This window comes from Larimichthys crocea, chromosome III (genome assembly GCF_000972845.2).
Source record: "Larimichthys crocea isolate SSNF chromosome III, L_crocea_2.0, whole genome shotgun sequence".
Taxonomy (NCBI): domain Eukaryota; kingdom Metazoa; phylum Chordata; class Actinopteri; family Sciaenidae; genus Larimichthys; species Larimichthys crocea.
This window is the reverse complement of record NC_040013.1, coordinates 37,925,655-38,069,833: the sequence shown is the minus strand read 5'-3', so window position 1 is coordinate 38,069,833 and position 144,179 is coordinate 37,925,655. Positions and strand designations below refer to the sequence as shown.

The 144,179-nt window shown below is 41.0% G+C and overlaps 1 protein-coding gene across 2 annotated transcripts; it reads right to left on the bottom strand.

The window, feature by feature from the left end:
* Positions 1-31,521: 31,521 nt before the first annotated feature.
* On the bottom strand, positions 31,522-122,455 carry efna5b (ephrin-A5b). Of its 2 annotated transcripts, XM_010733528.3 has the most exons (5): positions 121,287-122,455; positions 50,285-50,577; positions 36,901-36,966; positions 36,435-36,515; positions 31,522-34,971 (listed from the first exon to the last, which is right to left on the bottom strand). In XM_010733528.3, exons 1-5 carry the CDS (start codon positions 121,409-121,411, stop codon positions 34,844-34,846), a joined length of 693 nt encoding a protein of 230 aa, XP_010731830.2. In that variant the 5' UTR covers positions 121,412-122,455; the 3' UTR covers positions 31,522-34,843. The 2 variants fall into 2 exon arrangements, with proteins under 2 accessions (XP_010731830.2, XP_019121558.1); XM_019266013.2 differs by lacking the exon at positions 36,435-36,515.
* Between the last annotated feature and the right edge of the window lie 21,724 nt (positions 122,456-144,179).

The following is a 144,179-nucleotide window of genomic DNA, read 5'->3' as shown; positions in this document are numbered from 1 at the left end:
GATGGTGGGTATATCACTTTTTGGTTGATGAAATTTTGATGGATTTGTGGTATTTTGCGCAGGGAAAGTGTTGATAAACAGTTTCACTTACAACTGCAATGAAATTATTGTAACAAATTAGAATCACCGTCTTCATATTGGAAGAAACCTCTTCTTTAAACTATTTGTTCATTTCTTGTGTTACTCATTACATTTCCCCCTCACTAAAACCTAATTAAAGCTCTAAGATTGGTGTAATGTTTTAAAATTTGGTCCAGCAATAATATTGTTATTATTTTTTTAACTGTGTGACTGTTATTTGAAGTAACTTTCATCATTTTAGAAATTACAGTAACATGATAAGTTTTCTCTGCCATCAGTTTTCAAGAGCATGTATATTAGATAAAATGAAATAAAGCTTCTTCTGTATGAATTCAAAACAGAGAAAGGAATACCTGATGATAATCCAAGATGTGTCTCCTATAATTACGTTTATACAGTACTAAATTGTTTTCCCAATTACATTGTGGTGACAAAAGTAATCGCTGCCTGGATTATATTCATAGCCGCACCAGGTTCACAGGGAGGTGGATGGTGGATGATGAGTATAAAAAGAACAGAACTTTGGCTCCAGAGATTGGGTTTGCAGCCTGATGACTCCCGTCTGTGGTTATGCTTAGGTAACAAAAGCACTTTGGTTAAGATTTGGGAAAGATTGTGGTCTGGGTTAAATATTACCAAACATCTTTTTCATTTATCTGTTTAGTATCTGCTTTTTTGCAACTTGCCGGATGTGTTAATTAACATCTCCTTATTGTGTTAATAGAACATAATTATATAGTATCATTTGAACATTTTCAATACTAGCTCAGACACAATACCTAATTTTTAGGATTAATACGTAAGTAATGTAGCAATGCCTTTGATTCCTTACTTTGAAGTTCATAAACATGCTAGATCGATAATTTGACTGTTTTGCTTCTCATCATGTGCACTTTAAGCTTAGTATTTGAGCAACGAAGCTTACAAAAAGATGAACATGTGTAACCACAATAGAGCTCTAAATATGTACCGTATATCCTTCCAGTTCCATGTGCTTTTTCATAAATGGTATTTGCACATTTCCATAATAATACACACTTTTCTGAGGGCAAAGGAGTTATATTAGGTGTCTGTATTATATTCCCAGCAAGACATTGTGGATAAAGTTTCCTTTCTTCTCTCTGCATGGTAAAAGTCACCTGTTGTTTGCAGCCTTAACCTGGAGCCACGAAATGAGCTCCAAAATTAGTACTATTGGCCATGGGTTGCTAGGTAACCAGTCATTGTGTTGAATATCTGACAATTCTGCTTGAAGACCAATCAGAGCTCTGGTTGGTTGCCTAAGAAGCACTTGTACTTGTACATAGAGGTAGAATGTTCTTGATATTTGTGTTTCCCAAAATAATTTTGTATGAAAAGAACCAGATAGGAAGAGAGAGAGAGTTAAAGCCAAATGAGTGACAGACCCAGAGAAGAAAGAAAGAAAAAAAGTAAGGGAAAAAACAAATAAAATAAAAAAAATCTGAATGCACATTCACATGCAGTACATGAATGACGCAATGTACTGTAATGAATATTTTGTTTAAAATTCTTACATATGCATTTTCCCTAGATGATCCTGATTAGATGGATGTGAGATTAATAACATAAAAAGACATAATTTGGAATGCATTGTGCGGTGTCTGGCTTGTGGTCAGGTTTATATGCCACGGGCGATCCTCATGAGCCGAGCCAGTTGTGAATAACTGTGTAACATCATGATTCTACACGTACTGTCAAATCATTTGCAGCTCCGTCCTTAACCCAAATACTGATATTAAATCAGTACACTACTCATGTGTTTGCTGTGATGGCAGTTTTTCAAGGTTTATGCAGAGGTGTTGGAAGCATGTTGACAACATATATATTTACAGTGTACAGACTCCTAACTAGAACTCAACACAAACTAAATGGCAGCATTTTTCTTATGTTCTTCAGACACAGTGCTTTGGCCTAGGATGTGCACATACAAATCAGTTGCAGAACCATCATGCTTTTGATGCTGATTAGCATGTAAATGCCCTCAAGTCGTACTAGGGTAGCTAAACACTCTGAAATCAAAACCTTGTGTTATGCTGCAAGGATTGAAGTCTTGTGTTTCAAACAATGCTGTAATTGCTAAAGTCTAACATACCTAAAGTCAAGCACTAAGCTGCACAAATTCTAAGCCCACACAGTAATCGCACATTAATGCAATTTAGGATGTGTAGCCTTCAGGGAGTAAAAATAAGGATCCTGTGATGGATTTGTAAACTAATCAGATTGAAACATTAGCAAAACTCAAGGGGACTCATTAAGGTGTTTCAGATATTCACGTCTCTCCGTAATATGCACATGGCAGGACTCTGGTTAGCTTTTACGGGCAAACGTGAAATTTAAAAACATGGGGAATATAAACGAGTTGAACAGGAAAATGGACGGGAAGGAGGGAGATGGTCAACACAGCACAGAGGGACGATGCAAGAGAAGGAAAGAGAAAGAGGCAGAGAATGAGAAAGCAATGACTGTGTAAATCTCTCTCTGAGCATGTAGTCTCCTCCATAATGGAAATGGGAAAATGCATTTTCATGATTCATGGTGGGCATTTCCACTTATGGTCTGCAAATCATTAGAGCACCAGACGTCATATTTCTGTGGCCTAAATGGCAGCTGAGATGCACAAATGCTGGAGAAGAAAAAAAGCACAGAAAGAGAGAAAAAGACAGATAAAGGGTGTAGGAGGAAATTGGCTGGGATGGATGGATGACGCAGGAGAGGACGAAAGCTCTGGATTTGCCCACTGGCTCCTGTCTGCTAACTAGTAAATACAGCATTTTACCACATAACCACTGGCAACCACACACTGTAATAGCTTCCAAAGACAGAGATAGGTGTATTTAAAGCAGAGGATGTGTTTTGGTTTGGTTTAGTGTATCAGAAACAGGGTTTACAACAAGAACCCTGGCGAGAGCATGGATTTACTGTAGTTGGAATAATATTCGACACCAACATAGTTTTTGAGCTTGGTTTTCTTTTAATGTCAAAGACTGAAACTCTGCTGTGGTTACCTCCTGTGAGCCCGTCTCTCCAAGCTGCCACATCAGCACAGTATTTTATTCAAATGCCTGGCAAAGTCTCAGTAACATTAGGAAACACACAAGTCATAACCACAAGCATATGGATGCACACAAAAACACATACAATCACATACTAACTTAATTCCAACAGATGGGCACATAGACAGAGAGGGAAGGAGGGAGGGAGAGAAGGAGGGAGGGAGAAAGATGAATAGAGACATAGACTAAAAAAAGAAAAAAAAGTAACATTACAGTGGGTAACATAAGGGATTCATGTGCACCAATTCCAAAATAATTAAATGTGTCCAAATTGCAGAATAGTTTTTTCAGCAAGATGAGATAGAAGAAAAAATATGTACAAGAAGAAAATGGGGGAATGGTCAAACATTTGTTGCCCTAACATTTTTAAAATCATATAATTAGAGCTAATGACAAAGAAGTTGTTCTCATACAGGATGCAAGACCCTATTTTATTTAAAAATATAAGCTATAACTTTTATACCTTGGCATGTATTGGCTTACATGAATGAAATGAACTCTCAATATATATATATTGAGAGTTCAGTCATGAAATGGATCATTTTTCTTATCCCAAGGTCCGACAGGTTAAAGTCAGGCCTGAGCAACTGTGAAATTGAAGTGATCAAAAACATGTCATTATAATGGACCATGAAAATTTAATATTTCCACAGGATTCACATATGCCAGCAGACTCCTGGTGCATGGAGGATAATGTTACAAATGTGCTTTGTTAGCCTCTAAACATTTTGAAATATTAAGGTTAATTATAGTGCACCATCATCAGGTTTATAATAGGAATTTGCATATTTCATTAAAGCCATTTGGTTGTATACTGCAATTTACATGACACCTTCAAAAACCTGCCTATTAAACTGACGAAGTCCATTGGTCGCCGGCTATTTGGGACAATTTGTATCTGCATGGCTGGGGTTTAATTGAGCTGCGATTGCTCCCACCGAGTACAGAGGGAGGCAAGGTCAGAATGCTAATATGCATACTCATTGTAGCATATAAAGGGGAACATAAATCATATTTTCAAAAAAAACAAAACAAAAAAAAAAACAGCCAGAGTACGATATCTCGCAATTAAGATTTGAATAAAGCAGTCACTTTGAGTTAACACATCTGGTTCTTTTTTATGAATCATCAGCCTGTCGCCACTCTTGTGTCTTCCCTCTTTGAACTCATCTATCTCTGGAATTGAATGAATGTCTTTCTCTCGCTTCTCTATTCACCTTCATTTTACTGTATTTCCCATCGAGCTTACCCTCTGTACTTACTGAGCTCTGATTGGTGGAGAGTTCTGCGCAGCCTGACATCACACCCTGCTTCTAGCAGAGGACTGTTTCCACTCTCTTGTCTTGTGGATGACAATTAATTGCCCTGACATCTCTCATGTGTAAAATCAAAGCTCAAGACAGCCACACTGAAGATAAAAGAAGCAAAGAATCATGTTGTCACATAATTGACAGAGACAGACAGACAGACAGACAGACAGAGACAGAGAGGGGGGGGATAAAGCACATTAATGTTCTGAAATGTTATCAAAGACAGAAAGAAGGACACGTTCTTGTGCAATCACATAATTTTTTCCATTAATGGACCAAAAGAGGAAAAGTCTAGACAAAAAATTTAAGAGGCCTTTTTTTATTTTTTTTATCTCATAGACTTTTTCTTGCTTGCCTTTGCTGAATGTGGACTTCTTGGGCCTGTGCTGTTAAGTGATGTTTAAAATCCCACTTGTGTGACTGCCTCATCTCTGCCTCATATCATATCCCCTCTCATCTCCCCGTCTAAACTGCTACGTTGCAGCAGAGTCATAACACCGGCTCTCCTCACTCACTGTTGAGGTCTGGCTCACAGTTTGCCTGACACCAGTCCTATATATAAAAACCCAGGTCTACTCCTCTCCGCCTCTTGTCTCAAGAGGCCCCTCTCTGTACGCCTCTTCTGCTTGTTCTCTGTGATTGCGATCGCCACGCCTTTGGTGGTGCCCTCCACATCCCATAACCCCCTCTGTTTCAGAGGAGTTTTATCACCCACCGCACACACCATATCCCCAGACGAATATTCAGGTGGCTGACTTGTTACTGTTTCCCCTCAGGGTGGTGTGTATCAGATGAAGATAGACACAGAGGCACATGCAGATGTGAATTTGTGTGTTCGCAGAATAAAGGCATTGTCGGTTGTTATCAGTCTGTCTCTGTCACATTGAAACTGGTTGAGATGCAGACAGCCAAATCTAAACAAGTCATTCATCATGAAATAACCACAGAGAGGAGCTTCTTTAATTCCCTCTTTAATATCTGTCTCAGTTTTCATGAGCACATCTCAAAAACATCCACGGAGACACAGCTCCACTGATAGCTGTTTGAGTAGGCAGAGAATAGAAGGAGCAGCATCCCAAAGCAGTATTATAAGAACGCTTCTGCTAGAGGCCTGCTCAGCATGGGATGACTACTGCAGAAACACAATCATACTTGGAAGAGAAATTCATTCAAAAATTAGAAAGTTAATTGCACAGAGAGAGAGAGAACAAGGTCTGCCAAAATTATAGACACTCTCTGAGAGGCAGATTCCAGTAGCAGGTTGTTTTTCGATGTGAGTTTGAGGTTTTTCTCATGATGGTGCTACTATATTGTTTTGTAGGCACTAAGGGTGTATTTGGTATCATGGTGGTATTTAAAAAAAAAAGGTTGGCAGTGATGGTCAGCATCCTGCTAGGAGAACAGACCAGTATCCCAAAGCCTGGGAAGCGCACACAAACACACACATAAACACAAACAGAACCAGGCAGCTGTACACTAACTAAGCTTCATGCCAGCTTGTTCTCCAGAGTCCAGCTAGAGATCGCTGTAATACAGCTAAATCTGCTCCTACATTATGGCTTTATTCGGTATGCACTGTTAGATCCATGGCTTTTAATCTTTTTTTGGAAGCAAACTCTGCAAATAAGTGGATAGCGTAGCCTAGTGGAAAACCATCAAAATGACCCATGGCCAGTGACAGGGATCATCCATCCAGACAGTGGTCGTCTGTTCCATTTGTTTTATTGCAGTACCTACAGTTAAATTCAAATATGTCCACTAATGCAGCTCTATAACTACCAATGGACCATTTCACTCATTTCACTCACTTGACTGCAGTGCGAGGGAGGGGATCAACAGTGACTCCCTTTAGCTTCTTCTGATAGCACACAGTCATCGGTTTTCATTACAGTAGATACAGTTGACATTGTAGAAGTTCGCCCACTAATAGATCGGTCCCAAAGTGTTACAGAATTCTCCAAAAATATCCTTCTGGGAGTTTAGCAATGAAGAGAGATGTATGAGGTGGTACTTGTGCAATAGTAATATGTCAGTGTTAACCCAGGAATTAACTACACTGCTGCTAAAGCAAGGTGTCTGAGCAGCCTGCAGTTGTCATGATATATCAACTGCCTGTTTCACAATCAGTAGTCAAAGCTGGTGTGGCAAATCACTCACTTAGGCTCATCAGAAAATCGTATCATCTCATTTGTTGTGGTTTTTAGCCCAAATTAGTTAAGGGATTCTGGGATTAGATGAGAATGGGGATTATATCAAGTACAACATGGGGATGCAGGGGGTGAGTGTGTGTTTATGTGTCTGTGCGTATACTGTGACTCAAAGAAAAAGAGTGTTTTTGTCTATTTGTAAGCCTGTGTGTCTGTGTGATACAGGGAAAAAAGGTGATGCATGTATTTGTGTGCTTGTGTGTCTATATATGTATGTGTGTGTGTGTGTAACATTTTACACGTAACATACATATCTATATATAGATATATATAATATATATATATATATATATATATTATATGTATATGTATGTGTATGTGTATGTATATGTATATGTATGTATATATATTTACATATACATATCTTCATGTGTGTGAATGATCTATAACCACACAGCTCTCCCGATCACAGATGGTGCAAATATGATTGCCAGCGTGATGATTCTTCCAACCCCAGTGGGGGCCAGAATGATTGTCTGAGATCTTGGAAGAGCTGGAAGACAGAATGAGGCACAAATTAGACTTGTTAACGAAGGACAATGAGTCTGACATGCAGCTGTCTAATCTCATATCTTTGAAGCATGCAGAGAACATTCAGAGGCCAAGAACATGTTCTGTCTGTAGCAAAAGGCACTTGCTGAGCCATATTCCTTCTGAAGATCTGGCATGACATGTCGGATATTACACAATGGGGAAAAAGCACTTTATTCATTCTCCACATTCAGACCATAAATCAGCCACTGTGTTACAGTATCCGGTCTCAAAGGTTTCACTTATTTGACTGTGGTAGGAAGCACATTCAGATCCCACAAAAGGAAATCAACATTGATCATTTGGAAATGTCATTGGATTAAGAGATACCATATTTATTGAAAATGTAAGGTTATAGTACTAAATCAGAGTGTCTGTGCTGGTGGAAAGCATCTAATAATAAAGTTTGTGTCTGTTTTATCTGGTCCATTGACACATTCACATGTACTTCTGCTGCTGAATTACTTGGCCAATCTGTGATAGCTGCCTGCCAAGAACTGGTCACTATCTTTTAGCATTTATGGCATGGGTATAAACTCTGATAGATACAACTATATCTCCTACCATATCAACAACAACAGCAGTCATTTTCTAAGTCTCTCTTTGGCTCTTTTTCTCTTCCTGTTGTGTTCTCACACTTTCTATCACCCAAATGTTTCAGAGTCTTGAAGGGTTAGTGAGTAATTATGGTGCAGCACTCATGCCATTAATGTAGAAATCATATATTGTATTCAGAGAAAAACCAAAATGATCACCGCTGATGTTACAGGATATTCTACACAGAACCTAGCATTTATCATATACATCATATTAAAGCGATCTCATAAAGGTAGCGAAGAGAGTGTGGGATTTGGATTTCACCGCATACTCGTTGGCCTGATGAATACTTTCTTTGGCACAACTGTGAGCTGAACCTTGAACCTGTAGTCTCAGGGGTTTTCAAGCGTCCATACACCAATCATAGGAGGCATAGATGTGAGATGTTAGAATTTCAGCACAGTGCATGTAGCCAAAAGCACTTAATGTTATTTCTTCCCTTCTGTCGAGGATTACAAGGAGACAAGTTTAAGAGTTATAATGTTCTCTTACATGACCTTACAAGACCAAGCGGAATGATTTTAATGTGACTGTTCATATGAGTTATATTATTCTTCTCCTCCCTCGTAGGGGGATTCATCCCCTCTACCACTTCATAGCTGGTGTGGTTGTGGCCAGCGGTTAGACAGGCCTTGTCAACAACACTGTAGGACCATGACTTTGATGTCTCCTCATCTGAAATAAAGTAAAAAATGCCATAAAATATAAATTATCTGAAGTATAATAATGAATGAGGGGCATAATGAGATGCAACAAATTGCCTTTCATTGTGTTCTCCCCTTTGGATCATTAGTCGCAGTCCCACATGACGCTGCAGATCAGGAAACTACATGTAACTGTTAGAATACCAGTCAAGCACATTTTAGGGCTCATTTGCACAGCATGTGAGGAATGTGGAGCTAAGAGCTCGCAAGTCTGGTGATTAACGCCTGGCTCCATTTTGTTCTTCATGAAAATGGATTACTTCAAAATAATTCCATTTATGGGATCATAAATATCTTGACTCTGAATTCATTGGCCTTCAGAGCCTTCACATGTTTGTGGCGGTCAAATGTAGTTATTTTACATCTGGAATTACTTTTTTCTGTCTTACTTTTTGGAAAGAGGTGCACATGCGCACATGCCTACATCATGTTGTTATTGCTCAGACAATAGCCATTGTTTTAGTATTCAAATAAGAAACTGAGACTAGAGTTGGGTCCAGTCTGTTGTATAAGCTTAAACCGGTCTGGTTTTGAGACTTACAAGACCAGACACAGCTCTCAGGGATGTCACCCCTTTAGTGGGTGGTCACTACAGTATTCAATACAATGTTTTGTCTGCAGCACATGTAGCATTAGGAGAGTACACATCATGGCTGAGCAGACAGTGGTGCGGAGTTAGAGTTTTCTTCACGGTAGGTTGCTAACTAGTGTTACTGGAAAGTTTGCTATGTTAGTAAAGTAGCTGGGCAGCTAGTATAGTCAGTAAAGTAGCAGAAGTATGAAGCCTCATTTTGTCACACTTGTTTGCCCTGTTAAAGTTGTTAGATAACATTGTTAATACAAACTCACCACTTCCTGTTCTGTTTGAACTTCTCTTTGAAAACCCTCTGGTGTTTCAGTGGATAGAAACCCTTACTTTAAGACTTTTGTGAAACATTTGCAGGAATGTGTTGTGGAGAACCTGCCACTCAGCTGTCATTCATGTCTCTTATAATGTTACACTCGAGAGTGGCTAAATTATGTACAACACCTAGTGGTAAAGTTTGGTATTATTGGTCTGGTTTATAGCCTATTCAAACCAGCTCAATTCAGATTTTACATCGGCCCAACCCTAACTGGGACAGTACTTCTCCTACAGTCCCCAGTCACATTTTAATTACTACTATGAGTCAGCGGGCTGGACAGCAAACCAGTCAGTTCGCCTGCCTGCCTGGTCCACCCTGGAGCCATAGCAGAACAAAACAGAGCAGGCTTAGAGACCAAATCTTTGACATTTTGAGAGATAGCAGCCGCACGGCAGTCTGGGGTTTGCACCAACTGTCTTTCTTGGCCCCGGATAGTGGGGCCTGTAATATTCAGCACATTTCCTACACGGCTAATATCTTCTGGACAGTGTCTGAGCCAGTAAAAATACACTCATTTCCAGGCCTTGAAGCTGGTTTGCATCCAGGTCTTCTTGACAATTTATGGAAAAATATGAGAGAAGGAAGGAGGGTAAAAGGGAAGTTTCATTTTCTTGAACAGGGTGATGTTATTTGACTGCCACAAAGAAAAACAGTAGCATACAGCATTGTGTGTAATAAATCATGAGATAGAAAATAAAGAATGGACTGCTTTTCACTGTGTTCTTATGCATTACTTCTATAAATCTCTGGAGTTCTAGTGGAGGAATGAACGCCATTCTTCCAAAAGATATTCCCTTATTTGGTGTTTTGATGATGGTGGTGAAGAGCAACATCTAACACACTGGTACAAGATTTCCCATAGGTGTTAAATGGGTTGAGATCTGGTGACTGGGAAGGGCACAGCATTTGCTTCACATCATTTTAATACTTGTTGAACCGTTCAGTAACCTGTCATGCCCTCTCAGTGAGGGCATTGTCATCCTAAAGGAGACCACTCGCATCAGGATAAATGTTTCATCGTAGGATAAAGGTGATGACTCTGAAGATCTTTATATTGATTTGCAGTGACGGTTTCCTTTTCAACCCCTTACTGTGGGGGTCAAGCATATGGTGATCTGAATATCAGGTTTTTCAACATCTTTCTTTCAGCTACATCTTGGTAGCCCAGTGACTACGTTTTTTGTACCACTGAACTCTCAAATGTGCATTCATTTCTGCAATCATACTATAATATCCTCTCTCGACAGACTGTTTTTGCTGACAGTCTGATCACGTCCTGCATTGACTTTCTCAATGACCTGAGGAAGAGTTGCTCTTTCGTTTTTCCTTACTTGCACTAATGCACGAGCATCACCTACTTACCGATAATGTCTGCCCCTAGATCTAAATGCAGATGTCACTCTTCCTATTGAAATACTAGCTGAGTTGCTCAGTTGAGCAGTCTTCGTGACTGAAGCTCCTCTATGCCCCAACAATGAAAGCTTTTTTCAAACTCACCTAGACCTTTTCCCCTTGTCATCTTGATACTGAATCTGAATCTGGGGATGCTCAGAATTTATACATGCCACTGAGCATGATTGGGTGGTAATTGCTTAATTGTACCATGCACCTGTGTTAGAAGCATCTGCATTCATTATGTTTCTCCACTAATTTATTCGGGTTTTTCCTTTTATTTGTCACCTGTCTTTATAACGTGCTCATACTGCATATACTCCACATTATCACCACATGCTATTGTCTGGCTGGCCTTGCCGAGTGCAATGGTGTGCAGATACACAGATATGCACAGGAACATTTATACACACACTCGACTACACACATAAAATGTGAACAATATGTTGGCAGTACAATTTCAATTTTTCTCATTGAAAGATGTTTGCTATTACTAATCTATGGGATTGAACCAATGTGAACTTGTCTTAGCCTGTTTCCCAGCTTGCAGCAAAACTTGGCTTCGGTTCAAACTGCTGAGGTTTGCATTCTTGTGGGAGATTTTGGCCATGATGGTGGACAGTTTGAGTTGCACCAACATTCTCTGTATATTTCTCCAAATCTATTGGTCATCAGAAAGCACTTAGGCTGAATCTGTTCAGTTGTTTTTGGACACACTTGAACACCCCACATGAAAAGCAAAAAAATTTGATGATCAATATCACTGCGTCTGCCTGTCAGCATGCAATAATCAATTATGTCCGCTGAAATATCAGTTTATGGATTCAAAGACATTCATTGGTGGGGTTCCTGTTACGCGCCTCATGATGTTTTGACATTAGAGTGCTGTTAAAGGAAACCAATCTCTTGCCTGCCTCAGGTCAAGATGGATGTGTTGAGAGCCACAGCCCAGACCAGATTCCCAACGGTCGTTGAGCAACTGGTCCATTCTGGGCTTCGCTCCCCTTTTCCTGCCTTTTCCCTTCCCCTCATGCATCCCCTCCGCTTCCCCTCCCAGGGACTATTCCACCTCGAACTGCTGGAAATCCCCATGTCTGTTGAAAGGCATCCTTCACTGGCACTCAGCAGCCATTTCAGACAGACATGTGATTCGGCCCAGAATGAATACAACAAGCATCTCAATCTTTCAGGCGCTGTGAAATGACTACTGACTGGTTCAGGGGAAGGAAATACTTTGACAGGAAAAATGTTTATGCCTTGACGACTCGAGACGTGTAAGCGTGGATTAGGGACAATATTTCAGGGGTTGAGCAGTCAAACTGAACAGGAGCATGTTTGCTTATCTTGACAAACTGGACAAGGGTTAAGCTGAATGTTTTCTGTCCAAATAACTGTCATGTTTAGACACTGAACAACTATATTGTTTTAGGGACAATGAACAATGTACTGTAATGCTGCGGCACAGTAAATGGTACAGCAGCCAATGACCAATTACACTCTGCCAAATGAGTGCCAGTGTGTATTTACTATATACTTATACTAACTATATAATAAACCAAGCTAATGGTGGTGCAAGTTCAAGTAATTAAGACAGATTTGCCTTGGATGTTGATTTTTTTTTTTTGCATATAATTCTTAAGTGGAATTGGCTTAAGGTCTAAAAAATATGACTAGATTATATAATGTTATCTAAAATCCAGCCTCATTCTATTTTATTAGGTTCAGTGTTATATGGCTCTTGATGCCTGTCTCTAGACTCAGGTTTATGATTCTACCTTTCATACCCCAGAGGTGTGTTTTGTCTCAGCATCTATCCCCATTTCACTTTTTAACACTCCTTGTCAGAAAGGGGATATGTCATTTCCCTCTGTAAATCTAAGTGGAACGTTAGCTTCCCCTGGAAACACATGTTTTACCTTTACAGACCCTGATGAAGGTTATAGCCTCTCAGTCATCCTGATATTGTATTCTGAGTGCACAAGAATGTAATTTCACATGCAAAGGCACTCGCACAAACGCACACACTTATACAATTCCACACAGACGCTTAAGGAACATAACAGTCTTATAACCGGCAAGAGTGATATCATGTAACAGTGCTACAGGCCTTAGATGGTGCCCCATAGTGAAACTGTGAAATGTTATTATTTAGCTCCTTGTCAGTGGTCTGTGACGCTATGAAGGACGGCAGGTCATACAGAGGAGGGGCCTTGGGTTAAACACATGGTGATAAACACTGACAAGCTGCAGCTATACACAGTCCAACTTGATTCCGCTAGTATTTCAACTGTGTTAAGTCGTAAACTTTGATCAATGAAGAGCAGGAAGAAATAAAAGTCTTACTTAAAATATTAAATTAAAAACATTTACTTAATGTCTTTATGAAAGTTAAGTTCAGTGGTAAGTACATTTTTAGCTGCAAAAGGATACAATTATTAATTAATCAAGATTTTGTTTTTTTCAACTTCCATTCCTATGATCATTTACCCAGTGACCTCCGCGGTAATTGCTTGAATAATTTCCCATTAGCCACAAGTGTTTGCTTGAATTCAATGGCCTTGACTAACTGTATCTCAAGGTGGAATTTCAGTTTCAGGACACACTTTGGATGGATAATGTCTGTGGGAGAGAACACTGACACAATTACTTTAACCATTAAGGTTGGTATAGGCTTACACTAGACCCATGATTAAATTAATGCTTAGAAGAGGCGGGGCGGATGGCCCCAACACTGCCAATTACACCAACCCTGAACCACTGGACCGCATTATCTAATGAGCACTTACTCACACATTACACAACAAAGGAGGAGGTGAGAGGGAGGCATGTGCTGTAAGAAACTTTAACCCCTCACTGCTACAATTTGTGTGAAAATATGAGATTTTCTACAACTTAGAATGGATTTCACATCCTGGCTACCACTCAAAAACATGATTGCTTCCTGTGGCGTATGAAGTAGCATTCCCCTACCTTTCTACTTCTCACACACGCACACACACATCACACAGGAGAATGTCTAATTGATAAAATATGGTATTCATTATACGTAATGGCCCCCTCTTTTCGACTGCACACATGATATGGAGAGGTAAAATGGCTTCACCTGTGCCCTGCACCCCACACAAGGTTCACCATAATGGAAGCAGGGCGCTAGTTACAGGAGACATTTTAAGTGTGTGATTTTAAACGTCTGTAACCAGATACAGTACAAGGAAATAGTCAGCGCTCTTCCAAAGAGCACAAGGAGGTGCAGTTTTAAAAGTTCCAACAACTTTTTTTTACATAAGCAAATCAACAATATACCTCCTGTTTTCTCTGTAAATCCATTTGGATAGATTTGTGTGAGAGAGATTAGATTGTCTACATGAGGGTCTTCACAAAATTCGATTCAAAAATTAGTAGCAGAAGCATTAAAGATTTTTTTATACTTTTATACTGGTCTTTTTTATCTATCAGGTTCTCTGTCTGTGTAGATATACGACACATTTAAATGCACATATTAATTAATAGATTATATCATTTCATTGGATTGAATATAAACCTCTTCAACTTTACTTCCCCTCTTCTGGATTGAAGAAGAACAGAGTTAGCAGACCATTGTTTATCTTGCTGTAGTTGGCAGGACAGACAATAAGTGATCATTCAGCTAATGATGTGCAAACCAGCTCTACTCCTTGTTAGTCTGGTAGCCTGACCTAGCTAAAGGGCACTGCAGCTGTGGAAATAAACTGTGCCACAACACCAGTGTAAGGGTTAGTGGATAGAGAGATAGAGGGTAGTGGGGATATGAAAATAATACCAAAGTAACACAGCATTTTGATATGTGTGTAGTCTTTTTTGTTTTTAGTCTTTTGTAATTAATAAGTAAGTTATCCCACACAGTGTGGTTATTTTAAAGACTGTGTCATTTCATATAATTGTTCCATTATATTTATCCATTCAGTAGAAGCAGTAAGAGGCCGCAAAACAGTGAGCAACAAGTATGTTTTTTGTATAGCTACTGGGTGTGTTAGTTAATGTTTACTAGGTATGTAACGATACACTTCACTCACGACTCGATTCGAGTCACGATTTTTTGTTCACGATATGATTTTTTCACGATTTTTAAGACAAATTATGACCAAATAAAATTAAACTCAGTTTGTGTTCTTATAAAAAAGTGCAACTTACATCTTAAACAACAAAATACATGACAAATATCTCCTTTCTTTAGAAACAATCTCACAGTAAACTGCTGTTAACTGGTGTGATGTGCAGTTTTCGCTCTACAAAGTGGCATAATGTTACTTTGCTTCTCACTGTGGTGGCGGCTGATATGCTGCTGCATGTTGCTCGTGTTGCCGCTATATGTTAGCAGTCTCTTGCAATATTTACATGCTGTTTTGGTTTTGTCAGTCCATATCTCACGTTTGTATTTGTGTATATACAGTAGGGAATCCAAAATGTCACCACACAGGTGATTTCAAACTGCTCGGTGCATCCTCTATTTTCAAAACTACTTTCTACCGTCGCCATGTCTTCCCTTGCTCTGTGCTCCGTACCTACGTAGTGACGGGAGTCACGTGACTTGACGCCTGACGTTGAACAAATGAATCACCAACCAGTGACTTTTTTTAAGATAACGTAACCTATTTCTAATAAAAAAAGATGAAAAAGAACATATCCTACTTCTCTCGCATTCGCCAAGAATCGCGATTAAGTTTCTCTGTCAACCGATGCGAGCTGTCATGCATTTGTACCGATTTTTATTCGTGTCACAATCCCTAATGTTTACGCAAGTCAAGTGAGAGAAGTGCAGTCGTACCACACCAATGCAAATCCACCACATACAGCGACTGTTTTATTTCACACAGCGCCGCCATAGATATTTGATGAATGGAGTTAATTTATTTTTAATCTGTTACAGATCTCGCTGGGGAAAATTAATAAAAAGTGATCATGCAAACTAGTCCAGTTGACCACATCAGTTATAACTGAGGTCGGCAGCCTTTGTACTGGTGACAAACATATCATGCATAATTCGGTTTGCAGTGTGGATTGTTACTGCGAATGGAGAAACGCATGATCGATTTTACGATTTGGGGAAAGATGGATAAGAAAAAAATTAGAAATCACTCGTGTGCAGCTTCAGTGAACTTTTATGTTTCATCTGATTAATTTGGATCACTAGAAATCAGGACGTGAAACATTAAATTTCTAATGACTGAAGTGTGTGAGGGCAATTGTGCTAGGGCTGTGTGTGTTATTTATTACCCTACAGCACAATTAATGAGTTTCCAACCACAAGCAAAGGATTATACATCAAAGAGCAGACAAACCACGGAAACCACCTTATCTCATAGAGACCATACAGTAAATATTGTCAATAATTTCTATTGGCATATTTTTATTGATCAGACGAAGACCTATCTCAATATTATAAATAAATATTGCAAAAAGTCTGCAGGGAAAAATCCATACATGGGCTACGCTGCTACACAGACTATATATTCAGGATGAGGAAAAACAAGAAGTTGCAACTCATAAATGAGGACATCTACAGTGAGAAAAAGAGGCAAAAAGAAACTCTTTTCCCCTGCTTGGTAGTGCTCTCATTCTGTGGTGATGTATTCAGCACAGTGATGTGATTGCAAAATCCCATCTCGTTCTTCCAGACCCTATAAAAAGCGAGTATGACGGCGGCAATACTGATGTGTGACTGTATGGCCCTGAGCGCACCACCAGGTGAATGTCCCAGAAAAGCCAGGAAACACAATTGTGTTCTGAACTGGGGATTCTGTGGCCTCTTTCTGAGAAGGGAAGAGAAAACCTACAATTTCATTCATGCCGGTGGAATTCCACACATAATTTCCTTTTGGTTTAAAAGAAAGACGGATGAGTCAGATGGCATCATGGTGTTGGAAATGAAGCGTAATGCATAATTTTAGGTATCTTTTGAGAAAAGAAATCTTCATTTTACAGTTTGACACTATACCTGTATTTGAATTGTATTGGATTTGCTTTTAAAGGGGACAAATGCGTACAAGGTGAAGGGAAAGAGACAGTATGACAATACTCAGAGTGAATCTAACAAAAGCATCACTCTGTGACCTTGGGCTGAGCTGCTGGCACTGCAGGGCGACAGGAAAATGAGGGGGAAGATCATAACAATTAAAGCAAATAAAGGCATAAAATATCCACAGAGATAGAGCAAGAGTTCGAGAACTTGAATGCATTTGTGTTTGTGTGCCTGTGTGGTGTGGGGTCTGGAAGAGTGTAGAGGGGCTTGAGTGGTTTAAAAAAAAAAAAAAAAAAAAAAAAACACACCTCAATTAGTGGTACTTAGCAGGGCTCTAAGAGAACTAGCCCGAAAGCAGCTGAAGTGGTTCATGCGAGGAGGAACTAGAGGAAAATCAAAGACATTTTTTAGGGGAAGGAGGCCGTATGTGCTTTAATAGCCAGGCCTAGGTTTTGTAGTTAGTGGGAGGGCTGTGTAATGCTCAGAATAAAGCTCGATACCGGCTCTGAAAGCTTTTTACGATGACATGGAAAGTAGATTCTGCTGTACGAGTGTGTTCTAATAGGACCCACATTACTGCCATGGCAACAGAGACACCAAATACAAAGTCACAAAACAATGCAAAAGGATTATAATTGAGATCAGGAGAAGGGGAAAAAAGTGCTCTGGATGAAGTGTATCATCTGAAGTAAAAGACTAGTTTGTGGTCTGGGAGAGAGTTCTCCCCCAAAGGAGCTTATTATCCACATATAGACACATCACTTTCCTTCTGAATGACATAGAAGATTCGGTAAAGCTACAGTCGATCTCACACACACACACACACACACACACACACACACACACACACAAAGACGGGTTTTAAGACAGACATACTATAGAGAGAGTTTCCACCATGTTTGACCACCCTGCTAATCTAAGATGATGAAGTGTTGGTGGCTCTCTGCTGTGGGAAACACATCTGCTCGAGTATATGTGTGCATTTCTGGTTGCGTACAGCTACATGTGCGTGTATGAGTTTCTTAATCTATTTGAATCTTGCTTGTTTCCTCACTGTAAATAATTGCTTGCCAAGAGAGGTTGGTTTTTGGGGTGTTTTCCTTCTTTTTTGTAGATGACAGGGTTTAAATGGAACTCAGACTGCTTCCGTTGGAATGTTGGAACCAAAGTTTTATTGCATCTACGGGAACGGCTATTTGGATGAATGACCTTAAATACAACCTCTGGTGCTAAGGATCAACAGGTACTGTACTTTCCCGCTGTAACACTGGCCACAGTAGGTTTGTGTGCAGAGCAAGATCTGTTCTTGACCCAACCATTCAAGTGGGGTGGTTTTAGGTTGATGCAGTCCGTTACAATTCAGGTCAGCGTAACCTCACACTATCATTATGAGAACGAAATTCAGGACATCAAGAGGCTTTGTCAAAGACTGACTGGGTTACAGCTGCCTGCAAAAATCTCAGTCATTTCAATTTTGGTTTTGTATTTGGTGCAGATTAAGACTCACTGGGTTATGGGGAGATTTTGATCTCGGCAAAAATATAGCAACTATCTATGGATTATACAGATTAATATTACGATTACCAATACTTTGTCATGTATGGAAGGAGCCTTAGTTAGTTAGTTAGTTGCAGCCCTACCACCAGCCACAAAAAATAAAAAAAAGGTATCACTCTGACCTCCATTGTGTTGATCAATGGAGGTCAGAGTGATACCTATTTTTTTTGTAACTGATGGTAGGGCTGCAACTAATGACTATTTTGATAGTCATTAGTTTAATAAATATCGACTATTTGGATGAGTTGCACAAAAAGCTACCCATTTTCAAATTTAACAATAAAAACAATAAAGATGAACATTTCATTCAAACATACATCTACCCTGCATTTTAAATAAATGTAAATGATGATGTTATTAGTTATTAGGGTTACAGTGATTAAGACTGGAAAGTTGGGGGACATTTGGAATGTGAATAGGATTGTATTTAACAATTTAACAATTCATTGATTCAGAAAAAATGCATAAAAAATGTTATAGCTGTTACAGCTCAACATGAAGTAACATGTCTTACCAAGACAGGTTTTCATCATCCAGAGAGCCAGCATGCTTTCTCTTTTGATGCTCCAGCATAACTGATGTGCTTCCATACCAAGCAAAGTCAGTTTGGCAAATGTTGCAGTTCACAACCTTTTTGAAAGAGTGAAATGCTCCCACACTCTCATGGTAGCAGGGATAATGTTAGAGATTTGCATGTTATTAAAAACTGTATATGAAGCTGAACTCAGACATCACCTTTACAAGATTATGACCAACTGCTGAGTTACTCTGCACATGTAAACATAACCATGTAGTCACAACCGCCTGAACTGAAATTTCCCTGCAGTGCAGCAACCATGCTTCTTAGGAAATTAAATCTGAAGGGAGGAATATCATTATTTTCATTAAATCAAAGGGCTTATCAAAGCAACATGCTGTAAATATAGCTTTCCCATTGCCATGTAATCATCTAAAGCGAATGGAATCTGATTTGTGTTTCAAATCTGATATTTCAAGCTTATTTTCCACACTGTTATGTACAAGTGAGCAGAATTAGTGTGGTGCAGTGGGACATTTTTTTCCCCCTACATTGGTTATTATAGGCACTATGCAGGCGTGCGTCCTTCTGCAGAATAGATTTTGTCTCACTCTGTGAATCCAAACACAGCAGCAGCCTGGTTTTCCTTTTGTTTCACTCTGAATTTAATAAATTGTATTTTGGGAAGCATGCTGTTGGTGAAGGTAGATGCTCACCCGTATTGTTTATGCTGGATGACCAAGCTCTGTCGCCATGTTCATTTAGTTTACCAGTCAAGTCACAGTTTATGACAAGGTATATTTCCACATTTGTAATTTATGTCACATTTGATACCAAACACAAATGTGGCTCAGTACACACTTTGACTGTGACAACATGAGGAAAGAGTAGTTAAAGTGGAACCTGAATATCATGTTACCTGTGAGCAGCAAGGTGGCTAAATAGTTCTAGATCCTGTCTCCATAGCTCAGAGTATAGTTTGCATGTTCTCCCCAGCTTCTCATGGATTTCTTCCAGGTGCTCAGTGCCACCTGTGAACCTCAATAAGCGGGTCTAGAAAATGGATAAATGAACAATTAATTTCTCTACACACCCCTGATGAACAAGCTCCTTTAGAGAACAGTTTGGAAATGTATTAATTGCCTTTTACTGTTCTTAAAAGACATCCACTGCATCCCTTTTGGTACTTAAATGTCTCTGGTCTATTCAGTTTAGTTGGGCCATCAATCTCCATCAGGAGACTCTCTCCACTTGTTTCATTGGAAATGCTGCATACCTAATGAGCATTATTTGAAGACTTAGAGCATTACATTGCTCTAAGTGGCCAAGATAGAAATAAATGAACTGAAAACACCATTATCTGTAAGAAGAGATTAAAAAGCCCAAACAAAGCAGCAAAAAAACACTTTATGTGATTTTATTTCTTTCTGTACGCATTTAGTAATGGTGCACATAAACTGATTATTTCTCTGTAATCCTTTCAGGATTACAGCTCTTTTAAGACTTGACTGTTTGTGATTATGCCCCACGCAGTTAGCTCTGCCTGGCTCAGCCCAGAACATGTGTTTAAACACTTCATTGAGAGTTTCCATGGTTGCTCTGGCTTCCAAGATGAACTGCGATTCTGGCTTTTTTTTAATGTCCCCCAATAAAAATTCACAGTAGTCCATTTATCTCTGCTGGTGTGTGTGATGTGTGCCACATCGCTGTGGTGATATACAGGGAGGATTTCTTTTTCTTTGCCAGGGATTTGACACAATACTTTCAATCCTTCCCAGGTGACCTAGAACTTATTAAAATTTTTTGCTTATGCACACCAAAGGGAAAAACTCATGCATCTCTTTGTAAGCGGCCACACACAATTCTCTCTCTGCATTTTATTTTTCACTGTCTTCTTGAGCCCACGTTCCCTGCATCACCATATTCATGTTCATTGATTTGGCAATATTAACAAGACGTCTGTAATAGAAAAAAATCAAAGCAATCTAATAAAACCAGTCCAGTGATGTCTGATCAATACTGTCGAGACAGACAACCCTAAAACTAAGCAGCTTTGATGGTGTTTTGGGAGAAGTAACATCTAAGGGCACTTTGCTTATGACATATGGGTATGATTCATAGTTATTACAGTGTCATTAAATCATCTTTTTACCCACTAAATAAACTTTTAGACACACAACACACTAAAAATCAGAGTATGAAGTCTTTTTCTGTTATGCATCTGTACTGTAGATAACTCTTAGTCAAAGGTAACAAGAAGTAAGCACTTTGTTATGCAATTAAACTGACATCATTTTTTTCTTCTTTAGTCACGTCTGAAATCTCTATAAATAATAGGCTAAATGAGTACGGCTGTGCAGGGGTGAAATAAGGCAAAATCAATAAGACTATTATAATTCAGGGAATGAATATAAGAATATAAGTCATCTACCCTCAGGGACCAAAGCCAGATGATATCACTGAGAGCCTGTTGACGTCAAGCATCAGCCTCAGTAATATAAAAGCATGAACTGCCATGAGTTCACTTTTATGGTGTATTTCTGTTTACAATATATAAACAAGTGAGCGAACTTGACATAGGTATTAATTTTTCACACAAATCATTACTCTTTTATACATTTTGCTAGATCATTATTATTATTTTCATGAGTTGCTGAATCCTGAATATATTTCATTACTGAAATGCTGCCTGTAGAAGCACTGATATAACCGCAGCATGGAGCCTGGTCAAGTTGACCAAAGCCAAGCCTATGATGTTTAGTCTCTCACATAATTCACATTACACAGCTCTCAGCAGAACGCATAGCTCGTACGATGACAATAAGCTTGTTCAATTTCACCAAACATGAAGGGTCATACTGACTCAATTTAACTACAGTGCTACGCTGTGGCCATCTGAGGGGGCAGAAACACAGCAGAGTGGTTATTGGATTGTTTGGTATCTGGTTTCAGCGCTAGATGTGAGTTATAAATTATTTGTGTGAAACAGGTTTTGACATTGGTGCCATGATTTTGATTAATACTCTTTTCATATATTACCACTGTGTGATTCAAAGTAGGCCAGGAAGAAAATAGCTACTGATTTAGTAAAAAATGATAGTAGCAATGCACAGCTGTTGTCCAGTCATATGAATTCTGTGATGAATGCCAAAGGGCAGAAAAGATAAGGAGAAAAAATATTGCTCACTTGTAGCTTGGGCTCTTTTTCTACTACTAGGTCAATCACTTTTCTGTCCTTCATTTATACACAAAATCACAGAAACCACTGGCTGAATATTTTTACAAGTCTGTCATTTCCTTATTTTTTTCCTGGCAATATTATGTAATTTGGTACTAATTGTGTGTAAAAATGAAGACAGTGTTTAATTGGTACACTTCCAATTAATTAAGCCCAGTTAATTGTCAGTGTATAATCTAGAGAGTCTCTTAGTCAGTACACAGTAGGCAAGCTCCCCACTAATAACTCAGTAATGAATGGGCTTAAATGGAGCAACTAGAAATTAACATTTATTCAGATGGATAGACTACTAAATTCTAACCATAGGTCATTAAAAAAAAACATCTTTAGAAATGAAAAGTAATTATAAAATCAAAGATCCTGTGAAATAAAGTGTCACCAAATGCTGCTATTGTATATACAGGGAAATATAACTATTGCTGTTACCCACCGGTCCACTGGTTTCAGATTCCGTGTTATGTTATGTACTTTCTTTCTAAACAGAGTCTATTAATATGATCAATGCTGGAAGAAATAAAGAAAGAAAGAAAAAGAAAAAAACAAGAAAGAAAAAAACAATGTGCATGTTTACTACCTGCAGTTATGGAGCGATGTAGCAGTTCTTTTCACACAATGTTTCTAGACATAAGGAGGATAAAAATATTATTGTCTGTCAAGTTCCTGGGTAGAGTCTTCTGGGATTTATCTTTTGAAACATCATTTCTCTGATCCCTGCGTACAGTACTACACTCTTAGATCCTGGCATGGGTTTGTGGTTTTAGCCTCACATTACCGCAGTTCACTGTGCTTTTATCCGGAATTAGTAACTAAGCCTACCTAAGAGGTGCCCACCCGCCTGCTTAAAGCATATCACACTGTACACCTTTGCTCTGTCATCATCCATCTACCCACCAAACCCACAACCATGCCAACACATTCTCAATCACTCACTCTAAAGCTTAAACACACATGGGCTTTAAGTGCACAAAATCTAATACACACACAAGAGTGCACACTCACTTCACTCAACAGCTACATTCCAGGTGGGTTAGCTAATTTAATTTTCTCCATCTAGTGGCTTGGGCCTCCTTTGTCCTTGACCCTGTTGCTGCTGGTCACCACCCCCTGCCAGGGGGCCCTGCCTGCCTGGCATATTTATAACTGGGCTGGAGAGGGACAACAACACTCACACCAAGTGCTAAAAAAACACAGACTCCAAATCTGGGCATCTGCCAGTCATCATTCCATTTTCAATAATTACACCAAATCAACGCATACAGACAAAGATGGGGCAGGTTAAACAGAATAAACAGCTGAATGGTGAGTTTTGTGATGTCGCTGGAATATCCAATCAAATTTGTTCACGAGTCACGGCCTTTCATTTGTCACTACACAGGAAATGCGTTTCATTTCTTGTTTTGCAAACCAAGTCAGTTCAAGTTGTTCAGGTTTAGGCTCTCTTGTTGATGTGATCACATTACACCAACACTGTGAAACATCGACATGACTAATCCTCCTACACCACATTCCAAACTTTTGTATCTGACCATAAGGTTACAGTCATGACAGGTACTGAAGTGCACAGCATTAGCTCACACAGTGTATGCAAAATCCCTGTCATATCTGCTGCCCACACACCAAGCTGGGCCTACGGCACCTGTCAGATAACATCTGTTCATCTGTCCTCTGTCTTTCTGTGCTTTCTCTCTCTCTCTCCCTCTCAGTTACTCTCTTATGAGGATATTTAGATTTAATTTTCTTCGCTAGAACTGAAAAAAAAAAAATCTTTTGCACTGTTTTTTTTGTACCACTGTACAAAAGTGCGATCCAGGCAAATAAAATATTTGTGATGCACACCGTGTTTGCTTTTCCCTGTACACACGCTACTCTACACAAGAAGGGCTTTCAGTAAACTAAATAATGCAGTGTGATGTGATATGATAATTGCTCTGTTTCAACAACCTGGGTGGAGGCTTGCAAGAGCGTCCAGACGTAAAATGCTGATAATTAAATCCCCACAACAGCAGGACAGGACCCCATGAAAACAACAGTTGCTTTACAAGAGTTTTAGCTGAAATTGCTCCCTTAGTTGTGTCACGCAGTGTACAGAGCCACATAATGGCTGCTCTAAAGGACCATTTAAGAAATACTTAAAGACTTTTAACTTTGTCAAGTCTCTGTGGTACCAGAAGGATGTTAAAGCCTTGCCATTGCCTTTGGTTTCATCAGCCTTACCTTCCCAAGTGAAGAAAGAGATTTTCAACACTTCATGAGAAATGGGCAGCGATACATTTAAATGGCTTAAAATATTGAACTAGTCCATGTTTGCTTGGCCTATCTTGCAAAACATTCAAACAGCAGGGCTCGATAAAACACATCCAGCATTCAGTAATAAAAAATCTATGTATATGTATTCGGCTTTAATGCTACAAGCCAACACAACACTGATAAGCTGTGATATCTGTGCCTACAACGTATATGAGTGAGTGAGTCTGCTTATACATACTTCCTTATCCCTGTTGCTGCTGAATGCATTCCTGTAGTATTTGTACTAATGTGGTTTACATAATGTCATATACATACCACATATTTGTGTCTGTATCTACTGCGCCCAAAGCATGGTGACATATAGTGGCAGAAAATCAGTGGGCTCACATACTTAATGTACAGGCAGGCATTGACGACCATGTTTGAATGTTGACCTTGTGACTCCTGACATTTCGGATTGACCCTCAGGGGTAATGCAGGAGTGGTTAGCAACCAGACTGAAAAGTCAGAGGTCAACCAAGGCACTGGTTATGTAATGATCAGATTTCAGTGAAGACAGTTGTGGCTACAAATCTGAGGAAGGCTGTTTATTAATAGTTTGTTTGTCTTTATTATGACTCAGAATATGCAACTGATGTGGTACTGATGATAAATTGCCCCTTTCACCTACACATTTTGTTAGTTTGCAAGTTCTGCCGTAGACTTTCTGATAAAATATTATTAAATAAAAAGTGAAAATAATATTAAAGAATTTATCACCGGAAAGCAAATGTGAGTGTGTGTGTGTGTGTGTTTGCGTGCCAAAGAGAAGATGCACATGCTTTTGTGTGTGTGTAGGTGAAAAAGCGGGCAAGAGGACAGCAGGGAGGAACAGAGCGAGGCGGAAGTTAGAGGGGTCATTTGCATGATCTTTGTAAATATTGCCACAGCCTGAGGCTTTTTACTAAGAATACTGAGCTCAGAGAAAACTTATTTCCCAGACTGTGTTCCCTCTGTCAGTTCAAGATAAATAAATCCACTTCCACGGTGCATTAAAACAACCATATAAGGTAGAACTCGCAATTAGCTTTGCCTTTTCCGTTAATTAATGTTATTCAGTAGTACTTCAGGATAATGACATTTAATAAGATCCACTAGTGAAGAACATAATGCATAATTTGGACAGTATTAGCATAACAGATTCATTTTATTTTTTTATTATAGACCCCCATTCTCTTCCTTGGGGACTTATCTAATTGTCAGTTTTATAATTGGTGTCTGAGATGATTATATAAAAGTAACATTTTAATATGAAATATGCACATGTTTTATTGCTGCATGGGAATGTATCATAAACGATTTGTTAGTTCATTTGTTAAACATCTACAACAGTTTAATACATCTTAGCAGTTCCCGTAATTTTTTTCTGATTGTAAATCCTATAAATTCATCCATTTATTCATTTTAATCACTAATCTTTTTACTTATTATTTATTTAGAGGCACTGTGTGTAAGATTTACACCAGCCAACAATCTTGTACTTCTCAGGTCAACATATATAAGGAGGGATGAACTTTTCATTTATGCTTTTGCCAATTTGCTTGTTTCTCCATGTATGCAGCTTAGTGAATTTCTTTTATGGGCTATAAAGTTCATTCCCTGTAAAAGGAGCCCATCAGCTTGTGGTTGCCAGGTCTGTAAAATGGAATTTGCACTCGTTAGGTTAGTTGGATGAATGTACTATTTCGCATGAATACTACTACACTCATTTTAACTTCCTGTCCATATTCATAAATTACGCGCAACACATTGAAATGTCTGCTGCCTTCAGTCTAAAGGTGCAACTAATAACAGTTAAAATATACATTGACGCAAGTAATTTATATGGTTCAGGATAAAATATGGGATGAAATAATGGGATAATTTTGTCCGTTGATACAGTACAGGTGATTACACACATACACTGCAATGAGTTTGTAGGTCTGTGTAACAAAATGTGTAAATATAACTGAAACTGCAGACCAGCTGGCGATTTTAATGTGTTTTTTAATGATCAGACATAGTGATTTCAATGTCTCGTTACAAAAAGAACCTTCAGTATTTATACCTGAATTAATGAAACGCTGGAACACTAAATTGAGCCGTCTGCTAATCTGATCTCAGACATGCATTCTCATTTGAAATACAGTATGATGCTATCAAGAGCAGGAGTGATAATCCACATGAAGACACATTTGCAGAGATGACTGCTTCAAAAGAATTGTGAAAGAGTGGCGTGAAATATTGTCCGAGAATGAAAGCCTTGAATTAGAAATCAGATTAAAGTTATGGCGGGCTTCATGAATAATGCAGCTGACGTTTATTTCCCAGGAAGTCAACTGTAAGACATAGTCTTCTAGCCAAGTCTCCCTGCTCTCTGTACTCTCTGCATTTCATCTGCACCAGTAATGATGGATGTCATTTTAAAGTAAACTAATTAAACCTGAAAAAGAAAATGAATTGTGACGATATTTCATCCCATCAAGATCATAATGGCATGAGTGTCAGACTATTTCTTGCCATCAAAAAATTAAAAGCATAAATCAAAGGTTATGGAGGCTTAAAAAAAAAGGAGATTGTGTTTGAAAGTTATTGTTTTAACGGAATGACAAAATCATTAGAATCTAATTTATGACCCCCGCGGCAAAGACTTTTCTATGATCTAGTGTCGGCATGTCAGTGTAATATCCCTGTCATCGCTTTTGCCTCATTCATTCAATGGGCACTGGCAGAAATTGCACACTTACTCTGAGTGGAACGAGCTGCTCATGAGATGACCAAAGCCCTCTCTCCCTTCCGGCGAAGCTGGTAAATTGGTGTGCTCAAATTCCACAACAGTACCCCACAAATATAACTCATCCGTTCTGTGAGAAGGAAGTGGATAGACGTGCAGGATATAATTCTGAATCTGATATCTGATCCACATAGTAAAATGTCACCAATGATTAAATTCTGTGACTGTAAAAGTAAACAAAACTCGACACGGTTGCAGTTTTTCTCCATACCCCTGAAGTTTGTTTAACGGTGCTTAAGAACAGCAGACGTGATATCAACACCCCTCTGATCAACACTTCAAATAGATGTTCAACACTTACTGACAGTGGAAAATGTGCCCTGTAAAATTTATTGCAACCATTTGACACATGGTAATTTGTTTTATTGTAACCAGTTGTGTGTATTGGTTTGTTTCAAAGCGAACGAGCCGCAGACTTTTCATGCTCTAATCAGTGTTCTGTTGGTTTCATTGTGAAACTTTTGAGTCATATTCATTTTGTCACATCGCCGTGTGAAATTAGCTGTCACCGGAGATGAGGAAATCTTAATTTCTGCATGTGTGAATACTTAATGTAACACATTAGACCTGGTGTGAAACACTGTGTGACAGCCTGCTGTTTTTGTAGCTCTTCATAGCATCTGACTGCCAACACAAACGGAAAACAATCCATGCCACTATAGTTCACATTTCACAGGTGACTCACAAGGACTTTTTCTCACCTTGATTTTGAAAGTGAGACAATATCAGACATACAAGCTTGATCCATAAAACGTACGGACACACAAAAACATGAGTTGGTCACCAGCTTCCACCACCACCACCACCACCATCACCTCTTTCAATCTCTGTCTCATTTCATCTGAAGTTGATATTGTGTACTGGCGTCACAGTTTCCCATAATCCTCCCCTGGATTGGCTGCAGCCCCTCATCTCTCAACTCTCAAGGTCAACATGTGAGAGGCATCAGTAAAAGAAAACGACCTGTGTGAAACACATTGCAGTAACCTTGTTCACCTGAGCTGAGTGTACCTTGGATTTATAGAAGGACGGCTGGAAAGAGAAGCATTGGTCATCTGAAGCTGATCATTTATTAAAAAACATCTTTATAACCCACGTCAGACCATTTCTTATAAGATCTTTGCAGCAAAAGCATTTCACATTATTGTTTAAAGGTTTCTTTCTGGTATTTAGAGCCTGAGACCTTAAAAGGTTTGAGTTTATTTGTCCGCTTCGTTTAGTGGAAACTATTTCCTGCTTTCAGTCATTCTGCAAGATCATGATCTGTGAGTTTCTGTTTTCTTTCCGACTCTGCAAGTACAATAAAAGTAACCAAGACATTTTATTTTGATGGGTATTGATCAAACACAGCTGAGTGGAAAGATGCATTACGTCTGCTTTGACAGAGACAAGGTGTTTCAAATAAATATTTTTGTGCTTTTCTGATAAATCTGCTGTAAAACAAGGTGCTGATGGCTTTGTTCAAAGATCTATTTTTTTTTCTCTAACCAACATTTTAAGTTCCACCTCCTGCAATTATTGTGCTTCTTTCTGAACTTGTTCTTGAAACATGTCGAAGCTGTCATTAATCATAAATCCTGACCTTGAATTCAATTCCAACTTTCTAACCCATCAGCACCGTGACATTCCACAGTGCGACTGAGAGATGTATTCAGCTTATCAGTTATTTCTGGCACAAGCAGCCACCCCTCAACTCCCCCTCAATAAATACGGGGTTGAGTAAGTTGATATGCCTCGGAAGCGTTTTAAATATTCCCCCCCAAAAAAAAATATCTATTCATAAAGCGGGGCAACATAATTGGGTGATTTATGACCTTTTCAAACCACTGAAGCGATTAACTGAAGACATCATTCAGAGCTGTCAATCAAACTGATTGTTCACATGGAAACAGAACACCATGCAGCCAATAAGGAAGCCAGCTGACTTGAGAAAGATGCCTTCAAGAGCTTTTCACTAAAGTGGCCTCTTCAGCACTGTCATTTGTGTTGTTATTGTGTCAAGATTGCGAAACTACATTGGCAGAAAAGCGAATGAAGTCAGTGGCACAGGTAAATATGTGCGCATTCATGTCGTTATCTCAAAGGTGACATGGATTCAGCTGGACGCTGTCTAATCCCAGTGCCCTCCTCTCACTCACTGCCGGTCACAGACCTTTACGTTCATAGCATCTGGTTCATAGTGCGTCAGGGACACATCTTCACATAAAGCTATCATTACCTCAGTTTTAATGATCAGATGCAGTGATTTGTCTTTATTGGTCTTTATAGACACACACACCTGCATCTCCAGAGCCTTCCTTTGGTAATAACACCAGGAAGAACAACTTGACACTAATTGGCTCATCATGTCAAGCGTGTTCGTGCATAAAGCTCTTCTGATGCTTAAAAAAAAAAAGTACCCGCTTTGGAAAAAGATGAGATTGGAGAGGATCACATCCTGGATGAGACTTCATGTCTTTGGCATCGATGCCTTTTATTCTAGCCTATAAAGCGCTGTCTACTTAATCTTTACTCTGACCCACTGTGGTGCTGAAAAAGCCTTTAATACCAAAGACATACTGGCAGCTCAACTATCTTACCAGAATATTTATTTATCAAATTATCTTTCAAATCCAACTATTTATAGGTACCACCCATGTGTTTACATTCTCTTGAGTCAAATTTGACTGATTTTCAAAACATCACTCCAATTGGCTTATCAGTAGGCCTTTCCCCCTCCTTTGGTCCTCAGGGCTTGCTTGGCACTCAGTCTAATTACCAGAGATAATGGAGGGTGAAGCTAAATGGCACTGATGGGGTCCAGCAGAAGGTTATTAGGTGTCCTCATTAGTGCCCGACTGAAGTGAAAGGAGGTTTAAGGTCTTATTCTGATCCTGATGGATGGTGTTCTTCTTGGACTGTCTTTAGAGGGTGTTGTTCCACAGCATAGACAGTGAGGCAGAGGCACCGATAGGCGTGTGTGTGTGTGTGTGTGTGTGTGTGTGTGTGTGTGTGTGTATATATTTTGATGCATCTCATTTGACACATGATGAGACATAATTCTACTTGAGTGAGAGGAGTATGTTCATTTTCTGCCTTACTAACAGGAATGTTTAGCGCAGTAAACATTGCATCGATAAATTTGACATTGCTTCTGATTACACAACACCACGAGCAAGTCCCAGTTGTACTTTCATCCCTCTGTAAATGGGTCAGAAACGAGAAAAAGAATAGCACAATGATCAAAGCAATGTATTTTCGTTTTATTGTATTACTCATAGTTGCTCAGACACGTGTATATACAAATACAGATCATTTTTTGTCAAATTTTTTTTTGTTGTCATTTATATACTGTAAAAGAGCAGGTTGGAAATATTCCCCACTGATGGCAAAGTGGGAGCGGGGTTCAAAGGTGAGGGAACAAGGACAGCAGGTGGTTTGGTTGAAAGGTTATACAAGCACAAGAAGAATGGGACAGGACAGTTGCACAAAATGAACAAGTGGCTCATCAGCAAGAGGGGAAGCTGACAAAAAGAAACTTTGGCCATGTACGCACAGATCCTGGATCGATGATAGGCTTTTACCCCGCTAACAATCCAGTTCAGGATTTGGTGGAGGGGGTGCACTAATCCTTGAACTGTGCCCAGGACCAACATCTACCATAGGGACAAGTGATTCAGGGTTGTTAAAAAGGGAGAGAAAGTGAAGGGCCCCTGTTGTAGTCTCTTCGACGCCAGCAGCCGTTCTGTGTAAAAGCACAATGGCAGAGAGCGTCTTGTACACAGACAGGGCTGCCAGGGCAGAGGCTGAAGGGCTAAGGCATGGGAAACACTCTTCGTTGCCAAAGAGGGTTGCCGCTTCCCATTCACTGCGGCAACAGCAAATGAGACACGCACGCACACAAACTCAAAGGTCTCACACATTTTTTCACACTGAAAAACGTCCACACACTGATGTATACACTCCCAGACGCCTCCTCTCGGGGGAGCAGAAAGAGGATGAATAGTCAGAAAAGACAGACTGCAACTACATGGGATGAATTCAGTAGATGGATACAGAAAGAGTCATTCTTAGGAAAAAAAAAAAAAAAAAAAAAGTTGCTTTTGGACTACAAAATGACCGACACCCCCCACAACCCTCCCTCCCCCCCACTGTAACATCACAACAATGGTTTGTGTTATGTACATTTGTCATCTGTCACTACACAGCTTCATGACATCACTCAAATGGGGATGCAAAAAACACACAACATGAAAGTGAGCCCAAAAAATCTAACACGTCTTAAAGAAAAAGGAAAATAAGAGCAAAAGAAATAAAAATAAAATAATCTTTTTCAAACATTTTTTTGATTTCTTTTTTTGTTTAGTTTAGTTTTTTTTGTTTTTTGTTTTGTTTTTTTTTTTGTTTTTTTAACATGTCATCAAGTTCATGCGCATGCCACATAATGAAAACTGGCGAAATCCTTCCATTAAAAAGCAAACAGTCCACTAATGGCAGATCTTGGAGCTGACCAACATGCTTTCAAACACTGAAGGCAAAAAAGTACAAATAAGCCATCCATTAAGTCCCAAGTGTTTCCTTCCAAGGCAGGATCCGTATATGAAGAGATGGTGAAGGTTGGTGACTGGTTTTGAAACATGTAACAGGTGAGCCACTCGTTTGGCTAATGTCCAGCCGTCTGTACAGTGGTGTACAGCTCCCACGGGTTTCCCCCTTCATATTAGCTCAAAGTTTCATTAGGCATTGAGGATCAAAGCACACAATGCGTTATTTGAGGACAGTACACACTCCGCAAAACCCAGAGATAATACCGTATTCATTTTTTAGAAAAGACATAAGAACCAAATTAATACTTTAATATCAAACACTATTTACATCAAGAAGGTTTCCTAATAATAATAGTCATAATCATCATCATCATAACAATAATAATAATTATACAGTTTTAACAATGATGTATCTCATTTTTTTCTTTTGTCCTCCAGAAAGGTACAAAACAGATACTAACCTAACACTACTTGTTTTATGGTTGACTACCTCAGGATACACAGTATCCAGTTTATAAGTTGATCCTCATTTCCCAGGTTAAGGTGTGTACAGAATAAACCATGGTAATAATAGCAATAATGACAAATAGTAGTATTGGTAATTATAAGAGTACAATTGAAGCTGGTTTCTGATAAAAGTCTAGTGTTAATCTGCTGACAAGCGTCCATTTTGAATCTTATGCGGTGCTCATTCCCTGCGGTGTTCTCCTGAAAATTAGTACCTCATTAAATGGCCCCGTCTCCTATTACCCCCCATAGCTGAGCTGCTATTCTGGCTGTAATAGCATTGTTACCGTAGCGCAGAAAATAAATGGCAAAAGGCAGAGGCAGTCTTTCTGGGGATAAAGAAAAAAGGAAAAAAAAAGGAAAAAAAAATAGGCAGCCATAAAACTAAAAACAGCAATAACAAAACAGTGCATGCCTTTTGAGACAAAATGATACAGAACAATAAGTTTGTCATTGAATCCGGTGGGTTTTTCTTTCCAGTAGTGTTGCATGGATTTTTAGTTGTTTTGTCTTGTTTTTTGTTAGGCACTGTAGTCACACTAACTTCGGCTACCTCCCATGCCTTTGCTATCTGTTCGTGTGTGTGTGCGTCTCTCCGTCTCCTTCACTCACCAATTCTCTCAAACTGCAAGGTCATTGGTGCTTTAAAACCCCCCGCGGTGGAAATCTACACCCCCCCTCCCGAGACCCCCCAAGCCTTCCACCATCTATTTTTAATACCAGAAATAACTCCCCTTGCCACAACATGGAGTCCACATGCCTGTCATTTTGAACCTCATTAAAGAGTCACTTAAACCAGTAACACTAGGAGCTGTAGGTGGACATGCAATTGCTCCCTTGCTCCTTTTTTCTTGCTCTATTTCTTTCTTTCTGTTTTTCTAAACCAATTGGTGCCCTATTTCTCATACAAAAACCGGACTCTAAAAGGAAGTCGGCTTCGACATTTAGAGTTAATTTCTCTATTTGTCTACATGTCTTTGAAAGCAAAGACAACAAGTCACTTCCATTTGAAAAAAATACATAACAGCATTCTTTATGCTAACTCGCCATGTGCATCTGTGGGAGCCGAAAGAAGCTGAATATGATTATGAAACAGTGAATTCATCTGAATGTAAGTGCTAACATAAACCTGACAAGACTAAATAGAATTGTGCAATGCCTTCAATTAAATGGGTAGTTTCTCTGTTCTTGCAGAGTGTTTTCAGCTAATTGGAGCTATGCATTAGTCCTGTAAACACTGCACTAACAGCTGCAATGAACCGAATGTGAGAACCAGCAAAGTAATGTTTGATGAGCGTGAGTCAAGGCTCTGATTATGTTTAAGTGACAAAGACATGAAAAAAGTATGGCACTGAGAGTTGAAGTGTCTTTCTCATGACCTCTCATTTAAGTGGATTTTGAGACAATACAATAATACAAAGTTTACAGTGTCTGCAAAGAGAAACACAATGTTTGGAGACACCATTGAGAAAGTAAAATAACTTAATAGTTTAGAAAAAAAAATAAAGTGTCCAATTTAGCAATGAATCATTTTTTAAACACTGAGAATAAAAGAAAAAAGCAGTGGATGCAAATGTTTATGGGAGTGCTAAAATATCGACTAATACTCGGATGGATCAGAGAGAACAATTGCTGCCCAGCTCAGTAAACATTGCATAAAATGACTGTGACTGGTGCCGTGAAATTGTGTGATCAACTTTCAAAAGATATCGATCCTCGATCTTAATAGCAGTCCACATTGTGTCTGGAGAGAAAGTTTCAATTTAGCTGTTTTGTTAATCAGAGTGAACCAAATGCTTGAGAGGTGTTTTATTGAGCAGCCTGGCATGCTCTATACAAAGGAGGACGAGAAAAAGTTGCCTCATGGTTCCATGGGTTTTACACTCACTCTTGCTCTAAGTAGCTTATCCACCTTTGCACACACTTGTATTCAGGAGAGAATCGGACACTATCTTAAAACCAGGACCATCTGGAGATCAGCAGGCTAAGGTGCATGCGTATTTCGTGTACGTATTTCTCAGTGCTGTCGTTTCTAGTCTGACCTCTGCTTAAAACCGTTCTCTTCCTACTTCTTCATCCTTCAGCTTTGTAATGCACTTCCCAGTAAAATTGAGGCGCAAAAATCTGCTTTTCAACACAGCAGAATGTCGTCTAAATATTTTCTGAAAGGCTTCTTGAGAGGTCTCGGGACAGCTATTTATTGGTATGTACAGTCCCTGTTGCTACTGTATACAACTAAAAACCCTGCTGCTGTTGACTGTGACTCTCTGCACATGTGTATGTATATGTCAGTGGGTAAACATCAGTGCTGCAGTGACATAAACATGATCTAAAGGGATGTCACAAAAAAGTCACGGGAAAATAAGAATCACTAAGTGTCAAAAAACGGGATTTGGCATCTTAGTTGAAGGTTTAAGAGGGGGAACTGTCTCTCCCGCTTCCAACATCAACTTTTTTCACTCACAGACGGAGAAAGACCACTTAAATATATTTCTGAAAAAAATAGAGGGTTCCTTGAGAAGCCTGCTCTGATGCCCAATCAAGCAAACACGCTCCACCCAAATCCCGCCCCTTCCCTGCAGCCTCGGGCAGATTCAGGCCACGCTAGGTGTAAAATGCCCTCCGGGACAGTGGGAGGCGCTATAAAGTGAAGAGTGCTGGTAGGCAGACCAGCAACAAAGCCAGGAGTGGACTTGTTTTCTGTAGGTATGGCGCAGCGTTTGTTTCGTCACTTCGGGAAGGCTCAGCCGGTTCATGACTGGTATCGTCTGAGGGATAAGGAAAAAAAAAAAAAAAAAAAAAGGTATTTATGGAACAAATTGCTCTTTTGCAGCATTGCATTAAAGACAAAAAAACAACATTATGCAATTAATGTATTCTCGTATGTTTCAGCTGCTATTGTGGTTTACAAAGTGATACAAGCTGACCGTCTTCCAAAATCAATATCAGTAGTGGTGGAGATTACTGAGATGTTTGGGCTCACAACAGTGAAGTCTGAGTTGCCATATGAACTTGGGTTGCCATATCATGCTTCGAATGTCGTCAGAAACATTTTAAATCAATCTCCCAGGCGAGGTGCCTCTTGTGTCTGTCTAGAAGTCTGTATCTGTAGCATCAGTATCTGAGAGCAGCCATGTTCCTGATGCATCATGGGAAAATAGCTGAACCATGCACAGCAAAAGGACAGATAGACAGAACAGAGAACAACTGGACAGTTACATAACTATACATGTATGTGTGTAGTTGGGGATGGAGATATGTGGCAACAGTAGATGACGGATGAATGTTCTAATCTCTCCTCTTTTGGAGAGCATAATCGAGGGATGAGCGTGCAAGGTGAGAGGCAGCCATCAAACATGCATGCAGGATGGCAAGGCAGATAGAAGATCAGGAAGGAGGAGAGGCAAGCGGGCCTCATAAATGTCCTCAAATCTGGCCTTGTGTAGGTGTGTGTGTCTCACTTTGATGGCAGTTTATGATCTTCACAGTGAGCAAAATGTAATAGGTCTCATTTTCAAATTAATAATGTCTAGAAAAAAACAAAAAATTTTTTATGTCCTATATTTGACAGTTTGTTATATACATCCCCAGTGGGGCAGACTTTGTGTTGTTCCAGATGTTGAGGTGAGCTGATGCTGGGAATGAGACTGCAGCATGCGGGTGATGTGGAGAGTTAGACGTAAAAATGATGTTTGTTCTGAACACAGGAAATAATCAATGATGTGCTACAGAGACAAGAACAGAACATTCAAATATGTAACATGTATTTCTGATATGCACAGGTATGTGTATATGCGTACATATCATTTTCTTAGTGATACTTATTGATTTTGATGAATTAGGGCAGTATGATTTTAGTAATAAAGGCTAATGATATGGAGTAAAACATGCAGTTGGAAGTGACAATCTGTGTTGAATCTGTGGGAGATACATCATATGCACTGGCACATTCATGAATATATATGTAATGAATTATATACACTACATACAGTGTGTATATAAACATATATCGACATGCAGTATAGCTCATCTATAGAATATGCAAGCAACAGTAGCATGACACATCTTTGGTAATCTGGAGAAGCATCAGTATCAGAGAAGCATCAGGCGGGGATGTGGAGGGACAGCTTCCAAACAGCATAAAAGGAAAGAAGCACAGAACCAGAGACACATGTACAGATGTATGGAGGTCATACTGAAGACAATTCAAAAAGCAGGAAGCCATACTAACCTCGTGGTTCTAATGTATTGTCTACTTTGTCGTTTACATCAAAAACGCGGTCATGTACGCCTATAGTTTTCACACAGCTGTCTATAACAGAAAATAGGGAGAATGAGAGATCATTAGAGGTATATGCCAAATAGGTTAGTGACATTTGAAGCCCCCCTCTCAGCCCTGAAATTAAACATCCCAAGCAACAAAGCTCATGGCAACATTCAGATGAGGTATGAAGTGACCTGGATTTCATTTGATGTGACCATCTATCATCCTTTTCATGTTTTCAAAAAAAACATTTCCTTAGCAAGTAAAGCAGTTTTGTGATAAATGAAAGGGGTATGTTGGACAGTGAGCAAAAGGTAATTGAGGAGGAAGTGAGGTAACCAGAGAGGTAGACATAAACTGTTTTGATTTTCAATCCAAATGTGCACTTCAACAAGCTCTATTACAAAGCCTTGAGTTGCATGCAAACACTTACTTGATGGTCGGACGAAAACTTTGAGCTTCAGGCATGTTTTCCTCCCGTTCTCAGCAATGGTGGAGGCTGAAAGAAATGCAATAGCCATAGGTAGAGTGTTAATATAATACTACATGTAGTATCACATGTGCATTAACCAATCAGATAAATAGTTTCCAACTGTATTTTTCCTTTAATAAAAGGTCTGCATGAATATATTTTAAATAATGAATATATTCTCTTCCCCGTAGACAACTGTATTCAGAGGAAAATAAACTTTCAGATAGTTAATGTTGACTCTTAAGTGGATTTTGGAGGGTTAGTCATGGTTCTTTTGAAATTATAGCCAGAAAGTATTTACAGATGTACAAGGTACCTCTCTCTAGGGAAAATGGAGTACTTTGCACACAGTTTAATTGTAGCATTTTAGATTCTACAAATGGCAGCAGCTTAGTGAGGATCAAGGAATTTGCGTCATTTTGGCTTTTTGAAAAGAACTCAAAACTGGAAGAAATCATGTTGCGCTCAGTCTTCATATATATACATGTATGTATTTTCCCATCCGAAAATCCTCAATGCTCTTCAAGGGACAAGAAGTTCACACACTGCGGATGGATGTGCTGCATGTGTGGATGGTTTGCGGTCACTGTCAGGAAATGGATCCCTTCCTGTCAGGCCCATGGGGTGTGAATCTCTGAGCGTTAGCTACCATGGTGGTTGTATCACATACCCTAAAAATATCTCATGTGGAGAGCGCGTGTTTGTGTGTGCATGCATGCATGCATGTGTGTGTGTGTGTGTGTGGTTGACCACTAATGGTGTTGTGGTGAGGCACCAGGTGCTGTCTCCTGGATAGGGGTCAAACACATGTCAGTTGGAGCATGGTGGGTGCATACTGCATGCATCCATCATGGCAGGGAATTGTACAGTAATTTAAAAATATATGCTGCCGTTTTGTGTCAAGACCTCATATCAAATGGCAAATGTTGTAGGCTTTTCCCACTATTGTGATGTATTAATGCTATTTACTACAAACTAGTTTTCATTTCTACTATCTCCTTCAGCTCCAGAGAGACCATATTGTCGGCTAAAATGTCTTTGGGGCATCATTTTATGTCTTCTGTGGATCATTCCACAGCTGATGCAATGAAGCCAAGCATTTCCAAAGGCTACCATTTGGGATCTGTCAACTCCTCTCTAGTGAACCTTTACCTAACCTCTCCCCTCCCTTCTCTCTTTCCCAGCTGTGTCACCCTCTCTCCTCATCTTGTCAGCGTGGTCATATACATTCATCAAAGCTCCACTGAACTCGCCTTCATTATGTTAACAGCACACACACCAAGGAATGTGTTTACGTGCACACAAGGTACACGTTTGTCCTCTCGTGTAGCAGTTTTTAACAGTTTTCTGATCACTCCCCCTGTCTGCAGAATGTTTTACATTCAAAAATGGCTATACACACATTCCTAAAATTAATGTTCCGACATCTATTTTATGTTGAGACTGTGGAAAAAGCAGTGAGCCGTCTCTGTGGTGTGATGTCTGATGTGTTCATTAATAGAATTCTTGACTAATAACTAAGGAAAAGGTTCAGAGATGGAAATCCTTTCTTGCATTTTGCAAGCTCTCTACTCCTGATTTATCCAGAGATCCAGATGTCAGTTTCTTTATGAAATGCATACCGCACACTCTTTCAATCACTTATTTTGCCAAGCCTCCTCTACAGCTCATCAAGCTGTCTCTCTGCACTGCTTGCCGTTCGACCTTGATGTTACCATTTTAATGTTGTCGCTTCATCAGCTGTTATCTGTTCCTTAGTCATGTGTCAGTGTGCGAGAGAGAGGTGGCATGAGATCAGATGCCCCTTTTTAACTGCTCGGTTCAGATTCAGCGTGATGCAGATGGTGAAGAAAGTAGAAGGAAGGGAGAGGGAGAAAGAGAGGGCCTTATTATTTCAGTGTGGAGGCAGACGATGACACCCTAATGAACCTTGACCACCGACGCTCACCCACTCAGTCATATATACACACCAGTACCCACACAATTTATGCCACTCTTCCTATTGCTCCACTTCTCTTTTCCACCACTACTTTGTGCTCCCATTTCAAATGTGTGTGCATACACGGCCAAGGCACACACTGTCTCCAGATGTCTCATCTTCATCATTGTTGTGGGCAGAGCTGAGTCACAGCCATCGACACCAGCCACTTAGGAAAGGCAGCTGATCATGAGAGAAACATGGCCCTGGTGAAAATGGCAAAAGGCATGTGGGAGTCTCTGACATGATGACAGTTTGTGAAGCTGTTGTGACATTTATAGATTTGGTCATAATGTTAACGTTATCCACCTCCTACATAAAGAGATCACAGACATAAGATGCAAGAGCAAACAGATATCACAACTACAGTCATCAAAGGAGCTTTACTACAAGGATTTTTAATTGGTTATAAAACAGTGTCAGTTATGACCCACATAAACAATCAAGACTATCAATGAAAAAATTGACTATTTCTATATAGTTATTCGTGCCTGCCAGTCGCATTCCTTGGACTAAAAAAGGCAGTAGAAACCTTACCGCTTTTGTCCACTGGGGCTGCCAGAATCAACAAAAAAAAGGAAAGTCTGTTGTAGCAAAAATATCTATCCAAATCCAATCACAGCCACACTTTTTATGAATACAGTACATCATATGACAATGACAAGCCACACTTTGCTCTGCTAATCTGATAGAAGGCAACTAAATGGGCTCAGCTAAGCTTGAATGTGGCGGTTGTGTTGATAAGGACTGAGGTGTGCTGCTGCACATTCTTGACTACAAAAGAAAGCTTAAGCTTTGGCTCTACATTCCTTTCTTGGTTGCAGCTCTTCATACTTTGTGTGTTGATGAAGATCCCTCCACCCAGGCCAAAACCATCCACGCTATAGCGCCTGTTTATTTTGGATTAACATGCTGCTGAAGGCCAGCTTATTGTTCTTGTAGGCTGTAACATCAACACCTGCTATTCTGGTTCCCATCAGGCCCACAGCCTCAACCATCAATCCATCCAGCATGAGCAAGTGGCTGCTTTGAAGGACAGAGGCCCTTAAAAGACATCCCAGAGACGAAAAAGGAGGGGGGAGCACGGAGGGAGAAGATGGCTGTGGGGGGAGAGGTCGGGTTACTCCTCCAAGCCTTGTCCCCTGGCTGGTAATGGCTGGTCCCCTCAGTACACTGCATTATGCATTAGCATTAAGGCAAATGGAATGAAGCAGAATCCAATTACGGAAGAACAAACAGGTGGGCTCAGTGTGGCTTAGGCGCGGTATTGTTTCAATCACAGCCCAAGCCAAGCTTTATTGCAACTGTAATGTTATCTGGAAAACACATTTCGTTTGTCTTTCAATGAAAAAGTCAATGGTACATTCCAGACATGAGCACATAAAACCATGTGTCTGGAGTGGTAAGAAGCTAAAACCAAAGTTTATGTTGACTAAAAACAGTAGATAATATCATGGCATGATATTGATTTCTTTCCATCATTTAGTAGGCATAATGGCCCCAGCTGTAAAAGAATACTGCAGAGTGAGTCAATCAAACTGCTATAAGAGGCATGTCTGTTTCCTTTTTTAACATTAAATCGGGTGTCATCTGGGGTCTTCTCATGGAACATTGCCAAAATGAGGGCATACGTACCAACACAGTCACAAGGTTTAATGCAGTAATGCAGATTAGTCGGCAATTTATAGCGCAAATATTTCAAGTTCCCCCTATTGACAGCTTGTTTGTAGTAAATGCACTATATATCCCAAACATCCACAAATCTAAACATACTGTGACAACAAGCTGTTAACATTTTATATAAAACTGCATTTTTCCGCAAAGTTTAAAAATCTAAGCCGTGCATAGACTTGTTTGTCGTTGTGTGGACATGTAACATTAGTGGCATCATGTCAGCATGCCTTTAGTCTGCGTCAGGTCTCCAGCTGGCTCCAATAATGGTGGTCTAATCCTTGATCCCTGCTTATTTGTTAAGATGGGACAGGTTAAACAGAATGCCCTGTAATGTTGTGTCCAGCAATGAGCATTCCAGGCTAGCTAATTCTGCCAGGTCTCTGAAAAAAAAAAAAAAAAAACTGCTGCTAGGCTCATCTTTGATTCATGCAAACCTAGTCAGAGTTTAAGTCCAGGAGGCCAGGAGTCTGAGTTTACATAAATCGATGTGGACACACATAGACACAAACACAGATTTACTCTCTAGAACTTTTGTGCAATCTTCTCTACCCACATCTCCATTAAACCAAGGGTAGCCATAATACATTTCCTTTTGTCCACGTACAGAAACTACTACAGGAATATATTAACGGATGTCCTTCAGTTACTCCAATTGGTAGTCTTAACTGCTGCATTGTCTAAAATTATTTTTAAATGCCTACAATAACACACACGTACAGTGCAAACTCACATGCAATAAAATAATGTGCATGTGTAGAGAGACACTCAGAATTTTGAAATGTCCTTAACATTCAACCAATTCCAAAGCAACTAAGAAATATTATAATAAAATACAGACCCGCACATAGAAATCTGTTCTGTATGTGTGCTTGTATGAAGATGGAAGAGACTATCCACAGAAGGGTCCCATTAACCAGATGCTACTACAGTAAACGCACAATAGGAGGGAAAGGGGGAGCTGGGAGCAGCAATGAAAGAGAAGGACTTGGATTCAGGCAGCCAAGGGAACATAAACTCCCCCTGTGCCCCCCAGTGATAGCTGCCCTTTTGCTCTTTCCTTGCATCTTTCACCCTCTGCCAAAAGTGAACCAAAGTCATTCCTCATGCCACTTGTGCCGAGGTGATGAGGTCACGAGCAATGAAGAGGAGAGTGAGAGAACGCTATAATTAAAATAAGCCTAATTAAACATTGTATAGTACTAGTTTCCTCGTACAAGGATACAATTATTTCCCTTTGCTGTTATGTCAATGTACAAAAGCACATAATTTTGCGAAAGATCACATAATGATTATCCATCAAATTACTCTGTCTTCTTGAAAATGAAAAGCAAGTGATTGAAAGCCTGAAAACCCTTGAGTTTCATCAATTCATTCATGTCTTCATACTCAAACGACAATAAAAGTGGTGATTTATTAATCTAAGGGTGAGTTCAGCTTTTTAAAGCAGCCCCAGAATAATAAATCACTGTACATAATAATGTTTCATTACTGCACTTAGTGTATCCCATAGAATCATAATAATATTGTTATGGCCTGAGTATCCACCCACTGAACAAACGAGAAAAACTGTGTGAGGGTGTGTGTGTGTGTGTGTGTGTGTGCGTGCATAAATGTGTGTATTATAATAGAGGAAGAATAGAAAAAAAAGAAATACATGAACAGTGACCAATTAAAGATAATGACTAATGCACTGGGTTAATAATATGTGTTAATGAGTTAATGGGCAAGGATGAAATGTCCTTGTCTATGGGATAGTGAATCATAATCAGCTCCAGAAGACTGCTTTTATGCATGAATCATATTAGGCTGAGAGGAACCTCAAGCCCTCTGGATCATAGCCCTTGCCCGTCGCACTTTTCCTCCCATCCTTTGGCTTTTTTTTTTTTTTTTTTGCAAACCTTTCTGTTTTTCCATCAGACAAAGTGATGACTACTTTATTGCCGGTCAAACTCAAATAACTTGATTAGAGACTTTTCTCTCTCGCCTTGCCTTTCTCTGGGCTGTCAACAAGTGTGGCATGACTTAGCTCATGGTCTATTATTAGCCATGTCTAGCCAATGGGCTGGCTCACTGGTGGACTGTTTTCAGTTTATTTTTGAAAGGGGACTCCTGAAACTGAAATGAGCTTGTTTCGGCTAGACCTTTAACACTTTATTCTTATGTTACTGGATCTTCTCAGGAGGCAGTAGACTCAACAGATTGATTTGACACCATTTTATATTATGTGTTTGATGAACATATTCAGATGGGTGATGGATTTCAAGAGATTTCAAAATAAAGTGTAAGGTTTCCAGATAACAGAATTTGATATTTGGATCGATATTAGTATTTTTTCGGCAAAAAAAAAAAGTAGGATGATGTTTTAACTTTTTCTTTTAATTAATAACCTGCCTGTAGCACAGAAAAAGTCTCTGAACACATTTTGAGGACCAGCTGCAGTTTTCCACTATTCTGTTTCCACAGCAGCAAGTGAACCACGGGTGGAGAAGGTATGTTGTTAATGATGTAGCTGATCAAAAACAACTTCGTACCGAATGACATCGGCACCAACCGGGTGTGTCATCAGTAGATTGCACTGAACAGACAGAGGTAGGTAAACTTCCTCTCACTGATTTATACAGTCATTTAAACTCTCGTCCTCATTTCAAAGCAGTAAAGTTAACTTGGGTTTACCCCCTGCTCCGTCACTGTCTGTGACATGCAATCTGGAGGGCAAAAAACACACAGCTGACAGGTATCTGGTGCAAATTAAGAGACGCGGAAGAGGGTTAGTTATTGCAGGCAGTGCTGCCCAAAGAGGGAGACGAGATTAAAAGGGGAGACAAGAAATGATGTAGTAACCAGGGGAGACAGTAGTGGTGGAATGTCTATCCATCTATCAGGATTATAATAATGCATTCCAGACATCTGTGTGGCTTTTCTGAATGTCTGCTCATGTATGTGTGTATGCATATTGTACACGAGTGCATGTGAATCCATGTGTGCAGCTCTCTGTCACATTACTCCATGTTGTCGGATCATTTCTGAATGCTGATGACAGGGCTGATTTTTCATGTGGATGAATGAAAAGGGGCTGAGTTATGATGGTGTCCATATGCAGGTTCCCTCCTTGTACCACAAATGGAACAGCACCGGCTCTTTATCATTATTAGCGGACCTCCCATGGCTCTCACAAAATACAGACTGCATACACCATCCCCTGCCTCTATTTCATTTGTCCATTAATGCCATTTTCCTGCTGCTTCTCCTGCTGCCTGCTCTACAATGTCTACTCTTTCTTCCTTTCAAGAGCAGCTTAAAGGAGCATGGTGCATCACAGGATTTATGATCAATCAGAAGGCCGTTTTAGTCCATGTCTTGGAGAATGTGTTTGAGCTTTGTGTACATGTAGCAATCCAGTAAATAAGGAGACCTTATGAGATCTTGTGTTGGCTTGAAAGTTATGATCAATTCTAGTCTTCTTCATTTTGGATATTGGCCTTTGGGCATGTGCAGAGTGACTGTTTTTCATTTTGTAACCTGTAGAGTAATCGCATACCCTCTGGGTTTTGTTGGCCATTTAGCAAGCGTTCATTTGGTGTTAGTCACGTACTCTCATAAGGTCTGTGTTACCGTCATAGCTTCCTGTGTCAAACCCAGAAATATCTATAAAATAACCACAAGTGAGCTGCAAATGGTGTTACTGATTTTGTTTTTCTGTGAGAAGCACTACCAGTCCACCTACAGTAGGTGAACATGTCAGACTGCAAGAAAATGACATGTTTTCTCTCGACAATCTGCCACTGCGTGATCACACCAAGCGGTTTCCTATTTGCCACAAATCTTGCACGCCTAAAAAAAACCATAACTCAGCTCACTCATCTCTTGCAAGCAAGCTGCCACTGATATTGGATTCCTGCCCTTTTCAGATTAAAATCACTCAGATATGAGATTGTGGATTGTGTCCATATTAGAAAAACGTGCTTGCATCAGCATTCTGCGAGATGGGTTTCACTTAAACCACGAATGCACTGTGAACTCTGACCTGAGAAGTGATCTAACTGTCCCCTTATCCCTCATGTCTGTCTGTCTGTCTGTCTGTCTGTCTGTCACAGAGGCTGACACTTTCGAGGGAGTTACACTCACTGCTAATGCTGCATTTTGCTGAATTGCTTGCATATGTGGAATCTCCCTGAGCCTGGTAATTTTTATATATTTAATGCATTCCTCTGTGAATTATTTCTGTCTTGTGTTGACCTGTGGAGAAAACACGGCGTGTTGTCTACCAAAAGATCAGAGTACTGACCGACTCATCTTGTCTTCAATTACCTTCCTCAGACAGAGAGGCTGACACTAAGAAAAAAATGAAGAATTATGACCTCCATTTGAGTAAATTCCCTCCGTCCTGCTAGCGTTGATTAAGCTGTTTCTGTTGTTGAAGCAGATGACAGCAGAATCCTGTCTCCTTTCTCTAATTTTATCAGAGATGCAACAAATCAACCCTCGACCCGCATCGAACTCATAGGGCGAAAACACCATTAACGGGAATTTTCTCGGCTGGAATATCATTTGACAGCTTAATTTTCATCTACAAACAAGAAAGCTAATCAATCACGTCACTGAGGGCAGATTTTTCATACCCTATTCCCTCAGGTCATTTGGCTACAGAAAGTTATTAGAGATGAGGAAATGATTAATATTCTGATACAGTGTATGTGTATATTTGTGTGTAGTATATGTGCTGTTCTGTGTGTAGTAAAATAGTGTTTATTCTAAATGAATACTGGAGATAAATTAGTGAAATATTGATTGCGGATATATATTCTATCTTAATTGAGACTTCTACAGCAGTGCTATAAAACCAAAGAAATCAGTCATTTCATGAGTGTTATGTCTGAAGTACATGAGCCCATTTACACTTACTATTGCTAACCTCTGCCTCATGTGCTCATGGATAGCAACCTCTGCCTCAGGGCACATCAACGTTTCTGTTTAGTGCAGGTATGCAGTATGGCCGACTTCACTAGGTAACGATGCATAAGATTTTCTCTGTTAGCTACGCTACACTACACATTCACACAATGTAGGTAAATGGGCTACAAGGGCAAAGTCTGACCAATGACTTTGTGCTTAGCTACAGATATTGCCATATCTTATACAGTAAAACTAAACTTGCTATGTTAAAGCTAGTTGTGGGCACTGTGTGTGTTGTGATGTCTACAATTTATAAAATTGTAGACATTAAAATAAAATTGCTATAACAGACCATATCAATAAAAATGAATACGTTACTCAAAAATTTAAACAGTTTGGGATTCATTATTTAGACTTTTGGCCTTGGGTACTTAAACATTTCTACACACCGTAGATGATAAGATGAACATTTAATGATCCCTGTGGAAAAACTGGGTAAAATCACGTTGTGCACCAGAGCAGACAAGGCCATATATGACTTCTGGGATGAACTTTAAACTTAAAATATTCTCATTTCAGTTAAATTTATATAAGCCTCATTGAACAAGTTCAAGTCTTAGTTCTGGTGATGATGTAAGTTCATATAGGAGACATCATGAACAATCATGTTGACTCTACTGTTTTACTCAAGTTGCATCACAACCATTAATGTTAACAATCATGTGAACATGCAGTGTATCCATGTAGTGACACACACAGAACAAAGTCAACTGTTGATGTCTCAATTTAAAAATAGACCACAAAATGTTGGAACAACTGATACTGCATAGCATCTTTAAATATATAGAGCCCGAGCCAAGAGCTGAATCAATGTTTACTCATGGATGCACAGCAGCATACATAGATGACTTGGAATTTGACAACAAGCTTCATTCCCATTGGCAGAAATAATGAGAGTGGATATCATCACAAGGTAGCTGGCAAACTGCTATCATAATAACAATCCTAGTTAAATAACTGTTTCATAGATCAGTAGGCATCCACTTCTCGGGAATCAACCTGGTCACATAACATTATGCTTATCGTTAAAAAGAGCTAAGCAATGCTTTCACTTCATTAAGCAGGTGTAGTGTTATCAGACACTGACAAACTACAGGCACCATACCACTGAAAAGGTTCCAACAGGAAGAATTTCAGTTCTTTATGGCAGACCAAGAGAAAAGGACTGTACTAAAGGTTGTTAAAACAACAACCTACCTGCCCAACACTATCTTTTCTACAGAAATAACATGCATGCAATCCTGTCAGGCTTATTGTTCCAGGACACAGGCACCATTTTCTATCTTGGGTCTGGCTGTATATCATAAGCTCTGACTGGGGTAACCCAATATCTGGGAAACTGAGAGGTTATCTGTCTCCACACCGGACATTATCTAAATATTAGTTAACTCATCTGGAAATGACACAAACATTTATCCTGATAATGCTGAAAGACTCAAAGGCTAAAGAGTACTTCACTATGACAAATGTTTGATAAAATGAATCTTTTTCTTAAAGAGGCTATTTGCCTTCTGCTATCACAACCTCACCACTTTAGGACACAGTACTTCAAATATAATCCAACCATTACCTATAAATGCTTATCGTTTGCAGGGTTGACATGAGCTAGACATCACATAGACAAACAATCATTTATGCTCACATTCACACCTATGGCAACTTAGAGTGACCAACTAACCTGCATATCTTATACTATGGAAGGAAGCAGTAACACATGACTTCAAATATCATATTCTTTATATATTTTAGCATGTGCTGGACATTGTGCCACATAGTTGACCAAACCAGAGCCACAACATGAGCAAATATAAGAGGTTACAGGAAATTGGACTCAAATGACCATAGTGCTCTGTTTTTACCAGATTTATGTCATCAAGTCATGTTATGAAATGTTTTGCTGTTGAAGTGAGTTATTGTTTTATTGAGACAACAAACTAAAAGATAAACTTGACCGGCACTTGGGTCTAGTTTGATGTCATTGAGTAAATTCACTGTGCGTGTAAGCAAACCATACACAAAGGAAGTAAAACTAGAAAAGTGAACTCCAGTTCAAATGGCCACAAACGGTTGCATTTGGAACGAAACAGATTTGCTCCTGATGCACTGTTGTGTTTAGATTGGCTCTTTTAAAAAAGATTAGAGATTAAAGACTAGATATAATCAAGTCTGAGCCAATGTTTTTTTTTTAACTCCTGAATATTTATAATAATAGAATGTTAAACCAAATGTAATCCCTGAGAAAATCACAGTAATTAGGTTATAAACTTTTGAAAAATTCCCAGTTGTGATTTAATTTTACAGCCTGTTTATGCATTCCTCAGTTAGAAAGTTGTATTTATGACTAAATTCTAAAGATTAAAGGAGAGTAAAACTGATGTAACCCAATGTAACCTGAAAGGTCTTGTATGTTTCTACTGCCAGGGGATAAGGAAGACTCTAATGGTTGATGATGATGATGGTAGCAGTAGGAACAGATGTTGCAGATGAATTGGCAAGTAAAGTAATGTAACTACCTCTTTCAATCTTCTTACTTCAGTTCTACATTCTGTCCACTGGACAGATTCTGTCCAATCCATCAGCTGCCATCTCCCTTGCTACTCGTGGACATACAGGCTGGACACAATGGCAGTGGGAAATCACATGTCAGATGACTTCATGGTAGATGACTTTAATATCCGCCACAGTAGCCAGAGAGGCTATACACTAGAATCATTCAATAGCCAATGAAGCCGCGGGCCACTAAACCAATATGGCGTGCTACAGCAGAATGGATGTGTTCCATGGAAGCCCTGTCGGTCGCAGTGTAATTTAATCCAGCCCTTAGGACAAGCATCTCTCAACAGAAATGGAAAAAAAAAAATGTTAGAAATAGAGACTTGAGGGAGTGGATGAATTGTATAACCCTTTGCTAACCCCCATCTACGCTCCCAACTTCGGAGACTGCCATTTTTCCCTCGTCTCATTTAGCATGACTGTCAATGCAAATTGGCTATAAAAGCAAAGGAAAATCTGGTTACTTTTTAAACAGACAAATGACCAAACACCTGAATGTTGAAAGGCCTTTGGAAAGGATTTCAGGCTATTTGTTTTGCAGACAAGCTTGAGAGAGAAAACACCTATTCACCACAGAAACAACAGCAAACATGGATACATGTGAGATGGATAAAGGACAAAAGTCTTGGCTGGCTGTCGGGTTAACTGCCTCATAAAAAGGTGCCAATTTAGAAAACAGATTTCATTGTATAGAGCTCGCCTCAGCTGCACTCCTGACTCTTTAATCCCTGTCTCAGAGAGAAGGAGAAAACACAAACACACAGGGGTTTGACAGCCACCTAGAGCTGCATTAACACCACAGGCCAAATTGTGCAGATAAACATATATAAGTATGCTATAACCAGCAGCATTTAGCAGGAAGGTGTTAACTGTCAAAACTGACACCCCCTCGCTGAGAAGGAATTTATACAGGTTTAGCCCACAAAGAGCACAGATCTTTCAACTTTTCCTCCGACAGCTGAAGCAATATTGCATTAGACTGCATGATATTGCACTAATGCCCCCCATATGAGAACAAAACCGTACTTCCTCTTTTGTAAAGATCAGCGTATCCCTGTGACAAATGTGTTTGGAGTGTGCAACGGTGACTGCGCCTACTGTCAGTGACTCCTCCGTCTCCCATGTGCGAAATAGTCTGTGGTGGGAGGACAAACTCAACTCAATTCCACTCTATCACCTTGCTTTGATAAAACCTGATTTCCCAGGGGCTTCAACTTCAGATGAACTCGGTCTCTATACCATATAGCAGACAACTTAACAACTAACATGAGCTGAATGGGAACATAACATAATGCAGAGAGGAGGGCACTCCTTTGTGAGCGGTACAGTATTGTGTAGCGGGGGGGTTGTGAGCTGTAACTTTCAAACTGTCTCAATTTAACTCCCCCATGAATTCCATTGCCATTTTAGGGAAGAGTTTTTCTATGAGTGATGAGAACAGTGTGAAAAGCTTGGCTGAAAGCAGAGCATGAAAGCGTCTGCTTGGATCATGGTAATGCCACTCTCAAAGCTCTGTGCTGAAGTTATGAAAACATGGTTGAGGGATATATTATGTGTGTGTATGTAAGTCTCCCTCTTTCTTGCTCTACTGTACTAAAAGAAAAACATTAGGTCAGGAAAAGGCCAGCTAGGTTTGTAATTCATGTCAGGTTAGGTCATTTTTTTCCCCCCTGCAAATGCATATGGGTTTTTTGTTGAGCTTTAGGAAACATATCATACAACATTGAGATTATCTGCAATTGTGTCATCACTCTCACTACAGCTCAGTGATATGTTACTGCTTTCTCGTGTCTACAGACGGGTGGTGAATTAAAGAAAAAGCCCAAATAAATGAGAAGAAAACATTTCCTGCATAGACTGGGTCACTGCAAATCAATACAATCCTATTCTGAGACATCTCATGATGGAACATCATTGTCCTGAATTAATGAGTAGAAAACTAGTATGAATCATATGCCACTACCTTTGCCGTCACCAGATTACAGAAACCTATAGGAGATTTCGGTGTGTTGTGTTTCTCCATCATCAAAACCAAATGAGGGAATATCTGAGCTGCTTCTTCTATGCCACGCAGCTCCGTCCGTTCATGGTGCCTCAACACCTTACTCAACCTCTGTTTTTTGTTTTTTTCTTTTTGTTTCGTCACCCGTCTGTATGTATGTTGGGCACAAAGTAAACGTTACTCACAGATGTAGTAGTATTCTCTGCCCGGTCTGAACTCAAAGCCCAAGGAGAAGGGAGTGAAGAGCTGGAACTTCTCTGAAAACTTGAGCGGTCCGTTCGGGGAGTGCGGCCTGTTGCACTCCCAGCGTTTGAAACCCTTCGCGGTGTGGTCGCACGTGCTGTAGCCATCGTAGTTAACCATGTAGAGGACATAGCGTTCCGTCCGCTCCTCAGGCACTGTGTCTTCGTAGTGAGGACAGTAGACATCCAGGTAGTCGTTTATGCACACGTCGATGTGGTAGTCCCCACTATGGAACCTGCGATAAAACAGAAGAGAGATAGGAAAAGGTTAACTTTTTGATATTTATATAAAGCACAAGTACTGACCAGTTGAAGTACATGGACTTCAAAAGTTATTGAAGTATATTATTAACAGATCTGCATGTGGATGAATCAACATCACTTTAGTTATTAGGGGTAAAGGTTTCTTTGAATTCAACATTTATGCAGAGAATACTGGTTTGATCTCTCTGCACTCTTTCAATGTTGTGCGGAAATTTACAAGCACCAGGACTCATCTTCTGGCTTTAATAAATTTGGGTGGGTGGGTTTATCTATAAATCTATCATTGCCACAGATATTTACTCACACATACACACATCTGCCTTCCGAATGATAGCAAACTGAAATATCCATGCCGGGGAAACTAAGCTTAAAAAAAAAAAAACACACTTTTATTTCATTTTTTTTACAAAAAAATGAAATAAAATACACAGACAGATGACCTCGAGAGCAGTGCAGAGTAGAAATGATCACGGGGATACAGGATGGTCCAGACAGTAAATGTCATGATGGGAAAAATACAGAGCCGGACTGTCTCTGAGGGCTGTGCAGTGAGGCATCTTTACAACTGCAGTGATCTAGAACAGGCCACAAAGGGTCAGGGGGCTTCAATACATACAGGCAGATTCATCAAAAGGCCACACAGTGTCACAAGCTTGCATCCACACACACACACACACACACACACACACACACACACACACACACACACACACACACACTTTTCTTCTCTGCTGCCTACAAAATATGTCTCTCACCTGTGGAATTAACACACAATCAACACAAATGACAGCTGCCAAGATGAAAGCGCAATTCCTGCGTCGTGAGTTTCTGGCTGGGTCTAGGATGGTATGTCCCTAACCCTGAGGTCACAGGGGCATCATAGGGAAAACCCTTACCCCCTGTGAACTTACTGGGGTTGCCCTCAGTTTAGCACATACACCTGAAGTACACGCAAACAACTGTTGCCACTGACTCATTTCACCCATAAGCCAGGTGGTTTGAGTTTATAATTGAGACCCAGTCTTTAACGTTGTAGGAGCACAGCCTGACAAGAGTTCTGACAAAACTTTTAATTGAAAACCACCACTGCTGTCTATAAGAAGGGCTCCTCAAGCCCCAGAACGCACAAGGGGCAGAGCGTATAACAGGCTAAAACTGTTTTATCCCGAGGACTCTAGAGCCTCAGGATTAACATACTGAAGCTGTACACACACTCAACACAGTGACCTCCTTCTCTCTCCTTGTGTGTTTGTGCAGTCTGTCCTCATTCAGTGGTAGTGAAGGTCGTGTGGCTCAGGTCTATTTGACGTCACAAGTGGTTGCTCATAGTTGCTCAACATTCTCCCAGATCTATATTCTTCATATATGTTTACAGTCTATAATTTTGTAATCCTGATTGCCTATACTGTCATTTACTTTCATTTCAGTTTGTCTGTTCTGTACATATGCCATCAAGACAGACCTCCCCTGTTTCTCTTTCTGAGGTTTCTTCCATTTTCTACCACATTTAATGGGTGTTTTGAGGAGTTTTTCTTCATCAAATTGAAGGTCAAGGACAGAGGGTGCTGCATGCTGTACCGATTTTAAAGTCTCTTAAGGCAAACTTGAAAATTGTGTGTCATTGTATCTTTTGATTTTGTACCACAAACAACTATTCAGCTCTTTCAAGACCTTCAAAAGAGCAAAGTCTATTTTCTAATGCATTCATTTGGTCTAGAAATATGAGTAAGAAAAAAATATTGTTTTTCACTGAATAGCACTAAACGTCTCAAACATCTTACATGCTGATTAAAGTAGTATTTAAAAAAATGTCAGTACTTCTCCTCTGTCTCTTTCTCATCCTCCTTTCCTGCCCCCCATCACTCTCTTTCCACCCACTTATTTACTTTCTCTTTATTCAAGACTACAGCTCTGCTCATTATTTCAATATGATGCTTGTGTTCTGACTCTGAAAATGGATTTTCTAAGATCAAATCGCTGTATATGCACTGAAAATGCTTATCCCGCCTGACTGTGTTTGTGTCAATATGCAGTATGTCTAGACAAACTACACAGAATTACAATCACAAAGCAAGCCAGTTGTTTCGGAGCTTAAATAGTAATTTGAGTTAAAAAGAAATCTGGTTTTGGTGCCTTCAGTTGTCACTGAATTCATGCTCGTATAATCGAATGATTAATGTAACTGTCGAGGGACAAATTGAAGCACCGCCATTTCTCATTTATGTGATCATGTGTGCCTGTTGGTTCTCTCCTCTGAACATTTATTTATGTGCATTGGTGTGTATGTGAGCATGAGCTAGCATGAAATGTTGCCTTTCTTGTGTTTACCCATGTAGGGTAAATATCAATGTGAGGGTGTTTACAACCAAGGCATGGAGTAGCTCATCTGAAACATCTCATTTAAAGCATGTCTGCAGAGGTCCAAAAAGAGCCATGCATCTCCCTCACTGCTTTAAAATGTCAACTTAATGGTCACATCCACCCATCCGCTCACCCCAGCTTGTGTGTGTACTGTATTCTGTGTGAGTGTGTGAGTGTGAGTGTGTGTGTGTGTGTGTGAGAGAGAGAGAGAGAGAGAGAGCACGTTTGTGCACGTCTGTGCGTGTGTGTGTGTGATGTTTCAGCTGCCCTTCTCTCCCTGCCTCAGCAGTCAGAATAGTGGCTCGTGGCCCTGACTGCAAATGAAGCAGAGGATGTTTGGATGAGTGAGCACATAAAAAAAGGGACAGGACAGGCATTTGTAACATGTAACACACAAACACACACACACAGCAAATGCACACCCAGTGTGCATCTCCACTTGCATACACTCCCACGCACATACATTACGTTTGTGTTATCAGTTCAGTGAGCTCCCTGGCACATTGGCAAAGAAACAGCAGTGAGACAGCCAGAAGCTGCTAATGGCACTGAGTGAGAAAGAGAGTGAGGGTGAGAAACAGACAGGGTGGGAGAAAGAATGGACCTGGTTCCAAAAAGAGGCTGAGGTAATACAAAAAAAAAAAAAAAAAAAAAGGCAGGAAGACTGAACGATGCAGATAGTATTTACCAGGCTCCCAGTGAATCCAGGTCTTTGCAGGAGTCATTCAACCATGCATTAATCATTAAAGCAGATTCTGCTAAAACTGCATAGGCATGACATGACTATGCATGCAGCCAAAGCTGTGAATGTTTCTGCAAGTATATTCAGTGCAGGATTATCGTCACGATGTCTCCCGGAAAACTTGTGTTTTGTAGAAAGCTGTGTTTATTGTCCTTCTAAAAACCCTGTTATCAAGGGACTAATGTGGGAGTTTTAGATGCAGCCAGCGTCTTGTTTATAGCCATGGCAGCTTTAATCGGCTGCTGCTGTTCTATAAACAGTCCCCGCTTTTCAGCAGAGAGAGGGAAACCGTTCTCCACCACGGAATGGACATATGTGTTATTCAGCCTCTGTATAGGACACACATGGACCAAGAGGATGAACCAGCGGGATGTAAATCAAGTATCAAGGGCTGTGCTCTGGTAGATTCTCAAAGAGTGAAATATAGGCAGAAGAAACAGTACTGCAACATAAGGGTTAACTGAAGAGAGTAATTGCAAAGATGCTGCAGGATCGACTAAATCCGATGGGTACAAAAGAAAATGTAAATCAAAGCTGCATCATAATTGGCTGTTTTGTGCATCTGTGTGTCAGCTATATGAGCGTGTGCTCCTAGGATAATTACAGGTCTCAGTATTTAATGATAACCAATTAACATTGCGTTAATATCATTACATTTTCCATTAAAAATGGTATTTTGCCTTTAAATATTAAATAAATGTTGTATTGTAAATACTGTCGAGCTCTGACACAGTGAGCCCACCTGTTATTGTGTACAAAGACGATGCCATCAGTGTGCAACATGTGACAGCCAGCCAATCAGAGGTGTTGTTGTCTCTGAGTTAAAGTTATCATAAAACATAGGCTTTAATGTTAAAGCTGGAGGCAAATGAATTGTAAGAGGCAGGCACATTAGCAAATTGAATAAATGCTAATTTGATTGATCAGTATACAATGGCGTTTTAAAATTTAATAGGTGTTTTAATTAGTATATTTTATAATTAAACACTAAAAAAGTCCAATCATTTTGTTGGCACACTCCACAACCCTTACAGCGTTAACTTACATGTTTCTCTCTATTAATGTTCCTAAGATGAGAGCTGAAAGCTGGTACAACTCCAGATGGAGTTGGCACTGAGTTGCCCTCACTAGTCCCTCAATACCACACACACACACACACACACACACACGCTCGCACACTCTTCCTAACCACCACAATCACTCCCTATTTTACGACACAATACTGGCAACATCATGAGCAAAATCTTTTCCGCTATTGTGAGAATGGAGTAGCAGATAGTGGCAGTGGAGGCCTTCTACCAGTAAAATAGGTAATTAAGGAGCAAAGTTGGATGGTAGGCTAATTATCAAATGGTGATAATTACATGTCTTTGTTATGCCACAGCTGTCCCAGTGAGCTGTGGGTCATAGCACAAAGCCAGGGAAATCAGCTGGACACAGAGCGTGGGTGCATATGTGTGTGTGTGTGTGTGTGTGTGTTAGTGAGTGAGACTGAATGAAAGAGAGGGAGATAATCTTTATTACCAACTGATTACATTTTCACACCACCTCCTCGGGCCCTCAGGGCAGAAACTGAAGGGCCAAGTATTGTCAGCACAAACACACACAGAGATACAGAGAGACTCTCGCACACGCAAACACAGAGTCACAAATGGAGAGAGTGAGTTTAGGAGAGCTGGAACAGTGAAGTGAATGCAGGGTAAGGTGGCACACCACTGCAGTCGCTGATTGGCTCATTTCCATTTCAATTACACAGCCCAGTGACATTGCTGTGCATACACTCGGGCACACACACACACACACATACATAAACACTCACAGAGCGACAAACACACATACATATACACACACAACTACACTTACACGCACAGGCCCTGCGCGCACGCACACATTGTACCCAATGAACTCCCATCAGCCACTTCTCTGTGCTGTGCACTGGTGGCTGCAGACAGAAAGCAAGAAGGACAGGGAGAGATAGCTAACCTGAGTGAATGAGAAAGACAGAGAAAGGGAGGAGAGCAAGAGCTTAGTGGCAGTTAGAGGCAGAGAGCAATCCGAGTCATCTAACCAGTTGAATAAGTGAGATTCAATAGAAAGAGGAACTTTTCAATGTGCCACCGCAGCAGCGGCGCTTTGCTTTAAATACCACAGTTCAAATGTAAGATCCAGCATGAAATGTTTTGCTTCTCCTGTAAGGGAAAATCTTACTCTTCAAGGCTCGTCTTGACTCTCTTATGTCGAGTTTTTTCTCCAAGACAAAATCATAGCAATACCTTCTCAAGGCTAAACATCGGGGCATCAGTGGATAAAACGGGATATATATTGTGAGGGAGGTGTCATTGGTGTCACTGCAAAACTGTAATGACAACATTTTGACTGCAAGGATAGACAACTGGTGAATGCACAGTGACACAATATTGTAAAGAGGGCCAACGTTTTATGTAAAAAAGAGTTGCCAGAAACAATCCTGCTCCATGTTCTTCAGCCGCAGAAGACTTTGACAAGAACTGTCAAGACTGTAGCGCTTACATACTGCTGACAGCTGCATACATTACAAAGTCAAAGCATATACCTCCGTATAAAAGATCATCTTTGTTTGTCTCTAAATCTTTTTCCCTCTGGTCTCTCTTTCTCTTTTGTCACTCCCACCTCTTCCTCTATTTTTTGACTTTTCCGCCTGCCTGAGTTTCCCGCTCGGCCCAGTCCTGCTCATGACCCCGAATCAGATCTATTTACATTATTTCACCTCTCCCTGTTGAAATTCATACATCTGATATATTTTCAATTCAATATCCTCAGGCAATGTTCCGTTGCCTGATAAATCAAATCACAGTAACCTAGAAACGAAAAATGTACTGGGACCTTAAAAGGCAAACGCGTGAGATCCTGTTGAGTGTGTGCCTGCTTACGCAGATGTGTGTGTGTGTGTGTGTGTGTGTGTGTGTGTGTGTGTGTGTGTGTGTGTGTGTGTGTGTGTGTGTGTGTTTAAATGTGTGCATGTTCCTAAAGTGAAAGATCATTTGTTGATTTTGGTCCAGTGGGAAAATATGTTTCGCCAAGAGGAGATGACCTGTGACTGAACCCCGACTAGGGTACACATGAAGAGGCCTATCCAGGACCTTTCAACACATACGCCACAAACGAACATCGCTAACACGTCTCGATATAGTTTGTGCAGTTGTCTAATTACACATGATTGGTTTGAGGTCAGAAGATGAAAGCGAGACTAGGGCAGAAAGTAAGAAACAACTGAAAGATCAGGAGAGACAGAGGGTAAGAAGTGAGAGACTGTTGCAAATGATCATGCTTGTTCTTAACAGCAGTCACAGAAGGACTTCTATCCAGAGAGGTATTCACCTTGTTATTACCAATGGCAAAGCAGTGTAATGGAGTGCGAGGAGCAGGGTGAGGAACAGATAACTGCATCCGATATTTCCACTCCACAATCATCTTGACTGTAAAATTAAATTCCTGACCAGACCACCACTTCAGCAATTCTCTTTTCTTTTGGACCTGGAGATGGAAAACATTTTTCTTTTTGTCTGAGAGACTGGCAAGAAATGACAATACCACCTTCTGGGATACTCATATTACAACTCATAATACACAACAGACTGTTTCTCTACTGGTGTAACAATCACACAAAGCAAACAGCACCAACATTGACCGTAACTAGGCTCGAACACTGCTCAAAAAGATTACATGTCCAAAAAAGTGGAGAGGCTACAATTAAGGATACAATACAGTGGAATGGGGGACTTCCTTACTGCAAAGTCTATGCTGTAAAAAAGACAATCATTTAGCCAGATTATCTAAATCATCTGAAATGTTTGTAATAATCACTCATTGCACAGTAACTGTGCACTGTGTGTGTGTACGCTCAATATGCTAAGTATAGTTTGCTATAGATGAACCAGAAAGTAGGTCTGTATGGACATTCGGACAATAAGCACCCTTTTTTTATTCCCAAAAAGACAACTGGACGGATTGTTTAAAGCCTACATCATCTCACTGTTGGTGTTTCATGCCCCAACAGACTTTGCAAAGTTATACCAGCAATCCACTTAGTGACTACAATGAACAATTAGTACCTATATGAATGACATAATGACCCAAGTTGTAATAAACTGGAGTTATCCTCTAAGATCTTGTTTCATGTTCTGGCTCTGCTCTTATGTAGTTGGAGCACCTTCAATCAAAAAACATGATACTGCGAAAAGAAGAAATATAACCCCTAAAATGGTACAGGAGTAGAGAGACGGCTAAGGAGACGGAGAGAGCAGTGAAGTCAGAGGAAGAGCATGTGAGAGCATTGCTTGTTATATGAGTTGACAGCCACATTCCTTGCTGACTAACTGGCCGATAGGTTTACAGCACTGGGAGGGAGATGGGGAGAAGACACGGAGACATCAGACCTATAAAGTATCACATATTACTGGTATCGCCTCTGGGACATAGTGGAGGGCTGGGGTGTGTGAATGTAGCCATATTTTAATATATTTTACGGGATATCTGCCGTAATAGGCAAACACACACACACACACACACACACACACACACACATACAAGTGCATAGCTGCTGGTCATGGTGCATTTTATTGTGTCCATCTGCTGTAGCTTTATGGAGGGTGTACTGCAGGCTCAGAGCAGGTGGTCAGCCCAGTATAATATACTGACTGTCAGCAGCGAGGGACACGGGACGTACCCATGCATTCCTTCCATCTCTCTTTCTCACATCTTGTTTCATTCATCCTTCCATCTCGACCATTTCTCTTACATGTCTCCTGTCTGTTGCTGTCCCTCTTCTTCTTCTTCTACATCTCTCCATCCCTCCCACTACCGCCACCCATGGCTGTGATCTTATGATATTCATTTCTACCATTTATGTCCATCAGCGTCTCATTTTGCCCCAGGGAGACAATGAATTAAGAGCAGTGACAGACAAGTTCTTGTTCTGCTCTTGGTGCTGAGTGAAACAGTGAGATGTAGGGCTCCAGTGAGTGTTTGATGTACTCTGCATTAACATGCTGCAGCTCAAGTCCAAAACAGAAGAAGAAAAAAAAAAAGACAGACAGATACTTCCTCTGAGCTCATCTACTCACTACTCTGCCAAACAACCATTTTTATGGGTGTATAACACTGATGTGTGTAGGCTATATATGTGAGTGAATGGCTGAGTATGTGTATGTGGGTCTGTGTATATCTCTCTCTTGCTGTGTGTAAAAGGATTTCTTTATGTCTCTGCTCGTCACCAAGGGAGTCAGGGAAAAATGACACATCCCCCAACATCCTGTCAGACCCTGGGGCCATTCTCCTGAATCATTGCTGCCCCAAACCCACTTCAATCCCTCTGTAAATACAGTTCGCTCTGACATGTTTACCGGAACCAGAGTGGGTGTGTGCACCCACGTAGATGCATGTGAGTTTATGCACGGTCACACATGGGCAGTTACTGTCAATTAATAGCTATACATCATTGAGTGGGAGACGTGTTTGCCATTAATCATAAGTCATTGTTTTATAGCGACAAGATATTTGGCAGCTGAGACAGAACAGCAGCAATGAAACGGCTTTGAGCCGTGTAACATGTCCTCATAACGTGAGAGGGGGAAAGAGGACATCCCATGAAGATGGGGATGGAGCTAAAACCCTGGTCCATTACCTGCACTCACCTCTGAACAGCCAGCTAGCTGTGAATGGTTTCCAGGAGTTTAGATAAACACAAACATCCCACACGGCTGCTAAAAGTTACCATGTGTGTGCAGCAAGTAATGCTTGCATAAGTATTAGTGACACAACTAAACACTTTAATAGTTGTGGTAACATGCATTTGTAAACGCAGATGGAAGTAAACATGTTTGCAGTGTAAACAGTAGGCGACATTGCATAATGTCCCTGAAGCTGAAATAGACACTAAAAGAGTCTCTTCAAAATTTGAAATTAAAATGTCCACAGTTTTCCATTTGCTCTCATGCAATTCAGAAGCTAATCGCACTTGTAATACAATGCTTAGCTGCATTGCATGACGTCCACGGTGTTGACCTTAAATTGAGCTGAAAGAGTCACTTAAAATGAGGTGAAGCCGTGGCTGGATTAAACAAAAGAGGGGTTTTAAATCAAAATGTGCAATACTTTACCATCACTTTCGATCTTGTTTGTCAGCAGCACTCAGAAAACAGTGTTTAGGTGCAAGAAGGCCAGCAACTCCCACATGAAGAATAACAATCTGCACATTAGAATCCAAAGCATGGATGACGACTAAAGCGTTGTCTGAACAAACATGCATAGCAGCACAATAAGTAGGTTCTAAACAATGTATTCCTTAGAACAAATGTAGATAATCAGTAGAACTTCCTTTTACATTTCGAGGACTTCCAATCAAACAAGACGACTGAGCTACTTCTGCACACCCCTTTCAGACTGACACAATAGCAGTTGATGTGAATGAGTTGACACGTCATCTGACCTTGCTTCATAGACTGGACACTAGTCTGCTTTTGTGAACAGGCCTTTATATTTCTGTTACTCTTCATGTCCTGATTTAAAAAAGACAGAAAAACGGAGTGAGTATGGGTTCAGTAGGCCTACATCTTATCTCCTGTATAAAGAGACACATTCCTCTCTCCCCTACCTTCTTCTTACTTCATCCGCCTCCTGTGGCCCACCTGTATCAGGCACATTACAGGGGAATTTCAGCCCACTTTTCTTCTGTTGTTTCAATGTAAGCCCCCACCTTGCTCTGTCTCTTAGGACAAATGATCAGCAGATGGATGGAGGAGTGAAATGAGTAAGAAAGCTGGCAAAAAAAAAGGGCAGAGATGGACAAGAAAATAAAGGAGGTATACCATGTGGGAGAAGCAAGAGTGATCCAGAGTGGGAGGAGAGAAAAAGAATAAAAGGCACGTATGAAGGTTTAAAAGCTGCACAAGAGGGACAGGAACATAAAGGGAAAGAGTAAACATGTGGGTAGAAGGAAACATAAAGCATACAAGCAAGGATGAAAAGGGGACACAGACACATGTATGTGTTTGTTTTATTGCAAGGTGTGCTCACCCCTTGTACTGATCATTAAGACTCACACCACAGCCATGAACACACATTCACACACACATATACAGATACTGATCCTGTTATATTCTATATCCATGCAGTAAATGAACACGGACAAACGCACACTGACCTTCAAGGTAGGTTGCCATGGAGCTGTGTCAGGATGTTATAATGTCACCACTTTCATAAAACCCTCGCCCCTTTCACAGTTCACAAACCACTGACTGCATACTGCCGGACTGTATGTGGCACCGAGTGCATGTGTGTGTGCATGCATAGCGCGTGTGTCATTTTTTTCTGCGAGTGCAGCAGATTTATGCCGAGTTAGGACATTTAAAGAGCGAGCCACGGGAAGTCAAATGGTAACTGTCTATAAATGTGTTTATCTGTGGGATTTAATTGCTTCACGGACAGACTGTAGCTATAGTTGTGCCTGTCTATACATCACTTTTATCCTGTGAAAACCTTGTAGCTTCCCTCCTTCCTTGAAAGATTCCTCTTGATCATGTGAAAAAACTCTACAGCTAATGACCCTTTTAATACCCTCTAGATAACATCAGTCCAATCCAAAGACTTTATCCAAATTAAACTGGGACTAAATGTCCTGCTGTCCTTTTGAGAAGTGGTTTGTATAAGACGATCAAAGACAGCTTCTTACTTTACCTTCAACATTTTACTTTTTATCTGAAAATTTCATTACTGTACATCTCGTAGTTTGGAGTGTGGATCATTCATTTTTAGTCCGGCACTTCATTCTAAATTGTCTACATGGACTCAGCCTGGCTTGCTGCCATTTTATACCATTTTATAGAATGTATTGATCTCCTCTATATGAAAATGTATAGCTGCTTATAAAGAGGTGTGTGAGAGCAGCCAGGAGTCTTCCGGATGTAAACAGCCTTGTTAAATGAGAGGCCTCTGCATTGGTCAATACTCTCTTGGTGTCTCATATTTCCAGGGTCATTCCTAGATTTCAGTCTTGATTACTCTGGGATAGTTTCATATTACATGCGCCTGAGTAGACCGGTTTAAACAGAACTACGTTTGGAAATGTTTTTTTTGTTAGGCATCAAGCATCCATCCTTCCTGAGTTTAAACTAAATGACAAAGCTTGTTGGGATTCCTATCATTCACGGGTTGATTTTTCTCACGGTTCCCACAATAATCTATATCTCCCCTTCTCTAGCTCTCCCACGCTTGTGCTCCTTGTAAAAGTTTCATTTAATGGATTCAGCTTGTACACATAATGAGATGATACGTCAACCATTCATTTTTACACTAATTACTGTCTTAAGGCAATACAAGTGGGCTGTGAAGCAAAAACGCAGTACAACATTGGCAATCTTACATGAGAGGAAACCAGCCCATGATCTTAAGTCTGGCCAGCTAATTTCAGAAAAGTCTAATTGACTCGACAGGAGGCTTGATCTCTTCCAAGTTTTTTTTTTTTTTTTTTTTTTCTCCCAGGGATAATAAAAGTGTTTTATTTTCCCGTACTGGAGAATTCTTTGAATAAATACTGGTGCCAACACCTTATAATATGTGATGACACGCTTTATCATATCAAGACATGTTTTGCCCTTGTTATTATCTGCACCAGTCTAGACAGTGTACACCTGTCTTAGTCATAATGTTGTCTATACAATACAGTCTTAAGAGACAGTGTTGACACATACATCAGATAATAGAAAAACAGCAATATTCCCTGATAGCTATCACCCTGGCAGCGACCCAAATCAAGTTTTGGGTTTATAAAGGGGCTAATAAATGCTTTCATCTTAACAGTGAAAATCTATCATAGTGATAACAGTCTGATGACAGGAGCTGCACAGCCCTGTCTTCTCTCCAGTCCGATAACAACTTTCAAGTTCAGTCATAACTTTTAAGAACAATCAAAATGCACCGCCGTCCTCAGTGTTTTGACTCTTGTTATTGAACCGTAGATGAGGCAGACAGGATATGTGGTTGATATGGCAACGGAGGGGAAAGAGGTGGTAATTTCCAAAGCATCTGCTGATTGTAAAAAACAGAGTGTTTTAAGAACAGATGGTTATGGGGAAATGATGGAAGTCCTTCATAAGCTGCCTCGGCACAAAGAAACAGCAGCAATGTTTTCCAACGAAGGGCTACTGTTTCTATATATAAGAAAGATTTTTTTAATCATTTGCTCAGCTGTGAGCAAGCTTGTCGTTACAATTTAATTTATTTACAATTATTAAAAAGAGAGAAATGCAACAGGTTTTAATGTTTAAGACATAGGAATCTGAACATTTCTGGAGAAAACAGTTCTAAACATTTGAACGAGGCGGTCAGGAGGACAGAGCAGTAGCTGTAACTGCAAGGGGATCAACAGTGTTTTTGCCAGTGGGGGTCTGACACATGGGCCTCTGCTAATTCCTCATGCCTGTTTAAAAGCTTTATGGTATTTTAGCTCCTACACTGTATGCGCATGTGTGTGTATGCATGTGCATAGTCTAAGTCTGTATTAATGTAGTGAGTGTGTGTGTGTGCGTGTGTCTGGTATGAACAAAGCAATTTCCAGGACCTTCAGGGTCAGCCTCCTATGGAGAAGCTGTCAAGGTCCTAGGCAGGGGGTTAAGTGGTGTGTCAGGTACTTGGGCCATGTGTCTTATTGTGGGCAATGCCTGCGTTATATAGGGCAGCAAAGGTCAGTATATAATATAGACATGAGTCTTCACTCACTCTCACACACACACACGCACACATACACACAAACAAACACAAATGTGAATGCATACATGCACATGACATGCATGTACACACATAAATCCTTTAAAGTTAAACTGTATAGTTCAGGGCCAGTTTGCAGTTATCCTTGTATTGCTCTCATTATAAATGGTGTGCATTACTAAAGCCTTGGTCTGCCTATGACCTTGTTGATGCACAGACAGCCCGCATATTTGGTGTACCTGGCAGGCAAGTTTATTCAACAGAAAATAATTTAAAAAGATAAAACAAGTTCATTATCAAGAAACCCTGTCTGCTTACATGTGTTGCTTTGATCAAAATGTATTGCACTCTCACTGTATTCTTTGTATTTCACAGTAGCAGATTCATATTACATATTTTAACAGCCTAATCCATGCACCACAGCAATCTGAAAGTGAACGACCGCCAAGTGAAAATATATATTACATATTAAAAAGTTGCCTTTCCTCGTCGTGCTGTAATGGCACCTGCTTATGAACACTTTGCACGAATGGTGGAACTTTGCCTCCCTTTTCTATTTCCCTCTGAAGAGACTGAGTGTGTTTCTCTTTGCAAAGAGCAGCAAACAGGATCAAACCGTGCAAAGTGGGAGCAGTCAGTCCTGTCCTTGCCTTTGATCCCAACTCAGCCCTGTTTAAAAGGCCCAGTTTGACGGAGCGGGAACTCTGTCAATTTAATGAAGCTTTGTGTCACGTCAAACAAGCTAAAAGATGCTCAGCGCGCTTTGTTCTTCTGTCCTGGAGAGCAGGCCGCGGGCGATTAGTGTTACAAACGCCCTGCGTGTGTGGGGTTGACTTTACTGTATGTGCAAATGCGTGTGTGTGCATTTGTGTTGATTTCTGTGGGTCTCTGTTAATGACCGTCTCTATCTGCTTCTCATATTTGTATGAGCTTCATAAGGAAAAAATAATCCCCATGTAGACAGTTCACAGGGAAGACGAAAAGATACATCTTTCAGCCAAAGCTACAGTATGCACACATCCACAGACCCTTTTCCCTAATTATCCCTCTGGTAATAGAGATTCTGATTGATTCTTGCTGAACCAAAACTAGTTCTGCATTCAAACTAATTGGCCTAGTTGAGTTCCCCTGTGGAGGGAGACGGATGGAGGCTTTGACACTAAAACAAGGTCTGTAGGTCATGTCTTGGTGGGCACAAGCTCCATTCTATTCACACTTCCAACTGTGAGTTCATGAACTTTTGAACTCGCCTTGCAGAACAGGAAATTGAAACAATAAGCTTCTGGAAAGAAAATGAAATTTCAACACAGGGACAAGATTTGTTATACTAGCAAATGATTTGGCCCCTTTGTGCTGTTTATTTATGCACTTTTGGCCGAACAGAAAAATGTTCTCCAATATACGCACCCACAAATGCACACAAACAGGCGCTCACAAAGGGGGTTTTATGGAAGCAAGTGGTGACACGCTGTGGACAGGTTTTGGGAGGTTTACCGACATGTGTGGTCTAAAGTTAGCGCAGTTGGAGAATGCCTTCCCTCTTTGCGTCCATCCATCCCAGTACATACACTCCTCTCCAGCTGTCTCCTTCATCTCATCCTCTGACCTGAGCTGGCTGTCAGGGCCTCCTGCCTCAACACAGCATACTGCCCGTTCACCACATACAAACTGCAAGGCCTCATAAAATGAAATTACTTTCAGCGAGGATTATAAAAGAGAGTCCAATTATTACTTAACGACCATATGTAGTACTGCATATGATACATATGGTGTATTATTACAATAACCTTTTATAGTTTGCAGCTGAACTGATTTCATATTCTTTGGTTGCAACACTGAGATAATGTAAAATATCCGTTGAAATGTATTTTTCAGCCTTCTCACAAGTTTATTTACATTTAGTACAAAATATTCTACATGTCAACTATGATCCCTTCTGCCTGTCCTCCATTTTGTGCCTGTCTCACTCCACCTGCTACTCTCTCTCCACACTCTGATGCTAGTGTGTCGAAAGCCTAAACCGCCTGGTATTGATGTCCCCATCAGGGCACAGCAGGGGCCCCTTCATCGCGGACACCCAGTTGCCTGGGTGAGATGTCCCAGTTGAGGCATTAGTCAAGTGTGTGTGTGTATATATATGCGAGGAGACGGTCCATATCATGTCAGCAGTTCAGGATTAGTAGGGTTGGCTCAAGCCTCCCACAGGTGTTAGGGATCAATTCAAACACAAATCATTTCATACACTAATCCCTGCTCACGCCCTCACCTGTGTGTTTTCTGACATTACACAGCTGTTAACAGATCCAGCCATATCTGCTCCTTGTTTTTCCACACAAAAAGTCAGACATTATTTTTCCAAACGATGAGATAAAAACGTGATTTCCCATAAATACTGCTGACCTTTTGTTTCTGTTACTGGAAAAAGAAACATTACGGAGATATTTAGGGAGTGAGTGAAGAAAGATAGATCAAAATAAGGTAAAGAAGAAAAAGACGACATGATCCAAGAGAAACATCTTTTTTTTCTAAAGCTAATATTTCAAAGAATATCAGTGTGTGAGAGCACAAAAAAAATATGATCATGAAAGAGCGAGAATGTCACAAGGTAACAGACAAAAGAAGAAAAGGGAAAAGAAGTATTAGAATTTTAAAAAAATCACATGCCAGTATCTAATTGACCATCTCTGCTGTTCAGCACATCAGCATGCAGTGAGGCACACACAGGAGATGGTTTAATATCAGACTGTTTTCATGCTGTTTGACTGAAATGGGCTCATGTGAAACACTAACTTATGGAGACAGAGACAGTGAGGCAAAGAGAGGAGGCATCTGTTGAACTACAGAGAGCACTTGCACATCTCATTTAAGCAAATTTGACAGATGACAATAGATCAAAGTACTACCAGAAACAAGCAGCGTTTCACGAAATACTACAAAAGTCGGGACTGCTATTAAACTCACTGGGTGACGCTACAGATGGTCGTTGAGACACACACACACACACACACACACACACACACACTTTCATAATTCATCATACCCGACTCAGTATATTTTCTTCAGATGAATGGTGAAATATTTGAAGTGGGAACATCATGAATAAACAGCGGAGGGAATGACTGGCTGGAAACGCTTATTTATTGTGAGGATGCTGCATGGGTAGAGAGGTGATGTGGGGGCAGTGAGGGGAAGGCAAACTTGGGATTTGATGAGAGGGATTGTGGGTAATACTTCCACATGCTTCCCGGTCACAGTTGGTTGGCCTTAAATTAAACCCGGCACACAAGAGGCACACTAGCACATTCAAACATCTATTCATGTACACAAACACACACATGCACAGAAATAATGTAGCATATACTGCACAAACAAGGACTTGCACAGACAAACATGCCCAGGCAAGCAGGCGACTGAGTGAATCAACAGCGATTGTGTTTATATACCTATGTCCAATTGAGCTGCTCCGATTTTCATCATCACCATCTACACTAAACAAATAGTCACATTAAAAACAAACTGATGGCCAACCACCAAGAAGCAAAAAATAGGCTTGAATGCATACACTTAGGGGACGCTGTAATATAGCAGACGCACACTTCTTGAAGCAGAGCATGCTCTTGCATAAAACATCAGGTGTTGAGCATTTTAAGTGCTTCTATTGTAATCAGGCCAAAGCCATAACAGCTCCCATAACGGCCTGGTGAGAGTGGCTGAAGGTCCATTTAGGCGTCCAGAACAAAGAGCATCACTTGATCAATAGACAACCTCGTTAGGGCAATATGCTGTGGCGGGCACATTCTGAGACACAGGGGGATGATGGGAGGTGGGTGTGACAGGGGAGGGGGTGGACGCAAGTGGTGATCTTGATGGATTTGAGCAGAAAAGCAACACAGCACAGAATGAATATACAGATATGAACCAACATTCATGAAAGACTGTCCAACAATCACAAACCGAGTGCTTTGTGCTCGTGAAAAAGTCTAATGAGGTGTGTGCGCATGTGTGTGTGATCGAAAGCCACTAAAAGCTCTTTAGGGGCACCTTAGGGAGCTATCCTTCATGACTTATCAACTAGGCAGACAGGCAAAAGTGTGTGTACACGTACACACACAGATGCACACACTTACATGCACTTATACACACAAAGTGGATCCTTAATGAACCCTTGTCAGTTTGAAGGGAACAAAGGTTAGAGAGGAAGAAGAGAAGGGAGAGGAGCAGAGGAGTGGAGAATTGGGGGAAAAAAAAGAAGAATAGAATGGAGTTGGGGTTGAGGTTAGAGGGAGGGGGATCCTCCCTGGGCTGTTTGGCCTTGAGATCGATCGCTTATCACTGTCACCTAATCTGTCCATCTCTCCCTCTCTCTCCCTCTCTCTCTCTCTCTGTTTCTGTCTTCCTCCCTCCGTCCCTCCCTCCCTCCATCTCGCTCTGGTGCAGAAAGGTGTGTGAGAAAATGAAGGGCAGACAGAGATATAGGCAGACAGAATGATGGAGTGCGCACTTCTCATGAATAGAATTAGAGAGGAGAAAGAGAGAGAGGTAGTCAGTGCGGAGATGGAGTAAAAAACAAAGGCAAATAAAGACCAACGGAAAGTGAAGTAGAATGACAGTAAGCACCAAGTGACAGAGAGAGAGAGAGAAGGAGAGGGGATACTGTGCAGCCTACCAATAAATCTACAGTAAATCTTTTCAGCATAGCAGCTCTTATGAAACACAACAAAGACACTAAAGACACAAAGTTGGAAAGATCACACAAAACACTGTCTGTGTCAACTAAATAAAATGTGGTAACACATGATGAAAGGTCCTCCTACTAACCAAAACGTCTTTTTCCATGTCCATGCCTCCTATGCACATTTGAAAATTTGAAAACCATTTGAAAATCAATATTGGCAGGTGGCTAGGTCAACAACATCTTTGCAGACAAATGAAACTGATGAAATTTACCTTGCGGTTATGCAGAAATAACCTTGAAAACAGCATATTAGTATTTTGAATCTGTTGTCATGATGTAGTTTTCAGTGATATTCGGCACAAAAACACCGTTGTGTTTAACAGAGAGTGTTAACAGAAGTGGCACACACAGTATACTGTACCTGTGCTGTCATACATACAAAAAGTGGATCAGATCAAAACACCTAAAATAAACACTGATATTAAATATATATGATTTCCTTTTTTCAACACAATTTAAAATACAAAAACATCTAAAAACCTGAGCTCTCCAAATAGCCACAGAGCAGCAGGTGAAACCCATCACTCTGTACTTTTCTGAACTCCCCTCTATTGCACAATTATTACACACTGCTTCCCCTTTCCTCTCTCTATCTCTCTTTCTATCCTTCCTTCCTTCCTTTCCTCCCTGTTATTACCCCTGCTCCTATTCCCTGCCTCCTGGCTGTCTTTTGGCAGCGCAGGATGGATGACAGATGAGAGGGGAGAAACAAGAGACGGAGACATCAAAGAGAGAAAGAATGGGCTGTTGTTGCACCTTAATACAGTAAACTAAGATGATTTTACTCCCCTGCTCACATTCAGAGTACTGTACACAATGTTAATATTTCACAAATAGTCACCAACTTTATGAAAATGATACACTATGTACGAGCAAAGGTGCCAATAACCTTGTGTGTGTGTGAGAGAGAGAGAGAGAGTGGGACAGGAACAAAGATGTGAAGTGGTCCACAGTATTTCCCAGTGGGTCACTTCGAAACAATAAAGGACAGATGATGGCATAAGAGAAGGAATAAAGGACATTAAGGATGGTGTGAAAATTCCCTCTTTAGCTGCAATGGAGGCTCCACTTAGGGCTGCAATTAACCTCCATCAGGGAGAGGCAGGCAGAGACGGAGAGAAAAAGCCGGTCAAAAACTGCAAAAAAAAAAAAAAGTTTCCAATTTTCGCACAACAAATGGAAACTTCATACACACTAACCACACACCATCGCATTGAAGAAAGAAAGAGCAGACATGGACAATCAAATCAAAAGAAGATATCTAATGAATTGAATGGCAAAATTACACAAACTGCATCGACAGCAAGCGAGCACTTTTTTTCTGGTCTCCTGAGTGTGTTTCTCAACATGCTGCATTAAAAGCACACAATGCCAAACTACCAAGCCCTCAGCATGTCTCCACTTCAGACACAACTACTCTGTGGTTGAATTTGTTATGACTTTGGCATGGTTTATTAGATGTCATTCTTTCACTTTTCCTCTCTCACAGAGAGGATTTGTTCCCTTTTTTTGTAGTGATATCTTTTTAAATCCTGACATTGATCCAAGGCAAGAATCGGAGAATAAATTCCTCTGGCAGGTTGATAAGCAGCTGAAATATTGCCTTGACAGCAAGAAAGGAAACCCAGTTTGAGTCTCTCCCTTTTGTTTTCTTGCACTCAATTCTGTTCTATTGAGTGAAGCTTTAATGGCATGACCACTGGCTAAAAGAATTGCCAAAATGCATGGTAGAGGGAGGTACAGACAAGACACAGATACAAAGAAATGATAAGCAGATTGTGAGTGTAATGTTTGATGTCAGGAAAGTACAAAGTAAAGACAGTGTAGCTGTATCTGTTCACTGCATAAGACAAGAATATATACAGCCATGCATACAGATTTGCACACTCTGCAAAAGTGACAAGACCACTGCACTGTGAGATATTGTGATATACCTGAACAGCTCATCACACACACCTACACACATTATTCTGTATCCTCACAGACAGACTTTCTTCTGGCCTTGAAACTCTCTGCACATCTGTCCGCCTGAACGTGTATCTCAACTTCACATTCCGCCTTGCCACTCTATCAAACTTTGAGCTTAAAAATATCAAGAAAGTTTGTTTTAGTCTGCTAAAGTTTGTCCTCTTCTTTAAGAGCGTGATGGACAGCGCTGTGATCAGACAGATGTTTAACTGCCTTCCCATGCTCCTGACCTCGCCTGGGACATCGCCATCATTAACAAACATGCCTGACATTTTCAACTGTGGCCTCGTATCTTCAGCAATAGAATGAGCTGCATTACCAAGATAGAAATCATGCCAGTTGATGTGACGTGAGATATCCTCTGATGAAACAACACAAAGAAAGCTCAAGGTCATTGGGATTAATTATCATTAGGTATTTAGAATTATGAAGCTTTTACACTTGTACACTAGCTGTATTACATTCTAGTTACTACTCTGCAGGTCCAGAGTGTAATTAACATGTGAACAAATACAGATAACTGACTTTCAAAATGCTCAATCATAAAAAATGATCAACTACCTACAAGCAATCTAGGGTAAAGCTGTAAACTATAATGTTAAAGTAGGAGAAACTGTAAAACCACAATAATATCTGAATGGAAATTTAAGAATTGTTTAAAACTAAGTGTAACCTGAAGAGAACAAAAGAGTACTTCAAAATAATCAGATTGGACCATTTTCTAATCTGGGATGGATTCATCATGTAATCAGTACAGAGTAATCTGAGAGAGCTCATCGTTGTGATATATTACCAAATACCATCTGGCAGGGAGGACCACAGTTAAATGTTGACAGTAATGACAATTTAGTTCACCGGCCTTATTAAATAAAGAGCTCATTTGTGCAGACATATGGCCAATCAACTCACTGCCTGACACTTCATCATACACACACGCGCACGCGCTCACACACACACACATGCATGGACACACACATACACACAAAGAGAAGGTCCAAAAAAAGAACAAAAAAAACAGATGCACGCTCAGACACACACACACACACCTACTATAGCATTCAACTGAAGCCAAGGCCCGTTTGCCAAAATATAATTTACACTTTGATAACAGAACAGTAGGCTCACTAGAAGATTAGTTAAACATACAGGCTGGCACGTGAAAACATGCCAGCCATTTTTCTCTATTTCCTTCCTCACCAACAAAAAAAACAACAAAAAAAACAGTATGTTACCCATTTTGCTACCAACATGATACCGAGGATGAGAATATTATTTAAAAATAAACACACACATATCCTGGAGGAATTGTGTCATGTGGGTCAAAGGCCCACAAGAAAAAGAAAAGTATAACACACAGACACACCCATGTGAGCATTTTACTTTAGATTTAAGACTTTGTGGAGGCAGAAAGTAGAGTTGTGTGATTATTGGTGTGGGGACTTGGAGAGAGGACAGACGGACAGCTGGGACTATCTTTATTGGATTCCACATAAACACTCCAAAGTGTTTGTGAGTGTGGGTGTCTGTCTGTCATGACTGGTTTGTGGGGTGTGTGCAGGTGTTGATCTGTGTAAAATGCCCATGACGCAGCTCCTGTTTTCCGCACTTCCAATTGGCATTCGGTTCTCAGTGAGTGAACACACACAAACACTGATGAGTGGAAGAATATGAGAGCGATAGAAGGAGGGAGACAAATATCCTTTGTGTTCTCCCAACACAGCCAACTGCATCATTCATCTAATCTTTAGCTTTTTTTGCTGTCATTCTATCCATCCTCTGCTCCTCTTTAGCGCTCAGCAGCCTCCAGGAACACAATGTGATAATCTATTAGCTTGTTGTGTCTGTATCAGGGGGAGCAGGTTAGCACACTGAATGCAAACCCCACCAAAAAAACTCCAGTAAAGCCCTGTATACTCATTTGGATCAGGCTGAAAACATCAATAATGTTGTCAAAGAGTTCCACACTGTACCCTCTGTTCCAGCTAACATGACTGCTTTGGCATTTGACTGAAGCCTTATCACAGCAGCTGAGAAAATCCCACATCATAGCATCTCACAAACAAAAGGGGATGTTACATTTAACTGGTTCAAGAAATTGGCAAGAAATCTAGCGACGTTTACCCAGCCTGCTTTGCTCATCTTCTCCTAAATACTGACTCACATGCAATCTGTTGATTCACAAGAATAAAACCGGTTCTATTCTTTGTTACCAGTCTTGTGCTTAGCAGCAGTGCTGCTAAACATGGTGGCACAATAATATGATAATTTATCTAAATGAAAACCAATGTGTGTGTTTACCATTTGCTTACTCACTTAATTCTCTCATTTAGCTTCTTACTATGATCACGTTAGAAATTTCTGCATTTGTGTTTTTGTCTGTTTTCTGCAGTGGGTGTGGCACGTTGGCAAAAGGTGATGTCACCTACCTACCTCCATGTGGTTTAATGACTCAATGACTTGCTTTCAGTTGGACCGCAAAGTTTTCATATCAACACATTTTCATTTCACCTTGTGACGGTAAAGTCAACTGCCACGCCTCGCCCTTTGACTGACTAAAGAATAGAATTAGTGAGATCATGCTTTGCCCTTTTAGATTGTCTTTAATGAGTGTTAGGGTGGATTGTACAGTATTCTTCTGTTTTCTCAGTCCCTGTTTCTTTCACTCGCTAACTCTCTACTTATGTCGCATCATCACACCTCTAATATCTCCGATCATTCCACTCTTTCTTCCATCTTTCCTGTACACACTCTTCATCCATCCCATTTTACCTCTCCGTATAACTCTTCTCTTTCTCTCTCTGTTCACACCTCGTCTCCCCTCTCCTTTGCTCTCAGGTGTAGTTTAGATAAGGCTAGAGGAGGGGATTAGTAAGAGCTCTCTGCTATGTTTGCCTTTGGCACAGAGGACAAAAGGACCGGGACGTTTTCACTGCTCCGCCATCTCCATTCACCTGCCCATGTGTGGAAAACAGCCATGCAAGGACACACACACACACACACACACTCACACTCACCTGTGTAATGACTGTGTCACCGTGGCCCAGTTATGAACTGAATCAGCATAATCCCTTCACACTCCATTAATCAAGAAAAGGCAGGGTGCAGTCTCACAAAAATGCACAAACACACACACACACACACACACACGCACACAGAAATACAGTGCTGACACATATCCTCATGCTGTGTGGTCTGCCAATTTTAGCTGGTCCCATGGGCTGATATTACTGGTCTACTGAACCAAGTCAGACACAATAGCATGCATAGTCTACAGGTGTGTACAAGGGTGTGTGTGTGCATGTGTAAGCCTATTTCTTCTTCTTCTTCTTTTTCTTTTTTCTCAAAAGAATATGATTAAGTTACAAGTTTTCAAGTTACAGAAGACGACATACCGTGCAGGGATATTACAATATGATTGGCCTTGTTTCCACCACAGGGCCTTGCAGAGCTTAGCAGGTGGTTCTCATTATTGTAATATTCGATATCTCTCAGCAATTCTCTGTATTTCTCTTTTCATCTTGTTTCCCGCAGAGATGATTAGTCAGCTCACACTTCAGCCTTTAATGAGGAAATTTGACTTTTGATCATGTGCTATAAACATCCGATAAACATAAGCACTGGCACTCGTGTCCATATGACTGCTGCAGATACGACCAGTCATGTTCACAGTGACAGTTCCCACATCATACCTGTCATACATATCACTTCCCAACGTACCCATTACAGCTCAAATGCTGCAATTGCTCAAGCATGTGCGTGTGCCAGCTGCTGCCTAGAGAAAACCATGCATCTCGAAATTGGGAACTTTTCGTCAGCGAAGAAAAGCAATCATGATTTCAGCTTTGTGATAATGTGTTTTAAATAGTCTAATGGGCTCTGAAAGGCTTTCATTAGCTTAGCAGATGTATGAAGTAGGTGCAGAGTGAATGCAAAAGCACACATGGACACAAGCAGCGGTATAAATGAGGTGAAGCAAAGCTTTAAGGATCCACTTCATGCACAAAAATCAACAGAAAAGAGGTGGTAGTAGTAGTAGTTAAAATGGAAGCTATAATGTTGGCTTTGCATTAAATCTGAACACTAAGCAGTTGGAGTTTTAATGGATTAATGACTGATTCTTACTCATCATTTGCAGCACTTTCAGTCTCCATTTTTTCATCCAACAACAAAATCGGCAAGCATGATTCTATAGTGCAGGCCAATGATGACTAATCTTTTACCAATGACTATTTTGACAACGCTAAGAGAGATCTCTTAGCAGGTCAAGTGAACGCTGAGGCTAAATATCCATATCATGGTGTAAATTAATATTTTTCAACCCACATTCTTAATCATGAACTACCTGTTCAGCTACCCATCATTCCTACCCAGGCAGAATCTCTGGGCTGAATTGTGGCGGTGGTCCAGAGCAGACTGTAATCTGGAGCTCCTATCATCGGGGATCTGCTAGTCTGTCTGTGTGATCAGGCAGACAGAGTGCTGAGCATTTGATCAACCTGATACAGAGCCCAGTGGGCGATGAGCCACCACGGAGAGAGACGACAATCAGTGAAATTTTACACACAGATATACACACACGAGCCACAAGAAATCGTATACATGAAAATAGACTGATCCAGTGAGTGGGCAGAGAAAATATTTAGTTAGGGAGGGAACAGCAAAGACAGAGAAAAAGAAAATAAGCAAAGGGAGGGGAAGGAAGATGTGTGTGTGTCTTGGTGTGTGTGTGCCAGAGAGAGAGACCTTGTATTTCGGTTTGCTATCGGACGAGAGTGTGTGTTGTTTTTCTAGCACCCACCTATCAGTCAGGGCCTGAAGGCAGGGAGCAGAGCAGTGTGGGTAGGAGAGGTGTCAGCTAATCTGCTGTGATTGATGTGCAAGTCCAAAACTGATGAAACTTTACTGTACACTGCAAAGGTCTATGCGGCATCACACATACACACATCTGCACAAACATGTTCACAGGCACACACACACACACACTCACATCTACACGATGCAAACAGAATGACTGTTCTGGAAGGATACACAAAATCATGCATACATGATAATCGCACATGCACCCTGATCTACTACACTTCTAGCTCATCTCTAAGCCTCTGACTGCATCCTCTAAAGCCTGAGATTTCTTGCCATAGCTGAGGTTTCAGCGAGACATGCTCTCTATTTCACCTAATTGGCCATGAAAAATGGATGACAAACATAAACAATGACTGTCATTAAGTGTGTGTGTGTGTGTGTGTGTGTGTGCGCGTGTGTGTGTGTGTGAGAGAGCGAGCGAGAGACAGATGGTTTGTGTGTGTGTGCATTGACATTTATATATGGAGACTGGTAAGCGTAAACCGATGATATTCTATTTGTTTTTAAGCCTAATTGCCGAAATAACAGTGTACTTTCAAACAGTGCCCAGATGTGGTGAGCTGGCCTGACTATCAGAACTCCCACACGGAACTGAGAGAGAAAAGTGGAGAGTGAGACACGGAGAAATAAACAGGGGAGGAAAGAGAGAAAGTGAGTTTTTTTCTGTCAGAAGGTAGCTTTTCATAAAATAGTGGACGGACGAAACGAAAGATCCAGCTACATGTAGCTAATCTCTTTCCTCTTTTTCCATATTCTTTTTTTCAAAATGAGCTATAATATCATGTATACCACACAAAAAAGCATGCCTTAAGCAGTGATGTCATCTGTGTGAGAATTGAGCAACAAGAACTGCAGACAGAAGTTACTTTTTTTTTCGTTGTTTACAATGATTCATCTGGGTTGGTCTCAATCAGTGTTTATAAAGGGGGAAAAATTCACTAAATATCCTAAAGGCTTCTGCTTTGAAGCAAAAAAAAAAAAAAGCAGTTTGAACAAGTGAACAAATATCTTAAGATGTAACTATTTACATAATGACTCATTCCTTGTTCACTTTTCAAAATCACCATTGTGGTCTTCTTCGGCATTCTGTATATCTTGTTAATTCCTGTCTACCCTAGAGGCTTTGAAACATTAGCAGACTTTGTGCTGGATTGTGGTCAACTGCTGAACTGCAGAGATACAGTGTCCTGAGTTCACAACACAGCCACAGTATATATACAGTGGTGTGCAGGGTTTAGGTTGATATCTGAACACAATGTCTGGGTCAAAAAAAGGATTCTGTGTTCTGTACAGTATAAATACAGACACACACATTGTCAGTCGATGAAGCAGGTATGTGAGAGAAGTGGTCATTCCTTAAGGTGTGAAATGAAACCATGTTGCCAGTACTTAAGAAGCGTATTTTGAAAAATGATGAGCACCGATACCGGAGTGATGTTTTCTACTCTTGTTGGTAACAGAAATTATGTTTCATGTAAAATAAACCTACAAGTCCTCATAACTGGGACAGCTGTGGCTCAGGTGGAAGAGTGGGCGATTCAGTAATTGTGGGTCGTCTGGTAATCACAATTCCAGTCCAGTCGAAGTCTTCTTTGCCAAGATACTGAACCCCAAATTGCTCCCGATGGTTGTGCTGTCCGTGTGTGATTGTGTGTGTATGAGATTAGTATCATCGTGAGTGCTTTTGGATAGGAAGTGCTGTATCACACCTGATGAGCAGTTGGCACCTTGCATGGCAGCCTCTGCCATCAGTGTTGAATGTGTGCATAAATGTGAGAAGTGTTTTTAGAGCGCTTTGAGTGGAAAGGCGCTGTATAAATTCACCACGTAGTTAACAAAATATGTGTGACTGTTAAAGTAGATTACTTTTTTATATGACTATTTCAAAAACAATGCATACGACTGTCAGATGTCTTCTGATCTGCCACTACCATAGTAAAAGTGTGGTTAAGGCAAGGTAATTATCAGTTTAACCAGTGTTAAATGTCGTGACAAAGTGCAACATTGTGCACCCAACCATCCTCGAATCCAGCTCCTCTAGTCCAAGCTTGGACGAGACACTTAAGTTGCACCCTGAGTTGCTCCCGATGGGTAGACCAGTGCCACCATCAGCGTGTGAATGGATGAATGAGAAGCAAATCCATTTGCCATTTACCCTCGTCTCTACAACTTCTTGCAGTGCTGTAACTATGTCACGCCACTTACGTCTTTGCCGCTGACCATTAAGTGTTTGAAACAATGACTAATGAGTTAAGTTGCATGTTGTTTTGTATCAGCATTGGCTAAACTCAAAAAACAAACCTGTGCAGATGGGCCATGAATCAGATGCAAACCTTCTCCAACCTCCTGCCTCATTTGCTGCCTGAAGTGTGTGTGTGAGAGAGAGAGAGAGTGTTGAGCAGTGATGCTCAGAACTGAAGATTATGCAGGAATGTTTTGGTTCTCAATTAGACCAAATCCAAATTCCCACCAGTAATTACAAATACTGTCACACACATTTGAACACATGTATACGCACACAATCAAACAGCACAGGTTCTCTCTTTCTTTCCCCATTGCAATTAAAACTTAGAACACCAGGCAGGCACAAAACAAGGAGCCAAATGCAAAGGTCCTGCAAATTTCAAAAGCCTCCCAAACAAATCTTTAGTAGGTCCCCAGAGCGAGGGGGCCTGGGTTAGGATTAGAATCAGAATCAGTAGTAAGGGACATTGACATTCTACGCAATGTTTGGTGATGGGAAACTTTGGCAGGCTTGTTCGGTTGTGCTGGGCTGGAATTCCTGATGAGTTGATGTTTATCTTATCTGGGAGAGATAGTAATTTCTGGAGTGTTTTACATCAATTCAGCTAATTCAAATGGGGTTCGGACAAACAGCAGTGCCGCAGCCAATCAGACAAGGAATGCTGTCACACATAAATCCACCGAAGCAGCCTTACAAAATGCACTCACATGCAAGCAAACACATGCCCTTAATAGCCAAAGCCTAGCAAACTGTGTTCCAGCTCCGAGAGGGAGCAGTGGTCCTGCTGCAGGACAGGAATGAGAAGAATATGTCCTCCTTGTGTGTCTCTTGAGGGCCAATTAGTCAGAGGAGCCATGGTTAATGTTACACAACCTTCTTCTCTGCATTATTTCCTTTGATGGCTCCTTTAGCCATTACTAAAATATGTACAACAATGCAGAGCAAATTGAGGACGATAGTTATTCAGAAATTTCACACGGTGAAACGTGCACCAATTCTTAAAAGGTGATCTGGATTCAGGTATTGTTATGTGGATGTTATGCGACTGCAACCTTCTCTGAATAAAGATTTTACTTAAATTGCTCAACATTTATTCAAAGGATACTTATGTCTACCTTTCAAACTATGCATATTGATACGTCCAAAGAAGCTTTTATCAGAGGTCTAACACCTGACTGGTTCTTGCTGGCTTCCTTCCTGCTCTCTACTGACATTCTTTCCTGGTGCAACAAAAGTAATTACCAGAGACCTCTACCTCGCCCTAGGGACAGAGAGGAGAGCATATGCTATCACACACACACACACACACACACACACACACACACACACACAATAATACTGTCCAATACGTGTTCACCATCTCTAGTTCCCCAGCCACTGAATGACAGCCTAGCTAATTAGAATCTGATTTACCCATTTAATGAAAAAAGGAATAATTAGATAGCTAGATAGCTAGGAGACATTTATTCTGTATGCGTTTAGAGTCAGAGAGTCTGCTTGTGTGTGTGTGTGTGTGTGTGTGTGTGTGTGTGTGTCTGTGACCTAGGGGGATAGAGTTTTGAAATGGGATCCCTGATTGCGCCGCCCATCTAACTGCTTTCTAAATGAAATTACTGTTCATTAGATACACATATGTAAACGCTCACGCTCCAAAGCACTCTCTCCCTCTCAGATGTACACACACACGCACACACACACACACAGTACATACAGTATACGCACAGATAAAAGTAGCAGAACGCTATTTAAACATGTAACTGTTTCCCATCACAAAGCAGTTACACTCCTGCCTCTGCTGCGTAACAATGACAAGATGTCCTCCTTCATTGTCCATTTCTTATTTCCATATGGCTTTCTCTTCAAATTGCTGTGTATTTCCATATCAGATTGTGATTGGACACAGACTAATTTGATTTAGGCATTGGGAATTCATTTTGTCTCGCCACAACTCCCATTAGAAGAGGCTGTATGCCGTTTTCAGCTTTCTGCTTAATGAACTGACATTTCTCTTGCCTCAAAGACACCTTACCGTGTGTTGTCATTACAAGCAGGGATTGCCTAAATCCATAGCCAGAATTGAATATCTCTCAAGGGAATGACACATTTTTAAGGGAAAGATGGGTTGTATTGTCTTAAATTCAGTAGGGTATTGTGGATGAAATCAAGGCAGTGTGGATAATATAGTGCACTAGGCAATATATGAAACTTAACTGTCACAGCTGATAGTTAAATTGTTAATCCTGACCGGATTTGAAATGATCTCTGTAGTTTTAAGGGATTGTCCTAAACTCTATGCCTGTGTTTAATGCAGGGACAAGCATTGTCAGAACCTTTTTAGGGGGGGGTGAAATAAAAAAATCTTCAAGAAGCATCCAAGTTGGGTTTTTTTTTTTTTCATTATCAAAGTACAGCTCATAAGAGTCATCCAATAAGCAAAGCATGTTTGTTGTTGGATGGATCTGGTATGTTCCCTTGCTTGAAGCTGAACTTCAACATCCAAGAATTGAAAGCCAGCTGCCAGAAAGTATTACATTCACAAGCACTGCTGTCATAAAATCAATTCTGAAAAAAACTAAACATTCATGATGTCAAAAAGATAATGAAATTTTGGTTCTTTCTTGCTTATGAAGCATTGCTGTTTAGGAATAGAACCTTAAGTCTTGGATGTTACTTTCTGAGCAAATCTACATTGGAAAGTTTTCAGCCCAGATTTTCAACTGACTAAAACTTGTATGCATTGGAAAATCTTTGGCAGTGGAGTGCAGGCCATGCATAATTCTCTAAATGCATGCGTACATGCAAAATAACCAGTACAATCCCTTAAAGCAATAAGTAGATAAAAAATGAATGTGAAACAACTGACTAGAAAAATCTGCACACAGATGGGCTGAGAGGCACCTGCCTCTTGCCCTTGAGTGTGATGTTTAGGTAAATACTCATTATGGCAGCTTCCTGGTGTGAGTATATGTATGTGTCGGATCCTTTTGCCTTTGCATCCTGTCCCCGGGTCTTTGCTGTACATACTAATGTGAATCAGTGAACCTAGTAGCGCAAATAAAAGTGAGACATTTAAAATTAGATTTCAATGAGAAGGTCAAAACTATCTGGGATGTAAAATGAGTCAAAAACCTTCTTTTACCCTTCTGGCTCCAAACTCTCCATATGTATGGAAGAATTATCCTATCTTTATTCAAGAGCGCACATTTTCTCAAATCTATCAAATCTATGTGCTCACACTCAAAACATGTCCTGTGCGCTCTCAAATTTTTTCTGCTCGCGCTCAAAACAGCACGTCCTCTCAGGTTGATAGGTAACTCTTTTTAGGATTATGTAAGATTAATTATACATAAATAAGCTGGCATCTTAAATAGGTGACTATTTAAATAGCTGGCTAGTATGGTAAATTGGTGTATTTTAAGAGAGAAGCAGTTTTACAAACAGACCATATACCCGCCCGTGCGGAGCGTTAAAAAACAGTGAAGGAACACACCCAAGATTGGGCCACACTCTAGCTGTCTCCCTATTGGCTGGTGAAACACACTAATTGAAGCACAGGGCGGGACATCCTTCAGTCTGAACAGACCCTTCAACCTGAGAGGACGTGCTGTTTTGAGCGCGAGCAGAAAAAATTTGAGAGCGCACAGGACATGTTTGGAGTGCGAGCACATTAGATCTGAGCGCGCACAGGACATATTTGAGTGCGAGCGAAATGTATGTGTCCAAGCAGAAGAAATGTGAGCACAAGCATGTGATGTTTTGAGTCCAAGCACACATTTTGAAAGAAAGCAGCAGAAATCTGAGTACGAGCACAAAATCTGGGCACGAGGACAATAAATCTGAGCACGAGAAGGAGAAATCATGCCACGAGGACAATAAATCTGAGCACGAGAAGGAGAAATCATGCTCTCAACTTGAAAATGTGCGCTCTTGAATAAAGATAGGATAATTCTTCCATACGTGTGGTGTAAACAAACACAAAGAAGGGCATTTGTTAATGAGACAGGATTGTTACAGTTTTTCAAGTTGTGGGCACTCGAGGATTCTGCTTTAGGGCCATGCACAGTCTAACACAAGAGATTAGAACTAATGTGTGAACATGATGGGAGGAGGAACAAATGCTCACACATGCAGACTCACGGAAACACAGTAGTTTGCTGCGCTGTACACCAGAAATGTAGCTTTGCTGCACAAGCTTTGGTTACCAGATCAATTACTTGTCCTTTTGAAAATGTTTCATATACAGTCACACAGTGTTGCTTCTGTTTTTTTGTTCATTTAATCTCTGCGGCGTGGAGAAAGCACTGGACAGCAGGTAAAAAGAGCTTTGCCACGGCCAAGTCCACTGGCCTGACGTGACATGCCAAAAAAGGGTTTGTTCCCATCCAAAACCTTCCCAATGACCACTTTCTATGCTGGAAGTTTGAGCAAGCTGCTCTTGAGGCAGAAATACCCGCCCATCCTCAGAGAGTTGATGGAGCATTCACCTTATGCCTCATTGAGCTGACTCACTGTAGCATTGCAGAGGATACAGCATATGGGAGGAAATAAATAAACAAATGCCCCAAGTGTCCTCTCTCCATCTTGGCTCTGTGTCGACTCACAGCCGGGGGCTGTTTCCTCTCCCTTCACTCAGCTCTAGTGAGAGCAGCCCCAAGCGGCTACTGGGTCCTGTGTTGATATATCACGGTTCATCATCATGCTGGATCAACCACCATCCTGATGCCTGAAGAGCTGCGTGCCTCACAGACAAATCTGTCACAGTCATCTTTCTACTGTCTAACTCTCACTGTCTTATTCTCTCTATCTTCATGTCTTGTTCCTTCTTTTTCTCCTTCAAACACACATACACTTCTATACACACACCTGGTCAAACAATGCATCCCTTCTTTGCCATGCCCTCCAGCATACTTGGTCTGCCTGTCAGGAAACTGTCTCGTACTTCCAAGACAGCATACCAACACCAACACCTTGAAAATATCCAAATACACACAACAGAACTGGTAGGCCAGCTGGAAGACAGGTTGACTTTTAGTACATGGCAGGACAGGTAGACAGACGGTTATGTCCTCGGGCCCACTGATTAGGTGACTTACTGCTGGCAAGGACTGTGGCAGGTATGTATCGGATCATGTAGCTTCCAATCATAAGTCTTTCCTTTCCTTGTTCCTGCGAAGGCTTCTCATCACAGCACAAGCGCAAAACGAAAATCGTCTACGTGGGTGTGCATGCGTGCGTGTGAGTGTACAAGAGTCTGACCTGCCTTCGTGCGACAATAAATGTTCCTGCATGTGAGTGCAAGCTTCACTGCAAAGTCTGAAACTTGCCCAGGGCAACATACTGGCTTGGAGTCACAGCACTGAGAGGGAAAGCGTGATTGACATGAGGGTGTTTACGGTAAACAAGAACAAGGGCTGGCAGGCTGGCTGGCTATTACGCAGGAATGCACCGTCCTCTCATCTTCATTCTTTTTTGTGTCTTTTTGGCTGTCTCTATCCATCCCCAAAAACACCAACACAGCAGCATATTGTCTTTAACATACGTGTGAATTATCTCCTTGGTGCCGACACATGACAAGGCTGACCACAGCAGTGTGTGTGTGTGGTGGCATGTTGAATATACAGTGTGTGTTTAATTAGCAGGAGAGCAAAGACAGTAAAGTAAGGTTATCTTCCACAACAAAAAATATTTTAATGCACTGTTTTGGAGGCAGTTTAAGGTCAAATCATTTGGCTTTAAATTAGAAAGTGTTAACAATTATTAGAAGGTATAGTACCACTGAGAATTTCTCTGCATGTGTGTTCCGGTGAGCGTTCTATATTTTCAGAAACTACAGTATGCCAGGCACAGTGTGACACAGTGCAACTAATAAATATCCCACTGATATGTCTTGTCTTTTTCTACAACTGACATACAGGTTGTACCGCTGCCATTTGTAACCATTATCTCCTCCTCTTTGACAAGTGGCGCTCAATCAAACAAACACATTTTTGTATAGGTGTACGTTCACATGCACACACACACAGCCGGTGACTGCCTTTTACTCGGCTTCCACAAAAACCCATCTGGCAAGTCACTTTTTTTCCTCTCCATCTGTCTGCAGGTAGGGATGTTAATTATCTTTAAGTCAAGGGTGGCACCACCAAGTCAATTTTGAGATATGATCTAATCTCCCCTTCTTTGATCTCCTTCCTTCGCTTCCTGTCTACTTCTGTTCCATGCCAACTGCAACTCGCCATCCTCATCAACACATGACATACTGCTTTTAAACAATGACTCGGGGCGTCACTGATATAAAGTGTTATTTATAGTGAGCTGTATTTGCCATGTAATTTTTCACCCTGAAATTCCTCCAAAAAGCGTCTTCTGTGTTTAATAACTGCTGTTTACTGTATGTTTCTGATCCTATTATCTATTGTTCTTTCAGAAAACAGTCCTCCACTTATCTGCACTATTCCCTCATTCGAGCTGAGTTGAACACTTAAACACACAAAGTGATTACACATAAGCTTACTCATATATACAGATGGTTTTTCTCTGATCTCGGAGTTCGTGGTGTCCCATGAGTTCTCTCACTTGCAGTTTGTGTTACAGAAATTGCTATTGTAACAAAACCTACTAACAAAACTTGCACATCTGCATGTACACACTGCATATAGTGCAAATGTAAATGCACGCACATAAGCACATGCATGCACAGCCATTTATCTTCATTTTCCTTGCTGGACACATGGTGGATTTGTCAACATGGCAAATCAATAGGAAGACAAAAGAAACTTTCTTTGGCTGATCGTGGTTGTTTTAGGGTGATGCCACAGCAGTGCAATGGCTGTTCACTCTTCCCTACATGTGTGTGCAACATGTTGCACACACATGTAGGGAAGCTGGTGCAAGTTGAGGGGAAAAAATTCATCTGGGCAGCATTCCATTGTTCTGATATTCTCATTTTTGTTCCTTCCCTTTCCTTGCCTCCTTCCCTCTTGTTGAACCCTTCATCTCATCCCTCACCCACTCTCACCTCCATTCCACAGTTTTTTTTCCCACTTTCCACACTGACTCCTCTACCTCTTTGCTTCCCATCTGTGTTATCTGCTACCATTTGCCTGACGTCGTCTTGGGAGAGTCGAGCACGATTGGATCGCACAAAGATCATCATCTGACATTTCTTGCTCTCCACTCTTTTCTCATCACCCGTTCGTTCGAAAAAAAAATGTCTGTTCTGGTTTACCGTCTGGCCTACATTCCTTTGCTCTGCCTCAGCCCTCACATCATCCCAAGACAGGTCCAACTCCTCTCATAGCAGGGTGCGCCCTTGTGTCCTGGTTTCAGGCCAACCCTTGTCACTTTTCTACCTTTTTTTCCCTATTAGTCTCTTTTCTGTATACTATTCACGTTCGGTCCTCTCTCTATTCCACTCATCCAATCTAACCTATAGCCCAGCCTTCTAAGAGGTACTAAATCCCTGTTGTCCCTTTGCTGGTCTATACAGAACAAAACCACAGTACCCTTCTCCTAATCAAAGTGTATTTTTTCCTTTCAGTCTTTTAAAGGAAATCAAACAAACACAGAACACATGCATAGCTTGTCCCAGTTGCTAGGAGACCCTGTGTCCATGTTTCAACATCTATTCACAAGCTTTATTTACTGCTCTCTCTCTTACCCCTTTTTCTTCCTTTCTCACCTGTTTATTGTCATTTTACCTATTCCCTTGCTATGTGGCAAACAGAAGTAAAGAAAAAGAAGAGAGATAAACTTAGAAAGAACGACCGCCAGTAAGAGGCGGCGCTAAAAGGGTTTTTCCTGTATGCTGCAGAAAGATGAAGAGAAACTTGAAGAGGAGGAAAAGAAAGACAGACTATTGATTTTTCTCTCCTCTCCTGCTTTTTGTCACACAAGGGGGCAGTTGTGAAATCAAGGTCCCAAATAATTTCTCTTTTTCTTTCTTATGTTTTACTCTACTCCTTTTCTTTCCCCCACGCTCACTCGTTCTTGCATTTTTTACTTTTTCTCTCCACTTTCCAATATCAGTATCTCTTTACTCTGCCAGATTTCTATCCTCATCTATCTCCACTGCCCTCCCCAACAGTCACCCACGGCCCCTCCTCCCTGTATATTTTTCTGTCTGACAGCAGCGCCGGGGGCCTGGGGCAGTTGGTAGGAGGTGTGGCAGCCATTAGCCGAGCACCTCTAGTCTGCCACATGGTGAGGGGATGAAGGAGGAAAAGAGGAAGAGGAGGAGGATGTAGTGTGGCTGATCCAAGATGATCTCAGTTGTGCGTTTCCTCCTCTGTTCTGTTCAGTCTCGTTTTGTCCTTCCCCTGCATGCTCCTAATGGCTTCCTAATGACAGCTTGCAGGCACCACACACCCAGCCATTTATAACCATCTAGACAGAGAGACTGTGTGTGTGTGTGTGTGTGTGTGTGTGTGTGTGTGTGTGTGGAGTGTTTAGGAGACAGGGGGGGACATTAAAAAGCAGATACACCTCATCTGCAACATACACAGACAGCCTGTTTAAACAACAGTAGGCGGCTCTACATGAACCTGGAGGTGAGTTTTAGCGTCTTAACAGGAGTCGTCCTAACCACATGTTGGGTCAAAACCACCATTAGCGAAGTCTAGTTTGTCTAAATACCTCCAGGTTATTTTTCTTTGCAATTCACAGTCTTGCTCTATCACACTTTTTCTTTCTCCACAGACAGCTCACAGAGAGGTGCAAACAACCCCACATCTTGGCAACTAACTGTCAGATTTTTCGCTACCGGTTGTTAAAATAAACACTGACCTGCGTAATTAAGCAAGAGCTGCCACATTTGCTCTTTGTGTAAATCCACAGTTTAGTCAAGAAGACAGTTTTTATGGTTATATTTGACAACACAGGCTCTGGTGTCTAGGATAGAAACTGCATTAGTCCAGCAGCATGCTAAAGATTTAACTCACTGCCCAAGGGTAAGAGAAGACAACACACCAAATACTTATTATTGACATATGGATTACATAACTTCTAGAGACATGCCGTGCCACAGCAAGTATAGTGTTTCATTAGGAAATGGACTGGAGGAAGCTCAGGAGGTGGAGGCACCCATCGGCATATCAGCAACAACAGCAGTGTGTGTACAAGTAAAAACCACAGGGATGAATGAAGAGCTGAGAGATTCGATAGACCGCCGGATTTCGAGTGCCAAGCACATTTTTTTTCAGCTGACGAGTGTGCACAACTTGAGCCTACATTTACACAATGTTTGACTGACTGGAGGCAGCCTTGAACTTGCTGTTGAGGTTAATTTGTGGAAAGGATGTTCGTGGAAGAAACAAAACACCATTGGGGCTTTGGACCACCCAGTATGTATTGACCAATGTTTGTGATGGGTTATATGCCTTAGTGTACATTTTTCAGCCCTCGAAATGTGCGACACTTGACTTGTTGCCGTTTGTTCATTTAAGTCTAAAGTATAACTCTAAGCCTAAATCAAGAAACAGGCATACATACAAACACACAGAGGGGTAGCTTTATAATAACATCTCACCTGCATGGTGTATGCGAGACAAGTGAGATCCTATCTGTGTCTGAAAATCATTACACTACATTCCCTCTGGGCTCAAAGGGAAATCCCCCGGCAGATAAAAAGTGCATACATTTGTGTGGGAGTGTGTGTATTGGCGTTGTGGGTGTGGGATCAAATCAACACCTTCTCAAAGGTTGATGTCTCTGATGTCTCAGCATGTGTGGAAAAGGTAAGTCAGTCAAACTGTGACCACACAGACACACCAGTTATCTGAGAGCAGGGTTAAGGTTTTTTTTAAACAAAGATCACCGTTTTGTTTGCTTATATTCTAATAGTATTAGTCCTGATACAAAACCGCTAATATAGGTTTGTTTCACCTCCCACCTGCCTATCAGTCTGTCCTTATTTCCAAGAATAATCTCTCAGTTTTCTCCTGAGATTACAAAACACAGAGTTACCATTGAAAGAGCATCCTCAGCTGTTAGCAGAGCTGGTAGCAGCCATATGATCACAGTGTTGACAGCTCTCCATGACCTCATTCATTTAGGTCAATTTTCAGCTTAGAGGCAAAAAAAAAAAAAAAGGAGAAAGAAAGTAGGGAGTGAATAGGGAAATTGAAAAAAAGTCTATAGAAAGGGGTAGAAAGATGAATTGGGAGGCAGAGAAAAGGTAAGGAGAGTTGGAAAGATAGAAAAAGAGAGATTCAGAAAAAAAGGAAACAAAGGTGAGAGAGAATGAAGAAGAGGAGACACAGAGGAGGGAAAGGGAGCACCTGCCAGCCAGTCCCAATGCAAATACACTTCAAAGCATTGCTGCAAAAAGTGCGATCACAGTGAATGCCGCAGAGAGTGATGGGGGTTGTAGGAGGTGACTTGGAAACTTAACCTGCATCTTCAAAACACATGCAAATACTCCCGTGCACACGAATAAGAAAGGAGGAGGAGAGCACACATTCTGTGTGTGCACGATGAAGATGCAAGGGTATAAGCCAGATAATCAAATTGGACAGATGGATTAAGAGTGTTGTTGTTATTATTTTCTGGACGTTTGATGAACATGATCATAATGCTCTCTTTAAGGTCGTGTCAGCTTCTCATGCTGCCTGTCTAATCGGCCTCTTCTCCTTTTCGGTTCTAATTCACTTAACATGGCTGAGATGTGAAAAAAAAAAGAGCTGTTGGCAAGATAATAGAGCTGACTCACAACCTGTGTGTACATGAAGCCCGCACACACACACACACTGGCATGCACATTCTTTCAAAGATGCAGAAGCACTCATGCATATACCTGCACGCGCACGGTCAGATGCGTGCGGCCACAAGACTGAGATCAGGATGGAGTGGATAATGAAACTGCTTCTGACCCTGTTCACTTATGATCTTCTGTCCATTACCCAAATGGACACCACTCTCTCCTATTGATCACAGCCCCTTCTCTTTCACTTCTCCGTTGCTCTTGTCGTTTTTCATCTCGTTACCTCTCCGCTCATCTGCATCGCTCCACTGATGGTTTCCGCGGCCGTTGATGGGACAGTAAATCAGAGGCCGCACCTTGCGATTATCACCACGGAGACCAACCGAGCACCTCGCTCCTCGACCCTGAAAACCCTCAATGTCCTCATTGGGAATGATACACACCACCTCAGACGTGCACAGTGTGTGTCCAATGGATGGGTGTCCTCTAGCTCAAAATCTGAATAGGAGGTAGACAGTGTGTGCGTGAGAGAGAGTTATGAGTTACGAGAACAGTAATGGAATCCCTTCCTTGACGTGAGGCGCTCAGCCCATTCCAAGACCCGTCAACCGTGAAAATGTCAGCCATGATGTAGAGGGGCTGGAGCAGGTTTATGACATCATCAGTGTGCTGCCACAGCAGAGATATAGTCCAGACAGTCTGATCTATCCACAAGGTCTCAAGTCGTGCAAGCAGTCACAAAATGTTGGAACAGGATTTGTTCCTAAGTGCTTCATACTTTCCTAAATAGTATGAGACACTTCAGATAGCAAGGCGAGCGGTTTGAGCTCAATCAAAGAGGTACACACTCAAAGCCAAACAGGAAACCGTACAAGTGTATTGCGGGTGAGACAGAGGGACACTGGATATATGCATTTTAGCCTGGTATTTAGTCTGTGGCAGGGGCTTTGCTACTCGTCTGGTGTCTGCCTGTGCCACTTTTGGTGCCAATCCAAGCAAACTAGTAAGGCTGCAATCAGAACAGGACAATAACAGTGGATTAATACTAGCATACACCCTTCACCACATATGCACATTAAGACACTTAAAAATATGCAACACAAGCATGTGCATACACACACTTGGGCGTACAAAAAGAGCCCACAGATGTACACAGTGAGCACTCTGACCTCGGCTGATTTCTAAACATATGGTTGCTTCCATTATGCCCCGTGTAAATGCGGCTTATGGAAATGATGTTTCACTCACTGTCAGCGGACTAATGTAAATAAAGGTTCTCACAACAAGGCCTCACACTCACAAGTGGGTTTGACATGTGGAGAAGTGCATCTTAGGCAGACGGATGAAGGCGGTTGCAATTCAAGGCCTCCACCCTGATCGTTGTTTACTATTTTCCTTGGTACCACTTGAGTCCATACCATACTGCAATTAGTGCCAAAGATCACAGTCACACATCTTTTCATCACGGTGAAATGGACACAAACGCAGGCAAGTTTCTTAAATGTGTGTTTATGTGTTACTGCGCAGTGTAGTTGGAAAATACGTTTTTTTATAATACCCCTACAAGGATGCAACATAACACTGAAAGCCTCAAAAGAACCACAGGTGGAGAAGCGGAGAGACATAAATGAGCAGAAATGAGAAAGAACGCAGAAAAGGGGGGGAAAAAAAGGGACGAAAAGGGAAGCACGAATGAGCAGGACAGAGAGGAGGAGTAAAAAGAGGGCTATGTGGATAGTGGTAAATGATAGGGTACAACTAAATGAGGGTATGTAATTTGGGGTGTTTAGTAATTACACTGGTTTGACAGAGCCATGTCAAACCATCCCTTTGTTGATCCCCCACTGCTCGACTGCCTGCTTTTCTGCCAGCATCCTCATGTTTTCCACATTTAGCTCCGCTCACTCTCTCTTTTTCCTCGCTCTCCCTCCCACTTGCTATAGCTTTAAATGCTCCACTCCGGTCAGCAAGCATCAGTCAAAAAGTTTTACCAGCTGTATATTCCGTCTGCCACCCTCTTCATTTGACAATCTTGAAATATAGAGGAAAATGTTAATATATGTTTTCTAGTCACTGGCCAGGTCTATGTAATTCATTTATATTGGTAGATGCTGTGCCAAGGAGTTGACGGCGGGTGCGTGTGATCCTGTGGTGATTTATTTTATCCCAAAAGCATATTATTCTGGAGTGTGAATGTGGTGTATGTGTGTGTGTGTGTGTGCGTCAGAAAGAGCAAGGGAGTGAGAACCAATGTTTATGTGTTTTTATTATACAGGGCTTCAGTCTATGTGTATCCAAGAACATATTCCTAAAGCTCGAGCACCAACTGTGACATAGAGGGTTTGGTCGGAAAGTTTCAAAAAGGGAAATGTTACTTTTCTCTCAAACATCAATATCCACATGCTGAGTTGATAAAATCCACATTAGTGAGGCAGGAAACCGGCAGTAAAACCCAACACATGGAAACAGTCAGGCTCCTGTGATTTCGCAGTAGTATATGGGCTCTCCAATGAATATAAACTATGATATACTATGATGAAAGACTAAACAGAGAATAAAGTGGGGTATTGAGGGATAAAGAAATAAAGAAAGAGAAATATTGTGTGAATGTGGGTGTCTGATTATGTTGGATATAGTAACAGTTGATATCACCAATCACCGGGGTCACGAAAATACAAAATTCTGCCTGTCTTTCCAATTCAAAGTTTTCCTTCCTCATGAATGGTGAACACATTTAAGTTAGTTTGGCTGTTTCCATACACTGAAACCAAAGGACAAATAATAATGAGTCCCTGCAGCAATCTGGAACCCAAGTAACCACACACACACACACACACACACAGGTAGGACTGAAAGGGTGTTGAAATGAACATAAAGCCAGCATTAATTTAACCACTCTGAAATCCTGGGAGAGCCTTTTTAACCCACCCCCTTATTACATTACATGACCACAGATTTTTAACAACTGCACACATAAGCATATAAACACATATCCACATATCCAGGCACACACACGCACACACACACACACAAGTTCACACACAAAAACATATGCACTATGCTGCTTCCCAGTTCTATTTGACTGCCCCGGGCCCCTGACAGTGTTTGAACCCTGACCTTGTCACATTCGGGTGGGTCCGAGGGGGAAGGGGCCGATTCTCGGGGTTTCGATTTTACATGGAGGAGGTCGCAGAAAGCTCGATCCTTAGACAAAAGCCCCGGTTGTGGCGGGTGTCTGCGGATCAGGGTGGGTCACAGGTCAGCCCCATACTCTAACCCTCTTTCTGTCTCTTGCCTTCTTCTCTTCCTCTCTCTTCCATCCATCTCTCTTTTCAATGGAAAGGAAGATCCGAGAGGAACAATGGACTTCTTCTGCCCCCACTATCATCCCAGCAGTGGGGATGCATACTGAACAGGGGCCACGACGAGCCAAGGGGTTCCTCTCGCTGCTTAGCCTATTTTCTCCTCTTTTCCATGCTTTCACCTCCCCATGCCCATTTAAACTCTCCGCCCTCCATCTCCTCCTCCTTCCCACGATACCCTCATTCTGTCTCCGTTTGTTATTCTGAAACCAACTATCCAGTGTTATTCTTTTCTGAAAGAATCACCTGCTCCTTTATGTGCTCTGATGAAATAAACATTACAAGATCAGATAGTAAATCTGTGTTGTAAACTACCTGCCTCTGCATCATTTCCTACGAGCCACTCCAACCCACCACCTCCCCCACCTTTCATTCATTCTCTCTCGCCCTCTTTTCTTTTTTTCTTTTTTTTTCCAAGCCTGCCTATCCAGTGGGCCTCACAGGCCTCTCTCCAGCTGGCACTACAAGCTGACCTTTGCCACAACAAAACAGCGAGAACGCAAACGTTACGCGCACGCAAACACACACTCACACAAACACACAAAGACACGTGGGCCTACTACTACAAATGCAGCAAGAATGCCAGCAGGAGCACGAAAGAGGCCATGATAGAATACAAAATGACAGGCTTGTTTCTCTTTCAGCTGGGGGCTTAACTAAAGAGTTCTCCTGTTCTTCCCTCAGCCCTCCATTTTGTGCTTGTCTGACCCCTGTAGTCCTTCTAGTTGCACCTTAGCAAGGGGGCTCACAGTTGAAAGTGGCAGCCAGTCCGGGTCCAAATGTGATTAATTTGCTGCATTCACCAGGGTTGTTCTCCACACACAATAGAAATGGACTGTCTAGGAGTCCATTAAAAACCCTCACAAGCCAGAGGGCCCCCATCCCAGGCACTTGGCAACGACCAGGAGGTCACACACTGCAGTCAAGAAGTTTTTAAAGGTGTGTATGTGTGAGAAAGAGAGTGCACGCAGCAGGGCCTGTGTGTGTTTGTACTTTAAAGTTTCTTTAACCCGAGAAATAATATTTTGATAGCTTGACACGTCACAATATCTGACAATAATTCAGCATAACAAGAGGTGCTTCCACTGTGTGATGGGAGCCCATTAAGAGGAATTCCTGAGGTAATCAATCATGAAAGGCGATTAATGCAGCAGCCATTGAAATTATCTACCATATTCGAAAGAAATTCACAGAAAGTGCTTGTTAAGCTACATTTTAATATATGTGCTGTGCATTTTGTTGGCTTATATGTAATTGGAGCCCCTGCTCAGTTGGTGATGATCATCTCTGTTGTTGAAAGCACTGCATTTAATGCCAATTTCATCCTGGAGAGAGTGCGCAGGGAAGTAAAACTCACATTAAAATAGAAAGTTCAGTTCAAGTAACAGTAGACTGATCATAACACAGGAATTCCCCAGAGGCTCCAGGAGCAATGCAGAGTAGATATACATTGTTTTTAATACGCTGCGTATCTACACTTGAATTTGTATTTGTGTTCTACTCTGCTTATGAAGTGTCTTTGTTTCCCATCTCCCTCTCTCTCTCTCTCTCTCCCCCTCCCTCTCTCACCCATTTACTAAAACAATGTTGAGTGCTGAAACGGTGTCATAATTAGTCCTGATTGATGTAGCATATTAAACAGCAAACAATTAGCATACAGTGTATTGCTGCTCTGGCCATCTGAGAATGACTGATGTGAGTGACCCGCACTAAGCACAAGCTCAATAAACACAGCGAGAGAACGAGAGAGAGAGAGAGAGAGAGACACGCACAAACTGAACAGAGGGAGAGAAAGGGAGTGTTGCTTCATAGGCAGGGCCACAGATTCAAGCACATTATGCTGGAAACTTTTTTTGTTCTGATATTTCTCTCACAAACAAATCAATTCAATTTGTGAGATGAAAGGTTGAAAGCTCTCATGAGTAATTTTAACACACTGTATTGAATACTAAATAAGAGCATTTAATTTGCCCTGTATGCCAGAGAGGTAATATCTTTTTCCATGTTCCCCTCTATTTAGGCTTAGATGGTGACTGGAGGGGAAAAAAGCTTCAGGTTTCAAACATGATGTTCACAGTTCATTATGTACTTACGTTGTACATACAGAGAGAGAATAAAGAAAACAGCAGGATCTATGAGACAAACATGAGAAGATTAGGTATATTTCAGCTCTGACTGAGTATGTTTAATATTTCTTATTGTTCTCTTGCAGTTAAGGGCGGTCTATGGTTAAGCACCAAGAAAAGTCTATTCACACGGTGGAATGGGAAGAGCCTGCCTGTTGTAAGCTTGTCCATCAAATCTGAAAGTTTACACCTCAGCCGTATAACAAAGCAGAAAAGATTACAGGGTGTATATGTTAGGCTACTGGAAGGCACTCAGCAGATCAGTGAAAACACACTGTGTAGGTAAAGAGGCAGAAGTGACACATAGCTTACATTTACTCGCGCGCTGTTGTACTTCAATCAAAGTCAAGTGAGCATGGAACAACACAACATTTTGTTTGCATTTTTGCTTGTTGAATGCCGGTGTGAGTGTGATTTTGCTTGTCAGTGCATTCATGTGTACACGGGAAGGAACCCTGTGTCCGACAGGCCACATGAGCTGTGCTAGCGCCACTGAAGGGGGTCAATTATCCGGCTTTGTTCTTAGCATGGGACATCATCTTATCCCTTTACAAAGCAGAGACTGAGACAGGGCCCCTGAAACCACTGCGACCAATTGTTCTCTCTCTGTCAGACAAACGGGAGGCAGGGGTTCATATGTAGGAGGCGTACATGCTGTGGACCCTTACTCACGTTTATCATCCTAAATGTGCAGAAAGAGAGAAAAAAAAAAACACTTTTCCCAAATTTTCTTTTCTGGCTCTTATTTTCCTTGGTCTGTCTTGCACTTTATTGCTGCCCACACTCATTCTTCATCTCCCTCTGGTGCAACACAAGACCTTGTGCGGCTACTACAGAGTCTCTAGAGCTTACAGATCCCTGTGAGGGTTCCCACAGCAGCTACAAGCCCAGCCTAGGGCTCCCTACCTGGGGCTCTGCGCTTTGGATGTTTCCCTGGGGACCCATGACATGGGGGAGGCAGGCTGGAGGGATAAACACAAATTTAATACTACCGGGAGGATTTAAGGGGTGAGAGTAAGGGAGAGAACATGGGAGGTTATGAAAGCAGATGAAGTCAGAGAATAACTGAGTCAGAAAAGTGCAGAAAGGCAAGGGTGAGAAAAAGATAAGTGAAATAGTTGCTAGCAAAGTATTCTTCTGTGTGATCAAAGCACGCAGCTATTTCCCTTGGGCATGGGTAGGTATGACTGGGCAGGTTTCCCAAATGCAAATGAAACTACAGATGAGAACGAGTGAATGAGGTGTCTTTCTCTAAAAGAACAATGGCTTGCTAGAACACCCAACAAGTTTGTTTCTACATTTTCCACCTTTATTTCTCTCTCATCTTTGAAGTTTACAGAGTTGTCAAGCCTGTTTCTAGTTTCAGCAACAGCAGAAGACATGCGTCAAGCCTGTTTCTAGTTTCAGCAACAGCAGAAGACATGCAGGACTGACACCTGAATGTCCATATATACGTGTGTGTGTGTGTGTGTGTGTGTGTGTGTGTGTGTGTGTGTGTGTGAAGAATGCTAGCACAAAGCCACAGGGGATGGAGGGTGCTCCTCATCTCCCGCCAACAGAAAAGGTCAATCTCCTCAATATTAACTCTGGTTCGGGTCACCACGCTGATTACGCTACAATAACCATTTGACACACTGCATCTATGGACTCCCTCCACACACACACACACACACACACACACACACACACACACACACACACTTTTTACCCTGCCCGTCCTCGCACGTCCATTTGGAATTAAAACCCACCCCAAGAGAGAGCCCTGTCGGCGCCCCATGCAGACACACATAAACACATTCTCACACAATCGGCCGCAATCACGATCTTTTATAATGGTCTTAGCACACACCCAGAGCCCTCAGAGACCCCTGCTCTCCATGCACCGCCACACAGTGGAAATATAAGTTGATATGGTAGAAGTGTGAAAATGCACATGGACACACATGCGAGCACACTCAGAGACTGCAGGAGGCACGAATGTAATACACCATTAAGGCTTGAAGAATGTTGTGGGTTTACATCTGGGACATGACCTAACCTCCAGCCATGACCCGATCTCAGCATTTCTTCACACGATGCCAGACTGGAGGTAGATTAGACTAAGACCTCAACCCCATCACCCCTCTCAGTCTCCAATTTCCCCGAAAACATTTTATTCACCAAACTTCTACAGAGAAAAGTGTTGAGTAAGTCATACTGGGAATCTGGATCGGGATTATGAATTATGGCGTGCACGCTTACTAATCTGACCTGTTCTTAAATGCAGCCACCGTTTCACCGCATATGAAGTAAACTGTCTAGGTGATAGTAAATCATGTCATGGTTTCTTGGCAAACCTGACAGAGCAAGTTTCTGCAGGCTTCAAAGAAACCAGTAATGGGCATGTGTGAGTGTTTGAAACACACCCCCACCCTCCCCTCATGTCAATAATTACAGAGATGAAATAGACTAATTTTCTTGCAAATTTGTGGTATTCTGATTGCTGCCACATTGGGGGGAAAAAAAGAAACTGGAATTAAATAAATCCATTAAAACTGTGAGGAATGCAAAGAAAAAGAGACAGGGGAACAAATGCTACGTGTGTAAATATATAAATAAAGAAAATGAACAGAGCAGAAGTCATCATGAGTGAATTAATTTTGGCTCAGCAGTGGAGCTGTATTAAATGACATCGAGTGAAACGTGTGGCTAAAACTGTCATCTCCGGCGCCTCCTTTCTACACTGAATCATCCTAATCCTGTCTAATACTGTACTGCTAAATGTCTGTCTTTCCTGCCTACAGTGTCTTATATTTGCCTAGTGTTGTGTTAAATAATGAAGCTGAGCTTTTCTTCCCTCTATGGCACAGGAGAAAAGGTGTGGATTCAGATTATTCCGTCTTTTGTACATTTTTTTAGTATCCTAGTCTAGACAGGTTTTTCACATGACATATTCTCGAATTACACATCCTAGGAAAAAACAAAACAGGTCAACAAACTGTCTGTCTTACTTTTTTCTACACACACAAATAAGAACAAATGTACTCCTCAATCAACTTTAACACTAAAAACTCCACCCGAGTTCGACCAGAAGCGTCTTCATTATAATCACTGCTGAGTCTAAAAGTCGAACTAGCAGATAAATCAGCGTTAATTGTGAGGCTGGCTGCTCCTATAGCCACGTTGGCCACCGCCAAGCAACAGCTTAGTGGATAAATCACATTTCCCACTAAGAAGATGCCTCACACTCGCCTTTCTCCGAGCTGAAAAAAATGAGTTTCAGGTAGCAAGGGGAGTCATGACGGATCTCCTTCCTGGTCTCATATCTGCTCCTACTGTGATCTGGGCCATCCATGGGTGAGGGATGAGACTCTGGGAGCACAGGAGAAACACTTTGTCATCTCTGACGATGAGAGGGGGAAACTGTCAGGTATAATCAGCAGGGTGACGGGGGTGAAAGCAGAGAGGGGCACAATTTGAGGATGAATGAAAGGAGGCTGGCATCCCTCTTGTTAACACAAATTATTAATCCCGCTCTGTTGGCTGCAGAGTTTAGAGGGAAAGCAATAATTTATCTGTCACAATCCCTTTTGGGAATTTTTTAACAAATTGCCCATTGGGTGCAATTGTGTTGTCTGTTCTGACACAGTTTCTTCACATTACAGGGATTGATATTTGTTCTTGTGACCATGACCTCAACATGATCACATTAAGGAAATGCATGGTCGGGTTTTGTTCACCATCGATTGTATAAAGAACACATTATACAAAACTGTGTGCAGAACTCTGTACATGACAAACTGCCTTCTGCATGTTTGACTAACCAACTTCTTTGCCTATGAAATGAATGTCTGTGCAGGCCATCATTAAGGTTAAGCAGGAAGGGAGGAGAACATCTCAGGATGAACTTGTTTGTTTTTGGAAATGATAAAGAAACTCAGAGTGAACGCCCCTAGACCCCCCCTACTACACATCTGTGTTGTATCAAAACTATTTTTTTCTAGCAGCAGCTGGACAGTGACATGCAAAATAGCAATCTTTACTTCTTTTCCCCTATTTGACAGGAAATAGAGCCTATAATATTTCCTAAAGTTAATTATCTGCCCATGGGGAATATGGGTAAATAATCTCTGCCAATAAACAAGCTTTAGCTATGGTGCACAGACAGCATAAGCGGTGAACAAAAGGGGAAAAGGATCGTTTTAAGCAATCAATTACCTTATTTGATTCCCCGGCTGTAACAGAGACAGTGTGAACCAGGACGCCCCGGGGCAGACCACAAAATGATTCATAACAGTACAAACAAAATGAAAACAACATAGCATCACCACCGCTGAGCAGCTCCTCAAGAACTGAATGACAGAAAAAGAAAATGCGATGAAAAGGGCATTATAGGCATTCCTTTATCTTGGATTCATTACACTCATACACCAATAAAAACAAATTAAACACAAACAAGATTGCACAGAAACTAGCTCTCACCATATTGAATCATCATCATCAAACATCACCAGCTTCCATTTCTGTTTTATATACATAATATTAAAACACGTTCCCCTATTATGCTGCCTTTCCACTTTAATCCCCTGTGTGTCTCGCACTCTCACTCTCTCAAGTGTGCGACCCTGCACACACACGAAAAGAGAAAGAATGCTTCATCACAGTAGATAAGGAGTGAATAAAAACATTTATTAGCTTATAAAGAGCTGTACTGTTAGTAATTACTCTCTAACTATACTTATCTACCCTTGAAACAAAAAGACACACACATATCAAGTGTACACACTAGTGCAGGTGCACAAACAAATGTTCCCATGTGCACCTGTCTCTAACTCGCGCCGTTGTGTTGTAGAATGTGTACACACTTGCAAAACTGGATTGACCGTATCATTAAAAGAAGAGCTCACGAACCACCTGAATCTGACTGAATTTGCAAAGCAATTCCATTCTGGATCTTATTTTGCTGCTGCAGAGCACATTTCTTAATTTCCATTGATTGAGGAAGATTGACGAGAAAAGCAGAACTGCAGAGCAAAGTTTTTTACCTTTCTGTCAGGCTTAAAGAAAGTGCAGCATGGCCTCGGTGTAATATGTGAAAGGAGAGATAAAGAAATTGTTTTTTATTTTTTTATTTCTTTTCCACTCCAGATGGAATCAGGTGTTGTGAAGCACACTGCCCAAAGAGGGCAGAGGTGCCTGGGCTACCTTTTCACCATGTGTACCCTACGACCAGAGTACCCTCGCGGGAATGAAAGAGGAGCGACAGATGAAAGAAGCAAAGAGGGGATGACTCCCCTGATCCCCTCCTGTTTTCTCCGTCACCCACCCGGAGGAAAATTTAATAAAGTCCACATACCAAGAGCCACACAAGAGAGAGATGAGAATACATGAAAGAAAGATGGAGAGATGGAGAGGGAAGAGGAGATGGAGGGGTGGCAGTGATGACTGACCCCTCTCCCACGGTGTCATCTCTGACCTTCAGAATAGCCGGAGAGCATTGAACCCCAGGAGGATGGATGAAACACAGATGCCACACACAAACACCCACGCACACAAAACACAAACAATGCTGACACAAAAATAGAGCTCGTGCACTCGACACATTTACAAAGCTACACACACGCCGCTGACACGAGCACACTTCCTCACACACAAGTAATGGACACATTTAAGTTCAGCATCAACACCTGCAAAATTGCTCTGCGGATTATATGCCAATTTCAAAAATAGGATTTGAAAAATATGTCTGTGATTCAGCAGAGAATGAGCCCTTTTCATAAAGGTACGAGAAAGCAAGAGTCATGGGATCAGCAACAGACTGAAATCTACATGCGCACACACACACACACACACACACACATGCGTACATACATACACACACACAGAGTCTGGTCTGAGTGACCTTGAGGAAGGATTTGGTGAGTGTGTGAGGAGGGAGTGCTGAGTGAAACAAAGTGGGCCATGTTGGCATCATGGACCAGTCAAAAAGCGACACACACACACGCACAGAGCAAACAGTGTTAGCTGTGGTAACATTAATGTGTCCTCTTTCATAGATGATTACTCCCAGCAGGAGAGGGGGCATCTTTTTAATGACAGTCTTTCACACCCAAACGCTCCGACCAGACAGAAGGGAGGGAGCGAGGGCAATATTTAAGTAGGAAGGAAACCAAGAGTTGACGATAAAGGACACATAGAGAGAGGGAAGGTGTGAGGGAGGATAAAGACAAAGACGAAAAACAGGAAGTGCAAATAAAAGTAAGTATAAGACTAGAAATCATGTCAGGAAAGATGAAACAAAAGGAGTGCAAAGGTGAAGGTTTAGGAGGAAGAAAAGTAGTAAATAATGTAGAAGAGAAGGAGAAGAGTGCAACAGATGTGTAAGGTTGTGTGTCTATTTGCGTGTGCGTGTGTGTGCGTGTGCGCAAAAAGGCTATGCGTTTGTCAAGTGCCAGCCAACAGATGGTGCCTAATCTATGGAGGGCACCCCCCACCCCTTCAGGGCACAGCGGGAGCTAAGGACCCCAAGTGGTGCTCACGCTGTCATCAACCACCAGCGGACTTGCTCTCTAAAAAGAACAACACACACATGTGACTCGTGTATTCAATCATGTAATGACAGATTTATATACAGTCTGTGTTTAAATATAGGTCAGTAGACCCAAAATCAAAAAAAAAAGTGGATAGTTTTGGTTTTATTTGACCATGTTTTTAGATATCAGCGACTGTAATTTATGCCCTACAATGGAAGTTAATTGTATTTCTAGCTGATGCTCACAGCAGCAACATTTTTTCCCCACAAGGCATGACCCAGTCACTCTACATAATCCAAAGAATACAATGTCAACATTTTTACCAGAGAAATAGTGCCTATGAAAACTGGATTTTCTAAAGCAACATTTCTGAATCTCTTTAAGGTAACTTAAAGAAATTTTGGGGTCCGCAGAAATCAGAAAGCAACTAAAGTGAAAACTTTCTGTATGACTAGATAAAACTAGAGGCTAGTGAGAAAACTTTTCTTTTAATTTGTGTGAACTGACCCCTTTACTGAGGTTAATTCACTCTCCCACTAATTCCAAAGGGTGACGTTTTCTCTGTATCAAATCACTAAAAAACATTTTGTCATCAAATGGCTGTCATATCCAATCTGTCACAAAATCAGGTATTTTAGCTGACACTTTTATCCAGGGCAAATTAGGAGGAATAAGCAGGTGAGGGTGCGACGTGAAGAGCACTCAACGCTAAACCCTGGCTGTCAAACGTGCGACTTTTTCCTTTTGTGGCACCATCCGTCTAACTGCAAGGCCACCCTGTCGGTCCTTGTGAAATAACAGAGAGAATGCAGTTACAGCATAGATTTTGGTTGAATACAGCATAAAGTAAATGAACCTAAACCACTGATGCATACTCAGACACATATGCACACACACTCTTCCACTTCCACACACGCGTGCAGGATAATGTCTACGTGGCTTTGCATGGTGTCTGGCGTAGCCCCCAGTGCTGATGCTGCTGTGACAGCTGTCTGAATCAGCAACATCCAACATTGACTGACTGACTGGGGAAGGTACAGCCAAGCGGGAGCCGAGGGTGAAGGTGTGCGCACGTGTACACATGTAAAATGTGTGTGTTTGTACATCTACGTGACTGCTCGGGCTGTGGGTGTGCACAGCTACAATCTGTGATGTGTGTGCATGGAATGTGAAAATGAATGAAAAAAGGGGGAGAAAATGAGAGAAGGAATAGTGAAGCATGTGGGATGAATTAGGCATTTTTGTTTAAAAAAAAAATTGGAGGTCTTGACGGCCTGATGAAAACCTTGGCGTGAACAAAAAGGGAACTGTTAGTCACACCGGCCCCCCTTGGGCTGCCCCGTCCTATGACAAGCAGTGAATCAGAGGCCATTTACTCGGTAATACACGGGAATAATAGCGTCTCCAATCAGCAGCTATTCTAATAGGCCTAAATTACTGAGCAATACCACGCTGTCAATTTTGAAGTTATTTTTCCTTGAGCCAAATGTCTAACGGGGACCTATTGTATTCTTTGTCGTGAAAATATCCAAAAGACTCTGTAGAAATTGCCATGGTAAAACTCCCGGGAATGTTCCCTAAGCACTGTGCCGTGATGAGTCTCATTGTGTTCAATAGGTGTGTGTGTGTTTAATTGTGTGCACTGTACACAGATATGGGCGTATCTATCTGGTGGTGTCTATTGCCTCCATAAATATTTGCTTACAGTTGATACTATAACGACAAAAAAAATAATAATACACATATTAAAACAGCGTAAAGGTGACTCAATGAACAGAAAGGTGAATAAGGTCCTTGACGCCTCAAAGGTTCCATTTCTCACAGATATGGGTCATTCTATCTCCTTTTATTTTAATTCTTTACTGCCTTCCACCAGTGCCTTTTTTAAATTCAGTTCATATAACCGAGCACTTTACACTATTAAACCCTCCCTCACCCCGCCCCCACGGCAGCTCCCAGTGTCTGATCTGGAGACACAGGTCATTTGTCATCAAAGAGGGGAGCTCGAGGAAACAGCAAGCCCAGCATGGGAGCTCCACACTGGGCCTGACAGCTCTCAATGCTGCTCTACAGAATCGCTGAATATAGTCAAGCAGTCAAGTAGCAGTCGGAGAGGAGGAGAGACAGGGATGGAGAAGTGGTGTCAGTGTGTTTCCGACTGTGTGACAGTCCTTTTCCCTCACTGCGTTTTCTGTGAAGGGTGTGTGTGTGTTTGGGCCTACATGGGCTCGCCTGTTTTCTCTGAGGATGAAGCTTGACTGGGGACAAAGAGAAGGTTAAAAGCGGAGAGGACTGCAGATAGTCAGCTCTGCATAAATAGTGTAACCTACACACACACACACACACACACACACACACACACTTTGCACATACACCCACATACAATAACCATACAGGATAAGGGGTTATAATGGTTCAAATGCATGTTCGCTCTCACTGACCCCATAAGGAGTGATATGACTTTCATTACTTACACACACACATACACACATACACAACACACCCACATACATGCATCCAGACTCTCATTACAAGACATGCCAAGGAGGAGGAGGAGGCAAAGGCGAGAAGAGGGTCACTGTAAATGTATTCTCAGTCTCTGAACTTTCTCACCTTTCTGCATTACATTTTAGCTTCGATGAAAGGGGAGGTGTAGGGGAGTGGAGAGTGAACAGACTAGAAGAGGAGGTTGAGGAAAGACAAAGAGACAAACCGAGTAAAACAGAGAAAACAGGTAAAAGGATGAAGAACAACAGGACGCTGGCTTAAGAATAACCGACCCCCGCTGTTATAGTGTGCGCTTGTATTTTATCCCAGTGTACATGCAGATACTGTATTGATTTGGGCTGCAAGGGGTAGGCGATGGCAGGGGGGGTATTAAATAAAAGAAGGGGGGGAAAAGAAAGGATGAGAAAATCAATTCTCTCTGCTTTAATGGCAGACAGCCCTCTGAAAAAGAGGAGGGAAAAAGAAACAGTGGAAGAGGAGAGCGACAGAGAAGAAGAAGGGGAAGAAATAAAATAGAGGAGTGCTGGTCAGCAAGCCAAGCCAGTTCATTTGAGCCAGGCAGTTTATGGTATATCTACTTTCTCTGCACCCTTGCCTCAGCCCACACTCCTCGCTGCTTTTGTCACTGGATGCTCTGGTCAGCACATTCTGCCTCTTTGTCTGCAGAGACTTCACCTTTCCTTCTGTTGTCAATAACTGTATTGCTACCAAGGGTGGGTGGAAAAAGGCACTGAGCCATACAGGGATGTACACACACACAGACACACACACAAAAAAACAACAACATGGCAAAAAAGATGGATCCAGACAGGTGCACAAAATGCACAACGTAGCTCACACGTACCCACCTCTATCAGGCTGTAAGCCAGAAAAATGCAGTTTATCTGTGTGTGTGTGTGTTTGCCTGTCTTCAAACCGTGTGTGTGTCTAAGTTAAAAACATTGCGTGCCAAGAATCACCCAAGGAGCTCTTTTTTTCTTTTTTTCCCTTTTTCTGTGGGCCCACCACGTGACCCAGCCTACATCGACAACGCAAGCCAGACATCGACCACTTATCTACCGGCCACCACCCTCCTCCTCCTCCTCCTCCCCACGCCCTCCTCACTCCACCCTCCACCCAAACCCCATCAACGACACACGGCCAGGCAAGCGTGAGAGAAGGGCTGGCGATAGACACGAAATGTGGCACGAAATGCAGAAACGGAGCCCCTCTGACACACATAGAGTCGAGCACACAGACATCTCAGCCTTCCAGCCAAGCCTACAGTGTGGTTAACTTCTGGCATGCCATGCAGGACCAGAGGCAGCTGTTCTTAAGAGAGACGCCATGACTGGATGGAAAAAACTTTCCTGGTGTCAAAGCAATCGAGAGGACTATTTCACTTGTCTAAATTGTTCAAAATAGCACATGTACCTATTAAAATAAAGTACCCTCTATGCGTGATGATACAGTATATACAGTGTGACCTTATTTAATATAAATCGGGGAGTGAGATGAACAGATTTGCGTCTTTACTCTTTGCTTTTGAACTTTTTGAAAAGGACCAATATTTTATATGGTCTATGATACTTTCGGCCTAATTTTTAAATTCAATTTTTTTAATCAGTTCAACAAGAAATATTCTCTATCCAGATGGCTAATATAATAACATGAAAATTACATTTTTATGTCTGCGGGTGGGTTTGGATAACCTTTAAATCTGCAGCACACGGGTGATCTCCTGCTACTCTGAAACACGTCCCTCTGACCTTCCAATTAGAGCTCACTACCCAACAGTGGCAACACACTAAATCTTCCCCAGGCTGCAGGTTTGGACATCGGTATAAAACAGCCAGCTATAAAATCATTACTGGGCTGTAAAACACTGGAAAAATTCACAATTAAAAGACCAGTAGAGACACAGAGAAAACAAAGCCAGAAGGAGAGGAATTATTCGGTGTCCAGATATGTGGAAGTAAAACATTTACACAGCGGACACAATAACATACAATTCCAGTGGGAGATCAACATGTACAAAAGTAATGGTTTTCTCTACGTGTTTCAAAGGGCATGAATAGAAGGAAGTAAATCACCCCTGAGATTTCAACAACTCATATTCTGACAAAGTGTTTATACATAAATTCATATGATATGCCATGAGCCACATCAATCAAAAATCACATGCCTTTTCTCAAATCCTCATGCATCACAATATGCACGTGAGCAAATACACATATGGCTAATCTTAGCTTTGCTGTGACATTTAATTAATTGTCTGTTCAGGTAAAAAAAAAAAAAAACGGACATGAACAATGGATTAAAAAACACATGTTCAGACAAAAGCTTAGCCTACATTAGCCATGTGGGTATTTAAACTAAATGTCATCTGTGGATATTAGCGGTGGCATTTCCCGATGAGACTGTTCCTTGATAATACACTAATTAGAAAATTGTGAGGGTTCATTGCAGTATTGTAAAGGGAGACATTTGTATTGTATTGCTGCTGTATGTAAATACGTTAGGCCATGTAGAATAATTGCATGTGTTAATGTAAATATGTAAAAACAAACCAGTAGTGAAGCAATTAATTGTAGAAAAGAATGATAACACATCTAATTGCTGTAATTAGTGACACAGTCATAAGCCCTTATATCAGATTAATGACATTAATGGCGATGGGGGGCAGCGAGTCTGATGAGGAGGGCCTGTTTCAGACGGAGCGTGTAAAAGGTCACGGAGAAATGATTTATCGGATGCGGTCTCATCAGAATGGAGTCAGAAATCGTCAACTCAAATTAAAAGTGAAACTGTAGTGCTTTGTAAGCTGAGTCTGTATGTAGATCTGAGACGGCCTGTCCACTGTGGGAGGAGGATTCCCTCAATTAACTTCACAGTGAGACAGAGAGGGGTCTAATCCATACCTGCTAGTGCCAATAGCATTCCAGCACTGGCACGCTGAGCCAAGCAGTAAATAAATAAGCATATGAGCTCAACTAGGCATACAGGCCAATTCACATGTCCTACTGCGAGATGATCAACAAGGTATTTCACAGGAGGCTGCCACTATTGTTTTCACACACCAGAGCAGCAGTGTTGTTTACTTAATATTGAAGTGTTGATTATTGAAGTTTCTTTTAATTAAAATTCTTTTACTCATTTGGGATATCTGAAAATGAATTATTCACATATAAAAAGAATAATTGCAATAAAAAGCATTCTGGTCCCTGCGATTCCTCTCTCTTAATAAGATAAAGGCGAGTCTCTTAAGAATTTAAACACTAGAAAAGACAAAAACATCCATTCCAGAGGACTACTGCAAAAACAGCTCAGTGCAGCATTTAGCCCGTAGGAAGAGAACAATAAAACAAATCAATGGTAAGCTAGTAAATGTTGCAATTTTAGTTTGAAAAGGAGAGTCTCAATTGAAAATAACCGGGTAAGTCGAGGATTAACAGGCCCTCTATCACTTATCGATCCACATTTATTACTTTTAAATGTGGGTAATTGGAGGGAGTTTGGTGCAATCTCTGTCTGCATCTTTATAGAATGGCTCCAGTAGGTGTATGGGCCTTAAGTGCACTCGTAAATTGGTTTTATGAGTTTCTGAGACATATCGCTGCTAATGTTTCCACTCGACGGCTTTATGACCACATTGTAGCGACTCTGGTGAAAGATACTTTCTAATATATTGCAAAAGTGATGTTGACAAAAAATATACAGCGTTGACGTAGAGCTTTCATTTAAATGATAACAGCTTGTTTGGCTCCGCAACTAAAGCGTATGAGTCCTCGTTTGAGGAAATGAAAAGAGAATCAGAGAACGCATAGAAGAAATATCTCTTTCAGTTTAAGTGAAAATGAATAGGTCACTATTTATTCATGTTTTTGTGACCAGGCACGGTCAATATATTTCCATACATGTAAAAAAGCCAAAGTAATTGAGTGAATAATTTACTTTTCTTGTGATTAGAGGAGAAAATGTAGAATTAATCAGCGGCATCATGGCATGACCACTTAAAGAACAACACAAAACACTGCTGTGATACTAATAGTGTGCGTGTATTTGTGTGTATGTGTGTGAGTGAATGAGCATTAGCGCACATTGTGTACAACTCCCTGTATTATTCTCCAGATGTTCTCTTTCACAGCTCCGTAAAAGACTACCGGCATTCAGCCGCCTTTCTGTTTGCCGTCATCCTCATTCCTCCTACTCACACCATCCGATCCCTCCATCAAAGCCGGCCACTTTGCCAAACATGATCCCTGCCTGTTGTGTGTTGGTTTGGTTTCGAGAAGCGGATTAAACAGTTCCCACCAACTCTCTGATGTGGACCTTATCTCAGGTTTCTCTTGACACTGGCAGTGCTGTGGTGTTATTAGAAGCTAAAGGGCTTTGTTATGGAACACAAAAGGCAGAGCTAGGCAGCAGTTAGTAAGGCTTTGTTAAGGGTCAGAGAGGTGTTAAATAGACTACACCTGGGGCTGTGTTAACACCTTCACCTGAGACATTCAAACTTCCATGGGAGGGTGTTCTTTTCAATTGAGGGAGCTCACAGAGATGACTGGATGGGAGATGTCAAGAGGCAGAAAAAAATCATTTCTGACAGAAATATCAAACCATATAAATCTCTAGCTGCAGAAAATAATGTTCTTTGGGGAATTAAGTTAAGATGAAGATATGCAACGACGGGTTAATGAAAACAAAATTTGAAACAGACAACATTTTTCCTGTTTCCAAGAGTGGAGTATTATTATTTTCAAAAGCTTGTCTCACTCAATTTCTCAATAGATAGGCCTCTCTTTACTATTGGACTCGAGCCAATCATTGCTCTTCTCTGGAGGCTGCTGTTTATTGATCATTGTATCACATGGTTGTAATGTGATGTCAATGCCTCTCTTACCTGACTGAGCAAGCATACAGTGAAAAAACCTGCTGGGTTAGGTCCAAATAAAAACCAAACCCATGAGTACAAATCAACTGTGGAGATAACAGAACAGTTGTGATTGTTTCCCTGCAATTATTTTAAAAACAAAAAATAAACTTTTTCATTCCTTAATCAAATTCAATTTGATTTAAAAAATATATATTTGCCCACAGAGGAACCCCAGAGGAACTTTGGGGGAGAACCAGACCACATTCTGGACCGGCTCAGCGTCAGGCCTTGTTACTCTGGATCCCCATCTCCTCTCCCTCCCACCTCCTTTCATCCCCCTCTTATCCCCCTCTTATCCCCCTCTCTTCTCCCCCTTTCAGACTAGTCTGGCTGGCCTACACACGCGATCCTCACGCTAGCTGGGCCTAAGCCCCGTAAAGGCTAACACAAGCTCAGTGTAAAAACTCCTATAGGGGCCCACCTCCATCCCTCTATCCCCATCACTACCCCACCAATCCCCCTCTTCCCTTCTTCTGCTGCCTGACTAGACTTTCGCTTCGCATTACTTCTGCTATTCTAACTTTTCCACTTCTGAGCGCTATCAATTATGCACTAGAATAACAGTGGGGCCAGGCCTGGCAGCAGGACATAAAGGCCGATTATGAGTGTGAATAATTCAGCCATCTTCGTGCCATGTTCCTCTTACCAGTGATACAGGCAGGATGGCTTTGCTGCTAATGTACGATGGCAGACGCAATCTGACCTGGCCTTAATGTAAGGACACCTCTCTACATCCCAGAGAAAGGAGAGGATGGGGAGCTGGAGAGGACATAAAATATGGCTGTCCTGCATTATTAAAGTAGCTGTGAACCTGTTGTCACTCAAAGATTGACAAGTCTGACACTGTCACAGACGTGTCGTCTGATACCTGTCAGTCTGTTAACAAGAAAACTGTAAATCCAGGGTCAATTGTCAAACAAATTCAGCAAGATATTTGTGTTATTTATCTATTTTAACAACTTCTGGGATATATATCAACAAAATATTTTAAAAAATATATATAGAGAGCAGGAAAAAAAAACCTCCCATAAAGGAAAGTTTACAGTCATAGCAGGCATCACAAATGTTTTTGGTGAAGATCATACAAACCAGACAAGGAGATAACCTTCCATCACCTTCATGTTCACAGCATGTCTACCTTGATGTTATTTTTCATGAATTGCGTGCAAAGGTTTGCAAGTGCTACTCCTCTTAGAGATCACAAACATTAATGAATATTTCATCACTCCACCCAAAGCCAGGCACGCACTCTAATCCAAGACAAGAAATATGATGCATCTCTTTTCCCACAGGCTAATAATCTACTTCAACTCTGTACCTCATAAAAAATAATACCACTGAAGTATTTGCAAATTGTCAAATATTTCCATAAATGGAATAATGAAGCAAGCAAGTTTATATTTTCTACGCTAAAGCCAAATTTTAAACAGGGGAAAGTTTCAAAACTATTAAATTTGACTGAGGAAAAATATGTACACATGAATATCTCTTTGAAGAAATAATAAACCTGGAATTGGAGAGTAATTAATGAACATAAAAATTAAAAAAAATACACTGGGTGGAAAAAAAAGTAGAAATGTATAAAATTCATTGTGACTTTGTATTGGATTGCATTTTCTTTGTTTTATCTTAGTCTGTCTACTGCTATATATAAATGTAACTAAAGCATAGTTTTTAAATAGTACAATATAATATTACAAAAGAAATAGATACAATTATTCATAGCAGCTGCAACTTCTAGTAATCAATCTGTCTTTAAAAGCTATATATTTTTATTTGTTTATATTTAATTGTAAATTGAGGTAATAAAAGTTTGTCTCTAATCTTAAACGCGTTCACGGTTAAAAAAAAATTAATTCAATGTCAGAATGCTTGTAGAAACCACAAATTCTGAAAATGCAATTCACACAATGTTGTAAAAATGTCAAAGGCATATTAACCTTAAAGCAGCCAGGCCAAACACTGTGTCGTTTCTGGAAAAAAAAAAAAAAAAAAAAAAAAAAAAGCCCCTTCACTCCCTCTTATTTGTGCTTCCGTTTGCCATGCACGCTCTAATCCTGACTGGAATGTCTCCGGTCGTGGAGTCCAGCGGCCCTGAGGAACAGAACAGCAGGTGAAACTGAACTCTCTGAGGACTTGTCCCGCTGCACAGCTACTCCAGTAGTTCTACTGTATAGATCGAACAGACCGTCTGTTACACAAAAACCCAAATGTGCGGCAAAACTATTCTTTTATGTATTCTCTGAAGCAATTTTTTTTTTCCATAGGAGGAAAAAAAATGAAACTACTACTACAAAAAAATTCTAATCAAATACATTAACTTTCCCAGAGTAAAGCAGTATTCTTTAAAGTCTGACTTCATTGTTCCTGCCCTAACTGATCCTTCACTGGTGAATTACAGGCAGATTATTACAGATTATAGATTATTTAATTTGGCCATCCAATTATCCTCGCTGAGTAGCTTTAATCGCTATTGCCTAATTAATTGAATTTAAATGTTAGAATTTGAAAATCAAAAACTGATGCAGCCATCTTTATCTCTTTGTGTCTGGTGGGTACCACATTTATCTTGGTTTTGGCTGCTCTGTTTCATCACACACAAACACACACACACTCACACACACTCTGCTAGCTCTGTAGTCTAGAGTTGAGAGTTTAAGTAGAAATGAGGGTGCGGGGGCTTAGAGTGGTATATGATTTTCAAAAATGATTAAAAGAAAAGAAAAACACACAGAAAAACGGAGAAAGAGAAAGAGAGTGTAGGCAACTGTCAGTCAAGTGCTGCAGCCACAACACTTAAGCTTAATGTTGACAGTGGGCATGCTGGGTCTCCTCAGCAGGACCCCAAGAGCCAAGTACGAGGACAGTATAAAGATTTGGTGATCTGAGAAACAGGAGAGAGGAAGGGAGGGAGGAAGGGTAAAAAAGAGGGGACAATATGTTACGAAGAGCAAAAGAGCGGGAGGAAACCAACTGCCCTATATTCCGGTGATACTTGGCGGGATAAGGAAGACTGGTTGCATGGACTGGGTAGGGGGGGATTAGGACAAACGAGGGAGTTATCGAGGAAAAGACCTGATGTTGGTCAAATCCACAGATGCACTAGATTCTGAACCCCTGAACAAGCTCAGAAACTAACCAAAATCATGAAACCATTTCATCAACACCTTGCCATTTACGAGACAAGGTGATGATTGTCTCAAGGTGATGTTATGGCTTTCAAAGATCAACAGTGGAATTAAGGACATTAAAACTTTTGTATGCATGACTATGCTGGGAAAAAAAAGCACACACACACACACACACACACACACACACACACTCCTAAGGATGTAACCATAGGCAGCGCTCATCACCTCTGTTTATCCAGAGGGCTTAGGCCACTTTGGGGACTCCCCTTAAGTCTCACTTATCTCATTAGACCCTTAAAACTGATTAATATGAATGCCAGCTCAAGGCTTTCTTAAGAAAGGAGGGAAGGAGGAAAAGAGAAGAGAAGGATGGGGGGATGGGAGGGGTGGGGATTTTAGAGGAAGGGGGTTTTTGTGTCTCTGGACAATGAGCTGATGGCTTTTTAAGCCTCTCAGTGGCTCTGGGTTAATACCCAAGGCTGCAGTCATGGGATAGGCCGCGGTTCAAAGGCTGCTGCACTCTTAAGGCTCGCTGCTTGCTGATTTAGAGGAAGAAAATAAACAAGCAGAATAAATACCACATCTCCTGCAACTTGAACCTCACTAAAGAAATAATGAACTGCTTTTCCAAAATAGAGTGGTGTGCATATGTGTATGTGTATGTGTGTGTATTTGTCGGTCTACGTTCTTTGGGGTGTCATATTTGGTTATGTGGGATAATGTTCGTAGTAAGCCAGACCAGTCAAAGCTGGGCTCAGATGAGAGGAGAGGGTGAAGATGGGATTTATCACACATTCCCGGGATCAATCGTTTTTTCCCTTCAGGGGAGAGAAATAAAACGCGCTCAGTACAGTTTCACACAGGAATACCAACCACCACTCATAAACAAAGACTGACGTGCACACGCACACCCGCACACAACGCAACTTCACAAAATGAATCTCAGAGGAGCAGGCTCACAGAATTGGGTCAAGAATAGTGCTGTGCTCTGCTATAGTAAAGGGTGTGTGTTTCTGCTGCTTCATTAAAGCGGGCCTCGATGCAGAGGTCGGCTCAGGATAACCACACATGCAGACTAGCACGCTTACGCATGCGCACGCGTAACTACGCACATGTGTTTGTGCACGAGTCGCTGGCAAAACACACAGCCGTGGAAACCCACGAACAAGCGCTTGTCTCTACATCAAACCCAGACGTCAGATTCAGTTCTGTGTTATACATTTTAAGTGTGATTTATTATCTGTTTGATTCCAGATGACATCACACATCCAACATCTGTTGTCTAATAAAAGGCGTGGTGCTTAACTGACAGTTTAACTGATTTTAATTTTTGACATGAGGCTTTGATAGAAATAAAACTTGTTTAAATTTCTCCAAACCTTTTTTTTAGTCAAAATCCCACTTAGTCTTTTAAGACCCCAAGGTTTCAAACTGATGCAGCTCAAGAGACGAGCTGAGTCGAAGACAAATACGAAGAGATTTGTTACAAAATGAGATGTCCACCATTTGATTTACAATCATGCATAATTAGCCACATTATTCATCACAATGAAAGGAAAGCATCATTTCATGACCTTCTCTTGCAAAGTAGATCTTCTTCTGAGGACAAAAACAGCTCCTTCTTATTGTACCAATTTGTCACCAGAGCAGATATATAGCATTCTGGAACCAAACCCTCCATTAAGACGCTACATTACACACACCCTGGTATTCCGACTGTGATACATGCATTTAAGTGGAAATTGCACTTTCAAGGGTACAGTGTGCAGTGTGTCACAGTAGTTAAGAGCAAGATGCAACTTAGTACCACAGAACCAACCTCCAAGTAAACACAGCCCTGTGTGTGGGAGTCCTCAGTGTCAGAGGAAACAAAGCAGGGGTCTAAACCTGAGCAGGGCTTAATCCTGTCTCTGTAGAAAATAGCCCCGGTGTCACTAAACCCGGACCGCAAAGACGACACCTCCTCAGGGTGAAGACCCACAGTCCGACCCCAGGAGAACCACCACCAACCAACCGACCAACCACGGTCACCACCAGGGAGACAGACAGATAGCCAGCAAGCCACATGCATCTTTAAACCTTGGCAAGGACAGACAAGGAGGGGAGGGGGGCTGATGAGCTGGATGGTGTGGAGGGAGGCAGATGAAAGAGAGAGGATGGATAAGGCTAGTTGGAAATGAGGGAAACTGCCACCTCTTCTTTTCCACACACTGTGTCACCCCCTGTCTGCTACATGCCTCTCCCCTCGTGTCTGACGCTCGCATTATACTCCTCCTCTCCTCCCTTTTTTTTTTTTTCTGTCCAAAAGCGTACAACATCTTCAGCTGTGCGCTCTCCCTTTCCCCCTCGCCATTCACACCATTCTCCCTCACTCCTCTCCTTTGCCCTCCCTTTTTTTTTCCTCCCTCCGTTTAAAGCGTACGCATTACTTTCAGCCCTGGCTATGTGGAGTGGACAGAGAGAGCAGAACAATGGCCGCCTTTCAGTCTCACAACCCAGCATTTGGTGTGTGTGGGAGGGGGGGGGGGGGGCACTGGCTGCTAGTATTTTTTTTTTTTTTCTACTATCAATTCAAAACGGGCTAATGCAGCTAGCCCTATTATTGGCACGTCTCGCCACAACGGTAGACTGAACAAAGTGGAAGTGACATAGTTTAATTGTTTTGTTTATATTTCCGTCAGTGGAAAAATTGTGGCAGCAATAGGAACTTTTACAAAAAGGTGTTCATATTGAAAACAAGGCCAGGCGATCAATTAGTTCATTCACCAGAATTCAGTTGACCTTTTCACGACTGTGCCAACGCAAACAGAGAAACGCCAGACGAAAAACATGAGAAGCCACATAGGCCATCCAAGGATACTCGCAACATCCAGGTGAGGAGGTGATAACACAGTCTCTGGCTCAAAGCAGCGCGTTATGAGGTCTAAAATTTCTATTTGGGGATATGAAAGTTTGGCACTAAACCAAGTAGATTGTCTTGATTTCAAAGAAAAAGCAGACCACACAACTGTACAGTCTCTCTGTGTGTTTCTCAGTCTGTCTGTGAAGATGAATTACCTCATGAGTCATTTACAACTGGCTACAACCCGTCAATTAGGTCTTTATTCACAAGCTGGAGATGTGTTCTCTTCTGGGATCTATTCTCCACACTGCTACCCAGCTAGAAAAACATCCATTCACTCCCCCGCAGCCCCCCAAGTTAAATAAGGAAAACGGCAGTGTAAGGTCCGAAGCCAGTCTACCATGAAAGGAATTATCTGTGGAAAATGTGTCTGGCAAAAAACCGAACAGTCTCAATCGTTCCCGTCATATTTTCCAGTTGAACAGTGACCGGTGACAGAAAGAATTTTTTTTTTTTTTTGAAACCCATCACTCGTTTTGGCCTTTACATGCTGGTGTAGCTCCTTTAAATACAATATGAGATTGACATTAAATGAGTTTAACAAGGTCAAATTAACCTAAACAGAAAGAACTGGACTGAATGTAGAAATTGTATGTAGCTTCCCTCCAACTGTACACTTGAAATGTTTTTTAGGCTGAGAGCACAGGGCACAAGAGGCTATCAGACCTCTCTCAGTAGCGCCCCATTCTGGTCAGGGGTGATAGATCAACCAAGCGTTACTACAGTAACAGCTGCTTCTAAGCCTCCATCTTACAGAGGAGCCGAAGAAGGATATGGTAGCGCCATTTTCAGCCGCAAGATGCCTGGACAGGCGTTCTGACTCTTAATGGGCCTGCAGCAATCCTGTATTCCTGGTAATCAGCCCTTTTCGGTGGTCTTAAAATAAAATAAGCTTTTCTGAGATGGGAACTGAATTAACACAACACCAAAACAGTTTTTTTTCTCTTTGTCTGTCCACCATGTTCTTTTTAACTACAAATCTGCTCAGGTGTTCACAGTAAAAAAATACTTAATACAGATCTGTTCCCACAGCTCTCCGGGGTGGCACAAAGTAACTTTAGGAAAAATAAAGAAACAGTTGGGGGGAAAGAAAACTTTCCACAAGTTTGAAATTTTGAGTGAAACTGAGACAGTGAGAGCAAGGATAGAGAAAAAAAATTAGCCCCTGAATAAACAAACACATGTATCTGGTAGAAAGACAACCAACTAGCAAAAAAGGGAAACATTATTTTTTATCATTCTCAGGGCAGAATGTAAGCCTGACATTAATCTTTACACATGTGGCTGTTGCATAAGCTGGTTAATACTTTATTGTTTCCAAGCAGAGCTATACGGAGCGTTCCCCTGAAAGCCACGGCTTGAATGGCTTGAATGAGGGCTAAAAGACAGATTGCTCAGCTGATAGCAGCGTTTCAGCCCTCCATCTGACCTTGGAGTGATTACTCTGAAAACAAAAACCTGGACATTAAAATCTGGTTCCCCAGGCAAGGGAGGAAAACATGTGCAACTGAGCTGAAGCTGCCATTCAATATTGTCCATTTCTGTCAGTATAACAAGAGATCCCGTCCACTCCTTGAGGTGAGGTAACCTCACATTGAAACTGATGGTGGTATTTTTAAGGCTCATTTTCAGCCCTGTCAACCATGGTCAGGCTGAGTAATATTTATCTAATCATGAGTAAACAAAGGATTTCTTATGTTGCGTTCAGTTAAATAAATCACTGAAAACAAAGGTCAAAACACAGTACAAACAGTTTAAAAGAAGACGCAAGTCGTACATTAAAAACACAGTGTATATTTCTTAGAAAACCAAACTGATAACATACCACTTTTAAAGAACAAAATGTGTTATTTTTACATAAATATTGTATAAATATAAATAAATTAATAATCAAATCTAAAATATTATCGCGTATATAGAAATGTAGAGAGGAAAAAAAAAATATTGGACATGTCTTCTCTTATCTAATTGTAGGCTGCCTTTACTTCAGTAGGATTTACCCAGTAGGATTAGCATATCCAAGACTACAGCCTGACCACCAGGCACCCCCGGCGACAGGGCTGCTTCTGTCCGCCGCATAGCAAGTCCACAAGGGTCACGGCCAAGAGTCCTCCCCCTCTTCCAACGCGCGCTGAAGAACAGCTGCTCTGCCAAGCACATTGACTAAGCATTGACTACTGCCTGTTGGGCTCATTTTCTAGTTAATAGAAAAAAAAAATCTAATTTAAATGGAAAGTGCATTTACAGGTCTGGTGAGAAAACACAGAGTGCTATTTAAACCTAATGGAAGTGTTACATCGCACAACACCATCATCATAGTTCTGCTGGTTTTCCATCAGGTCCTGTGTTTTTTTTTTTTTTTCTTCTATACCCTCTGCCTTGCTCTCTTTGTGTCTCCTACGTTCGCTGTCCCCGCAGCTCGGTCTGTGCTTGTGCTTGCCAATGCCACAGGCATAAAAGAATGACAGAGCAAGGGGTCATTAACGAGAACTAATCAGCCCTCAGACAGAGAGACGGAGGGAGAGAACAAGAGCCAGAGCAGCGTAGAAAGTAAAACACAGCTCAGAGCGAGTCAGTAGAAAAATGATAAGGGGGACTAGCTACGGAAAGAGACTAGCGTAGGGTCACAAACTAGCCATTTTAGCAATCAAATACAATATCAACTTGATTTAAAGTTTTCAGAATTGAATTATAAACATAAGATCATATTGTAATATGCATACATTTTTACATCTGTTAGAGGCAGATGGGTGTATGGACTAACTTTCCACCTCCATGCATACGTGCCTCTGTTAATACATACACACATACATACAAGCACAGATTGACAAGACATTTATTTATGTCCCACTGGTCTGTGACAGGTAATGAGAAGTCCAGGGGAGAAAAAATATTTAATTCTTCTGGTATCTATGGGTTTAAATGACAGAAAATATTCTATATCTGACCCCATGCCTCATTTATTGAATGCACATGCGCACGCATGCACTCTCAAACACAAAAACATGCACAGACAAAGGCAAGCCAGGCAACAAAAGAAAGTTGTCTTTGACACCCACGACATGACTACTGTACGTAGACCTACAGTTACAGTACACTGTGAAAATAAAAATGTAAAAACTACAACACAAAGAAGCACGTTAGAAAAATGCTTTCCAGGCTGTTTGTTCAGCTACAAATTATGCAGCAAAATACAAATCACCTAGAGTAATTTGCATGACCACAACGGCATCAAACTGTTGATGTTAATAACACCCTCCACTGCAAGGAGAGTTCTAGTTACTAGTTTGTCATTCACAGGCCAACTTTCTGCTTCGTTATTCCTCGCCGTATGTGTGTGACCTCTCCCTGAGCTCCTCTCAGAGTGTGCCTGACCTCTGCGCGCCTTTCTCCACCATCAACCGTGGAGGGACTCCCGAAATATCTAATTGTATTCATTCATTTTCTGTGCCCAGCAAGGAGAGACAGAGAGACACAGAGAGAGAGAGAGAGAGAGCGAGGAAGGGGAGGGAGGGCGAGAGAGAGACGGGGAGAGGCGGAGAGCCGAGAGGCAACCCGGAGAAAGGCGAGGAGCGATATGGGGAAGAAGAAAGAGCACAGGGGGAAGAAAGAAAAGGAAGGACCGTCTCTTCGGCATTACAGCTGAGACATCATTAGAGCTACGGTCTGTCCCCTCATTAGAATAAATACTCACAAGCAAAGACAGTCAGCAAGATAATAGAGGGTCAAATCCCCGGAGAGAAATGTTCATGTATTTTAAGTTTTTTAAAGCTGAAGGAACTCTCTGAGGACAGATGAAACTTTAGGATTTCCGACACACATCTCTAAACTGTTCCTTAAGATAACTTTCTGATGGGCAAAATGCAAATCATGCTCATCTAGGTACCACGAAAAAAGCTCTAAGAGAATCTAAACCACAAACAGAGAAGTAAACGAAAAAGTTTTTCAGAAATAGTTAACAAGTTTCTTGCCTCATGCTGGAGTTGTGATACACAACGGTGAACTGAAGCCAACAAAACAGCATGGAAATCCCCTCAGCCCCTACCCCAGTCACCAACAACACAAACACCCAGCAGAGATGACTGTGGCACCGCTAACACAGATTAGGGTATACTAAACCAATATAAAATTCCACACTAATCTACAAATTGCTTATAATTCTGACCGCTGGAAAAGAAGAAATACTAACCTGCAAAAATATTTTTCTCGAGAAAAGGTTCCATTTCAAACACAAAAAGTCCTTATCTGAGATTGCCTATTCAATCCTCCTGGCAGACTAAGCTGTAAAAGTGTCTCCACCAGTGTGTTTTGTCTACCAGTGAGTCAAACAACCGTAGAAGTGACTCCTTGGGTTTCTATCCCTTTTGCTTATTTTTGTCTACATCTAGTTCACACTTTCTCCAATCATTTAGCAATAAATGTCACATGTAATTAAATACTTACTTTCTTTTGGTCCATTTTAAAGTACTAATTTTCCATTCTAAACTTGAAATTAAAAAGGAAAGAAATGTGATAAAGTTCGAAATAGTTTTTAGTTGGTATTTCCATGTGTAGATCATTTCTTTCTGTGCATTTCAGGTGATTAAGTAAGTAAGCAGAGCATAACGTATTTCACAAGCTGATCCGACGTAGGCACAATGAATTAAAAACAAAACAGAATTTATGTCAAAATGAAACTCAAACAACAGCTTTAGTGTGATGGATTATCTAACTAGGGCAATTTTCAAGTCGGTGGAAGGTGCAGTTTCATACAGTGGAAAAATGAATGGCAACAAATGGCTTTTTCTGGAAGTAGTAAAAGGAGCTCCGAACGACTGTGCTCAGACAACAAGAAAGAATGTAGAGGGAGAGTCAAACAAGAAGCTAAGATAGTGAAATTATCCTTTAGGTTCCCTGCTTACATTATTCATTTTTGCCATCATAAAGTGACACAAGTTTGACTCAGATGTGCTTGTTTGTGTGTACTGGGCGTTAACACAGTAAATTCTTAGAGCAGCCGTACTTTCAGTGTGACTATGAAGCCTCAGAACAAAGGCAGACGCAGGCAAGTTGCGTTACAGTGCCACACCAGCTTTCTACAGTAATGCATGAGGAAAGGGACTCGATATTTATTAACTGAATCATCAATAAGACAAGTTTGCTATCTCTCCCTCTCTCCGTCTCCTCTCTGCTGTTAGGTTACCTTTCTGGCTTCCTGCCTCAGTGCTGCAGGGGTGAGAGTCAAACAAACTCTATTTAGAGTAAGTAGAACGGAGTGACTGGTGTTAGCAGCATTACAGTCTCTGCGAAAAAAAAAAACCTGTTTCCTTTCCTCAGGCAAGTCAGAGCTTCAGAAACCGATGAAGCTCAGGAAGCTATCTATTTCTCATATTTTACCCAAAGAGAGTAAAAAGCACAACATGCACATAGCCAAGTGGATCACACAGATCTTGTGTTCGCCCTCTTTTAATGTTAGTGTGTCAGATCTGAGATTAACAGTAGTTTTACTTAAATTCCCCCTCCCCCCCCTTTTTTTTTTTTTTTTTACTCCGCTGAAACTGAGAAAACTTGTCAGCACATCTGGAAGATATCAAGTTAACTGAGCAGCCAGACAAGTCAAAACTTTTTTGTTGAAAAAAGAAAATGTACTGTCTAATGAAAGTAGGTCTATCAACAGCAGAAATCAAGATTTAACTCAAAATTGTGTTTGCCTCTATTGAAGAAAGCGCTCCATAAATAAACAGCCAGAGTAGAGACCTAGACCACAATAGTCATGGTCTACGGTATATCAGGCCGCGAATCTAAGCACCCCGCTAGACTGGCCCCGACTTCAGGAGAGGGCTTACAGTCAGCCCTCCGTTTGTACCCCTGACCACTAATTGCTTCAAGCAATAAATCATGTTTTCCGAAACTTCAAACTGAATATAAATAGTTGTGCAACAAATTCAGCATGTGCTATTAATGGCTTTGTGCACACTTGGAGAGTAAGCTGTAGATTTTATTCAACAAATACTAAGTGTCGTTGGCAGTTGAGTGAAAGATCTCTGTAAACTCTACCAGTAGTGTTTAGACTTAATAAGCCCGGGACAAGGCTGTACAGTCTAACTCCAGGAGGGACTTTTAGTGAGGAAATGCTGTCTCAACAAACATGTACACTGAGCACTGAGGTTGACTTGAGGCTGTCCAAGCAGAGAGTGGTTTGACTAGAGGATTGTAGCACGTCTGAGAAACTTTTATTTTAACTTTGCTGGCTGTGTTCTCTGGTGTGGCCCATCTGAGTCAACAGCACATTAAATCCTCACTTCACTACTAACAGTCCTGAGTCTTACGTTGAGCACACACTTGTCCTTTTATTAATAGAAATGAAAAGTGAAATGCATTTTTAATTGAATATTTAAATTAACTGACTGAATATTTTTTCATTTTGAGACATTAGGTGACTTGTGCATCTGAACTTGTGAATGAACGATACATGTTCACCAATATACAAAAAAAAAATAGGAGAAAAAAACTATGTGTAAAGTTCAGTTTAGGGGAAATGTATCTATTTTAAAACGAGGAAGCTGTGCTCTGTTACACACAGGGAAAGTTTTCAAAAGTTCTGAATGGATAAGTTCACGGCTTCAAGACTGTACAGCCATCACTACATCTAGTGGAATAAAAACCTTTCCACTTATTACACTGCTCTGGGTTTTATGTTCCAGAAGGGATTTGGATTATTTAGGGTTTAATTTTAGCAAGTAAATCTATTATTTGTTCCTTTAAAGGTCATTTAAAAAGATGAAAATTCAATAGATTTTTTTTTTTTACTATTATTTTACAATCAAGTGTTTTATTCAATCACCCAATGATCCAACAACAAAATGCTGCAACAAAAAAAATCTAATCAAATTTTCCTCAATTTCTCAAGGGAACGTTTCTTTACATAAAAAATGATTCATTGGCTATTTAAAAAATAATAATAGACACTGCCAAACTCGAACATAAAATACATAATATTCTACTTTTTCTTCGTGTCCTTGTTACTCAAAATGAGCTTGTCATTTTGTGTCATTTGTCTGCCATGGTGCCTTCAATACTCTCTAAAGTACTTTTGGATGTGCTGAGACCGTCGTATGTCCTTAAATTACATTATGGCAACTGTACTGAATTTCGCGAAGGTGCTGTTTAATATTGACTCATACATTATGCTCTCACTGCCTACATTTAGTATTGTTAGTGAGTGGTGAAGTCACGCAGTAAATAACGCAGTCATTGTCACTGAACAGGTTTGAGACGAGTGGCTCCAACTTAAGTTTTTTTTCCGAATCAAGGCAATGAACCAACACAGTCTGAAGTGGGTAAATTATGAGCACTTTTAATGGACTTTGTGCTTATTTTCTGATTGTTTAACCTAGTTGAGACTAGTTAGATACTGGTGTTAATGGGTCCAGTGGAGGCACCCAGCCTGAGTCCGCCGGACAGAGAAACAATACAAGATAACGCTCCAGGTTTTAGAGCCTTGTCCAGCTCTGACCCGGTACCGACAGCTAAATAACTCACAATGAAACGGTGAATCCCATTTTCTGGACAATACTGACAGCGGGTAGATTTGCAACGCCAAACGGAGAATGTTTTGCCCGGGCCTTATTACGCACGGTGTTTGTCTATAGTTTCTTTGGGGGGATGCGCAGTTAATGAGCAGCCACGTAATGGAAATAAGGCACAGTAGCTCTTTACACTCATGTTCCTATCCTCGTCTATACTCTGTACCTACAGCTACTGGCATTATGCCCTCACTGCGGAGAATAAACACCGATGTGGTCCAGCAAACCTGCGAATCCCGCGGTTCAGGCAGATGCGAGAGGACGAGACATCGCCGACTCTCCGCGGTAAAACCTGCCCGGTGTGGAGCCACTTACCTGGAGTTGGTCCGGTTCCAGAAGACGGCGTAGCGGTCGGCCACCACTTTGGAACTGGGCTCCTGGCTAAATACACACATCAACAGCACCAGGCAGACGAAGAGGACCATTTCCATTTGCAGCATCACTACAGCGAAACTTCGGCACGTATTCCTCTTCGGTGTCGGGTCAGTCAGTCGAGTTGTACGGGCGCTTCAACCGGGACAGGTGGTGAGTCTCATTCACATGTGGCCGTGTGTTCCTGGCGCAGTTTGTGAATAGTGAAGAAATAGAAATGCGCACAACATAGAAAACGCAAAGGGAACAGCGAGAATGTGACCACTCGAGATGACACTTGTTCAGGCTGATGGAAATTTAAAGTTACAAAAACCAGCGCGTCACGGTGTTTTCTCTCAGGATGCAGGTCGAGGGTCCAGATGAATCACAGGATTTATATCATGCAGGATCTCAGCTGGGACAAATCCTTGGTGGGCTGACAAAATATTTCTCCCACTAATGCACAAACAGTAAGATCAACACAGAGAAATGCGCAGCACAACAGGCAGTGTCTTCTTTATAATGTTCCCCTCATGCGGGGAGCTACTGGATGTAAGCCTGTGTGAGGGCAAATGACAACTGCTCAACACTTCTTCTTACTCCAAACCCAAAGCGCAGGGGATTAGTCAGTCCAAGATATGATGGAGAAAAGAGAGAGAGGGAGAGAGAGGCTCAATGTGTCCAATGACGCCGTGTGGCGCACGTCAGATGTCCATGTTCTCCGGGCAACTTTTTAAAGCCATACAGTCAAGTCAGCCACTGGCAGATGAATGGTAATGTCAGACTCGGTCTTTCCTCTCCAGCGTAAAAACAAGACAGTTATCCTTTCTCTGTGATTTACCGGTGTCACGGCCGAGGTGGGGAGGAGTCCTTCTCGGTGTAGGAGAGAGGACAGCGATGTGTTTTCTCATGCGCTTCTCTCCGCGGAGACGCTGGTTTATGTCCGCATCCCAAAGTGCCCTCCTCATATATAAGCCATCGTGCGACGTGTAGGAATGAAATAAATCTCGCCTTCTCCCATGTGCATGCCGTGTAGTCTTTCCCCCCTTTTCTTGTGTTTGGGTTTAAAACGCCGGGACGCGCAGGAAGGTGAGGGCAAAGGCAGGCAGCTCCAGACGCCGACTGAGAGAGTGGGTTTGGTTACGGCGGAGCGGGGGATAGTCCCATTGGTTTGAAATTATTTGAATGGGCGTCACACGAACAAAGCCAAGCCCCTCCCCCGCCTAAAAACGAGCTAATTCAATTACCGAGAGGTAGAGCTGGAAGGGTACGGGGGAAGAGGTGCACAGGACAGGGACCGCTTTTAGATACTTCTGTCAGATGGACCGATAAGAGCGCACGACGCTATTTAATTAAATGCAAACGGACGCAGCGGAGCGAAGAAGAGCACGGACTACAGTTACTCTCTCACTTTCAATTCAAATGTGTTTTTTTTCTAATAACAGGAAAGGTGCACGTGTTGAGGTATTATTGATTAATTAATAATATGTATTTTAGATGTAAATTATGACTTCAGAAGTCAGTATATGCCAAAGAATATGTAGAAAAATTTACAAATTGTTCCACTGATTCTGTCCATTAGTTTCCCCCAATCTTACTTATTAAGAAAAAAAAAATTCATATTTAATCTAAACTGAGAGGAATTCAATTCCATAAAGGTCACATCTATCCCGCAGGTTTGTGAAGACAGGGAGGGGGGGGAGCTGGTGCCTCACGACCGCTGTGTGATGGTGTAGTGCTGATGGCCATGGTAGATGTGACAGGGCAGCCTGTTGCGGGGGAAGAAGACGGAAAGGGGTTCAAGGCGCCGCTCCAGCGCCCAGACGCCCCGCAGTGGCGAGGAGGCGGGATAGCTGACTCAGCCTGGGGTAGGGGACGAGAGGGAGGCAGGGGGGGGCAAATCCAAGTTCGACTGCGCCAGGAGAACAGCGTCTGTCGTCGCCTTAAATCAGACAAGTGCTCACGAGCAGGATTTATGAAACTTTAGAAAGTGAGCAGCAGGCCTAAACTCAGGTGGGAAATCTCTAACGAAAATAACCGTAACATGAATTCAGACGGATACAATGTGCGGGACGTCTGGGGTGGATTTATGGTGAACTTGTGGAGTGTTTAATTTTTTTTTCTTCTTCTGTATTTCTCCAGATTTGGGACTGTTAGGTGGAATAATCTACACATTTTTTAAGGTATTTGTGTCTATGTGTGTCTGAGGCTTCATATGCCATCAATATGTGTTTTTTTTAAAAGGAAAGGAAATGTATTCTTATTTATAATGCTCCCCATTTGTCCACATGTCATGTAGAGCAACAATACAGTAAGAAGTCGAAAGATGTGTAGAAAATTACAAGAGCAAAACTTGAAATATAAATAAAACAATAATATGTAATATAAAATTTAAAAAGCCAATAAGTCTACAGAGGTAAGTTAAGATTTTTTAGTGTGTTCATCTCCTACTTTTTCTAGAATCTGTCAGCCAATGAGGCATCTAAATAAGATACAAAATAAATTCAGACCACAGAGACCTCGAATGTTAATCAATATTTTTTTTAAATGCCTTCTGTGTATGTGTGTGCGCGCATGCGCAACAGGTGCTGCTGTTGCCTTCAAGGATACAGGAGGCGAGAGAGAGAAAAGAGGGGCAACAGAAGGAGGGAGGAAGGGGTGAGAGGGCAGCTAATATTTTAAGATAATCCTCTTGACCTCTTCCTGTAGACTATAATGTAAACTTCACTTAGAGCTATCACCACACCCACACACCCACACAAACAGCACTACCGCCTCACAAACTCAGTCATCAAGTGTTATCATGCACACAAATGTTCTAAAGCATTTTTTGCACATACACACACACACACACACACACACACTGAGGACACTATCAGCTACCAGCAGAGGACTGGTGGTGAGGTCAGCTTGGAGGTCAGTGAACATGGCTGTTTTCACACCCACTTTACAGCCGTGACTGCATTCCTCTCCTGCTGCGTCCCGTCTCTCTCGTTCTCACTCGCACACACACACACACACATACACGCTCACATAGAAAAACACACTTGATAACAAGCATATATGACTGACTAGTACACACAGCGTATACCCCCAGCTGCTTTCATTTTCTCTGGCATCAAAACAGAGCTTTCCCTCCCCATCCCCTTCTTAACCTGCTGTCACTACCATAGCGGGCTGCATTGATTACTTCTCATGCGGGCATATTTTCTCCCTCAGCCTCATCCACATGTTCCCGCAGAGTGGTGCAAAGATGGCTTGAACTCTATTCAAAAAGTCAGGCTTATTTTTGTATTTGATTAGCAAGAAGGAAAACAACACTAACTCAGAGTATCAGTGATCAGGTGATGTGTTGTCTTTAAAGGACTGAAAATATGACTCTTTCACACACTTACTTTTACTTTCAGCTCCCCTTTATTATTCTCCCTTTATAGACTGTTTGCATTCACATCTTATACACACAAAGTATCTTTTTTTTTAAGATTATTTTTTGGCCTTTTCAAGCTTTATTTTGATAGAGACAGCTGAAGAGTGACAGGAATGTGGGGAGAGAGAGACAGGGAATGACATGTGGGAAAGAGCCACAGGTCGGAATCGAACCCTGGTCTTACGCAGCAAGGACTGAGCCTTCGCACATGGGGCGGATGCTCTACCAACTGTATGTATGAACTATATAAAGTATCTTTTAATTTTATTTCAGAGCCTAACCTTTCCTGCTAAAGAAAACTATTTAACTTTATTCAGTTTTCTTTATGATGCCTTTTTGATACAGGGTAACTGGATACATCAAGGCTTCAATTTGATATATAGAAGTCATTTTGAACAAAATGACAAGTGTCTGGCTTTGAGTCTGACATTTTCTTCCTCTCACACACAGTAATCTGTACACTCACACAGCCAGGGTCACAGCAGGGTGAAATAGGAAAGCTTACTGACTGGCTGGGTGGTTCATACCTCTTTTAAAAAAAAAAAGTTACAGTTCTTGCCAACTGTGCAATTGGAGACTGCATCATAACAGAGACTCATTAAAAAGATGTGAGAATGCGGCTCGGTATGTCTGGTGTCAACATGACAGGTCAGGCATGCCAACTGGCAATTATGGACATGAAAAGTGAAAAACGATCGTTTGAACAAAAAAATATCTGTCAATTAGAGGTGTGTAACAGTGGGAAAAAAAACTCTAATATTATTATATTATATTTTACTCTAATTAAAACTGTGTACAATCGAATTACCTTTTTTGTATTGAGATCTATTGTGTCCATTAGAGGTGAATTTTATGAATCAGTTTGTGAGATGGCCTTACATCAAAAGGGATGTAAAACTAAACCACTGAGTGGATGCAGACAAAGTGGCACCTCACAGGTATAATGGTTTGCTTTTAATACCATAAACCATAAAAAGGAACCATTAAATCTGCTCCCAAGACACCTTTAAAATCATCCTCCCTCATCATCAAATTTCTATAAAGTATCCCTACAGTTTTACAGTACATTACTACTGAAAGTATTGCGTGGTACAGCATTTCCCTAATGTTATGTCTGTTTACTGAGAGCAGCATCGGGATGCAGCAGATGAAGCGGTGTACTGGAGATCTATGCAATGATCTTTTCAGACAGTGTAGCACCAAATCTCATTCATATACAGCTCACACATCCATAAATATGATACTGTCTCACAAGCACAGGCAATGGGATCGTTGTCAGTTAGAATTACTGAGAGCACTGTGCATGTATTGTGCCCTGTAACCCCATTTACACTTATCGTATGTTTCAAACTGCGAGCACAGATCAGGCTGGGTTACACATGAAGAGAAAATAGGGTTTCACTGATGTGAAATTTTCTTGGTTATTTCAGAGAGTAATCATATTTCTTCTGTATGCAAGAGGAGATGGGCTCCATAAAGAGTTAAAAAATAAGCACTTGGTGTATATTTATCATTTGATAACTAAGAAGACTGTGACAAACCATTTCATGCCACATCTTACACCTGATATCACACATTCATCCGTCAGGATCAAAAAGCAAGTGTTGCATTCACAACCTCAGTGTCTGTGTTTTGTATATTCATAAACTTGACACAAACCTTTCTCATTACATCTGAGCTCATCGAGAATATTACCTCCCTTCACTGTCTCACTCCCTCACTGCCTCTTAATTCTACACCACCTCCCTCTTTAGGATGCATATTAGATTAAAGATTTTATTGTCACACTCAATGCACTTAGAGCGTTGGCAAACTAAATCATAGGGAGACAGCATGTCATAGAAGAGACACCTTGGGTTGACTAAGTCATGACGAGCCAGCACAAATCGATGAGAGAGACTAATCGGATGTATCTGTTGGGACGGGCCCTGCCCTGAATCCAAATGATGGACACCAGATGGGGGACTGATGTTGCCATTAGTACACCATCAGTGCAGTAGACAAAGTGATGTAAGGACAAGGGCTTCCTATTCAGCGAGGAATCAGATTTTCAATAGGGACAGCCAAGGTCCTTCTATTCATTGAGGAAAAGCAGGAACCTACACTGGTGATGGTTTGCCAGTGTTTGCGGGTGCAAGAGAAAACTAGAGAGTTTGTGTGTGTATGCATTTGTTCTTGTGGTTATACTTATGAAGACCACATGTCCTCACAAGGACAGAAAGATGAGAAAAATTTTCAGTCCTCAAAGGACCATGTGAGGATTTTATATCTAAACAACAAAATAGATCATCCAGACCCCATTAAGACAATGATTCATGAGCATTTTCCGATCCATCCTCTCTTGGGTTAAGGTTTGCTTACGTTTAGGCAACTAAAACTACTTGGATAAAGTTTGGGAAAGACCGTGGTCACAGTTAAAAGAAGACTGCTTGTAGGAAATCGGAGTGCAAACTGCAGTCACTAGTGTCAAGGTTACACACACACACTAACAACAAACACCAGTTTTTTAAATCTCAGTTTGGACAAAGTTTGAATTAGTATAACTGTTAAAGTTAGGCACATAGATGAGGATTACAATAAGGTTTTAAAGGTTAAAGGAATAGTTTGAAATTTTAGGAAGTGCGCTTATTCACATTCTTGCTAAGAGTTATATGGATCATTAGATATGAGGCTATAGCTAGACGGTGGTTAGCTTAGCTTAGCACAAAGATTGAAAACAGAGGGAAAGAGCTCGCCTGGCTCTGTCCAAAATAGATGTTTACTACATGATTATTGTGGCCAGAATAATTGACTGTAATGGTATTACTGTGGTATCTATACTACAAGTCAGATTCATATTTATGTTTAATTGTGTTTTGTCTCTTTTTGACAAAAGAATTACAGTAAATATTCAAATGTAGGGAGGTAGGGAAAGAGTCTGTAACCATAACTGTACAAAAGAACAAGTGCACTAATTGTGAACTGTTTTTTTTAAATGTGTATTATTAACGTGATATCAATATTTATTTTTTAAATATTAGGGTTATTGCCAATATTGGTACATCTAAATTTCACCAAATTTGGCACGTAATGCCTTGTTTGTTGAATCCATGCTAAAATTGAAGTGCAAAAATGACGGGATGTGTCACACTGTTTCTTGACTTGAAGGACCGTGAATTTTCTTACCACTGCATAGAGCCAGCCCAGCTATATGCAAGCTATATGCAAGTGGGAGCCTCTATGTACATACAGTGCATACCACATATGTGTATTTGAGATCAATCATGCGCATTTAAGAGAGGATTTTGCTTTTAAAGGCTTGAGTCTTATCTTATATCACAAAGTAAATATTCCAGAAAGCAGTTTTACTTTCCCGGATGAATGAGAATGTCCACACAGACTTGTTTCTCCAAGCGTTTGAGACATACCATCAGTAGATAAAAAATTAATAAGAACATTCTTCATTCTTCAGCAGAACGTTATCAGCCGAAGCTGGTGTGAAAACAGCTGTTTTATGTCTGACCTACACTCAGTATTTCAGCAACCTTACAGCGATGCTGTCTGTATTTTTTTCCTCCCTTTCCGCCCACAGTGAATGAACGGAGGCAACACACTCACACACACAGACAAAAACCACAAACAGCCCTCTGCCCCAGTAGTATAAATGTTTATTTGGCCTGCAACAAAGCGGTTTGTTTCTTTATGTGTATGTTTAATGCATTATATTATGCAATATTTTATCACACTGCGGACATAAACTCCAGCTGTGTGTTGTGTGTGTTCTTAACTTCACTGAGAAACAATACATAAAATTCTGTGTGTATGCACATGTGTGTAGCACACCAAGTATGCGTACTTGTGTGCAGTCCTCTCCAAGATGTAAGGGTTATACGGTATTAGCTACAACAGTATTGAGTTACTTTTCCATGTTGCTCTTTTAAAACAAGCTCTTTCCATTTATTACCTGTAAGTGTATTACTTCCAGCAGGCAAATACAGGGTTAATGATAAAGAGTACATTGCATGGTGGCATTTTATCCTTAGATCTAATTCAGAGAAGTCTAACTTATCCTCATTACAGGAACCTGTAGAGGAACAAATGACAAATCACAGTATGCGATAATAAAGGTGACACTGTGAAAATCCCTTGGCTGGGATCCATCTCATCATTATGAGAGCATTATGAATGGATGTAATAAAAGTGAATTAAGACAGGACACCGCTGATATAGATATTATGAGCACATTGTCCCTTCCCTAATGTGAATGGTGCTTCAGCTGGCTTCTGCAATAAGGGCCCCAATTTGGAGAGGCTATCCTCAACTCTGAGTAATACTTACATACAATCATTACCAAAAAGCTGGGAGGAGAGAGGGTGGGCAACTATCGAGTCCTCTTTTGTGCTCTCTGTGCTCTTTCATTATAGCAATGAATGTAAAAAAGCCTTTGATATCCCTGGGTATAGTGTGCAACGCAGCAGTCACTCGGCTCTATGGGGCCTCACATCTTTCTTTGAAGTCGCAGGAAGAAATTGATGTTCCACTGTCCCTTTATGACTCTTCTGTTGAAGGGAAATATAGATTCATAGGTTCAGGACAAAGCTAATAGCCAGACTTGTTCAAAGCATGGGAGCAGAGTAATAGTGCCGTGTGTCAGTTGAAGCCAAAGAACATTAATCTCTTATTAATACCAGTTGATTCTCTTTTCAAACTGTACTTTCTTCTGCTTCTGTCTTTCCTTCTTGCTCATTCTCTGGAGGGTGTCCCTCTGAGGAAAAGGCCACCACTGAAGAGCTCAGCTATACATCACTGATGAGGGTACAATAGCATTAGTGTATGCTTAGCCTGCTAATTCTCACCGCCATTATGGAAAGTTTTCTAATCGGGTCATTTGTAATTCCGCTCATAAAAGGATAAGCTGAGATCCAAGCTTGCAAGAGGGCTTATGACACTGATCAAATTAAGATCATTTTCTCCCAACAGGAATACCTAATAATGAGAAATACAATTGCCATGGAGAGTATCACTGACAGGCTATTGACTAGATGAAGAGATTTGCCCTGTAGTATTCGTTATGCGTACTGCACACAAGAATGTTTCCAACTACGGGCCATCCATTTTCATATACAGTGCATTTTCTTTCCAGAGGTGTTATTACAAATAAATGTATGTCTAATTATTAGTGAATCTTGGCCCCATTGTGTCAGTCACAGTCAAGTGTTTGATATCCCCCAGACGCCAGAGTAATCCTCCCTCTCCAGATATCACTCAGTCACTGAGATAGACCATTTCCTTCTCATGTTCTTAATTTGTCTTTTGGAAAGGAAAGAATGAAGGACACATAAGAGCCCGGGGGTTAACTCGCATCTGACTTACAAATAAATATGCACGCAACTGGCAGGAAAGACACACGAACATGCAAAGTCATCACAAAGACATGCAGAACAGTTTCACGTTGGAATGCTTGCACACACCTAAACACGGGGAAGTAAAAGAGCTCACATTCTCACATGAGAGAGAGACATGAAGATCCAACCTCTGGAAATTATGGGATGGAAACATTCTTCTGAGAAAATGTTTAGTGTAATCGCATCTGATAGGAAAGTGAGAAACCACATTAATTGGTGTTGGCACACCGTTTGGAATAGTGAAACCACAGCAGATATGACTCCATTCAGCTTGTATACGTTATAATGTATGTGGACGCAGTTCTGTCTCTTGCTGTGACCTCTGGCTCTCTGTTTTGGGAGCGTTGCCCATCACACCTGTGTTGTGATGTCATCAATTTTCTCCTCAGTTCTTATGAAATATAATGTCGTCATTCAACGCCCTGCCCGATGATATGATCCAGGGAAATGTGAGGTCACTCCCTCCAGTTTCCCCAAATGTAACATCAATCACGAATGACAAAGTGCAATCCAAGGCAGGGCTGTGCACAAAGTGAATCAGCACCTCCTAAGCACATGGATCAGGAAAGTAAAGTCACTGCCATTTTGATTTAATGTTAGCGTAAGCCTTATATTACTGCAGTGTGACAGTTTAATTACAATGATTCGTATCAGTGGAACATATGTACAGTATTTGTTCTTCTCAAGCTTCATTGCGGCAGCGTGAGCATCTCACACATTCACTGAAAAAGTTCTGTTCAAAATGTGAAGCACTTAAGGTCTACCAGATCACCAAAAGACATTGTCTCACTTAGCTCTAGTTTTGGTTTTGTGTGCCCAGGATTTAATAGATATCATATGATTATGAATATGGACTTCTGTTTGTGCTGTCTACAGCACTAAAAAGTTTAATTTGTTGAAAACTTTCTGTCAATGAAAAGTGTTTGTGAGGTCTGTGGATTAACTAGAGTATCAAGGATATTATTTCTGCAAAGACATGTTGCTGTTGAGTTTTCTAAAAGCAATTTTTCAATGGGGTGATAACTGTATAAAAAAAAAATGTATTCACCCCAGCCATATTGGGCTAGCAGCAGAAATTTCCTAAACATGTGTCAGGAAGTGAATCACTGCATTCCCTCCTCAGAGGTAAGGGGAATGACTAGTAAACAATTAAGTACACCTGGGAGCTGGGGGAAGGTCATTTTTGCCACTTAGACAAAGACAGCATGAAGGAGACTAGGAGGAAGTGAGAGAAAGAGGAGAAAACCAAACATATCGTTCTGTAGAGGAGTTTAAAAAAAAAAGCTGAGGAGGACTGAAAGCAACCCCGAAGTGTGTGTAAAGTCATTGGATGTCTTTTTATGTGGTACTCAGAGCTACAACCAGTCTGGGCTTAACCAAATGTACAGATAAGTGGTCTCGGTCTGTCACTCTCAAGGCTTCTTCACTGTCTTGTCTTCCACCGGATACAGCAAAACCTCTCCCTGTTCCCTGTCCCCATCTACCTCCCTATATAGACATGCATACATACAGAGATTACATAAGACTGAACTGAACTTTTGGATATATATATATATTTTTTTTTTGTTTGTTTGTTTTTGTTTTTTTCATGAACTGAATTGAATTCAGCACTAATTTGCATACAAACTCGGACCAGCATGAACTAAAAAGAACTGAACTGAATCCGCAGCCATTCACTCATGGTCTTTTATGGTGAATGCGTTTTTTGTCATTTAGTTATATGGACTTTGGGACTTGCATTTAAATTTTAATTAGTTATTGCTTTTTGAAATAAAATATGTAATTTATTGTTCGATTAACTCTTTTTTTTCCTACAGTGACTTATCTGTTTGATTTTTGATTTGCCTATGACTGACTAACAATTAACTTTTCATTTACAGACATTTTGTTGACCAGTGTTTTGTTTGGGGTAATTATCTTTTGTAGCAAGGGCCTTGAGCTAGCTGGACTTTTGAATGTTGTTGTACAGATGTTTCGGGTTTATATATTTGTTTTTGCTTTTTTCATATTTGAAGAAGAAACGGCAGGTTGCCTTGTGCTCCTGTCGGGCGCCCAACTTTAACCTTGCAAGGATCTTTTTTAGCCCCTACGCTACAAACACATTTTAAAACTTAAAAGTGTAAAAGGGTAAAAGTATCCGCATTGTTAAATATGACTAGAGATAAGTGAGATGGTGTGTTTTTGGTAATCTGATGAACAAAGCCTTTCAGGAGAGCTGTTAATTTGGGCCTTTTGAAACTATTTTGGATATCTGATCACTGAAAAGATGAGTAAGACACAGTAAACATCCACGTTGCAAAAACCAACCATCTCTGTGTGATAAGTATCAGTATTACACACCCACCCACCAGATCGTCACACCTGCTGGCCAGCAGGCTAGTAGAACACAGAGCTGCCCTCTGAACCGACATGTTTGACTAATGCCAACTTGTCAGCACTATGTATCCCTGCAGCTCAGGATATTGGAGCAATTACGTTCATACAGCACCCCCTAGGAGCACAGGGGTCGTTGGAGCCCAATTCATCTGTAGGACCCAGTCAAACAGACCTAACAGCGCCAACGCTGACTTGTTGGGGAACAAGGAGCCTGTCATAATTAGCAGTGACATTTGCTGACAGAGAGGCCAAGCAGGCCTGGCCTCCACTGAGATGATTTAGCATAGAAAAAGAGAGAGAGAGATCTATCAGATAGAGAGGGGTCTTTCACCCGCCTCTCAAATGGATTCTGTTGCCTACGGGGCCATTGTGCCAATCAGCAGCCTTCCAACGAAATAATTTGCATCATAAACAGTCTCTCGTGATGCGCTTTGAATTAATTTGTTGTTCGGTTAAACACTGGAACGAAAAAAAAGTTTTGGAACAAAAAAAAAACTCAGACATCCATGTTATAATTACAGCGTTTTAGACATTTTTGCAAATGCACACTGAAAAGCCTGCAACCGCGTATTCCCAAATTTTTGTCCAAAAGCAACTATTGATTTGTCTTTTTTCATTTAAATCTGACACGACCAAAAACAGAAAGAGTGTGTTTCTTTTTTGCCCTTCTGACTCCTTTAGTTAAAAGTGATGATTCAAGAGCTGCTGCAGCTGGCAACTCCTGCGACAGTTATCAACAGCAGTGCCTACTAATTATCAACCCCCAAGGGAACTGGGATGATAATGCCTCCTCTCTGTTTTCATTCCTTTACCTTTCTCGCCTGCCTCATCAAACAGCTCCGTCTCCATGGGGTGCACCAGTATGAGAGCAGTGTGTAAGAGGACGTTCAGTGTTGTGACTGATAATGCAGTGATGAGTGTGTTGGTATCGTTAGCCTTGTGTTTCTCTGCATGGTTCCCGTACACACCACCGGAGACACTGGGGAGAGAGTGATGAGAAAAGATAGTTAAAGGAAACAGGAGAAAGAGGAAAAAGTTAGACTTCTTTATGTGTAACAGTTTGCTCTGCAAGATACTGCGCCCATATGAAGTCTAACATGCTTCAATAAAAACACATCTGGTGTCCATCAGAAACTTTTTCATAGGTCAGGGGCCACAGGATATTTAACATTTCCATCAAAGAATCCAGATGACAACGTCTTGGACAGGGACATGGGCTCATTAAATAACTTGTATTACTCTTGTCTCTTGTGATTCAGAAGAGAAATGACAGTAATCAATTCTAAGACCATGAAACATAACATTGTCACAGACCAGATGATACATTTCCTCACGCCAGTTTTTCATGTAGTTTACAGGTTCATGCAGGACCAAATAGCGAGCATTTTTGTATCCCACTATGTTCGCCTCAAGCTACGAGTGTAACATGCATTACACTAAATATATGTTGAGTAAAGGACCCTTTGGCATGTGTCATGTCTGAGCAGCAGTAAAACAAAGCTTCATGTCAATCACTCTCACATCCTAAGGAAAAGCGGCGATGAAAGAAGACAGATGAATCATTTTCAAAGACAAATGACCACAAACGTGTCGTGACATGGCTCGGTTTACCACCTATGAAGTATATTTACTTTCTCACCTGTAGAAATCTCTCTCTCTCTCTCTCTCTCTCTCTCTCTCTCTCTCTATCTTCCTCTTCACTTCCTCGCCCCAGGCAGGACATGAGACCACCTGCCACTGCCGAGGCAGGAACACAGGTAGCAATGACAGCTCTCCAATGGATTTCCACACTACTGCAGCAGGCCTGGAGGCCCTGTTGTGTGAGAGGAGAAAGGGAGATAGAGAGCGGGAGAGCAAGAGAAAGGAGGTTAGAGGGAAGGAGAGAGAGAGAGAGAGAGAGAGAGAGAGAGAGAGAGAGAGACTGCTCAACTGCCTACCCCAGGAAACAAGCCAATTAATTATGCAAATCACACAATGACTTTTTAACATTTGTGGCAGAAGTACATGCTGCGGTGTAATTGGTAATTTACAGCAACATATACGACACACTGTAATGGGGTCACTATTCACTATATCAGTTCTGTCACATACCCATGCACATCAATTGCTGCTATTGCTGTTGTTACTGTGTCAGTGTTGCTGACATGACGTTTTTGTATTAAAGAGTGTCCTCACTGTTTAGTCAATCATCTAAATTGCTGTTGTATCTGAGAAGCAAAGGTAAAGGGAAGAGGTCAACTGAGCTCACTGTTGGCATCCCGTTTCCTACCTACAGTCAGTGATGTGTTTTTTTTTTATCCTCCACAACTTTCCTCTAACTCAAACCAAGCGGTTTTTATGACCATTTTTCCATCAGTACAGTGCATACCTTTCCACTACAACGTCACAGCAGGGGATACCTGCGTTGGCCAAACTGACCCTCAAACCAAAAAAGAGCCTTGCACTGATTTGACTTGCTCAGCACGTTGTTCTATTCTTGTTACTATAGAGAAAGAAAGCATTTCACGAATCAGCTTTCATTACTTTTGTAACTTGTGACCCAATCTATGTAGTTTAAAGTTTAGTTTCCCTTAGTTACTCCTGTTCACTCTTCAGATATCATCCTTGCTTACCTGTTTATCAATGACTTCACAGCACTATTAGAGCTGGGTTGAGTACTGCTAATGCAAACTGAACATCTGTTGCTGCTTCACATTAAAAGGGTTCCTCGTTGAGGTTTTAATTATGAACCAGATTTAGGATGCGCAATGTGTTTGTCACAATGGTAGCAGGACTTCATTAGCGTTGTTATTCTTTAATAACAATGTACCTACACAGCAAGATGTAGACATATTTAAAGCTTTTTGGTCAGCAGATAAAAAACACATTTTATAATGCGGCTCTGTGGAAAATCAGTGTGCCAGATTGATTTTAAATGGTTGCAGTTGTTCACGACTTAGTAACCCTGCCTTAGTCACAAAACAACATTATTGCCTAACCTAAGTCAAGAATTAACAAAAGAGATCAGGCTCAAACACTTAACATCCTGATGATAGAGTTGCCAAATCTGAAAATGCTTACAAAGGTCATTTTGGGAAGGCAAAGCGAATCTGTTTTATCATTTAATTTGAAGGACTTGTTTTACATATAAATAACTTTTTGAACTCTTTTTAGGGAGTTACAATGTTGCTGTCATGACACATTTTTATTAAAACACATACATTTTCATTATTGCTCAGCACAAACTCCCAGTTCCAATATTACCACTATCTATTACCATCAGTTATTGGTTGTTTTACACATTGTCAGCTCTTCTCTTGCCATCCCCTGGTCCATGTAGAGCGATCTCAGACTCACAAATCTCAGAGAGATTTATCGCTTGTTCCATTACAGACTTGACACAGGATATATTTCAGATAGGCTCTCTGTGCCTGTGAAACAATGGTACATCAGACACGCCACGTCTACTGTTGTTTTTCTGGTATTAACTGGAATCAGCTGGGGATTTTCCTCCTGGTGCTTTGAGGATCCTGCAATCCTTGTGTGACCATTCAGTTCACAAGTGCTTGCTATACAGGAATGTGTATGAGTTGTGCGTGTGTCTGTGTGTGTGTGTATGGATATACTGTCTTCAAGAGTCTACCACGGAGGCATGGCAGCAGTAGTAAGATAAAGGGGATAAGAAAATGGAGAGAGACAGAGAATGAGGCAATATATATGGAAGATATGGACAAAGCTTGATTCTGAGACAACAGATCCCCTTTGAAAGTCTCTGAACATAAATTAAACATATGCATCTTAAAAACACTGCATGGAAAAAAAGAATACTACCCTGAATGGGATCTCCAGTGCTTTCTGCAGTCATGGTGAATCAGATGCCTTCCTCTTACAAGGGCAGAATGCATGAATACCCCAACAAGGGCTGCATCCGCATCGCAGGGTTATGGATGAATAGGAGAGGACAGATTGAGGAGAGTTTGACGGCAGTGTGGGAGTGGAGGGGTAGAGAGGTCATTGTTTTTTTGCAGGTCAATAAATAATGGCAAGAGGGTTGACAATGAAGGAGGGTCATTAAAGGAAAAAACAGAAAATCATAGGGAAGGATGTGATCTAAGTCCTTAAAAATGTCATTAAATTCAGATGTTTTTACAAACTTATTTCACAATGCTTCCATGTTGTTCCTTGTGTTACTGAGGTTTATTGAGGTTTCTGCAACCACAGGAAACAGACAAATACACAATTTGGTTCACCCAAACTACCTTTCCTAAAACACAATGCATGCAAAAACGCAAGGGTTTTAGGGTACAGTCAAGCCCTCACTTCTACAGAATTTCTTCTGTTGTGAGCGTGCAGTCCTATGAGAGAGATGCAATGCTGTTGTTGTTTGTTCTCTTCTTGTCTTCCTGCACAGGCGTCTGTGCACCTGTTGGGTTATATACGCATGCTAGAGGAATATATTGTTTGTGTGTACACAGTGCAGCTAGTGCAGAAGCTGCAGGAGCAGACAGATCGGAGCTCTCTGCACAGTGGTGCCAGAGGCAAACCATTAATTAAGCAAAGAGATAGAAATTGACCCAGCTGGTGGTACAACCTATACACATGAAATACTCACACACATACAATTTGCACATACACACACACGCATACACGTGTATTTACATATCGGCACCCCCCCCATAAAACGCATAAATAGTAGTCATGAGCAATCAACAAATGCATGCTCATGTACCCAGACAAAATCTACACTGATGAGAGTCTGTCTGCAGGCAAGAAACAATTAGTCAGCGAGCAAGAAAACACTTTCACTTAACGATTTTCCCTTCATTGTCTGACTGTGTCTGTTTTGGTGTGCGCGAATGCTTTAGCCGCATGTAACCGACTTTATAACAGCTCCTCCTCCCCTCTGTTCATCAGAGCTGCAGTTAAAATATATGCGTGTGGCTGTGTTGCGTAGATGGTGTTTGTGGATGGGGCGTGGTGCATCAGCTGCAGGAGAGAGGTGTGGAGAGGGTGACTGACACACCTGTATCCTGTTGAGCTAATAACTCTCTCCTTTTTAACAGAGTAGCGTGCTGGACCTGGGAGGAGAGAGAGAGAGACACGACATGAAGAGAGAGGCGTGATTGTGTCGTGAACTGAAATGAAACAATTAAAACGTCATCGCTCTCTGAGTAATTCTCTGCTGAAGAACCCACAATGGCATCAGACTACGCCACAGTGTTCATGTATGGAGCGAACGATTGGTTGTGAAGAGAGAGGAGACTTTTATGGCATGGCTGTAGGGCTCCCAGGGAGCCACTGGGGCTTTGGTTTATCTCTGACTTTACATCTTTGTCCCATTCATCATGTCCAAGACTGATAGTGAAAAGCTTTACTCACATACACATAGGCTGCTCGGCCACATTTTTTTACATCTACCTACCTTCACCTGGCTCTCTCTGTCTCTCTCTCTTGTATACACACACAGGCACACACACACACAGAGTCATACCAAGGAAAAGAAGTTAAATCAGGTTGTTTAGATTGGCTGTCTCAGAGTAAATCCTCAGTGCTGGACCCTATGGAGTGAGGTCATGGAAGAGCAGTCAATATGGATTAAGGCAAATTGCTGGGTTGTCTAGGAGAGGAGAGGAGAACTTCAATGGGAAGATCCTGCAGCATTAAAACACCTTTCAGAGCAATACATGTATGTATTCAGAACTTTGATTTTGAATGAGATACTTTAAAGTGGGCCTGGATCCATAATACAGCCATAATAACACAAATATTGTCTATTACACACACATATATGTATACATACTCTGTCGCTTTGTTAAAACACAAAGCCTGAACACATCATATAAAAAATAAGTGACTTGTACACCTGCATGCACAGTGCACACACCTGCACCGACACAGACACTACAAACAAGCCTACACACACATGCATAATTAAAACAATATGGAAACTATAAACAACACAGTCACTAGCTCTTTCTCTCTCACACAGACACACAGACAGAAACACACACACACACACACACACATACATTCCCTCTGTTTCTTATTATCTGGGCATCATGAGATATTTCGTGGGTGACATTTCCAAAGATCTGTCACTCTTAACTCTTTCAACTGCCCCTTTGGAATGTGGAGCATTAAAAAAAAAGAAAGAAATGGTGCCCCTGCTGTCTTTCCTTCACACATTCACAAAGCTCCATAATGGTAATTACTCTTCACATCATGATTAGAACATATGCAGCCAGTGAATGGCCAACAGATGTGGCCTGATAATCCTGTGATTTGGGGATGAAGATAATTCTAACCTAGCCTTGAATACACAATCACCCTTCTTTTGAGAATTTCTGCAGCTCTGTTTTCACTGTCCTGTTTGGCGTTTGCAAAAATGATGTATGGGTTTGGTTACCACTCGAGAGGAAAGATGCACCCAGAGTTTATTTCTACTTTCGATTGAGGGATTCAGGTAGTCTGGTGTCACTTATACTTTTTAAAATAAGACACTGATACAATTTTCTCACACAAACATCATTGCAGTTTCAAGAGGCAGTGAAAATGAATTTTGCATGACCTTATCTTGTCCTCATCTGTCTGCTCATTTTGCCCATTTATCCAAGTATCTTGGAGTGCTGATCTGACTTGTTTGTCTTGGCCACTGCTGCCATGTACAGTTATTTCCTTATGTTTCCTGTTATTGTTGCAGTTTTCCCATCTCTCTTACCCAGATATAACCCACAGAACATTCAAAGTGTATTTACACAGGGTTGGAAAATCAGAAGTTTACCTTGGGTGACCCACATGTTTTCTACATTTTGTCAATGACAAGAAGTAAATAATAAATTGCTGGATATAAAGTTAGACATAAATAGTTCAGCTGTCAAATAAATAGAGATCTCAACAATTAGGCAGATACTAAATAGATGGAAAGATCAATTACATGTTTTTCTATACAAAAGTTGTTCGGTGCAGGTGGGCAGGTTGCCCCCCATCAGACACAAATTACTTTCACTCAATCCTAACCTGGACAATGAAAGGATCACATGCTAAACTGGTCCTGTATCAGCATGTAACTGACATCGTGCCACAATCCTCGTGAAGGGCCTTGGGCTTCATGGAGTAATATCCATTACCCATCAAGCACCATGGCAGCCCTGGGCTGCCCATCACAAATGAAACCATCTGCCTCTTCCATCTGTACCCATTTTGTTCATTATTCTTGGGCCAAAAACAATCCTTCCCTCCATCTTTTCCCTCATGCTCCACAACTCTTTACACACACACCTTTTGCACACCTTATTTAAAAGATATGTTTGCATAAAGACACAATGATTTTGTCTTTGTGTCTTATTATGTTGTCACAGCCCTTTAAAAACTATAGCCTTTTCTTATCCTGGTCTTTGTGTGTGGTCATTCACAAAGTAAAGTCCCTGTGTCAGGCCTTACTGGATGTGTGACTGAGAGTGTGTGTGGCTTAACGTCTTGTGTCTTTCAACATCTTAATAAAGATGGAGATTGCATCGCATCCAAACTTATTAATCAGCCTTCCCCGCTGCATCACTCAGCACTCCTGCATGTGAACGTGTGTGTCTCCATATATTAAACTTCATAAAGCACAGTCTCTTATCTGATTATGTGATTAACATCTGTTTAAGCACTAAGTAGCCTGAGGTGGTTCACATTCATTAATACATGCACGTTGAGAATACTACCCTGTCAACGCATTACATCGCTGTGCCTCAATCAACCCCCCCAATCTTTTTTTCTGTTAGTCATTTATTTTGCATTATTTTATCAAAATTCAACAAATTATACAAAGCCACACATCAGTCAGACCCATCTTCAAACATCAGCCATGACACCTTAGCAGAGTTTTGGTTAACTCATCAGTAGTTATGAGTGCAGTCCTGAGTAACCACTAATGTCCACATCCGTGATCAGCTGCATGTTTCAGACGTCCACACCAGTAATGTTTGTGGTGTTAGCGTGATTTAGATCGACTTACACAGCTCCCTCCTGATACGCTCAAGATTAATCTCTCTCATTTGGTTAACTTGGAATAAAAAGTGTTTTTTTTTAAATTCAGTTTCAATTAAGTTGAATTAGAGGTAGAGGCGTCTGGACATATTGATGATATACACCGGCATCTGGGATAGAGGTGGAGCTGTCATATATTAGAATTAATCAGTTGGCATGTAACATGATAGAGATATTAGCTGATAGGAATTTTTTCAGGAATTTCAGGCTTTTGGCTGAAAATGTTCATGTACAGATTGTGAAGATATTGAATGAATCATTTGGGGAAAGCAGACCTCCTCCTTCTTCTTCTCTATACCCTTATATCCTTCTCCACCTCCTTTCCTCCTTCCCCAAATCTTCATAACTGTCTGTACTTCCCCTTACCTTTTCATCATACAAGAACTATTCTAAATTTCCTTATCCTGCAAATGGATTATACTTGGCCCATATTTTGGAAATTACTGTATGAAGGGTGGAAAACAAGAGGGGTATAAATTATCAGGGTGTGTGTCTGCTTGTGAACGTGTGTGTTTAGAGAAAAAGTTTGGAGATATATGGTTGGAGGGTAGCTGGAGAGTGTGAAATGCAGGAGTTTTACAGCCTGGGGCATTGACTGGGGGAGTGTTTTATTAAAGTTAACGAGAGCGGGCTGCGCCCCTTCCACTGGCCATGCCCAAGCTTAAGTGCTTGTTACCCTGTTACTATGCAGATGTGTAAATCTCCTTCTCTGTCTTTCTCGTCCTCGGCCTCTCTCTTCTCTCCCCCAAACACTCTCAGAAGTGCAAACAGGACAGAGGAGTGTCCAATAAAATGTCTGCGCTCGTGTGTTCTGGGATCCTTCTGTGTGTCTTCTGTTACATATATGACAGCAGCATGTCCAGCTTTAAACACCTCAGACTTCACATTCACACATACGTATGCCAAATTGCTGTGATTGACTCCGGTGACCTCTTTCTGTCAAACTCGACATGAAAAAGTTGCCATCCAATTTGCGAGCGTGTGAGAGGACGAAATAAAGAAAAGAAGTAAAAGGGCAAAGATTGTACACACTGGTTGTAAAAATGACCCCATATATGTCAAAGTGAAATGTGCTTTCAGCCTCCTTATCTGGGTTTACAAGTTGTCTAAGTTTTTTTTTTTTTGCCTCTGTGTGGTATTAGTAAGAGGAGGAAGATAGTGTGAGAGACTGTAAGAGAAGGAGCGAGATGAGAAATCAATAAGGCAGAAAATGAGACCATAAAAAATGATAAGGGACAAAGAGTAATGTGTCTCTTGCCATCGATGCATATCGCTCTTTCAAACTAATACCAGCATATTAACTTGTTGATGAATAATCAACCGTCACCATTGGGATTTGAGGAGATGTTTGACGTAAGATAACTAAGGCTATTCAACTGCCAGCTTATCCAAATTGAAGAAACCGTTCCAGTGGACCACAGCTAATAAGAGTGTTTTTATGGAAAACACAAATGTGCACACATACCTGTATATATTATAGCTGAAACCACAAAACTATAAGCAGCCATACTGTAGCACAAAATACTTCTGGGAGTTTTAACTATAGTGGCTAAGCCAGCACATCAGTTTAATATTGTGTTAATATTCTCTGAGTTGTAACAACAACACTGCTTCTGCAGCACTTTGGTGTTTCCAGGTTATTTTATAGCCTCTTTAAAAGTCGGTAATTATACATATAACATAAGGAATTAGTTAATCTACTTAAACTTGTTCTTTTATGAACACAGTACAGTGGTGCAGGATATAAAAACTAATTTTGTTGCATTTATTGCAATTATGAAAGTGCATAAGCCCATCTTGGATTCCAGGTGGGTTTTTACTCATGTGGGAGCATAAAAGAACAGCTCAGACTAGTTCAGACTAGACTCTAGATTCATAAAATGAAAATATATGTAAAACCTAAAAAAGAAAATGTCAAAAACACAATATGCATTCCATACAAAACCACAAGAAGAAAAAGGAGGTAGCCAATATCTGAAATTCAGGAGCAGAGAGAGAAAATACCAGACAGAGCAGACAGACTTTTGTTGGCGATTCACATGTAAAAAAAAATGTCATTCACTGCCTGGATCTGCAATCTTTTGGTACTAGAGTCCTATGGTTAAAAGTTCATGACCCACCATTTTTCTCAAAAGTTTGCCACAGACTTCTTTAGCTGTTACTGTTGAAATGAAATAGGAAAAAATATCATTCTTTTTTTAATGAAAATTTGGATTTAGCAAGGTCAAGATTTCAAGCAAATATTGCAGGGACTTTGTGTTATTTACTTCCAAAGAGACTGATAAATGTCAAAATACGACGTCATGTATTAATAAAGAGCCAAATCAATACATAGACAGTATATCAGACAATTTATGTTATTGGCCTCTAAATGTAAAAGTATAAATGTATTGTTCAAGATTATCCAACACAATTCTTTGGTATTGATTTTAAGGTACACGTGAGCGAAGCCTGGGGAACACGGCCTCAGCACGCCAGTTCAAAAGCATTGATTTACACTCTCTGCTTGTCTTCTGGGACTGGTCCAAAGTGGAGCAACATCGAGCATGGTGTGAACCAAAAAACACTAAAGAGTACTGTGACATATTGGTGACGCCACAGAAACTTTTTCTTCTCTAAAGGACAAACAAACACACCATTTATTGTGTGGAAATTTTATTTAGCCTTTTTGGGTTTTGACCTGTCATCATGTCTTTTACATTAATATTTTCTGTTCACTGTTGTTTTTTTGTTCCTCATCCATAAATATTTGGGAATCCTCTGCAGTTGAGGAATTACTACAGACTAGTCTGAGAAGAGACCTCTTTTCACCTTCAGTCAGCATCCTGCCGAGATGGCTTACATTCTCAGTTGGAGCTCTCTTTCTCTGTATCCATCTTTCTTTCTTTAGTTTGTTTGTGGTTGTGTATTAATCACTGCTTCTATTTGTTGCATGCCTGCATACATATGCATGTGTACGGAAGTCTTGTTGGGTATTGGTAAACAGCTATATGTGAGATATGTGAGGGCAAAAAAAAAAAATCAAATGAAGAAAAAAGAGAGAGACAGTGGGAGGTAGAACAGGGTCAGATGGAAAATAAGTCTTGTGTTTAGTGAGAAACCCACCAGACATAGGAAAGGAAGGAGGTCAGGCATTTAAGCTCTCTGCTCTTTACTTCCCCTATAACTTTAAAAAAGAGAAGGGGCAAAAAAAAGAAGAAGAGAGGAACAAAGAGGTGATGGAATGAAAAACAAGAATAAGAGCCACTGGAAGAACGTGATGGAAAAAGAGAAGATGAGGAAAGTTGAAAGGACCCTGATGGAATAATAAAAAAAAACAGATTGTGAAACACAATATAAGAGAGGGTTAGGTTTTTGAAGCCAGATAAGATCAGATATGTGTATATAGGAGACGGGTGAAGAGAAATGATGAAGAAATGGAAAGGGAGAAAAAAAAGAGGAAGAAGTAGGGTGGGAAGTGCAGAAGTCAGTAGGGTGGAGTATAAATACAGCAGGGATTATAAAGTCACCCTGTTCTGCCTTCTGCTCCCCATCTCTTGTGACAGAACACAGAAAGAGGCTTACTACTGAGTTATGCATTGCAAACAGGGTGTGTGTGTTTGCATGTCTGTGTGTGTGTGTGTGTGCGCCCTTGGCCATTAATAACATCTTTAAGGGATC

Excerpts from the sequence above, each read along its gene's own strand:
- efna5b (XM_010733528.3), bottom strand. The coding sequence starts at position 121,411 with ATGCTGCAAATGGAAATGGTCCTCTTCGTCTGCCTGGTGCTGTTGATG. Across the intron at positions 36,967-50,284 it reads CAGAGAATACTACTACATCT|CCTCCACCATTGCTGAGAAC; the intron begins GTGAGTAACGTT and ends CATTTCTTTCAG. Across the intron at positions 36,516-36,900 it reads AGTTTTCGTCCGACCATCAA|ACAGCTGTGTGAAAACTATA; the intron begins GTAAGTGTTTGC and ends TTTCTGTTATAG.